General features: G+C 36.1%; 9 protein-coding genes and 1 long non-coding RNA gene across 20 annotated transcripts; 6 read left to right on the top strand and 4 right to left on the bottom strand.

Moving 5' to 3' along the window:
• Nucleotides 1–3,688: 3,688 nt before the first annotated feature.
• Nucleotides 3,689–8,865, top strand: LOC105146999 (uncharacterized). 3 transcript variants are annotated; one of them, XM_087413978.1, is made up of 4 exons: nucleotides 3,689–3,891; nucleotides 4,357–4,669; nucleotides 5,758–5,937; nucleotides 6,094–8,865. In XM_087413978.1, exons 2-4 carry the CDS (start codon nucleotides 4,409–4,411, stop codon nucleotides 6,244–6,246), a joined length of 594 nt encoding a protein of 197 aa, XP_087270104.1. In that variant the 5' UTR covers nucleotides 3,689–3,891; nucleotides 4,357–4,408; the 3' UTR covers nucleotides 6,247–8,865. The 3 variants fall into 3 exon arrangements, with proteins under 3 accessions (XP_087270104.1, XP_011055986.1, XP_011055987.1); XM_011057684.2 differs by having other exon boundaries at nucleotides 3,690–3,891; nucleotides 4,354–4,669; XM_011057685.2 differs by having other exon boundaries at nucleotides 3,707–3,891; nucleotides 4,354–4,669; nucleotides 6,132–8,865.
• Nucleotides 8,866–13,439: 4,574 nt separating this feature from the next.
• Nucleotides 13,440–38,297, bottom strand: LOC147907254 (uncharacterized). Its single transcript, XR_015547602.1, has 2 exons — nucleotides 36,614–38,297; nucleotides 13,440–13,492 (listed from the first exon to the last, which is right to left on the bottom strand). It is a non-coding gene; the product is annotated as an uncharacterized LOC147907254 (long non-coding RNA).
• Nucleotides 38,298–53,739: 15,442 nt separating this feature from the next.
• EMC8-9 (ER membrane protein complex subunit 8/9) lies at nucleotides 53,740–55,114 on the top strand. Its single transcript, XM_011057683.2, has 5 exons — nucleotides 53,740–54,011; nucleotides 54,269–54,345; nucleotides 54,443–54,512; nucleotides 54,593–54,687; nucleotides 54,790–55,114. Exons 1-5 carry the CDS (start codon nucleotides 53,808–53,810, stop codon nucleotides 54,959–54,961), a joined length of 618 nt encoding a protein of 205 aa, XP_011055985.1. The 5' UTR covers nucleotides 53,740–53,807; the 3' UTR covers nucleotides 54,962–55,114.
• Nucleotides 55,115–55,337: 223 nt separating this feature from the next.
• Nucleotides 55,338–57,261, top strand: LOC105146996 (PITH domain-containing protein CG6153). Of its 3 annotated transcripts, none has more exons than XM_087413894.1 (6): nucleotides 55,338–55,651; nucleotides 56,098–56,274; nucleotides 56,380–56,423; nucleotides 56,496–56,570; nucleotides 56,664–56,768; nucleotides 56,910–57,261. In XM_087413894.1, the coding sequence occupies exons 2-6, from the start codon at nucleotides 56,107–56,109 to the stop codon at nucleotides 57,115–57,117; spliced, it is 600 nt and encodes a 199-aa protein (XP_087270020.1). In that variant the 5' UTR covers nucleotides 55,338–55,651; nucleotides 56,098–56,106; the 3' UTR covers nucleotides 57,118–57,261. The 3 variants fall into 3 exon arrangements, with proteins under 3 accessions (XP_087270020.1, XP_011055984.1, XP_011055983.1); XM_011057682.2 differs by having other exon boundaries at nucleotides 55,351–55,655; XM_011057681.2 differs by having other exon boundaries at nucleotides 55,364–55,636.
• SelT (selenoprotein T) lies at nucleotides 57,252–58,802 on the bottom strand. The gene is made up of 4 exons (XM_011057680.2): nucleotides 58,306–58,802; nucleotides 57,939–58,068; nucleotides 57,677–57,860; nucleotides 57,252–57,598 (listed from the first exon to the last, which is right to left on the bottom strand). Exons 1-4 carry the CDS (start codon nucleotides 58,428–58,430, stop codon nucleotides 57,462–57,464), a joined length of 576 nt encoding a protein of 191 aa, XP_011055982.1. The 5' UTR covers nucleotides 58,431–58,802; the 3' UTR covers nucleotides 57,252–57,461.
• Nucleotides 58,803–66,893: 8,091 nt separating this feature from the next.
• On the top strand, nucleotides 66,894–69,980 carry Cog6 (conserved oligomeric Golgi complex subunit 6). Of its 2 annotated transcripts, XM_011057693.2 has the most exons (9): nucleotides 66,897–67,111; nucleotides 67,209–67,483; nucleotides 67,558–67,702; nucleotides 68,047–68,258; nucleotides 68,337–68,557; nucleotides 68,648–69,039; nucleotides 69,110–69,271; nucleotides 69,391–69,552; nucleotides 69,618–69,980. In XM_011057693.2, the coding sequence occupies exons 1-9, from the start codon at nucleotides 67,034–67,036 to the stop codon at nucleotides 69,849–69,851; spliced, it is 1,881 nt and encodes a 626-aa protein (XP_011055995.1). In that variant the 5' UTR covers nucleotides 66,897–67,033; the 3' UTR covers nucleotides 69,852–69,980. The 2 variants fall into 2 exon arrangements, with proteins under 2 accessions (XP_011055996.1, XP_011055995.1); XM_011057694.2 differs by lacking the exon at nucleotides 69,618–69,980 and having other exon boundaries at nucleotides 66,894–67,111; nucleotides 69,110–69,278.
• Nucleotides 69,981–70,443: 463 nt separating this feature from the next.
• Pkn (serine/threonine-protein kinase N) lies at nucleotides 70,444–107,652 on the top strand. 4 transcript variants are annotated; one of them, XM_087413825.1, is made up of 18 exons: nucleotides 70,444–70,914; nucleotides 78,968–79,096; nucleotides 81,284–81,485; nucleotides 92,479–92,582; nucleotides 93,216–93,420; nucleotides 94,140–94,294; nucleotides 99,111–99,362; nucleotides 99,446–99,596; nucleotides 99,661–99,748; nucleotides 99,831–100,186; nucleotides 100,260–100,495; nucleotides 101,548–101,715; nucleotides 102,252–102,569; nucleotides 102,652–102,803; nucleotides 102,882–103,101; nucleotides 103,180–103,287; nucleotides 103,355–103,495; nucleotides 103,656–107,652. In XM_087413825.1, the coding sequence occupies exons 1-18, from the start codon at nucleotides 70,891–70,893 to the stop codon at nucleotides 103,797–103,799; spliced, it is 3,153 nt and encodes a 1,050-aa protein (XP_087269951.1). In that variant the 5' UTR covers nucleotides 70,444–70,890; the 3' UTR covers nucleotides 103,800–107,652. The 4 variants fall into 4 exon arrangements, with proteins under 4 accessions (XP_087269951.1, XP_011055999.1, XP_011055998.1 ...); XM_011057697.2 differs by lacking the exon at nucleotides 70,444–70,914 and adding an exon at nucleotides 76,566–77,055 and having other exon boundaries at nucleotides 101,554–101,715; XM_011057696.2 differs by lacking the exon at nucleotides 70,444–70,914 and adding an exon at nucleotides 76,568–77,055.
• On the top strand, nucleotides 94,722–98,958 carry LOC105147005 (uncharacterized). 2 transcript variants are annotated; one of them, XM_087413826.1, is made up of 2 exons: nucleotides 94,722–97,213; nucleotides 97,304–98,958. In XM_087413826.1, the coding sequence occupies exons 1-2, from the start codon at nucleotides 96,308–96,310 to the stop codon at nucleotides 98,588–98,590; spliced, it is 2,193 nt and encodes a 730-aa protein (XP_087269952.1). In that variant the 5' UTR covers nucleotides 94,722–96,307; the 3' UTR covers nucleotides 98,591–98,958. The 2 variants fall into 2 exon arrangements, with proteins under 2 accessions (XP_087269952.1, XP_011055997.2); XM_011057695.2 differs by having other exon boundaries at nucleotides 94,725–97,213; nucleotides 97,301–98,958.
• Nucleotides 107,653–108,360: 708 nt separating the features above from the next.
• LOC105147007 (uncharacterized) lies at nucleotides 108,361–109,797 on the bottom strand. Of its 2 annotated transcripts, XM_011057700.2 has the most exons (4): nucleotides 109,500–109,794; nucleotides 109,284–109,365; nucleotides 109,051–109,222; nucleotides 108,361–108,852 (listed from the first exon to the last, which is right to left on the bottom strand). In XM_011057700.2, the coding sequence occupies exons 1-4, from the start codon at nucleotides 109,521–109,523 to the stop codon at nucleotides 108,582–108,584; spliced, it is 549 nt and encodes a 182-aa protein (XP_011056002.1). In that variant the 5' UTR covers nucleotides 109,524–109,794; the 3' UTR covers nucleotides 108,361–108,581. The 2 variants fall into 2 exon arrangements, with proteins under 2 accessions (XP_011056002.1, XP_011056004.1); XM_011057702.2 differs by lacking the exon at nucleotides 109,284–109,365 and having other exon boundaries at nucleotides 109,500–109,797.
• Nucleotides 109,798–112,112: 2,315 nt separating this feature from the next.
• Nucleotides 112,113–127,310, bottom strand: LOC147907253 (uncharacterized). The gene is made up of 6 exons (XM_087413840.1): nucleotides 127,296–127,310; nucleotides 117,459–117,531; nucleotides 117,282–117,374; nucleotides 114,253–114,279; nucleotides 113,736–113,893; nucleotides 112,113–113,365 (listed from the first exon to the last, which is right to left on the bottom strand). The coding sequence occupies exons 1-6, from the start codon at nucleotides 127,308–127,310 to the stop codon at nucleotides 113,069–113,071; spliced, it is 663 nt and encodes a 220-aa protein (XP_087269966.1). The 3' UTR covers nucleotides 112,113–113,068.
• Between the last annotated feature and the right edge of the window lie 16,869 nt (nucleotides 127,311–144,179).

Raw genomic sequence — 144,179 nt, 5'->3', positions numbered from 1 at the left:
ATAATGACAATTCCAATAGCACTTTTCATAGTTCTACAGTTCCCGTTAGTTCCCTGCTCGAGTTGCATCAATGTACGCAATTTAAAAACAAAATTCCAACAATTATTAATTTTAATAGACTTTAAATGTAGAAGACATCTTGACATTTAGAAAAAAAAGTCTTACTGATAATTTACGCAATTCTCATGTCATCATTTTTCATTAATTCTAGTGTGAATTCCACAACATTCTACAATTATTTTTAAAGAGTTCTGACTGTTGATTGTTTATTAGTTTTTAATATAACGAATGTGGCTTTTTTATATTTACAAGGAATTATAGAACTGAACACTATTGTGTTTAATTTTACAAACACACTCCATTATAACATTCTACAGTTGTATTTAATTTTTATTATAAAATATTTTCTAAGCAATATATATAAATATACACAACAAGAGTTAATAATATATATAGAAAATAATATATATTTTGTTTCTATATGTACAATTTTATCTTTGCTATTGCGTATATATGTGTGCTATATATGTCTGTAAAATATTTAATAATATTGCTGATAAAATATTATAAAAATTATATAAAGTATTTAATGATTATCATAAATTCAAATAAATTTAATTTAAAAACCGAAAACAAACACATACAAAATATATATTATAAATATAAAAATATAAGTATTATATAAAAATTATAAGTATTATAATAAAAATTATATACCAAGATGTATAACTAAAAACGGAAATAAATTTCGACATAACTGCAATCTTCATCAGCAGTAAATATTGAATAAAGTTACACACAATCGATTAAACGTGGTTCAGAATACATTAATTTAAAATCAAATAAATAAGAAAAAAAATACAAAAAAATCATAAAGTGCAAAAATTAATAATATAAAATTATTATATTTAATTGTTTAATATATACATAATATATTTATGTTATTAAATTTAACGAATGTAATATCCTGTTCGTATTTCTGTTCATTCACTTTAAATTGTATCTCAAACTGTTCGCATTTTATTAAATCATGTAATTTGTTATTAAACACTTGCGGCTAATAAAGACTGTAGTTAAGTCGAAACTTATCCCGCTTTCAATATAATATTTTATAATTTTTATTAAGATACTTTCCTATTTATAATATTCCTATTTCTATTTATGATATTCTTTGTATTTGTCGTACTCGGCCTTTAAATTAATTTGTTATTATAATAACTGAATCTTATGCTTTATATTTATATATTCAAATAATTGCAAGGAAATTGCTAATAAAGTTTTTAATAAAAAGATTGTTCTGAGTAAAATTGATTTTTCATTTTACTGATTCAGAGAAATTTTAGTAAACGTTCGCATCGCGAGAAAAGTAATATTTAGCATCTTTATTAGATACGCCGTGCACAGACGTAGATATACATTCATTAATATTATCACTATAATATTTAATAAAATTCATCATTATCAGTTTATTTCGCTTTAAGTCATTTTTATGCAAAAACTAATTAAGATATGGAGCAAAAAAGACTTTTATATTTCGGTGCAAAATGATGGTCGACGGTGCTACTACAGTTCGCAAGAAATCCCAACTGATTTCAAGCAGTTCATTCTTAATATTCTCGCAGCCAAGTCAGGTTCGCAAAGAATCCCATGAACACTCAGTCATTCAGATCCGTGCAAGAATCGTAGGAAAGATTTAGATATCCCGTTTCTTCGCTAAACAGCCAATGTCTTACATATTATGATTCGATGTGCACGTATCTGTCATCTAGTCGGCACGAAGTATGTTCGGATTGGGCCCATTATATTTCCGTAAACATCCTCAGCCGCTATTTACTAACTTCTTTTCATATGAAACTCAATCCACCGGCCTCATCGTAGCATACTACGGGAAAACGTTCCTCGGCTTTGACTCCGCTCTGTTCGAAGATAACTCCATCCGGGAAGGTTCGAGAGAAGTCTTGAGAGAGAGAGTATCTACATCTTATTAATCCATTATCGTGAGTATACTTCCTTCCCGTTTTATAGAATTCTTCTATGCAACGCCACTGGAGGATTATCATTAGTTGACTCTTGTTCCCTCTTCTTTTAGAAAGGACAATCCCAATTGATAAATATATAGATAAACACAACGCATGATTTTTTTCTCTCAATCATCGTGGTTCTTCTTCTTCTTGAAAGCGTTTCTTTCTTGACTCCATATACATATATATATATATACAATACACACGCCCGTAGTGCATAATTGTAGCCATGTCAGCAATATCACGAAGAAGGAAAGCCCTGTATTGGAGATTAAAGGCTCACCTTCATATATATTCTCCCCTTTTTTTGTTCATGATAAATTTGTGTGGTGTACAGATTTTTTTCGAAATCTCACCGCACAAATCAAATCTCCCTTTGCGCAGTAGGGACACACTTTCTTCTCCTCTGTCATCAACTAGACCATTGCATAGAAGTTCGACGAAAGAGAAAGGAGCAGGCAAATATCCACAATATTTATAACAGTGTTGACTAAACTTTCCCGACGATATCCTAGCGTCCACCTTCACAACTTCTAGCGAGCATCCACTGGAGTCTGTGCGTACAAGATAATAGCTGAAAGACTAAGAACGACAATCTCGCCGTCAATTTCAGACAACAGTACATCCGTACAGATACCTCCCGTCCATACACATAGACGTCTCCGTCCTTCCTCGACGATCCCTGAGTAGCATCGGACCACCTGATTTAACTGTATTCTTATATGTCTTATAAAGAATGTAATGTTCAAACGTATACTTGCGAGAAAGCTCATAATCAGTCCAATATACGAAACATATTAAATTAAACGTATCTTTATAGTCTGTCTGGTGTCAAAAAATAAAATAAAAAATACTGTCAAAAAAAAAAGTTTATATGAAAATTATGCATCAGGATCATAAAATTATAATAAAAATTAATAAATTTTAGTAATAGACGTTCAATATAATAATATCCTAGCGGAATTTCGAGTAAATAAATTCACGAAACAAGAAATTAACAAGGACTAACAGTTACCCTATGTATTATTTATCAGCGTCCCGTCGCATGGTAAGAATCTCAGTTATTATAATATTTGATACCGAAACAATTATTATTACAAGTTGTTATAATTGTAAGTATATAAAATCATTTTGTAAATATTACTTAGAAACAATTTTTTTAGTAATAATTATTATATGTAGGAAAAGTTATATGAAAAAATGATTGCAGTCGGTAAAGCAGACTTCGGTTGATCAAGCCTTGCTACAGAGAGGAAAGGAATTGCATGTACCATAAACCCATACAGCAAACTTGATACCAATAGAAAATGACTTTACCATCCTCGTCGGTAAAAGAGATTTCCTAACTTATGACGAAACAATATCAAACAAGCAAGAAACGATAGGAAACCTACAATTTCAAGAGAAAGGCAAAAGAAAATTTTAACCATCTGAGCCTTTGTTGATCCTTTTATATATTTCGCAATTTTGTATAAAAAAAAAAGCCTTGAATACGGTCTCTATTAATACTTTTTTTCAAATTTATTTTTAATTAAAATTTTTAATTTTTCAAGCAAATCTTAAATATGTAAATAATAAAATTAATTATAAAACAGAAATCGCAAAATTTATTTATGTATTTCATTGATTCATTTAAAATCTTTTATTTAAAAAAATTATCTGCTATTGATTTTTCGTCTTTTTAATATTTAACATTAAATACTAATAAAATATGATATAACTGGATTAGTCACTTGCTATTCGAAACATTAGAAGGTCGTGTTTATCATCACATTATAGTGTAGCAGGATATACAAGCAGGACGCTTTCAGTTGTCGGTTGACATCGTAACGGTTCGCAAGATTAAAGTGGTTCTATTACTTTTATTCAGGTAATACATTAACACGAAAGTAAAATCTTATTGCACAAAATAGTAAATACACATTCGATTTAATGGAGTACGCGTATTCTCAAGAAAATTTAAAAAACGTAATAATTTTTTCCGAACAGAACAATTTTCTTTCGAATAATTTACAAGTAGATATACAGCACGTATTCTAAGATTACATTCTTTTGTCAATAACGTTACTTCTGATCAAAAAATACCGCGCAAGTGTTACATCACGCGATTTAGAGAAAAGTCTTGTAAATCTACAAAGTGCATGAGATTGATTGAGAATTCCTCGATTTCAATATAACTACGAACGTCCGTTTTTTCTATTTCAAACAATTTAAACGGGATACATGCAAAGTGCTGACATGAACAAAAAATATGTAGAGGTCGTTTTAATGTGACGATTAATCTCATTCTTGTAAATATTACATGCCTATTCTAATTATTGATATCTATCAGCAGTCGATCATCTCTTCATTACAAAGAGATACACTGAGGACAACGCCAAGCAAGAATGGCACTGACGTTAGCACTACCCTTATTCGGACTAGACCCAGAGCATTTTTCTGCCCTCAGCATGAAGCTTCTTAATATTGAACGTGAACAAAATATGAGAAATTTGTCCGATTCTGGACGAACTTCTCCAAGTACCGGAAGTGAATCTAGTGGCATCAGCAGTCTTGCAACATCTGCCGAATCGGCATCAGTTGAATTAACGCCGATTTCATCAAGACCAGAGACACCCACTAGAGCTCCGTCCAAAAGCCAGGAGAAGGTAAACGTTACGAGCACGTGGATGCAAACAATTCGGAATTCAACGTAAAAATGAATTCTAAGAACATCGAGAGAAAAAGAAAAAGTATAAAGGAAAAATACGAGAGAAAACAAGAGAGAAGAAGAGAAAGATCTCAAAGAAATTATTTTCTTAAAAACTACACGGAAAAAAATGTTTCATGCATTTAAAAAAAAGATGGATCGCTGCAACAATTTAGATAATAAAATATGGCATAGCATTTTTATATGACTGCAGTTTTTGATTGTAGCAGCAAATTTTTAGTTGTGTTAGCCTAGCCGCAATCTCAGTATATGTATTTCGATAGACTAACGCAATTAAAAATTTGCTGCTACAACCAAAAACTGGTTGCTGCAGCCATATAAAAATGCTATGCCATACTTTACTATATAAATTGTTGCAGCAATCCATTTTTTTCAGTGCTTTTTTCTTCTCATAGAACTCTAAAAATTTTTTCAGAATTTTTTATTAATTTTTTAGAAACTGTATTTTCTTATATATTGGCAACTATTTTTACCAACATGAGAAAAAAATACGGCACTAAAAAATGCTGAAAAAATTCTCAGAACTTTATGAGAACAAAATAAACAATTCTTGTCTCTTGCTGCTTTTCTGTAAGTACGTTACTTTTCTTTAAAGTACGTTACGCGCTGTTAGATTAACATAAAAACTTGTCGCAAAGACTTCATGCCAGAACTCATTCGATGTGGTGATTCTTACCAAATCATGAAGTATTTGCGACAAGTTTTTATGTTAATAATGCGTAAAGTCGGTTCTATATTAGTTGCAAACCGATCGCAAGTTTGTTGCGATAGCCAATTTGAAGCGTTGATTTCAAAATGCAAGCTTCAGATTGGCTGTCGCAACAAACTTGCGATCAGCTTGCACTTGGCTCATTTAGCCTTTATACGATTACTTATTTTATTGAATTTATTAGTTTGCTGAATCTTTAAAGTTGTTTAATTTTAATAAAAAAATAATTATAATTTTATGAATACAGCATTGTGCTCATATAATCTTAACAATTAAACATAAATATGCATCTAGGTAAAATAAATATTTTCTTTCAGACTGTTCGCGTAGTATACGGAGGTCGCGATATATTGAATTTGGGAGCGAATATCAGACCGTCATTCGACTGGCAAATGAGAGATCGAACATTGTCCCGACATAACATTCAAGATTTTATAACTAATCGTCTGGTGTATCATCGATTGCGTGAGCAGCCGCTTACCAAAGATTATCTAACTGTATGTATATAACGACATTTTATAATAAAAAATCACGACAATGTAACCTATGCTGAAATAAAAATATTTAATATAATTAATTTTTAAATATGCATAACATGAAATATAATCTATAATTCATATATAAATTAATAAATTTTTAATTAAAATTTTCAGTCATATAGAACTCCGATGATTAAAATTTCATCTTACAGAAACGTTGCAATGAATGTGAATTTTGCGAACCGTCATCTATCTTCTGATATCGACTTAACCGTAACGAAACGATTAACGACAACAAGTCCTGCGTACAACGTTATGGATAACTGAACTGTGATAGACCGGATAAGCGGCAGCCGGATGGAGACGTACCGTAAATCGAGGAACGTATGGAGAAACGTATGAATCTAATATTTAAGTTACCCGAAACGCAACATAAACCATGAATATTGAAATAATTGAAATATTCGCGTAAATTATTAATTGGTTTAATTTATTATTGATGAATTAAACTAGAAAGGGATATTTAAAATCTAAATTATGTAAAAGGTATACGTTCCCTTGCCGGATACGGGCTGCAGTAGTTATTAGTTCTCCTACTTGTGACATCGTAACATGAGGTATTATTACATAAATTAATGAGTTTTGTATCAGAATAGAAATAATCGGGAGTCATCTAATGTCTCTGTTGTCTAAATTTTAGACACTCTATATATATATATATGATTTTATAATTTTTATGATACGGTGCGAAATTAACTCTCTCTCTCTCTGCTAAAGTTAATATACTTCATTTTACGACGTCACTTTTTTTTCAATTATATAGTGTATACGTATTTAATTCGGACGAATGACGATCTCGCATATAAGAATATCGGCGTCTTACAAAACTGTCCGAGCATAAAGTATCGTGTGACTTCATCGAATAATATTAATTTTTTATACACGATATGACACAAGATCTGTAACAGATTGAACATTTAATTACAGATTGAACAAAAAAGACCGCAAGTTTATAACTCGCAGTCATGTGTACGGAAAGTTGCATGTCGCTTAAAAACTTTTCTTTATGTATTCTTTACACAAATTTATTAATTTCAAGATATATCTCATTATCCTATTGTCAAGATCGTCATTATCACCGACGATCATTATTTCATTTTTGTAACAACCGTAAACAAATGCCGTTGCGCTTCGTAGAGCATCGTTAGCGAATGACGTACCGATAGATGTATCGCGTTTCATGTATTCATTTCAGTATTCATGAACGATCGGCAATTTCTTAAAACAGCCGAAAATCAGTTCTTACATTTTCGCGGTAAATGTAGTACCTGCTCGTAGGATATAAATACGTATTTCTACGACGGCATTGCATATATATATATATCTTGACCATTGTTTATAAATACATGATAAACAATATTTTATATACCTCAATGTTGCATTATTAATTATACTTTTATATTCAATAAATCATATAAAACATTCGCGAGGAATACAGAAATAACTTAGGTATGTAAATCTTCTTTCTCTGTTACGTTTTAAGATGCGATCCACTTTACGCTGCAAATGTTTTGAAGCATTCTTTGTATTTTTCAATTCTTGGTAAAATTCTTTCTTCCGATTGATCAACAAAATATTTGCAGTTATAAGCGGGTCGCATCCTTATATATTCTGTAGCTCTTATTTATCAAAAAGAGAGGGAACAGCTCTATCTCAAAGTTAAAAATTCTTCACGATAATATCGCCGCGATGCAACGTCAGCGGACTTAGAAACGATGATCCTTGAGCAAGGCCGAAGATGAACGCTCGGCGAATTAGCGCGTAAATTCGCGCGAAAGGCATTAGTGCCGTTTCATGAGCTACACAAGGGGGTTGATCGCTCGGACCCTCGTGCTTCTGCATTGTTTCAGCTCAAGCGTAACACCCAGCGTGGCGCTGTGTGGCCAGTTCGATCCACAATCCCGCCTGAAACACTCCCATACCCCTAACGAGACAGACCACACTCGCCGCAACACGCGCGCATTTCTCTGATCCTCACCGACGCACACATGTGCACGCATGCATGTGCACGCATTCAGGAAAAATGGACAAATTGCTAAAAAGAAAGAGGAATACTTTATAAAAAAAAAAAAGAAAAAAAAAGAAAAAAAAGAAACTCGTATAAAAATAGCAATCTCTCAAATAAAACAGCATTTTTTCCAATTTCTCTGCGATGCATGGGATTATTTTAAACACGAGCGTAATGTATCTATTATTTATAATAATAATTAGATGCTAACATGTATTATTTCTCTTTCAATGATCAAAATTAAGAATAATGTATATATACTGTTGGCCGATTTTTCGCCTTTGGGCCTCGATATTTGCTAAATCCACCACTGGTATGTGCGTTTATATCGCTTGCATGTATTCCACGGGGTGTGCGGGAACCTTTCAGGCTGCACGCGTGCGTGTACATCGACGTACGTGCGCGCGTGAAAGCGCCCCATCCGTGCGTGCACGCGCGGATGCGTGGGTGCGTGCAACGCGCGAGAGATGCGCAGGACGACTATTCAGATATTGTTGTTATTGTTGAGGGAACAATCGCCCGTCAATAGGCCGCCTCGGCACAATGTATCTATTCAGGTGCGGTCAGCGGTGCTCAATCGATCAGGATCCACCCTTTGCGAGTGTCAAAAACGCACTGCTGAGACCGGCAAAAGATCGTTGTTAGTTTCGCGATGCGCATCACGGAATTCTTCATACGAAGTATTCACATTTTTAACGTAAGTTTACCTATGCATGAAGAAAGTAGATGCGCTTATTTTTTTCATGCTTCAGCAAACGAGAGCGAGATACTTAAGAGATTTGCGTTTACAAAAAATATGTTTTGTGATACAAAAATATGTTTAATATCTTGACATATTTATAAAAAGCAAAAAAATAAAATTGTCAACTTCATTTAAATTTTATATTTACAGATGATTAATTTCATTGACTGAACAAAGTTGTATAAATCGAAACATATCTTGGGTGTAAAGTGTATAAATCATATTTTTATCGAAAATCACATTTTTATCGAAAATCAATATTTTACTTTGAATAATTTAATAATAACTGCATTAGAGGCTAGGTTAGCTGAATAGTTGTTGAGAATGTGTATATATAACATGCGACTGACCCGGTGCGAGACTATTAAAAGACTCACAATCAGAATACTCTTAATCACGATGAATTGGTATCGAACCGTGAAATGAATCCCAACCTATGATGAATCATGTCAGCATTTGAGATCTCATAACATCAACGTCTAAATATTATTCCAATAACATTAATCCTGTTTGACTGAATTTCTTACGCAAATTGCATTTCCTTTCATAAAAAGACATTTTTCATCGTAACTTGGATAATTTTAATTTGTATATATCCCACATTCCAATGTATATATTCCCTAAGATCCAAGTACTCTAAAAATAGATCTTAAGCTGTACATGATTGCCGATTGTACCTCTTGCTCCGATGCGATGACCGCTGATTAAACACATCATACGATTGAAAAGCGAATTGCACGGACGAAGGTGTGAATCACCTATGACTCTCAACTACTATTCAATAAGCCACAGTTTAAGCCGACAAACAGACCGCCTTGTCATGGTAATGTTCTATTGGCTCGAGCATCGAAGCCCTCAAAAGAGATTCAATTGGAGAAAAAGAGACCGCGGGTGAGAGCCACTGCCGCGAGCGAGGGTACCAGAGTTCCGCGGCTATAGCGATGATTACGTATGCGGGAATCATTGTCGAGTAACGCGCGATGCACATGCAAAGGCCAAAAATCGTCGAAATCAGTCGAGTTCAACATCAGCATTGTACCTGGGCTTTGTCTCTGCCTCATTGTTGTTGGTCGGTACTCTCTTCCCCTTCTCTCTCTCTCTCTCTCTCTCTCACACACACACACATACACTCTCCTCTCTGTCGATGTACAATCTACGACTGCTATCCCAGGATAGCAGGCTTCCATAGTATCCACGCGACTAGGATCATTCGCTAGTAATACCTATCTATTCGACGGACAGGGTCGGTTTAACCCTTTCGCTTCTAAAGACGCATACACATACCATTGTAAACAATAATAAAGTAAGGGTGAAACTTGATATTCTTGACACACTCTGAATCAATATTTCGAATTTAAAAAATAATATTAAAATAGCAAAATAAAATAAGATTTAAATGTTAAAATAATTATCTTTTATAAAGTTTCTTAAAATGTAGAAAATGGTTTATAGCTTCTGTTTTACCAAACGCTAAATATTATAATTCTATGATGAGAATATATATCTCCTTTGCAACACAATATCAAATAAAGAAGATTAAGTTATATAAATTATTCATCAGTCCTGAGCGGTTTTCGCACGGTGTCTCGCGTTTCTAATTCACTCTCCGCGATTCGATCCTACGCAGCCAACGTATGATCAAAATAAAGAAGAAGGGATCCGTGTCTGCCTTTTTCCTCTGTGCATAATACAGGTGCAGGACAGATAGGACAAGATCTCCGTGATGATATTGGAACGAGAACGAGTGAGCGAGAGGGGTAACACCACCAGCAGAGCAAGGCGAATCCAGCAGAGAAGGGGAGGAGGAGTTCAGAGCAGAGGGAACAAGAGAGAGAGAGAGAGAAAGAGAGAGGAGGGACGGTAAAGAGGGGATAGGAGGAGAAGAGGGCATAGAGCAGCTGAATAGGAAGCGACACAATGGACCTGGGTGGCTGTGGAGGCGTGTTATCAAATGGGTTCCTCATTCACATACTGCGGCCTGAGCTACCTGTGTCTGTCTGTACCGGTGTCTGTCTGTTATACTTATTCATACCGCCCATTGTGTCCTCCACTGTTGAGTCGAGTTCAGTTCAGTTGAGAACGCGATGGAACGTGCCACAATGCACGAATATGGGCTGCGCCGCACCTCCCCCCCCCCCTCTTTCTACACCCTTCCGCGCACCCCCTTGTCACCGTATCTCTTTCTCTCTCTTTGCCATTTGCCACCCACGGTCCAACCCGCGCGCGCGTTGGATTCGCCGGGACCGACTGAAAAGAAAATTGCGTCGAGAAATTGTATCCGTGAGAAAACCCGACCGATAATGCTGAGTTCTTGAAGCGTACACGTCGCGAGATTTCTCCACCCCAGCCCCGGTGGCATCGACAACGACGGCGACGATGGTCGTCGAATCCTGCTGCCGAATGTCTCGTTAGACGAGCGTGCGAGTTTCCGTGGGAGACGATCGATGGCCCAACGTGAATCCCGTCCGGAATTCCGGGATGCACATGATATTTGCCGGCAATTTCAACGGGAAATTATCGTAACGTGATAATTGTTAGAAGCGATAAAGCAAAGCTAAGATTGTACGAAACCTTGGAGAAGGATCAACATAATTTCCACTGTTCTTTCCACTGTTCACAAAAATAATCTCACTTCCTGCGATGCAGTTTATCGCCCGAAGTAAGTTCCAATTTAAGAAAAAAATAGTTGCTATTGTTGCTTCATACTTTTCTTTTAATAAAGTATGAGATAACCTGCTTATAAAAGTAAAAAGTTTAGCAAAGAAACATCTTCAAACTAATTTTATTGCCCTGATAATGGAACGCTTGAAGGAGCAAAAATAGCTAATTTCATTTTTAAAGGAAGCTTGTGAGAAATAGCTCGTATAACGTGGCAATCAATCTATGAAAGGAAAAGAGAAATAATCTGAATTACAGAACGAATAATATTCTCTGTCGCGAGAGTACATTGCCGAAAAAAAACGACGAATGGGAGATGAATCTTGAGAAAGAGAAAGGAACGTGCAGACTCGTACATTTCTTGTCACTCGATGCGCGATGGAAAGAAAAAAAAAAAAGAGAGAACGTAATACGTATATAACGCGCATAAGCGGCCATAGGGTTCTGGATGAGCCGCCCGCGGACGCAACGGCATACAAAACTCGCTCAATACGTCATTCAACCGAAGAATACGCCTCGTTCTCGCCATTTTGCTCCCAGAATGAGAGTTTCAAAGGGAATTAAGGATTCAAAGGCATCTTTTGCGCGGCGCGCATAAAACGTCCAGCCGCCGCCGCGGCTCCGCGCTGTTCTGTCTCACTCGCTCTCTTTCCCTGTCTTTCTTTCTCTCTTCTTATCTAACTTCCGTCTTTCCCCTTTTCTCCTTCTACAACTCCTCGTCGCCTTCGTTTCTACAACGTTCTCAAGAGGAGCCGTGAATTGGTGAAGAGCTGAATCGCAGCGACGAGTCGTAGCAAGATATTCGCAGAAGGATGCTAAATCGAACCTGGTCAGTATTTTCCATCACACATTTGCGATAAATGTGTCTAACAGATTTTCACTTCAATTGGACGCGGATCTCACACGAACAAAGTTCGAAATACGACCATGGACGCTTTCTATTTAGCGATACAAGTCGACACAATCTATTTTTCTTGGACTTCCACGAGTAACAAACACAAAACGATAGTTGCATCGATTCGTGTCCAAGTGGAAAATATATCCCATATACAAGAGTTTTCAAGCATATGCGCAGGATTTCGATAAAAAAAAAGAAACATGCAGAAACATTGAACATGTGAATCTATGTTTTTCAGCTATATCGATTATTTTTATAATTTATAAGAATCTAACAACTTCTTTCATAATGATTATAATTAAAGATTATTTAGCAATAAAAAAAAAATAAAACGAAGACGTACCAATAGAATCCCTTAAGTGTTTACGTCATCATTCAAATAGCCGAACAATTATCAGACAGCTCCAAATCTGTCCGCGCTTATCCAACGAACAGATAAAAAAGAAATGCCCCCTTCATATCTAACGTATAATTCGGTCAAAAAATATGCCTCCCCCCACACACATGCACCCTCATAATCCCTTCCTCAGCGGAGATGACCTTTTCCATTTACGGCGTTCGCGCGGAACAAATTCGGACGGCGATCACTGTTTGGGACTATAAGATAATAAAAGGAGGGATTGTAGTCGTCCCGCCTGTTTAGGATTGCGCGATTAACATAAAAATGCTCGTAAAAGCCCGCTGTATACATACATATATTATGAGTATTATGTATCGCGGGAGGGTTATAGCTCCTGATTGTTATTCATATATGGTAGCCACGTCCGGCATTCGTGCCAAGTCCCCGAGTCAATATAATGTCAACACAGATATAGGGGATGAAACGTATAGACGTATCGCTCGTCATAATTTTCATTTTTTGCTCATTGACAATATGATGCAATATCAAGTTATTTTACAATATTATTGTATTTTATTTCTTAACCTGGTTTTTAAATAGATGCGCCTTTGTGTCGCACGTGGCTCTAGCGTAATTAAAAACTTTTCGGTCATTTTTATTTTATTTTATTTATAATATAATTGCACTCGGTTCCTTTCTACAACAGTTTCCATCACGTAGTAATTTATTCTTCTCTAGAAAATCAATTTTTATTTTTCTAACCATAACCGCATTAGATGTTAATTCATACATTTAAATGTTAACTCACAAGATTGAAACAGTGAAAGTGTCACTCACCGAGTCCCATCGCTGCAAAAGCCAAGGAACCTGAAACGAAAATCAATTTTAATAAGAGCGAGAATGAAACGTAGGAAACAATAAAATATAATAAATACTTAATTGACAGGTTGTTCCAAAATTTGCAACTCAAAATGTTACAGCAAGAAAATTCTCAAAAAGTTAAGTAAAAAAAGTTATTTGTAAATTTTTATTTTGAGCAATAGTTTTTGAGATATAAGGATTTTTAAATATAACCAATTACAAACTACTTTAGCTGAAGTGGGCTCTTCAACTCATCAACTCATTGATATTATCGCATATATGATTCCTGAATAGGCCGTCTAAATGTCTATAATTGGATACTTAAACCTTATTGTCTCGAAAGCTATTTCTTAAAATAAAAATTTACAAATAACTTCCTTACTTAATTTTTCGAACACTTTCTTGCCAGAGTATTTTGAGGCGCAAATTTCAGGATATTCTATGTAATAAGTCAAAACAATACAACATATAAAATACTGTCTTAGCTATATAAAAAGTAAAAACAAAGTAATATCGATCAATTCGGATTGCGCTTATTTCAATTCTCAATTTTTGCTCGATGTCTCTAATGATAACCTACACATTAGTTAAAGAAAAGCGGAGGAAATCGAATCGTTCCCTGTTCACTCTTCCCCGTTGCAACATCGGTATTCTTTTCGCCGGCTACACATCTGCGTTATATTTTTCTTTTTACGTCCTCCTCTCTTGTGCGCGCGCGAAAACGCGCGACGCGATCGCGCATACACTCCCCCACAGTTTGAGCATTGCCGAGGCCTTATCGGCAGTTATCGGGCCGTGATGTCACACAATGGGGCAGACAATGCGCGGGACAATACACCCCCTGCTTCTAGAGACTATCCTGCCCTCCTCACCCAGGGCACCCACCCACCTATCCACCGTCGACTTCTCTCCTCTCTTGGAATCAGCACATCCCGCCAACTTAATAAACATAATAGCTGACTATGTCGCCCCGCGGTCACAATGAGAGCTCCGCGCAAAGAGATACCGAAGATACGAGGACTGGCATTGTATGCCCCGTTCTCTCCTTGTCCCCGCTACCCCGAACGGATTATACGTCGACAGACGTGCCATCATGGATTTACCATTCACGAAAAATTTCTATAAAAAAGAGAAAGGGAGAAAATCATCATGCGGACGATAAATGCGAATACAAAAAGCTTTACTTTTATTCGTTACTAGATCTAGTCAACTAAAGCAGCAATTAATTGCAGATGCGAAATTGATCAATATACATTTTAATAATATCCGTATTATCCTTAGGATATATAATTCTTTCATGGACACTATAATATTGATTGCAAGATTTGTTTTATTTTAAGAATTTATATTTTTATAACATAATTCTTAAATTAAATTAATTAATAAACAATTAATTTTTAGACAAGCTATTAAGGCAAAATTCAGAATGAGAGAAAAAAAGTTTTGAATTGTGCGATAAATTTTTTTCGATATGATTATTTTAGAGGGTGGATTGCCTCACGCATCATCAGATCGACTCCACGCCCTCGTGTATATACTCCCACTCTACTCGACCTACCGCGGGTTGCTCGAACCACCCTTTGCGGCTGAACAATATGTTTGCCCTCCCTACCACCGTGTAATTACTCTAAACCACGTGCCGCCACGGAGAGGGAGAGACGGAGACAGAGAACGCGTGAGAGCTGATGCATGAGCCATTGAAAAACGCAGTCGAGCGCCCATTATTCCGAGAACTTTTCACTTTAAGCGCATCCGATGCCACGCACGACAACACGCGTGATCGTGCCCGAAATGTCGTAATCGCCATCACGATCTTTTGCACGATCTTTTACAATCCGAAGCATATCAAAGTTGAAGCATATCAAAATGAAATAATGAAAATTCGAGTATATTGAGAAATTATTGTTAATCTCTTTTACTTTTTAAATGCATACACAAAAGGAATAATTTTGTTGGAAATATTTAAAAATTTAACTAATATATACAAATCTGAAAATAATTTTGTTTGAACTATCAAAATAATTATATAGGATGTTCAAACTGGTCGCTAGAATGATAAAACTTTTTGCAACATTTTCAGCAATGCTTAAGCATTCTACATTATTTTGATAGACATTCTTTTCGTACATAAATAATCTCGAGCTAAAATGCGAATAATAAGGTATTTATTATTTAATATTTAACAAATTAAATTATTTTTATTTTAATATCTAATATTATATTTAAATTTATATTTTAATTTTCGTATTTAATATTTTTATATTTTTCTATTATCACTGATATATACGTGTTTATATTATAAAAATTATTTCGTGGTATTTACATTAAAAATAGACACAAGAATGCAGAATCTATGCTTTAATTGCGCTGGTTGATATCGACAGGCAGATTTTCATGTTGCACGATACTCAGCACCACGACACCGATCGTATCTTCGAAACAGCATCGGAGTAACGTTAATTAAGCGAGCAGATGCGCCGAGGAAATAGTAAATCATACAACCCCGCGCAAATAGAGAGCGTTCGGTGCATTGAGCGTCGTATCGTCGCCGGGTTATCGGAATAATGATAAATCGTTCGTTCGAAGACCCTTTCCGCGTTATAACTTGCTGAAGGGGTCATAGAATAATATACACTCCCTTGTTGGCACAAAGTGAACTCAAACAAAGCGCTTTAAGGGGCTAAAAAATTCTTATCAACTTAGATGCGGGCGGAAAGATTGCGACCGACTGTTACAAAATCAAACGGATCTTTTTTTGGATACATACGACATCAAGAGGAATACTTAATTTAATATCATATAATAAATTTAAACTCTCTCTCTCTCTCTCTCTCTCTCTCTCTCTCTCTCTCTCTCTCTCTTTCTAATTTAAAATTGTTGAAAAAAATTATCAGAAGACTTAATTGTAATTCCTTTGAGTTATTTTATTTTACACTCACACCGTAATGGCGCTTTGTATTCAAAGTAATGTTACTTAACATAAACGGTCTTGTTTCCAATCTTATTATTGTATTTTATTTTATTTTCAATAAGTCTGGCTCGTAGTATATAAATATATATTTAAAGAATTTCCAAAATCGAGTCCTTTTATTTATCATAACACTATATCAACGTGATTATGTCGCCAGTTTAAAGCCAAAATTGCGAAATTAATGCCAGAGGCATATTAACGAGTAATTAACCACATCGGTCGATTCGATAGATAATCCGGAAGACGGCAGTAAAACAAGGTAACCTCGTGGGATTGGCGCCAGCGACGGTGGCGGCGGCGGATGACGGTGGTAGCGCGGTTGTGTAGCAGCGGTGGCGGTGCGGTAGTCGTTGGCGGAGGTGGTGGTTATAGTGACAGTGGTGGTGGCGTCGGAACCGCCCCAGCTTTGCAAGCCCGGCGAATGGAGTGACAATGCTGCCACGAGATTCACAGTTCTCTACCACCCCTTTTGTCTTTCCCCTCTTTACCCTCGATCTTTCGCACGCGCTCTCGCCCCCTTTCATACCATTTGCAACTTTCCGGCCACCCTTCGTCTTTCCCCGCTCTTCCCTTCTCATCCTAACCGTAGCGACAGCTCTCTTTCCACCTTCCTTTCCACGCCGCGGGTCTCTTTATCTCATCTATGCGCCCGCCGCTGCATTCCTGACGGGTGCATACTTCGAGGCAAATCCTCGCGAAGCGATTATCATTGTCAAACGCCGCGGATCGAAACATTGTAGTCAAAACTCGTACAACGACATCAACTTCATCATGAAGAGAGATAGTATAGAGAGAGAATATATATATTTATACTCTCAATTATCCTTTCAAAAAAGAACTTGTCGAATTTCGTAGTCTTGCACTTCATTACGCACAAATTTTTAATAGAATCCCAGTAAAATAGATTTAAAAAAATTTTTTAATTAGAAATAAGCAATTTGATACGATGTAAAAAAAAATATTCACATTTATAGATCATCAAGAAATATATATGTAATCGTTAAAAATTTTAAACATATAATCCCAACAAAATCTATTTTAATAATTAGAAATTTTCGGATTTTCTCAAAAATCCTCAAACGCGTTGTATTCATTTTTCAAATAAAAATAAACAATTTATAAAAGGTCGCGCAAGATATGAAATTTATTATTTGCATTTATAGATCAAGAAATAATCGTAAATAAATCTTATTGATCGTTTAAATTTCAACGACACTCACTTTAACGGAATTTCGATTTAAGGCTTAGTTACGCTCGAAGATATTCAATACCGTAACGAGTCCCCGTGAGACGGTAGGAAATACGTACACGTGCTGCAAAAGCGAGAGAAGGGGTGGAAGCTCGCGTGCCGGTCGAGTGCGGAGACACGCGATCGAGTGAGACGCTGCGCCGGACTGGAGAAGAGAGGGTGGTACACGCGCGTGAACCAAAGCATATCGAAAGAATTCACCGCTCTCCTATTTCACAAGAACGACGTCCGATGCGCGTCCGCCGTCGCACCCCCGCCGCCCACATCGCTCGCTTCCTCCCCTTCCATCTTTCCGCTCTCATCGGCGACGTTTCCCGCCGCGCGGCATCCTCACCCTTCGCACCCCCTATCTCGCGCTCTCTCCCCGTATCAGATCGAGTCCCTCTATTTCGCGTCCTCTATTATTTCTTTTATCAATCTGCGCGCTTTCAGGACGCTTTGAGGCCCGCTGAAAGCTGCGCGATAAATCATGAAATGTAAGAACCCACACGTACGTGCTTGGACGCACACATAGACGCGAAAACGTACATACGTACATACGTACGCGTGTAGTGAGTACATCTACGTGGATGTGCATCCCTATATGTGCGGGCGTATACACACGACGGGCGAACGAACGAATGAACTGCGTTTTCGTGTAAACTGCTCTCCTTCGTATACACCACGCATACGAGTACGCTCGCGTGCTCATATTCGTGTCTGTCTGTATAGAGATGCGCGTAATACGTATGTATGTGTACGTATATAACCGACGGTTCAATAGGCGGCATTGCCAGGGCGAACGCTATCCATACAGCTCGCCAGATGAGGTCTTCTAGCTTCCGTCGAGTCCGCGTGAAAGGATGCCCCAATAATATTCCATTCACCGAATCACCCACTCCCCCCCCCCTCCCCCACCAACCCCGTTCAGCCCCGTCCACACCCCCCCGCACCGCCGCGCCGATATATATACTCGTCATCTGTAGTCCGGCCCGACTCGTGCCCAACGTCACCAGCCATTGATTTTTCATTCCTCGGCCTTTCAATAGTTTGTTACGAGCTTTCCTACGATGACGCGCCCCATCCCCTCGTAATAACCTCCCTCGTTTTCTCCTTCGGCTTTCCTTCGATGTAAGGAAACCTTAGCTGCCGCTGGGACATGTCGCTTTATTAAAGGATGCGTCCATAAAGCGCACGATCGTTCGCGTGGTGGCACGTTCCCAAAAAGAAAAAAAGAAAAAAAAATTTCTTTTTATAAAAAGAATATTTTCAGAGACTGTTTATTTTTATAATCGTGAATTTAATTGTGATTCTAAATTTGTTGTCGATATGGAAAAAAATGATTTGGCTGAAGTATTTAAAAATTTACCTCCAAATACATATTTGAAAATAATTTCATTTCAACCATCAAAATAATTATGTAAGATGCTCAAACTGGTTGTTTGAATGATACAAGTTTTTACAGCATTATCAGCAATGTTTAAGCATTCTGCTTATTATTTTGTGATCCAACAAAATTATTTTCATATCTGTAGTTCAATTTTACTTGAGCAAAACCGTTCTTTCTGCGTATCTTTTAGCAGAGAACATTTTCGCAAGTCTATAATATCGAAAATTTGACTGACCCCGATGCCGACTCTTGCTATCAGCGAATTAACAATTGCCAAACATGACGTGGACTGGCGCCGGCTGGAAAAGTCCGTCGGCACGAAATTCGCCACCGCGAAACGGAGCGAAAATAACCTATAACTTTAATCAGGGATGAATAAAGGCAACCCTTTTCGGTACGGCGCTGCGTCAAGGCGAAGAATGGAGATGAGGATGTAGCCGAGTATCGGCATTGTTTTCAAACAAAGCACGCTTTTCATACCACCCCCCCCTCTCTCTCTCTCTCTCTGCAACCTCCCCCGCTACCTATGCTCCGACCCCCACCCATAGATTCCGCCCGCACACTCTCCACGGCGGTTCAGTCATTTGACACGCAAAGAAGTCTGGCAAGTTGGCATTGTGGCGACCGCGCCACGCCATCCTCGATCCATTGTTACCGCGCCACTACCAAAACCGCGAAACCACCCGCCCCAAACCCCCTTCAGCTCGCCGACTAAAAGTCAAACCTCTTTCACCACCCTCGTCAAATCACGAATAATGACGAGTCGATCGCCCGCACGCTTTTGAAGATCTTAGTCATTCAGAACGGACGTTATGGGAATCGAACAAGTGCGATAGATAAATAGTACCGTACATTTGACGATCCCTCGTCAAATTGCATTATATTAAATTGTTTAAACTAATTAAAGATTTTATTAAAGACTATGTTAAATTTTTTAATTAAAAAAAATTCAAATTACGACAGAAAAATATGCTATTACACTCTAAAACTGCTAAAACAACGAAAGCATTGTGAATACTACAGCAAATAATCTGATAAACATAACGATTTAATAAATCCTTCGCGAATTATCCGTGCTGTAATTAGGGCGAATATAACTAATGCATGCACGAATAAAATAGTACGCATAACTGTGGCATAATATATGCATAGTGACACGATTAAATTAACTTCGTAGCATAACTGATTAATTAACTATGGTATAAAGAAACTTCGTTCGAGCGCGCACTCATCCCTCTGATGAATATGGTTATCTCCATAAAGTTCCAGTTGTTGCCATGAGTATTCATCGTTGGCTTCGTGAAGCGAACTTTTTATGTGTTATGCAACCGTACGCGTATTTTCTTTATACTTTTTATAGCACATAGAATGGAAAGACATAACGCTTTGTCATTGTGATCAATACGTATATGATGAGCCACAGAAGAAAATTGTCTTACATTTCTTTGCAACTTGAAGATTATTAATATAATAACCTTACATTACGTGACAATTATCGTCTTAATTCTTTTACATTATATCTTACAATCTTCGCAATATGATTTAATAAATTAATATTTTATCAGTTATAATAAATCTTTTTATAAGCTATCTATATCTGTTTGCAAATTAAGATATAAATATATATATATCTGTATATATTCTGTACATCGCGCGCGCGTTAAGAGATAAAATAATACAGTTAAATAGCGAGTAAATTAATATCTTCCTGTCATTTGCACGACTTAAGGACGATTGCATTGCTGTTCTTGTACCATATCGCGATATCCAGTTCCTGCAATGTATTCCTGATTTGCAGCATAGCATCGTCATCATTCAGGTTCGTTTTCGCGTACGCAGCAGTGTCCCTTGTCGCGCGGGATACACACAAATTCAAGCACGAACTCACGTGCGAATACAACGACCTCCTCTCTCTACTCAATAGAAACGACGATTATGTCGTGTGTGCGTGCGAGTAGCATATAATGCAATAACGCGAATCAAACCTCGGGAGATGCTCGCGAAAGCATTACCCGTAATGTTATAATGCCGTGCAGAGCATGCGTGCACGTGTCACACGTGCGAACATTAATAAAGGACCGACGTCCGATATATCGACATCCGATGGATTCCTCAAGCGAACGAATTATCGGCAGTCCTATTATACGAGTTCTAATAATTTAATTCGTATTTCATTTTTGCTTCAATGACATGTTATAACGAATGTATGAGATGTGAACACTCTTCTCTAATAAACCAATCACGCGTAAAAATACAGAGAGAATTCTATCGTATAAAAACGATATAACGCACACACACGCGCACACGCACGCACGCTTTTTCTTTCAAGATTCTCAGAGAAATAAATTAAAAGTTAATAACTGCTAGCAGCAGATTCGTACTAAATCGCAAAAGTAGATATGAAAAATTTTATCCACGTTTATCGCATATCTACGTCCAAGAAGCGAGCATGATTTTTGCTGGAAGTCGCCGGGCATTGAGCTATCGCGAGACAAATAATCGTCTGTCGACAGAGGAACCTGTTAAAAGTTGCTAACTCCCGTGACAGAATAGGGCGCCGTATGTTGAAAGGATATAATAGACATGCACGCACGCGTGGAGGGTAACGGAAGCTACACCGTCCTCGTCCACGCGAAGGGGTGGCTTGGAAAATGCGTACAGGGTAGGGAGAAGGATCATCGACGACCGGGATTTCAGGAGCAACGAGGACGACGCGAGACCATACGAATATGTTATACGCTCAAGCTCGTTCGCTCGTAACCGCGCAGCAGAATAGACGAATTGTTCGGCAGCGAGGCTTTTGTCTATTTTACGGAGTTCCAAGGGCTTCCATTGAGGGACGGGAGGACGGGGAAGAGGCGTGGAGGAGAGGAAGAGCCGAAAGCTCGGAAATATATTCTCGACTGAACGTTGTACGGATTCGCGCACCGGGCGTTCCTAATTATTGTTTTCCAGACATCCGTCCTCCGCCTGGTTGCCGCGATGACTGAAATTTCCGTTGTAAAAGTTTCCCCGTCGCTCATTCGCGAACAAGTGAGCGAGCTCAGCGAGTTATCGCGTCGCGAAAAGGATTCTGAATTCTTACGCTTTTTTCACGTGTGTTTTTCCACTCGTGCATTCTTGGCGCGTTTCTGGAAGTCGCACGATAAAAAAAGAGCTCACATAATAGGACAATGTAAACCGCGATATGAGTATCACGAATGTAAATACTGATGATATTCATCAGTCACGTGTATAATTTTCTACCTTTTCGTTATATCATCAAATAAAATTGAAAAAATATATATACATTTTGAATCTTAGGAATACTTATCATTAATATTTAAAAAATAAAAATGACATGTTTCAAAACCAGTTTATACTTTTTAACACACACACATACACATATTAACATAATATATTTAATAAATGGAGAAATAATTTTAAAGAGAAACAGTGAATTTTTGTATTTAATTATCCATGAAATAATCTTGTGCTACATATTAAGATACTGATATCCTTTTTTCCGATATTGTCGATAGAAGAGGAGGGCGGAAAGTGATATTAGAAAACGGGAATGCCAAGCAGATCGAGAGAACAGCGTGGCGCAAAGGCTGAGGATAGGAAGGAAAATGAGGTGGGGATAGGGGTTGATGGTGAGGCAGTCGTATCGGTTAAGTGGGGGAAATTGCAAAACAATGAGACGTCGAGGTAGGGGTAACAATGTGAGGGACAATAGGCCTGATAATGTGCCGGAGAATGGACGCCTAGACAAAAGAGTCGAATAAGGGCGCGCTCACCTACCCGATCCAGCATCCACGTTACATCACCGTCTCGTTTCGCACCGTACGCACTATGCGCACACAAAGCAAGACCGCAAAAAAGACGTATGCATATTTTTCAGTCGATTCAGTTGATTTTCAGGGAGCACGAAAAGTTTAGATAAATCTTCCGTACGATTGCAACGTAAATGATCTTATATCAGCGGCACTCTCGCTTGCATTAAGTTTTCACTTTGTGCAACTGCAATTATGCTAGAAAATCATTTCATTGAATAATTCTTTATCCACCTGTGCTTTCGATGCTCTAAAATATATAGGATAATTACAGTTAATATCCTAAATAAATTTTTTTAATTTTTTTAACTTGCACAACCGTTTTGTGAAAAATTTTAAAAACAATCTTAGTCTTAATAAATTTTCTTTATATATTTTTCAAATATTTATTAAAAATTGTTCGAACTAGAAATTGTAAAAGTCACACAAAAATATTGTTAGGCATGAAAATTCGCTTCGACCGGATATAACCTTCTTCTTCGCTATTTAACATGTATTTTTTAAATAAAAAATATGGAAAAACTGAACTTTTTATTCATGTTTCATGCATGTATTCTTATGAAACTAATTCTTACGAAAAAGATAATATAAAAATGTGAAAAAGTATAAAGAAAATGGAGAGAGATAAAATGGGAGAAAGATAAATGTTCATTAAATAATGTTCACGATATAAATTAACGATCATGCAAGAAACTACAACAAAGGGAAGCAGGAATAACGTATGGGGCACATCCGTATACCGGAGGCTAATGCCTGATGTAACCTCACGTTCTGGCGAGATTGCGAATCAAGGGGTTGAATGTAAGAGCTTGAAGCCAACTCGGGACACAATCCGCTCGCTATATAGCTACGTATTCGGCTACTTCGCGTTATGACACGAATCTATGATATACGTGATAATCTCGGTGATAATGTACACATCTAATCAATTGAAAATTCTGTAAAAATTTTGAAGCTCTTCACACGATTCTAATATTACAAATTCAACAAATTAAACAAAAAAATACTTATAGTATAAAATTTAAAATTTAAAATTTAATTTAAATAAAATTCAAATTGATTTGATTTCTCTTATGCATCAATGGCACTAAAGAAAATTCGTGAAAACTTGAAAAATTCATTGATCTATTTCACAAATGGTTAAATATGATATGATTCATTTCAAATGTAAAATAGAAATGATTTTCCAAAAATCTTTTAAAGTGGAAAATACAAAACGCGCTATTTTCATTTTAAATATATTAAAAATGGAACTATTTCAAATGTTATGCAGTTCTAAAGTTTATTTCATTCTCCCTCGACAAACTTTCTTCCAAAAGTACTTCGATCCTCACAGTTTTCGGCAATTGAGTACCGAGCACGTTGATGCATTGCAAACGGCAGAGAGCAAAGAAAAACGCAAACGAGAAAGTTGGAAGAGTCGAAAACAAAGAGAGTCAAAGTTTTCTCACATGTTAATGACTCTTCGCTGTGGAAAATGTGTCTTGAGAACGCACGTATCTTCGTGAACGAAAGACAAGTCAAGAAACGTCGCAAAACGGAGAAAAATACATGGAGATTCGCAAGCAAGACCGCGGAAAGAGAAATAACGTGGTGTCGAGGACAGAAATGGTCATGCAGAACCATTTTTAAGGAGTGTCACAAACGGTCCATAGAAATTCGCGACTGCAAAATACGACCATCCCGCTACCGCGCACGCGTGCAGCGAACAGACGACGTCACCGTCTTCTGGTACACGCGACTGTTATTTTAAGCCTCTCGCGACTCTTTTATACCTCTTGTGTCTTACATGCGAGACTCTGTCATTCCGACGGGGTGCATTCATTTCGATGAATGCCGTGCAAGGTCCTCACAATAGCCTTCTTATTTGCAACAGATACTGCGCCATAATACCGTAGAGTCGGTCCCCGGGCTGCCTTAGTTTTTGGTCTTAACGGAATCGTCTTGGATGTATCTATAGTCTTTCTCATATAGTCACATTGCGTGCAACGAATACTAAATTCTACTTGGAGGGTGTATGAATGTCTGCTACTGGGGCATTAAGAATGTCATTCGTTTCAATAGTTAATTATCGCGTATTCAGATATTTTTTTGTTCAAAAAGGCTTTCAAAAACAAAGAAATTTTGCGAACTTAAGTTAGAGAATTTAATAATAGCGATTAAAGAATGTTTATATTAAAAATTAAATTTTGATAAATATTTGTTTGAATAATACCAAATATTTACTAAATATAAACAATATTTATTTTTTGTATAAAAACCATTAATTTAATTTGTCTATTATTTTTTTTTATCAAATACTTATTTACAGTAAATGTTATTTACAGTAAAAGTTAATACTATTAAAAAATATATATATGTACTAAGATTTAGTAAATTTTTTTTTAAATATAGGAATGATTACTAACACCTCTTCTTTCTCGTTTCATCCCTTTAAACTCTTTGCTTAGTGCGTTCGCAAATGGCCAAACATATGGAAAAGCATCTTTATCATGATAATTCTATTTAATAAATAAATATATTAGGTGTTGGAATTAATTCGTAGCGTTTTACAAGTGATGGGAAGTACTTTCATTAATGTATTTTTTAATGCTCATGTGAAATAAATAACATTCTTTCATTAAAAAACGCTACGAATTAATTCCAACACCTAATACTTTTCACCTCTGACCTATATAAAGATAAATGTATGTAAATGGGTAAACGAAATAATTATTTTCCGAATAACTTTATGAAGCTAAAGTCATTCAAGCAATTGAAAAAAATTCTTCCGATTCCGAAGATGAAGGTGGAACAATCCTTATCGTAGCTTAAGCAAAGTCGTCCTGCGAGGTCGCCACATCGCAGATTCGCCGTCCACCCCCCCCCCGTTATCCGCTACCCCTCCAGGTTCTTCACCGCCGGTGCCCTGTGCGCCTCGTCGTGGAAGTGCAGGGGATGAAAGGAGAACAAGAGAAGTACAGACAATGGATTCGGTTCGCGGCTGTGTTGGTGGCGCTGCATTGTCGCCCGGCATTGTTGCGGCCCGGTTATTGTGTCGCTGTTTTGTGACCGATCGCAAGGTGGCGTGTCTCGTGTGCGCGAAACCCCGTCCACGATCGTTAGGCACGTTCGCGATTATTCGGAAGAACGATCGTTCGACGATAAAACCGGCTTCGAAAGGCACCCTTCTCTCCCAACTCCTCGTCCTTTCTGTAGTGCACGTGAACTAGGAAGAGAAGCGGTGATCGCGAAGTTAGCGATCGAAACTTTTGTGACATTGACTTTACTCAGATTGGCGAGACCACGACAGACCAAAAGTTCATGTCAATTGCTAGTGGTATCTATTTCTACCAAATCTATTATAAGATGCAAAATAGACACATTAGCATTAATCTTTCTTTCCCTTTAATCTTTTTTCGCGCTCTGCGATGTTTCCTCTTGACAATTATTTCAGACAAATATTTCAAAATTCTAATTCGAAAAATTATTTTATTAAAATTTCGCAGTCGAGTATGACATTCTACGTTCATGATTCCTCCATGCATCAGTTGGGTCGACGCTGTACTTTTTTCTGTTTGATCATTCTACAGGATTCGGGATACAAAATTACGCGTGCCCCAGCTCACTCAGCATGACACTACAAAACTTTATTCACAAGTAGGAAAAACATATGAAGAAGGAGGAAAAGACGGGAGATGGAAACGAAAGAGCGGAGAGAGAGAGAGAGAGAGAGAGAGAGAGAGAGAGAGAGAGAGAGAGAGAAGGGGAGAGGATTCTCTACTCATCCTCCCGTAGGTCTCATTGTGTTGGACGATTGTCTTAGAATAATGGCGGAGACTCACAATAGTGACTACAATGCTTGCTCGTTTAACAATGCGGTGACGTCACGCGGCGTCGTGTACGTGAATGTACCGGTACGGGCGCCCCGGCATCGTGTGCGTTGGTCTCTTTAGACTTCGTCTTTCTTCCTCTCTCTCTCTCTCTCTCTCTCTCTCTCTCTCTCTCTCTCTCTCTCTCTCTCCCCCTCTCCCTCTTTCTTCGCGATGCCCAGCCACCACCTTTCTCCCGCTACCACGGCCAACCTCGTGCCTTCTCTTTTCTGCGATTCTTTACTTGGTTATTCATGGCGGGGACCACCCTCGTCCACCCACGGGTCAGCGGCTACGGCAGCGACGGCGACGACGGCGCCAATAATGCCGGAGGAAGTCATTGACGGTAGCGTGAAAAAAGGCCGACAAGTCACCCTGCTTTGTGGCGGCGAATTATCACGATGGTTAAAGCAAGCAGCGCGAAACATGAAATATGCAACAGATTCTATTATCAAATCGTCAAACGAGAAGAATCATTTTTCACATTCTAAAACTATTCCTGATTCATCCCTAATCTATATAATCAATGCAAAAGCTAATAATGGATTTACTTGTTTTCAGTAAATATTTACGGATTAAAATAATTATTACACAGCAAGTATATATTATTAATTATTGCATAATAAATATTAAATTAATTCCACAAGCTATTGTAGTCGCAATAATTCAATATTCTACATTACAGTAAATTTCCCTCTAATTAGGTACCCAAATATCTTAATCATATCAGTTTAACTTCTTGATAAAAATTAAAAGATGTCAAAAAAGTAAAAGATATCAAAATATTGTTTCTCATTTACATCGATCAATTTTGACTTTTATTGCTAGGGCGGTCGCACGAACCCTTCGCTCTAATCCTTCGAATCCCCTGTGCGCGTGGATTCGGTCGAATCATCCCTTGGGATGAGTCAAAAATGCAACTCGTCCCACCTTTTTACGTTACGCTGTAGAACCTTACTCAGCAGAGCTATTAAATGAGATGATAGGCACGATTGTACCGGCAAGTTTGCGTACCAATTAAAAAGGCGGAATGGCTCCACCTTTCTGTACACGAGTCACACAATCTACATCTGTTAAAATATACCAAAACAATTTACTAAATCTTAATACATATTTTTTTAAATAGTATTTATAGTAAATATTTATTCAATTAAAAAATGATAGTTGAATCGAATTAATGATTTTTGTATCAAATAAATATGTGTTTATATTTAGTAAATATTTAGTTAGAACTATTCAAATATTTATTAAAATTTAGTTTCTTCAATGTAAATATTGCGTCATCTAAAAAGTATCCGCGGTTTTTTGTCACTAGATGTGTTGACTATCAACACCATCAATATAATATAAACAGAAATAAAATTAATACAATACGAAAAAAATAAAATTTACATTAATTCAAATATAATTGAAAATCATCATACAAAAACTTGGTTCAACAAAGACCAAGTTTCTCGCCAACGTCGACTTGATTAAAATATTTTCAATATAGCGTTAATTGATAGATATAAATATGATGCAAAGAGATTACCTTGCATCGATACGAGAAGTAACGACGATAGGTTGCAAAGATTTCGCAAAAGACGCGTAGGCGGCGGATGATAAAGAAAGAAAGAGATAAAGGGAATCCAGAAAGACAGGGGTACATTGTGCCCAGCCGCTTGATACTTTATTCCGTATAAAAGGAAAGACGGAACAATGGCGGGAACGCGGAAGAATGGAATGAAATGGGACCGAGGGAGACTGATAGAAAGGAAGAAGGCAGAGGCGCGCTCGCGCCAGTGTGAAGACTCATCACTCTGTAAACAATGCGCAAAGCGAGAATGACTCAAAGAGCGAGATCGTCAGAACTCCTCCTCAAATGAGACAAGAGAGGACAGAGAGAAGTCGACTTCTGTCGTCCTTCTGATATTTCCACGCGCGTGCCTCGTTTTATACTAACATAAATGTTTACTAAATTTAGGAAATTTATTTTAACCGGTGAAAAAATATTTTTTCCTTTATATATATATATATAACATAATATTTCCTTTAATTGATTCGATTGGTGAAATTGAATCAATTGAATCTTCATTTTCCAAATTCAGGGTACTATATCATGTAACTTTCTTTACGACTGAAACGTGAAAATTTTTATTGTAAATAATGCAAAAATTTTCACTTTTCACGTTTCTATCTTGGAAAGAAAGTTGCATAATTGATATCAAAATAAAAATTTTATTGGAACCAGCTATTTAACACACATAGGCTCGTTTTCACAATATATGTTATCTAAAGATTAAAGGTTACCAACAGATTTATCAATGAAATTCATTCATAAATTTCTTGATTACCTTTAATCTTTAAGTAACCATATATTGTGAAATCGGGCAATAGTCAGAATAAATTTTGAAAATATTCAAAATCGAATATATTCAAACAGTGATTAAATTTGAGAAAAAAAGGAAAAATCTATCGCGGAAATTGAATGTTGTCCAATTGGATGTTGTTTACGAAGGGACTTTCCACGATGAAAGACGAAATAATTTTGTCTAAAAAGGAAGAAAGATAAATTGCAATAAAGAAAGCCTATATATAAGAAGAATACACATGTATTCAGTAATAAAGAGAAAAAAAACAATCAGAAAAATGTTTTTATACGAAGAATAGATTTTCTAAAATACAAAAAAGCAAAATGTAAATACAAAATGTAAAAAAACAAAAGAAGATAAAGAGATTATTTTTAATGTTTTTTTTACTGATTTTAAACTATAAAGCTTTTCTACATTTTCAAGGTTTTTTATCACATCAACAAAAAGAAAATTTCTATGACGTGAGAATATTTGTAAAAATGCATTACTATGTTGTTATCGTACAAAATTATACATCAGTTCACTGAGATGATAAAACTAATCTGTTGTTTCACTGTCATCCCATACTTATGAAACCATTCTGTAAAAAACTGAAGAAGTAAAGGGCAAGATTACTGGTAGGATAATGCTACGGAACCTGCTTTACATAACACGTTATCTACCACAACAATGGACCGCCGACAGCCGTGACTACCTTCAGAAAGAATCGTTTAATGCCGAAGAAATTGTCTAAGACAAGGAAAAGAGTGAAAATTAATTTCACCTCGAGGCAGGAGAAACGTGCCGCAACATCACTTTTTATCAAAGATCTAATATATTCAACCACAAGAACAAAACATTGTTTTTTTTTCTTTCATTTTCTAGAAAATTTGTAACAATAAAATATTCTAATTTATTTAATATATCCTCGATAATTAAATATAATTTTGTTTCCTCAATACTATTCATCAATATGTGACAAGAAAGGAAAACTAAGTGGCAAGATTGCAACCGTTTCACTGTAGATGGATTGTATATAACCGATTAGAGTGTGTAAAATTACGGGTTGTCGTGGCACGAATACATTGCCATTAGAGCGAGATAAAATGACGACCAGAGTGAGTTCTGTAGAGTTTAGAATTGCATACAGAGAAAGAGCGAGCGAGTAAGCAAGAGAGAAAAAGAGATGGGGGGGGGAAGGAGAAGGGGGAGAGTAAGAGGAAACGAGAGGGTGGGCGAGGGTTGAAAATATTTAGACATCCGCGAAGGGATGAATAAGACTAAATTGTATCCACAATGCTGTCTCAGAGGCAGAGGCGCTCTGAATAGCCTTAATAAACTCGCTGAATCCTCGGAAATATTTCCAAGCTCTGGAGGAGTACCGAATGCGGCGAAAACTCTTCCCTTGACTTCACGTTCTTCCCGCTTTAGCACAACGTTCTGCCTTCATCCCCTCACCATCGCCCTCTTTATCGTCTACATACTGAGGTAATGCGAACGCCTCGAAAAGCCTTTGGAAATTTTCTTAAGACGCCTCATGACGAGAAAAACTAAATGCAGCATGTTAATAACCGATGTCGTCATTAAGACGCGCGTGCGATTATCATATGAATACTCACACGTTAAAAAAGAAGTTTTTTCACACCGTAAATTCTGATATCTTCTAACGAAGTGAAAATAAGATGTGCGACTGGGAAAAAAAATTACGAGAGCTCCAGGTTTTTAAGATATTACTTTACGGAACATAAACAAGAAGTGCTTCCTAACGTGAAAATATCGAGGCACTCTCATTGTACAAAGACATTCTCATCTTACTTGATAGCCCCCATCAATAAATATCGAAATTCCCTAATGCAACGCCGTGTTCGTATAATACACAGATTTGCCATCGAGCGTGATACAATTTCATTCGCATTAAGAAGAAAGCGCTCGCCCATTTTCCCCGCGAGACAATTTGTTCAAAGTTTCGCCCTTCGGACGTATGCGATCCATTTCCGAGAACTATGCGACTTCCTACACTCGATGTAAACAAGTCTTCACGATTTTCGCAAAATATGACATAAAGTTGTAGCAGCTGATCGTTTTTACACACGTGTATCTAATAAAACATTGTTTTTTCTTTACCAAAAAACTGTACCGCGAAAGGATCCCGACAGAAGATCAATCTGATAAGATCGCTATCTACACCCCCAGACGAGGTAGTAGCCAGTAAAAGTATAGACTATTCAAAGTTCGCCATTCGCGACTTCCGGCCGCGAGCAAGGCGAACGAGAACGTCGTCGGCGGAGAGAGAGATAGAGGGGGGGGGGGAGGGCTAGCGGAGGAGAGCGCGGAGAGTGAAGCCAAGCAGAAATGGATTCGCGATTTCGTATGAATCGCTAGTTACTGAATAAAGTCTTTTCGCCCGGGTTGGTCGGAGCCGGCAGTGGTGGCTGGCTTTACTTTATTATATGTATATTCGCTGTAGAGCGCGCGCAGAGGATGAAACAGGGTTTTCGCGGAGAGAGCGGTCGACGGGCGAAGGGGTGGAGGAGGACGCGGAAAGGAGAAGAACGGGGGAGGGAGGGGGTGCGGGTATCGCAAAGAGGGAGTTGGAAATGCGCGGAGGAGGAAGGAGGTGGTCGTTCGACCGTGCGGTTCTATGAAATCAAAGGCCACATTGTCACCGGAATTACCTCCATTCGGAAACGACGTATTCAGGCTACCGGGCGCACGTGGAATTAACCCTATTTGTTTGCCGCCTTCGAGTCGCGTGTAACGAAGCCACGATTTATTCCGTATATGCCCGCCCGTTCGCTCACCGACACTCGTCAGAGGAAGAGAGAGAGAGAGAGAGAGAGAGAGAGAGAAAGAGGGACATCGCGTACCCCGTGCTTCGCGCGCGTCGTCGATTCAGGGCGTCGAGGAATCGATCGAGAGAAAGAGAACCAGAAGGAGAGAGAGAGAAGCGCCGTACATGGGGCCCGAACTCGAAGGCGCTCGGGAAAAGGAGCTCGCGCCGCGCGGCAAGAATCTGAATCGCGGCTAATGAGTCGCTGCTCGATCTACTTGCTGAATTACATCTGCATGTGCATGCCCGGTAACTACGGCGGCTATTGTGCGCGCGAATATCTCGGGCCGCTCCACGCTCCAGCAGATTTGCCGATAGTAATCGCCACAACGAGCTTCGATCATACGGGTGTCGCCAAGGAGATGTGCTCTCGCGGTATGTTTCCATTATAGATAAATAATACGAGAGTGGAGAATTAGTCCTTAGTACGCACGATCGGGCCATTCGTGGCTTGCATATTTATTTTTTTCGAAAAACTAGGAGCATCAAATAATTACAAATAGTTACAACATTTATCAATTAAGAGAAATAAACTTATTTTTGGTCAAAGCGAATCTTAGTACTTAAATATTTCAGAAAGAATTTATGTGTACATATCCAATTCTGCAAGCCGAAATTTTGTTCAATCTTGAAACGCAATCACTGAAGAGTAATAATATGATATATTAAATGGATAAGTAATTTAATAATTTTTTTTAAGTTATTATTAGGTGTTGGAATTAATTCGTAGCGTAACGTTTTACAAGTGATGGGAAGTACTTTCATTAATGTATTTTTTAATGCTCATGTGAAATAAATAACATTCTTTCATTAAAAAACGCTACGAATTAATTCCAACACCTAATAATACATATCTTAGAAAGATATTAATAATTTAATCTAAGCATCTTAAGAATTATAAATAACTTATTGCGAAAAATATTACCTCAGTCGTAACATTTATATACAATTTTTTTAAATACACAATCTTACATATACTTTCTAAAGTTATTAAGTATACGTATAAATTATTTAATAATTTTTATATATATTTGTTAGAATGATGAAAATTAAATAGAGGGCATGAATGGCCCATCGTGTGTAGTAAAGGATCAAAAAATCATTGTGTATCCTAAAGGCACATATACAGAAATAAGAACTTCTTGAGCAATCATTTCTCGAAATAGCCACGATTGCAAAAATTAATTCAAAGAATCTCATGCCGAAATAAAAAATATATATTATATAGAATTATATTATTATTTTCATAAAATCGTGGAAACGAAAAGAACTAGTATCATAATAAAATTGTTTGAAATCGCGAGAATAAAATGTTCAAGTACTTAGGCTCTCTTATATTAATTGGCAGCCATCCGTATCGCGTTGCCATATTGGCCTGCATGGATGAGGAAATTGGAGCGTATCGTTTCTCGTCTGTCAGCTGTTGACGTTACGACCAAGCCGCTCGAAATTTCACGCTTGCAGATGACACCGTTTAATTGACCGACCGGTGTGAGCCATTCTTGTCGATTTTATTATTAAAGTGATCGCCCTGAGTTTCGATCTGTTACACTGCCCAAAATTAATTAATAGTTCCGTAACGTATTCCTGCTGTTCGAAAGTCTCGCATTACATAACCACGATCGATTAGAATTAAGGATAATTATTCTTTCGCTAAGTTTATTGTATCTCAAAGCAGCTAAAGCATCGATGACGACCGCGAGTTTCGCCACGTGCCACGAAACCGGCTCCCATATACATACACATAAATGCACGTGCGCAGGTGGCCCTTCCGATGTAGACAGAGTAGTAAAGTAATGTGAAAAGATTTCTTCTCGGTTCATTAATCGCGATTATTATTCGCGTTATTATTCAATATTCTAATGTATGATTTAATCTCTGATTTATGCAAAAATTGCTAAAAATTAAATCCGCATTATGTCTTAAACATCTTTAACGTTATCTATTATATCTATATGTAGTGTTATTTAAAATATTGTCTACAATAGAAAATACTACAAAAATTTCTCATTCAATAAAATGTATTAATTTTAATTAATTTATATTTTTACGAATATATGGAATTTAAAATCCTATATAAATCAATATGCGAATCCTTATACGAACGATATTTTTAATATTTTTTTATAATACTAATATTATACAGATTCACAATATGATATTCACAATATTATAATATTAAGAATTCGATTATAACGTAACATCGATTCAAGATGCGTTCCAAAGGAATGCTAAATAAAACATCACTAAATAAACACGTAAAAATATTGTTCGAAGTTGAAAAGAATTCAGAGAATTATTCCATTTCAGGAAATTTCCTATTTTATCGAGCAACAAAAGTGAACTGTAATGAACATTAAAAAAAGCATTAGCTTTTTGAGATTAACTTTAATCTCAGTTTAACTTATTCATCATTTTTATCTATAAATTCTTAGAAAGATAAAAAGCAAAAGAATAATTTTTGTACTCAAATTTTTAAAAATGCCTACATAACACGCATTTCAAATCACAAAATACCAATGGATATGTTCAAAACGTTAAAAGTAATTAAGGTCTGATTGCACCAACGTTATTTTGATTTTAAGCGAAGCTTAAAACTCTTTTCAAAGCTGAGAGAGAGAGAGAGAGAGAGAGAGAGAGAGAGAGTTTTAAGCCTCGCTTAAAATCAAGTGACGTTGGTGTAATCGGGCCTAAGACGTTTTTAAAAATTGTAATTAAAAATTTTATCCTATTTTACAATAAGTAAATCGAGATTTAAGTTAATCTACATTAATAGAAATGTACATACGTAAGCAAAATCTTATTGTATTTGTTAGACACATTAAGTACGTGATTTACAAATTCCCGGAAGACAGACAATCCGACACTCGATAGTATAGCAAAAAAGCCAAGTGAACAGACGAGTGGCGTCAGCCCCAGTCCGTCGAGAATAGACGCACGTGTGCGGAAGAGAGAATTCATGGAAAAAGAATCGTAGCCGAAGGTGGGAGAACGAAGAGCGCGAAGAAAAACAAATGAACGCTGCTTGCCCGAAACAATTGAAGCCTGCGTGAACAGGGATTGCTGGCCTTTTATGTTACCAACCCCCTGACGTTAGCGATCTCCCCCCCCCCTCCCCTCCCACCCCTTCCATTTTCAGCCCTCCCGTATCCTCGATGCACCCTCTTTCTATCGTTCAAGCTTCATCCAAAACGCCCCCCTTCCTGTGACCCCCAATAATACTGGTTGCTCTTATATTTGAAATAGGCCGGCGAGAAGCCCAATAACGTGTCATATGCATAATATTAACTCTAGACTTATCAATGAAGGGACATTTTACTGTGTACACCCAATGTCGATATTAAAATCCCTTTAAATGAAATTCGTTAATTCTAAGTCAGTTTTATTTAATGCGAATCAATTTCTTTTTTATTAAGTAGATTAAGGAATAAAAATAAAAAAATATTATATATTGATTACAAAGGAATTTTTTCATTATCGTATTCTACCCATTTAACAGCTTATCGCCGCATTATGTGGAGAAATAAAAATTACTCTGTGAGGATCTTTACACCTCATATCTAATTTTGGGAATTTTCCCATCTCCTTGAAATTATCTTAGGTCTGAAATTCCAAGATCCATTTTCATAATATTATCTAAAGATTAAAAGTTAAGTTAATTCATGAGTAACCTTTAATCTTTAGATAATGATTTTGTGAAATGGGCTTTTTAAAAGGTTATTATTTTAGGTCCATTTCATGAAAATTTACATTCGCAATCCAGGAATTTCGAGAGGAATTCTATTCATAATTGTATGTGCTGTGTACTTTAACATACATATAATATTTTATACATCTTTTATGTTCTGATTCTGTGAATACTTTTTCATATTATATTATTCTATTGAATTATTATAAAATATATATTGTCTAAAGAATGAATACGCATTATTTTTGAAAAAAATATTTCAGTGGCTCCACATGCAAAATTGTCTTTTCGAGATAAACTTAAACTCTCAATTAAAAATTTATATTATACATAAATATTATGCATAAAATGCGTTTAAAAGTCACGTGCGTATGTATGTATGTATGTATATGTAACACAAAAGACAGTTAAACTGATCAAAAAATCGCCAAAAGTAACTCTTAATCTAACATCTTTTAATCGAGCTTTTTAAGAATAACAGTAATTAACACGACATTCAGCCTTCGTTTACAATCGAAGTCATGTTTGACACTAGCAAAATTTCATCTTCATTTTTGTTTACATTTTAATTTTTATTTAGTAAAAGTTTTAACAATTGAAAAGTTACTTGATAAAGATGTTGAAAAGTAATTCTAAATTTTTTAAAATCTAGAATAGTAAGAACTTAACCAAACAAAAAAATGTTCAGATTGCAGACAGAGGGAATAAAAATATGATTGCAGACCGAGAATTAATCGTTAATATACATGATGAGTAATTTGTGTGTTCCAGAGTATTTAATTTTCATCACTTTAACATATATATAAAAATTATTAAGTGATCCTTACATATACTTTAACATCTTTAGAAAATATTTACAAGATTGTGTATAAAAGTTACACAATTATTTGATGTATTCCTAGATTTTCGAAGAAAATTTCTAATCATTGTACTAAAAGGGTTAAGAATAAAGCACACATATGTATACACGGCATTGCAGGTCCGAAGAGACATGATACTCATAACACGAGTACAGGGTACTCACCTCCAGCGACGAATCCAGGTCGGCATTCGGCTATGACGGGGCAGCGGAGAATTTCGGCGATGGCATCCAGCGCAACATAAATCAGATCCCAATCCCGAATAGGTAGGTAGGTAGATGATAGAGATACCGACCACTCTAACGACCACTCAAAGTCAAAGCCAAACGTCATTGCAACCCGCGGCACTACATCCAGCAACGGCCTCGGCCGCGTGACGCGCTGTCACGATCGTCGCGCAAAATTCAAAACCGAAATTCCGCGCATTGTCCGCGCGTCACCGCGTCACTCACACGCGAGATTCTCTAAATCATCGGCTTCGTCCCGACAACTCGCGGCTCGCGGCTCGCGTGCGACCACCGGCGTGTTTGGCAAACGGACGCGGGAAGAGAATGGCCGGCCGTTCTCTGCATCGCGACTCCTTACGTTTCTCTCGTAAACGTAATCGCGAGTCCTCGCTTCTACGCTCGTTTTCGTTACACTCGATAACGCGAAACGTTGCATTTCGAACGTGAAACGTTAACAAAAAAAGCTCTAATAAAATAGAATTTCACACAATTTTGTATTAAAAAGGAGGCAATATATAAATATATATTTTAATCAATCCTCATTGTCGGAAAAGGAAAGAATAAATTAGTAAAGATCTAAAAATAAATATAAGTCATTTATATATATCTAGATCATCGATTAAATGCAAAAAAGGTACCACAATATTTTATCAATCAGTGAAATTAAAACTGTCGTGTAGCAATGTCACTATTTCTATCGAACGAAATCACGAGCGTGACAAAACTACGATCGCACGAAGCGGAGGACACTCTTGCCGGGAACAGAAACGTCATGCGCAATTAACGACTGCTTATCTCGAGCTGCGAAAACGACAATGCTATGATCGGTGCTCCCGATCTATGATATCGCACTGACGATGTCACTCTTGTCCGTGTAAACGTCGCTCACAAGAAATCGGAGTCGAACGAAACGTATGAGCGCGAGGAACCCCGTATCGACACGACACCCGCACTAGTTGGACAGCAGCATGGAACTGAACTGAAGTCTGAAGTCGCTACGAACGTATCGCCGCGCGCCCCACCACCCGTCCCACGTGATCCCCCACTCCGCCGCGTAGGGCGCCGGACGACGCGAATGCGGCGCGTTCGCGGCTATATTCACGTTCCCCGAATATGTACTAACCGAAAAAAATCTCCATTTTATCGCGCATATCTATAAGTTTACACGTATATTTATGACCCGATAGATAGGAGAGCAATAAAGCCATCACTGAAAATCTCGTTTTATTCTGACCTCGGCTCGTTACGCGACTAGATTCGTGGCCGGTTCGTAACGATGTGCCGGAGACATAAAAATTTCCGAATACGCACAACGGTCGTCCGACGCCACGACACTTCGATGTTCGCGATACGTAATTTCGACACTTCGATGTTCGCGATACGTAATTTCGACACTCCCGGCACTCAATTCCGTATTCATGATATTTAATCCGATGCTCGCGATGATTTATTCGACATTCCCGACACTTGTCGCGGATCCGACGAGTACAAATCGGAGAGAGACACTGAACTGCCGCAGGAGGAATGAAACATCTGAAGTATGCAGCGCGTCCTTATTCGCGTAACTTGATCAAATCGGACGTTTTAACAGCTTTTAGCGGTTTTTCGACACTTCGAAGTATTCGACATTCACTTCACCACTCTCGATAATCTACCCTCGTCTCCGACACTTACGTAATTAGGCATTCTCGACATTAATTTCAAAGTCGACAAACGAAAATCGAACCGCGAAGCTGCTACGGAATAACTGCCAAACCATCGCGTCTCGCGAGGGGGCGATGAGGCGACTGAAGTATGCAGCGCGTTCTTATGTTTTTAAGTCCCAGATACAATAAGGGAAGGGATAGCGATGGAATTCCACGATTTCAACCTATCAAAAACTATGTAATCCGGTGTATCCAATTTCTGAAAAGTTGAAATCGTGTTATTTCTATCGCTATCGCTGTTCCCTCGCATTATATATGAAACTTTCTATGCATAATTTGATGTTTTAAATCAGATGCCTCGACGATTATTAACTATTCGACATGTCGACATGTCTCATAGTCTCGACACTACACAGATCAAGGAATGTTCTGAAAACTTCCAGAAGATATTTCTATGTCCTAAGAGATGTTCACAAAATGTGTACATTTCTCGATATAGTTTATTGTGGGAGATTCAATTCGACACTCTCGACAACTGATCAACGTCCCCAATGGTTAATTCGACACTTATTTCACAGATTTGGCAAGCAAAATAAAAAGGAATACAGTCTGTAATATGCTCGACAATACGATACGGTTGCTATCTTTAGACTAGGAATGTTAACACAACATACCTAGTCTAACACTTTACATAATCGATATTTTGAAATATCGATGTACCATTTGTAATATTTGATATTTATCGAAACTTTGAGTATCAGCATAGCATATTAGATCTGGATTTCTAGATATCAATTGATACAAAGGCTGTATTCCCAAAATTCAACCGAATAAACGTATGCATAAAGAAAATTATCCACTTGCATTTCTCTTGTAGAAGTGATAGATTGCTTAAAATCCCCACAAATTTTTGAATTTAAAATGATAAATATATATTTGAGCGTTGAAAAGAGAGAGAGCGAAGGTGTTCAGTGCACAGAGTGCAAGCAACACAAACAGATCTATGATCACAAAGTCATAATCCACGAATGCATGTATAAAATATATTATGTAAATAAATGCATAATTTTTATTGTCATCAATCTCTCTCTCATTCTCATTCATTCATTTGTGTACATAAATTTACTAAAATATTTATAATTTTATTGATAAGTTAGTGAATTTACCTAGTAACTTTTTTTTTAATTTTTCTCAAAAGTTTGTGCTCTCCGTACATCTTTATATAATAAAACGTGCAAAAAAAGTTACGATTTTCTGTAATATTAAATCATTTTCAAACAATATATTGTCGTATAGATATTGCGTATTTCGATTCATATTGATAGATATTAAATATCGATAGGTGCTTTTCCGTACATTTCTACTTTCAACTACTGCGTTTATCTATGTTTTAGACTTTATGAGTTTTGAGACTGAATCTCATTGTTACATCTTTAAGAAAAAAAAAGAAAAGAAAATAAGAGTTTATCATTTATTCCTTCTAGATGCACTAGAATTTTCTTTAATTGAATATTAAATATATACCTACATCACTGTAAGTTTCAAAAGTGTATATTAATTTAGTTATAAAAAATAGACGTTTAGGTAATTAGATTATAGGTTAGGTAATTTAAACAATCACGTATGTAGTGCGAATTTGTAAAGCGTTTAAACAATAGATAACGATATTAATAATACATGTACTTGGTGCGAGAAGCTGCTGCTTTCTTAACAAGAGATGATTAATGACATGATTAACATAATATTTGTCATTGACAAGATACTATTAATAGTATCTCGTCAGTGAATCTTTTTGTAAATCAGAGACATGTAACAAGAAAATGCGATTCTGGAAATGAACTAAAGTTAAGCGTATTCTACGTATTCGGATAACAAGAGATTCAGAGATTTAAAAAATGGTTACATTTTAATAGAGAAAGCCATTTGCTGAAGTGCTTGATTAAATAAGATACAAGAACAATAAATGAAAATAATGTATGAAATAGTCATGAATTTTTAAAAGCCCAACTTAAACTAAATTTTGAAAGAAAAAATTCTTTAGATTTCACATCTCCTTCACGGATCTTTAACTTGAAACATCTTTTATGATACTCATTGTCTGTCCTGTTATGTCGCTTTCAAATTGAAATTTAAACATAGGTACACTCTCTTCTTCTCTCTCTCTCCTCCCGCTCCCTCCCTCTCTCTCTGTCTCTCTTTCTGAAACTGATACTCCTTTATTTAAACAACAATGCAGGAATGCTTTGCTCGAAATACTGTCGAGCAAACAATACGCATATTCAAAAGTTATAATTAAACTTTATTTATACATGAACATAAAATGTAAGTAAATTAAAATTAGTTTGTGCACATAGAGAGATGAATGCGATGAAAAAAAATTGTTAATAAATCATGGAGAGAGCTGTGTCCAATAAAGGGTTACTGCAGACGATCTACTAAGAATGGTAACTTGATACTTCGTCGAGGGCACTTAATTGATTGAAGCAAATTGAATGATAAACTCATATTACGGTCAGAGAACATAACCAATAATCAACATAATTGTTACAATCGTGAAATTTAAAAAAATATAAGACGTAGCATAATGTGTAACTTAGAAATTCTATGACGATGACTCACATTAAAAAATAAGAAGCTTACGCTTTTCCTTGTACATTCGGTGGCGAGGCAAACAAAAATCAAGCTTATAAATAACGCGCATATTGTACGCACGCTTTTCTCACCCAGCTTGCCGAGTGCATAAAGGCCAAGTCAATATAGTTGACGATATTGTGTTAGCGAGCGCGCTTTGTAAGGAACGCTCGGCGTCTTAATATCGCGGCCGGAAGGATTAACCACGAGACTCACCTAAGAATGGAAGGATCACGGTGGGATTCTAATTAAACGGAAAATAGCTTCATTAAGTTCGTAACAGCCTCGGGGCTGCACTCCACGATACTAAACCTATGCCGTGTCGGGAACGAAGGAATCAACCGAAACCCTCGGTCCCTCTTCCCCGATCGACGTACGTACGTATACACGAGGAACGTGTAACGAGAAGTCATGTATTCCGTGGCGAATACAAAAGGTGTCAATACAAATGAACTGAGGATATGCGCCTGGGTTAATTGGTAAATTGATTTTTGCAAAATAAATTAGCGCGTGTCGATTCATCGATCGTAATGAAGAAAATCGCGGGAAACAACGAGGAATGGAAATGTCAAACCAGTCCACGGCGTTCAAACGAGCGCGATATTCGAGATATTGCCGTTCGTTGATTTTCTTTATTTCCTCCTCTTAATCTTTCAATATATTACGTAATTTCAATAATAAATCATTCATCATGACACTTTAAATTTAATTCTATTATATTCTTTCTCCCTTATCGTTTGACCATCTTCTTTTTTCTTTCTCTTGGTCTCATCATGAATCGTCTTACTCACCGGCTCGTATCTTTTTACCCAGCCTAGCCAGCACTTTACAGTTTATTATATAGCCGCTTTTACGTCACACACTGCTTTATGAGCGAAACGCTCTCGGATATCCTCCATTGACGTTGCATTTTCCGAAGGAGGCATTTCGCGACCGCCGACAAAGAATCGCGCATCAAGTGGACAACGGAGTGGTACGCTTTATATCATTTTATCGCTCGCGAAGTCGTAAACTGAGTTTTGATGACAGAAAGTCCCGCATAATATGTATGTTCATATACTCAAGTGATATTTCAAATTAAATATAGATACAAATTTCTTGTTTAAGTTTTCAAAGAGAAATAATTTTTTAAATAAGTCTGATATTCCAAGTAGCAAAATATCATCATTGTAACATTTAATCATTATAACGATTTAAGATCAATTTTCATCATTTGACTGAATAATTAATAATGTTCAATTGTTTATTTATTATAACTATTCATTTCAAGGAAAAATAAGTTATATCTTATATTGTACATATTATACAAGATTACATTACATATTGTATATATATATATATTTTTTTTTTCGTCACAGTTATGCCGTAATTTGTGTTTAAGCATTAGTCACGAACCTACTTATGATTTCGTTTTATCGTTTTTTGTAACGTGGCTTTTTTGATATTGCTCACAATAGATATTACATTGACAGTACTTTGCTACTTGAGATATAAATTTTACGACTTTCTTCCAATTTGAAAGCTAATAAAACTGATTGTGAGATGTCATAGAAAGATACCTATTGTTTTAGAGCTCCACGAAGAATATTAACTCAAAGTCTAAAGATCTTTTCCTTTTTTTAAATGCATTCTAAAACAGATCTTCAGTAACCTATGAATTGTACATTACCGTTTTTTCAATTTTACTCATTGTTAGTTACTTCACCCGAGGAATTCAGTCGAGATCTTTTCTCTATTGAAATACAATACTATTATTTATTTTCTTAATTCGAAAAATATATACGGCAGAATTTTCATATTATTTTTTAATTACTTAAACTTGAAACGTTATCGATATTGGATGAGACAATGAACCATCGTTCTATGCGAATGGCTACGATGTGCATGAATTCGAATACTATTGTGTGTCTCGTGATATAACAAAAAAATTTTTGACTATAACACGTTTTCACAATATATGATTACCTAAAGATTAAAGGTAACCAAAAAATTCATGAATAAATTTCATCGATAAATTTCTTAGTAACCTTTAGGTAATCATATATTGTGAAAACAGACTTATGTGGTAACGAATGGTTATACACATTGCGTGATTGATTCGTGATTGGTTCCGGGTTTGATCACGCTCTCATTCTATACACAGAAATGGTCTTTTCTGTATTTATGGAAAATATTCCAATTGTCGATTAAAACACACTTTATCAGAACTGCTTTACTGTTATTCTTCTATGACAAATCAACGATTTTCATTGTATACCTCAAGAGACATGGTAGTCTTGCATCACATTCACATGTAATACAGCTCTATTACACATAAATGTGACGCAAAACTATCATATCTCTTGATGCAAACAATAAAAATTGTTAACTTGTTATTTACAGATAAATAAATTCTCAAAAATTGAGATACACGTTATTGCGTTCAGAAACTGATCGGTAAGGAACTGATCGCTCAATGATTCTTTAACATGATTGGTTCTTACACCTAAGACTTCCTCAAGTTTATTTTTGGAGATGCTCAGTAACCAATAAAATAATTCATAGAACATTTGAAGTAAGTAAAACATTTAAAGAAATTTTAAGACCTGACTATGAATACCTTGAATAATTTTTTTTCGAAAATTATTTTACTATTCACGGTCCCTCAAGCCATATGACTTTTTTGAAACATTTTTCCATATTTTTCATGTTTTTCAAAATATTTAATTCATTATCAAATTTATACACAAATAAAATTATGATGCTAAATTGAAGTTGCAGGCAACATAAAACTTTACCAATTACATTGTTTCTGTAGGAGGTAAAATGCAAAATCAAAGGAAACGTACGGTATTTCAACGCCACAAATTTGACGATTCTTTGATATACGTGATTTAAATCACCACGATGCTCATAATAATGCATTGACATCGTACGTGAGTTCGCATAGACAATAAAAAGAGATAAAAGAGATTGGCGGCGAAAACTGGCCGTCGAATTGGCGATTGCAAATTGCGGGGATTACGGGCCGCATTCGTGAGGATAGTCTCCAGACCGAAGAGGCGAGACAGGAGAACGTAACTGGAAGAGGACGCAAAAGAGGAGGGCTGCGGAGGAAAGGCGAAGGCAGAATGCAACGAATTCGAAAAGAGCGGAGTCCTGCGCTTGCATACGTAATGCCATCGAGCTATTGTCAACCGGTGCCGGCCCGCTTTTGTCTACCAGGGGGAAAGGGAGCGTTAAGCCCGCGCCCTCAGTTCCGCGAGCCGCAGGAAAATTCTGATCGCGCCGATATCGATCTTCGGCCGATCATTTGCATGCTCATTGTTCGACGACGCCGGCGCAACGAACAATATTCCCGTAGTCGCGAGCTGCCCAAACTGATTTTCTTGACCCTCTTCACGCCGAGATGAGATACGCAAATATGTTACAAGAAAACGTGCACAAATGTAGGGGTAAATTACGGCTGGACAAAGAATAATCCGAAACAATGGCGTCTCTGCACGAACAATGTAAAACTTTAATTATTGTATTAAATTAGATAATAGATTGATATTTTTATAATTGGTTAAGAAATTATAATTAATTTAGAGCTATTAAATCTAAAATTTTCTCTTGAAAATAAAGAGACAGCACTATTTTTGACTGAATCTTTTTGAATCTCGTACGAAAAGCGGAGTCTTCTCTGTGATGTGTCGGCAAACGGGAAATAGGGAGATGAGCAATCGGACGGGAGAAAACAGCGCAGAAGTAACGAAGGGAGACGGAGAAAGAAAGAGAAGGAGATACATCGCTGCACATATTTTTATGTCATAGCGGTAGAGGCGATGCATTGTTGTCGCGAGACAAAAGCAAATGTGGCGGAAAAATTGCGGGGAAAAGACGAGATGCGGGGTTTTGTGGTGTTCGGGACGAGTGTCGGAGGGTTGAAACGAGTGGAAGAAGACACGAGGACGAACAGGAGGTAGAAAGAGAGGGACAAAATAGAATGGGTTAATGTAGGATCTCGCGCGATTACTTGACGATTATTTTCACCGAATGTTCCATGAAATCCGCGCGCGACAGTGTGCAAGTCACTCGCGTAAACAAGATCGCATAAATAACGGTTGTTATAAATTTAAACAAATTGTGAGATGGGAGAAATAGCGTGTCAACAAATTTCGAAAACATGTGATTTACAGATAACATTTCTATAAGAATATATTACGATAAGATTTTTTTATATAATTATTATAGATATAACTTACACGATCTTATAGTTATACAGAGAAGATCAACATCCTAAAAATCTTTTATGTCCATTTCTATCAATATAGATTAACTGTAATCTCGATTTTTATATCTTCTCACTTATTTCTTATTTACATACTTTTTATTTTTTTCTAGTTTCAAGATTTAGAATTAAGAAAAAGATAAAAGGTAAATAAAAGTTATTCTACATTAATAGAAATCCTTACATTTATACCAAATATTGGCAAGTAAAAGTAATCCCTCCCGCGCGTTTTCCAGAAATGTTCAAGAGCCTAACGAAACGACTCTAACACGGTACACTGACGATTAAAAAAAGAAGCGCTTGAGAGGAGACGTAGCTACTACAATTAAGGCAGTCAGCCCGTGACTGGCTGACTCGTTCCATTGAGAGAATTGGCCTGCACAGGCAATGAACTATCGAGCAGAATTGAGAGTCGGCAAGGAGATTTCGCAGATTATCAAGCATCAGTTGCCGGGAAGAATAAGCAACCGCCAACCGTCATTTAACTTTAACGCTCCAACTGCCCAGCTCCGTCCCCGTCTATCCCCGAGGGTTTCCGCCGGTCCATGCTAATTAAATCTGCCTATGTATATTCCCCTCTACGAGCTCTCTACTTGCATCCTACACAGCGCAAATTCTCGGCCGGTCCGATGACCGGCTATTTTTTATACGCGTACGATAAACTAAAATCTAGATGCTCTCACTTTCACCTCGATCCACTTTTGTTCTCATTGTATCGAGCCCGTCACTTCAACCCCCTCCCCCTTCCCATTCGCAAAAATTAACCCTCTGGGAATTTAATTTTTGTAACACACAATTGATGTAAGTGTTAATAAAATTTTAAAATTAAAGAAATTTTCATTGAGTTACAAAAATAATTGAATAATAACAGAAATGAGTGTATAATATATATCATATATAAATATGTTATCCTAATAATATATAAAAAAAGATGCGGCGAATTTCAGACTTTGCATACCATTACGAGAATAGATGCATTATCAGTACCATTCGGATAATTTTCATCACGTTCGTAGACCACTTCTTTTGACGTCAGCAGTCGGAACTGTGTCTTAGCGATGGTATTCTCTTATTCATTTGATTCAGCTATACGGCTTACACTCGACGAAGCACAGGGTAAAGCGCAAGAGTATGTGTTATTCGTTTCCACAATAGCGTCATTGTTGGAGCATTGTGCTTCCACCCCATTCCGTAGATTCGTCGCGAACACTTTACCTCCTACCCCTGGACCGTTCACAAATACACACGCACCGGCTTGCTTTACACGCACGAAATCCCCTTTTCACCCGTTTCTTCTTCTTCTTCTTCTTCTTCTTTTTCTTTTTCCTTTTCTCTTTCCTCTATGTTTATTTCACCTGCTATTCTTTCTTTCTTTCTCTATCTATCTGTTAGTGGCTTCACTGCTTTGCCCATTACCTTGCACATGAAAGAAGTACAGTTTCTTATATCATCGATATCAACTGCTCCCTGTGATTGGAGCGATAATTTCTTCCTTTGGTAAGATGCTTCCGTGCTGGATTTCTTTTTTTTTAGCAATTACAATTGTTATTTTCTTTGTTGTGAATATATTCGTGCATATTTATAATGAATTTATTGATTTACTTTATTTAAGTTACAAGAGACAAAAATTGTCTGACTTTTACTTCTGTTTTAAGTTTAGAGAAATAGCGATACTCTGGGGTGATCGATATATTTTCTGCTTCTTCGTAAAAGTTGCGAATGCAAACACCTGCGTCCAGGCGAGCATAAACCCCGCGAATTACTATGGCTGTTCAGGAACGATGCCTGATTAACGACGGTGCGCGGCGCGACATTGTCCTAGGGTTGCTCGGAAAGGGGACAACGGACAGTAATGCGCTCATCTCTCAGGCACAATAGAACAATGCGTGCCATAAGTAAAACGCGTCCACTTTCACGAAATACATGCGGCCGTGTGTAGGTATACATTGTGCTATCGGTTGTAGCTTCGGCGTTCGCTTGCCTTGCTCGACTTGCGACGAAGTCTTGTTATCCTGTGAGGACTTTTGTAATAATGCGTGTTAGATTCTGACGAGGTTCAAGTAAACACAATTCGAAATAGGAGATTGATATTTATATCTTAACCCATACAAGAACACGTATTTTTTTTATTACGCTAAAGGAACATATAGCACTGAAGTTTTTTGTTATTAGTTTTATTTTTTTTAAAAAGTTTTTCAAGTTCAATTATATATTCTTAATCTAGGTATAAGGCTGTTTAGAAAATAAAATATTATTATACAAGTGTATTCACTTGTGTGAGTTAATACTTCTATCAGTGGGTTAATACTTCTATAAGTAATCCTAAAAATAATTTAAAAAGTAGTGGTTCATGAGACTGCTTCCAAAAATCAAGTCATATCTTTTTACTTCAAGGAATTACTATTTTAACAAGTATTATTACGTAGTAATCACTTAATTCAAATATTTTCCAACATTGAGAATGACTCGATTGGGATTGAAACGATTGTTTTAAATATTGTTTATATAATATTGATCATTTGTTTATAAAAAAGTTATTAGCACAAAACATCCAGTTTGATTCGTAGCCCCTATTGTATTATTTATTTATTATTGAAAAATAGTGTTTCTGTAAAAAAAATTTAATGCATGTTTATTTTTAACAAAATTTGGAAGTAAGAAATTTTGTCAAAAAATATCGAATTTTGTTTAAATTTTTTAAATCTTATCAAATGAAAATACAAACGTTTTGGTTTTGTTTGAATCTTTCTTACAAAATGTTTTTCCAGATAAAATTTTTCTTTTATCTTATCATCGAGTTTTGTTCAAATCTTTTGCATCTTATCAAGTAAATAAGATACAAAAATTTGTATGTATCTTTTTCTGTTAAATCTATTGGAAGAATTCATTATCTCTCAGCTTTTTTGATACTTATCATGAATTGTAAATAAAAGAATTCGACGTACAAACCTATCGTCAAGCAATGCGCGGAAACAATGTGAAGAAGAAAGAGAAGACCATCGTGACAATGTCCATCGAGGAACAAAGAGAACAAGGGTTGTGGATTCAATGCAAAGGAATCAGTAAGTCATGATGCCATGAAATTTAGGCATCTAATTATAAGATTATCTTATTTGAATCTGATCCAGATTACTTTCTAATATTAATTTTACTCAGATAAAATCATAAACATTAATGTATATACAAAGGATAAAATCTATACTTGTTAATTCCATCAAATCATAAGCGCCTGCATGATATCGTCATACATGATACCTTCTTAATTAAACGAGTCACTTATAAAAGCGAAAATCGCAGCGAACGACATTTACTAGAAGGCAAGTCGAGTCAACAGATCCGATGACCTCAAACCTCCAGGCGCTTTTAATCATCGCGCATCTGGATAACAAAACGGATGGCGGTTAAGGTGCATCCACGGGCAAAGCGGAGCTACCACGTGAACGGGTCCGTCTACGATGAGCTTTATGATTGAAAGAGAGAACGGTAGGGTGGGCTAACAATGTGTGGGAGCGAGAAGGAGAATGTCAAGTGGACATTGTTGACGGTGACAATGCCGCTGAAATTGCCGGAGGACAAAGAGGTCTTATGATGATGCTGCTGGCGAGCGAGCGAGCGAACGAACGGGCGAATAGAGCGAGTTGCTCGTGGACAGGGACACCACTGTATTCTCCGCTTCACCCTTTGCCACCAATCCACCACCCTTCCCCCTCGATCCCTCCCCCCCTCGCTCTTTCACCACTTCCCACTTCCTCTCCTCCGCGACCCTTGCATTATCCGTCATTCTCGAACTCCAGCATTCCGATATCGCGTACGGCGCGACGTCGTGCCGTTGCCTGTCCTCGCGGCATCTTCATTCGCGAATTAGTCATCATCGTCCATTAAGCCCTTTAAATGGAATCGTTTCTCCTCTAATAGAGTGTGATCTGTATGGATTCTTCCAAAATGTTTTCATTCGAAAATCAAGAGTCACGTGTCCTTTAAATAGTAATTTCGAACTTTATAAATTGTCTTAAGGGAAGAAAATTTTGAGTATTGTTGTGTATTGATAAAAATATTTAGAATAATCTTTAATCGTTACATTGGACATAATAAAACAGTCCCTTACATTCGATTGAATAATTTCTTTTAACGTCGTTATTCCCTCAGAAAGAACTTGACTCTGTTAACGAAGGGTAATTTGTGACCTTTGGACGAGCGGAAGAAATTTATCGCGTTCATCATTCGGATCTTTATAATCATCTTGTAAATAGCTTTTAATTAATAGTGTGGTCCGGAAAACAAATTTTGATACCAGACCAATACGTGAATTTGTAAATAAGTAAAAATTTACAAAGAAACTTTTACTTAATTTTTCGAAAACTTTTTTATTCTAGTATTTTGAGTCGCAAATTTTGGAACACTGTATAATTTATTTTTACATATTTATATTTAATATAATTTTATATATATATATATATAATATATGTATTCATCTATATATTACATATATATCGCCAACGTTCTTTGCTTTCATTCGTTCACAGAAAGAAGTAAAGAGCTTTGTCGCCGCGGCATCAAAAGCTTGAATAACGCGACGATGAAAGAAGGAAGTATCGGTACAAGAAACTGCACAGTGAATACTGAAAAGAATGTTGTCGCGAGGAGAACGGCGGCAGATGAGGGGGATGAAAGAGTTAAGAAAGAGAGCGAGCGAGCGACATCGCAAAAAAGAAGACGCAGATAGAAAGAAAGGCAGAAAGAGAGCGAGAAAGATGGCGGGAAAGAGGAACGGGAGAAAAAGACGCGCTCTGTGAGAAGAAAACCTTTTGAGGGAAAGTGATGAGCATTTCTGTGGGAGATCTAATACAACCGTCGAGATAGACATCGAAAGAAATTAAAATGTTTCATGAATTAGCAGCGCGTTATTATAAGTTACTGTTGAAAGAAGTGATTATTTATCACAACGTTAGTATTTAACAAGAAAATATAGGAATAGATTAATTAATTTTTATTATTTCTCCAAAATAATTATTGAACTTCAAAGAGGATTAGAAAATATTATATACCAGCAATAAAAGTTTACTTGTATTAATAATAAAACTAATTATAGACGATTATTTTTCAAACTTCAGACTTTCGAATGTCTCGTTTTTCTGATTCAAAATCAAAGATACAGGAAACTTTTAAATACAAGGTGTATCCACCAGTAAATACTAATGCTGTCAGAAAGGATTGCGCAGCGACAAATGTTTCTGCATCAAATGTGTCTTCAAATCTACGTTTCATGTCTGATTGCCGATACTATCTGCCGTCTCGCGTTCGCGAGAAGAGAAGCATTTCAACTTGCGTCCCATCGCAGGAGAGCGGTGGACGAAACAATGTGGCTTTTGTGAGGCAAAGAAACAGCGAAGCCCGCCTAAAGAGAAAAGCTAGGAGCGATTGAAATACTCTCGTATGTCCGCCTTTCTTCGTCCGTTTTATTCCCGCCTCTTTCAGGCCCCGCTACCGTGCTCGCCACCGTTGTTTCCGCGCCTTTTATATTTTGTATTACAATAAGCGAGATATATGTGAGTATGTGTGTCCGTGTGTGTACGCGCTTATACAAGTGTGAATTCATATAGAACAAAAATGCTTCAAAAGTATCTCTCGATTGGAGAACAAAAATGTGGTATGATCTTTGAAAGGGAAATTTCAGCGATATTTCTTTTGTGTTTTGAAAACACGCGTTTTCCACTAAACTCATAGATTTACGAATATGAACTTGGAGATCGTACGAACTTGGACTCACGACGTACGGCCGAGGAAGCTATATCGAAAGGAGATTTTCGCGAAGGGGTAGAAGGCTGGGTAAGAGCAAAAGAATGAGAAAGTAACGACAGAGGCCGACGGGGGTGGCAGGATGGTGCGGTGGGCAATGGAGGTGGAATGGGTATGTGTCGAAGGAGCGAGTATTGGGCGATGGGGGAGGGGGACACATAGGAAGGCGGTATGGGTGGTTGCAGGTTGGTAGTCAAGACTGCCTTCAGATTTCCAGAGTGAAGCATTGTGTTCCGAAGGCGCATTGTCCTCCCGTCGGCGGGAACTCGACAATGCCGAGTCCGTAAGTTAGTAACCCTACCGTAAAAACTTATCTCCGCCCCCGAACCACCGACCTCCAGCCTCCGTGATTCCGTTCGATTTTCAACTTGCCCCTCCGTCCTTTCACTCCTTCCATTGCATTGGCGCGTTCTCCTGGGCCCCGGGATTCCGGAGAACGTGTATCTTTCTCTCGCTTCCTCTGCCTCCCTTTTCAGATTACGGCAGAACAATTCCACGCCGCGATTCTGACGTCTTCCTTCTTGCGGAATCAAGCCAACCGCGTAGCAAATTCGTTTCTCGCGGTTAAGAATTGAGTATCTCCTGCCCGTTTCCTATAGATACTCGCTATGAGTATCTTTAAATTGAGCTCTAACAGCGACTAGTCCAGATCACATTTTGCATCGCGCCTGCCACAAGCTTGGTTTATGCTTCAGTCACCCTAAAATCCTGAAATTCAGCCTATAAGACTGCCAGTCTTAATTGGTTCTAACTGGAATCTGTATTCCATTAGCTAAATTTTAGGATTTTAGAGTTAAGATCGAAACATAAACCAAGTAATAAGTGTTAGAAATTAATTTTTTTATAATTATGATAACCCTTAATATGTACACATGATTGGGTCATTCGTATCTTGTTTTCTTTTAAATTAGGAGCATCAAATAATCACCCAGATAAAATGTCTGCAGTCTTCTAACAGACTGTCAGCAGGTTCGAGCAGAAAATGACAGCAGTCTGCCATCAATTGCGTCCGCATTAGGTTTATGTTCTGTTAATCGCCTGTCGACATAATGTGAAGGCAAATTGTTGGCAGAAACTGAGCAGATCCTGCCGATTCTGTTACGTTTTTTCTAGCAGTCAGTCAACAATATTATGTATATCTAATTCTGTAACAATTCTGTTGTTATTTTATTGGCACAGTCTATAGCGGACATTTAAAAAATCTGCTTTCTACAGACTTGGCTATCTGGGCAGTTATAATATTTAATTAATTTTTTTAAATACACAATTTTATATACTTTCTAAAAGTGTTAAAGTATATGTAAAAATCATTTGATATAATTCTTATATATTTGTTAAAGTGATGAAAATTAATTCGGAATGACCCATCGTGTGTAGTGAAAGACTGGAAAATCATCGCAGCATATTAAAGGAGCACAGACCTTTACATAACGCATAATGTACAAGAAAATCAACCAATCAGAATCTTTTATTTTATGGAAAGGAGAGAAACGACTGATTAATTAATTTTGTTATGCGTTATGCATTCTGCTATGCTCCACCCTAAGGAAATAATTGCATTTTTTTTAGCATTATTAAGAACGATAATAATGAATGTGTTAATAACTACGCAGCGATATGCGTTAATTCAGTTAATGTATCGATGACTCGTGAGTATCGAGAGAACATACACAATGGGGCACACGGCGCGGCGCGGCGGCGCGCGATTCCGAGAGTCGGAAGTGAACGTTCCGGGGAGCGGATACAAGCATCAGGGGTTGGCGGGTGGTCTTCTCCTCTCTCTTTGTCTCTCTCTCTCTCTCTCTCTCTCGCTCTCTCTTTCTCTCCCGGTCAAACTCAAGTTGCCGGCCGGCCGGACAACGCTCGGCCGCTGGACAAAGCTCCTCTAATTGTCCCTATCAGCGACGAAGAATGGACCGCGGGCCTGCCTCTGACAATTTCATTTGTAATTTGCATAAGGCTTATTAAAATCACAATGAGCGCGAAGCCGTGCCGTTGCTGCGCCGCGCGGCGATGACCGGCGATCACGGGAAACGATCGCGAGGATGATGCTGACGTGACGTGTCTCTCGTAATCTTTTTCAGAACCGCTTATATCGAAGTGGAGGATATAATCGCATTACATGAGCGTTACGTCGATTGGCGCGATGTTAACGCTTTTTTCGCAAGCTGTTCTCTTACCCGCAATTTCGGAGCACGAAATTGAATTTATCTCTCGAGAAGAAGTGAAAAGGTTGCGATACAAATTTATCATAGGATTTCCGAATTTTATGTTAACGACGCACCTTTTAAATAACTTTGCAATAATTTATTTAACATTGAATTATTAACAATATCTGAAATGTATTTCCAAGAATTAATATTATAGTATTTATATATTGTGATAAATAAAAAAAAAATTGCACAGAACGTGTCAATATTTATAACAATAAATTCATTTGATATTAAATATATTTGCGAAAATAGAATATTTTCTATTATTGAATTTATTTTTACTTATAATTGCAAACATGTTTAATATTACAAATTATAAATAATATCTGAAATATATATATTTATATCATAATAATAAATTTCTTTAATATTAAATACAATGGATTTAATTTTATTCTTCTCGTTTTAAGATACATTTTCGAGAACTGTTTACGAAAAAAGATAAATCGTATGTATCAATTCTTTTTTTCGTCAGCGCACTATATAGGGAGAAAAGACTTAATGTTCACCGCCCTGACAATTGCGATGTATTGGCAATACTGATTCATTCTGGTCTCCTCGCGTCTGCTTGCGTTTACAGTGTACCCTTGACGATGACGAATGTTTTCTTTTCGCCCCGCGCGTATTGCAAAATTATTTTACACGCAGCTAAATATCCGCATTGTGCAATAAATGGCCTGCTGCTTGGCAAACAAAAGAACAAGGATGGCAGGGCGGATCTATACATCGAGGATGCGATACCTTTATTCCATATATGCCTACACGTTTCCCCAATGGCGGAAATAGCACTTACTTTGGTAAATATTTGACAGGCATTCGCTGCCGCAGTGAAACATTTCGTAAAATCGTACGTACTGTCGCATTTCTTTAAGTATATATTTTAACACGTGCGAAAATTAGTGTGTGACGTGGATATCAATATCCTAACCTATACAATGACAAAAGTCACAGTAGGTCATTACTGGTCATCAAGTATTCCATGTTTTCTTTATGTTAGCATAATAGGGATAATAATATCAATGCGCCCTATTATATTAATTTAATGTTGTAATAGGTGGACCAGTTAGCTGCAAGCAAAGGCCTTATACTAGCGGGTTATTACCTGGCCAATGAAAATATAAATGATTTAAGGTATGATAGTTATGTGATATTTCTTTAATAATGTTCCTTTTTCTTTGTGTTAAATTACTAATGTTTATACTAATTTATCGCTGTGTTCTTTATATAGTACAGACAGACCAGCCCATAGAATAGCGGATAAAATTGCAGAGAACTTCAACAGTGCACTGTTGGTAGTGGTATGTTTGCTAATTTGTTATATCAAAGTGCGTTTTACATCTATTTTTGTAAACTTTATTAGTTTTTGTTTTGTTATTAGGTGGATAATCGAGAAGTGACTTTAGGTATGGGCTCGAGTCCATTGAGAATTTCACAATCTGTAGAGGGAAAATGGAAGCCAAAGGATAAGGCAAAGTAATTATACATTTTTAAGATTATTTTGAAAAATTATGACTTTTGAAAGATCAACTTGATAGAGTTCTTTCTGGGTATCATATATCATTCTTTTTGTTACAGTATAATTTATGAGGATGATATTGCACACACAGATGCAATGTATTCGTTACTGAAGGCAGAGGAGTATAGGAATCTGATCGATTTTGACAACCATCTCGATAACATTGCTCTTGATTGGCAAAATCAGAAATTAAATAAAATAATCGACGAGGCTGTCGATAAACACACATAGGAGACGACAATGCAACCATTCCACACACAGTTCATACAAAGATTGTTTTATTTATGTTGCACTCTATCTATATTTCATTCACTATATGCGAAGTAAACAAATGTACATACGCTATAGAGTTTATAAATGAATATCACTTGTTTTTAAATAGAACTTTACTTTTACCTCACATTATCCTACAATTTCCACTTTTTAAATAAACCTTATATTATCTTTTTTAAGAGAAAGTTCCTGCTTGGATTCAATGGCGGATGTAAGTTTAACATTTATAGATATTGCAAAGAATAATTATTTTGAATACTATGAATCTAGTTTAGTTTTATGTATATTTTCTCTCTCTCTCTCTCTCTCTCTCTCTCTCTCCCCTTATCTTATATATGTACGCTCTTTTAAAAAATAATTTTATGAAAAATCTTCAAGAGTTCTATAAATCTGATTAAAAAATTGTGCAATAAACATTAATTGAATGGGAAAATAATAGGAGAGATTTGTATTATGCGAAATGGTTTGAAATCTAAATATATATTGATTTCTACATTTACAATTCTACGACAAAAACATTATTTACCGACCGGTTAAATAGGCAGCTGTTGAAGGAGAGGGAGCTTCAATGTAAATAGTTCCTTGGAACGGTTTAGTTTCACATTTCTCCTTGTCTTCATTCGACTGACAAAGGTAGCTTTATTATCTGTATGTACGTAAAATATTGTTTTATTGTAATTATTATGACAATTATTAAGATTATGTTGTCGTGTGAACTTAACCTTAGTTTGATAACATCTGACGTTCTTAAAGAATTTTAAAGAATGTGATAAACGTTTAAAATGTAGATAATCATTCTCTTCAAAGACAGCAAAATAATATTTTAAACATAACATTGGAAAATAAGATCAAATTATTTGTAGATTATGAATATACTGAAAAATAATAAATAAAAGATATGTTCTCATTCGTGTAATTTATATTCATAATTTTTTATCAACATTGTATGCTATATTTTATGATAATATTATGATTGATTATATTATGTAAAATTATGTAAATACATAATTTATTTTGATCTCCTAGATTTTTTTCTTTTGAATGATTTCTGTTCATGTATATATTGATATCCTTAAATGTTTTATTGTTAACAGAGTAAGATAATGGAACATCGATGTAATTGTGGTAGTGTACATGATACAGAAATAGGAATCAGTTATAATTTATTTGAAAAAATAGATAAAGACAGAGTGGAATGTCTAAATGAGCACGAGGAAGGCAGTGGTGCTAAAGTTTTCAAAACATGGGAAGAAAGATTAGATAGATCAGAGGTAAGTTCTCTTGAGAAATTTTTGTTTTACAAATATCAAATATATCTTAACATTTTGTATTAAGATTCTTTTATGATTTTTAATCTTTTCCTTATCTTATTTCAGTTTGTTCAAAGTGATGTCGATGATGAGCTTCTGTTTAATATACCGTAAGTATTATATCCTGATGTAATTTTTATAGAAATGTATCTCAGTCTCTCATTGTATTTGATTTTTTGCAGTTTCACAGGAGATGTAAAATTAAAGGGTCTTATTGTAGTTGCAGATGAAGGTTATTCTCCCAAAACAGTGAAATTGTGAGTATAATTAAAATTGCTCAAAAATAAGAAAAATTATATAACAATATTAAGACATAAAATATGTTTCAATAAACTTACGTATATTAACAGATATAAAAACCGGCCGCACATGCTATTTGATCATTTAGCTAATAGCCCAGAGCAGGAATTTGAATTAATTACAGATGCATATGGAATACATGAATATCCTGTAAGGTAATAATTCAGCTATCTGTTTTATACTTGTTTTTAGATTTAAAAATTTTTAGAGCACGCAACTGATTATATACAAATTATTTGTGTGAGATGTTAAAAATTTTCTTATAAAAATTAAGTATCATATAAATATTATTACAGAACAGTCAAGTTTTCATCAGTGCAGCATTTAAGCCTTTACTTTAGTGGTATGGGAAATACAGAACAAATTAAAATTTATTACATTGGTCTCAAAGGGGAATGGACTCCAGCTCACAAACATGGTGTAACTATTTGTACATATGAAGCACGTCCTCTTATCAGTGACCATCCAACAGGCTTTAATGAAGTCAGTAGAATAGTTAAATGATATTTGGATTAAAACCTGTTTGTAAGATTCTGGTTTTTTAAGCACAGGAAACGGACATTAAGGATGTGACTGTAAAATTGTGTATTATATTTTACTATGGATATTTAGTGTGATTTTGAATAAAAATCCTGTAATAATAAAAAATTTTGGTAACAGCTTTATTTCCATTACACTTGTATGTTTGTAGTCTTAATGGAATTGTTTTATGATAAGATATACATTAAAGACCTTATTTACTTAACAAATACATATTGTACATATTTTCATCACATTACACCATTAGCATTCTTTCTGGCATGGTACAGTTTAGATTTATCAATTTGAGAATATGAAATAACATTGTCTTATGTTTGGAACTTGATCTTTCCTACGTCCATTTCCATTTCTGAAAATTGCATATCTAGGTGAAAGTCAATTATTTGAAATAATTCCAATGGTTGTGGTATCCTGCCAGTTTCAAGTTTTGACCAAACAGGAACGTCTGAAATATATCATGATACACGTAATGATCAAATATCTCACTTGATACTTGTATTGAAAGTGAGATAAATATCTTTACCATTGAAATGTATTTCAAATGCACCCGACGAGACCAATAGGCCTTCTATGGCATTGCCAAGCAGGAAAATCAATATACAGGAATAAAAACGATTATTTAAACACCACTGCCATATTGATGTTAGGGGCAAACCAAAATCAGTTCCACTTACAATTAGAACAATCATAAGTATTTTTAATGTACCCTAAATACAAATTTACATATTTATGAGACGTGTACAGAAGTACAGATCATAGAAAGATCAGACAATAAATTCAATTACCAGTGCTTTCGCAATTAACATATTGTAACCAGGTGGGTTAAAATTCTCGCCTTCGACATGAAGTTCTGGATACTTCTGCTTAAGAATGTTTACGTATTGTTCAAAGGCTTTTCTATAGCCGCACGAGTAGCTGCAACAGGGAATGATAATTTTATCTTGATTTAATGATAAGCCAGAGCCCAAAGCTCCACGACAAAATCAACACTGCAATATTCAATAATGTCTTGAGATTAATGTGAGAAGCCTAACAAGTGTCCCTCATTTAAAGCATGTGTACAATTTAACAGCTTATGACCATCTATTATCTTATAGGATGGACACCTCCGATAGCCTCCATGAAAATCAACAAAACGATCGTTAATCTTACCAATAAAAGAACCTCAGAGTCGGCCCGGTTTTTGCGCCGAGTTTGGTTAACGGCGCCTCATCGCCGTTCCCCTCTATGCTGTGCATCAGCATAACCGCAAAGATACACAGAATTAACCAGCGCATATTTATTTTTATTCTGTTCTTGTCAATTCATTGAAGAATACAACTCTACACGTCCACACGACGCCAAACGCAACTGAACGCGTCGAGTTACTGCATGATACCTACTCTCTCTCTCTCTCTCACTCTCTTTCTGTCCTTCGCTCTCTAGAGTGCACTACGTAGTACATACATACGTAATTGCGTAGAATGATTTGTCAGAATGTTGAAATTTATCACGAGCTCTCCCTAATTTCATAATTATTATCACAATACGCTGATATTGTCAAATTAACTGATACTATTAAATTTCAATTTGATGGATTGAAAAATGAATTTTCATCGACTGTCAATGATAAAAATATGAATTATCATTCTCATTTCGACATTCTTGCTCGTGCGCATGTCTCGTTCGAGGGTGGTGAAATGTCATTGGTTGTCTATTCTCCACGTCAATGATATCGGAGTAGTATATATGGCCAGTATCAAACTACGATTATTGAAGATCGAAAGATTAAATTTAACTAATCAAAATAATAGGAACTAAAATTTCTTTAGATCAAATTTCAGTCTTCAATGTGTAGTCTGATTCCGGTCTATCAGAATCTCCGATTCCTCGCTCTTTTATTTTTTGTCTCAATGGCCTAGTTTCCACCGAGGGTTTAATCCAGATCAGAATGTAAGAACCAACCAACTACAGTCTACTGTAACAGGGGAATACTCGATTGTAGTTGGTTGGTTCTTACTGATTCTGATCTGGTTTAAACCCTCGGTGGAAACTAGACCACTGCCTCGGACATGTGAGATTTCCCAAGGGAATTCGCGTATTCGAATAATCTTGTTTTTCATAAGAATGTATTTTAGCAATTTTTCTTGAAAAACGTAGACAGGATCTCAAAGTACTCTCATTTTAATCGTGACTCAATTTCCTTTTCATTTTTTTCTATTAGATGTTGGAATTAATTCGTAGCGTTTTTAATGAAAGAATGTTATTTATTTCACATGAGCATTAAAAAATACATTAATGAAAGTACTTCCCATCACTTGTAAAACGCTACGAATTAATTCCAACACCTAATAATTTTAAGGGCCATCATGGCAAAAGAAGCTCAAGCATTAAAATCAAGTAAAATATAAACAATAAGTGAATTGACCAATCAGTAGAGACAGTAAGAATATAATCAGAGAGAAACCTGAGAGAGAACATGAGAGCGTTTTTCCTGTAACTGTAAAATGCCCCCGCGCACTACTGCCCTCTGAAGAAGTGGATGTCAACTATAAAATAATATCTATTTTTTTGCGGTGCTCCTAGAATGGATAAAATAATTAAAATCTATCAAATTAATAGAGATTCAGATTTTTCTCTACCTGTATTCATAGTCAGAACTTATACTTAAGACTGCTTTAAGTACAGTCTTAAGATGTCATGAACCAATCAGAAAGCCGTACTAGCAACTTAGGACATTATTTAAGATGATTTTAAAATAAGAACCGACTTTAATGCCTATTATACATTGGACGCGATGAGAGATGAGCAACAAGCGATATCCAATAAGAACTCTGCATTGTGTCACAAAAAAGCAGAGCTTTCACGATTCAAAATTGTCTAATATAAAAAATTTATTTGTTATATACCTTGATGTTATTTAATTTTAATTATTAATATTTAATTGTTGAAATTTAAAAGTGACACAAATATAGGTATTCAAATATAGAGTAAGAATTCCTGAAATATGGCAGAGCAATTAATGTTAGTTTATCATATCATGACTAGCATTTTTGGGAAATCACAATTGTGCAAAACACAACTTAAAGAGACACACCAATTCGATTTATACACTGTAGAAAAGTATGTAAAATTACATGAAAAATAAGAATAAAAATAATATGTGGAAATATAAAATTATGCTTTTTTAATAAAAATTACTACTTTTATCTCTAATTATGTACAAATATATTTTTATGATTGACAGAAAAAATTACACAACAATAATAGTATATTTTATAATTTCTATGTAAATGTACAAATTTTTGTAATATTATAAAATGGTAATATACCATAATATCTATATTTTTATACATATCAATAAAATAACTTAAGAAAACTTTAACTTTAATTGTAAATTTAATTTCGCCAATTGTTTAATTACTATAAAAAAAATAATGTTATTTGTAAGTTGTGATGTATCTATATATGAAGGTGTATCTATATAAAGATACACCTTTAATAATGGAGCCTAAAATTATCCATTAAAATTGTTGTAATTTTACATGTAATTTTTTTTACAGTGCAGTATAAAATGCAATTATTATCCCATTCATGTTCGAATCTGTCATGTTAAATAATAACTTTATAAAATCAACTAATTTTAATCTTTTGAGACTCGGAGCTTTCTAATAAAGTTACTTAATGAAGACTTTGCTTTCTAAAAAGGACACTGAATTCGATTCTGGTCTCAAAATTCTAAAATTAAAATTTCGAGATAATAATCTGATTATTGTGCAACTTAGGTTTTAGAAGATTCTAAACATTTCTGAGTTTGAATATAGTTTAAAAATATCGAATTTTTAAAAAGATAATAATCTCTATGAAAGAGGCTATGTCATAATGTTCAAAATCAGTGTTCAGAGTTTGAAAGTCAGTTTGGAAATCAGTACCTATTCAAAGCAAAATTGGAAACTTGATATTACTTCAGAATTAAAAATTTCCTAAAACTTCCTAAAACCGAGTTTATAATAATTAAATTACTTTTTTGAAATTCCGTTTGTCATACTAAATCTACTATTTTAAATTTTTTAATTTTTACCTCAGTTCGTCATATTAAATCTACTATTTTGAATTTTTGAATTTTTACCGCAATTCGAATAAAGCTTTATCAAATTATCCTACAGGCCAAACTTCATAAAAATTCAGCAAGCAATTTATAAATTAAAAGAGTGACTCCAAACGAGATCGTCGGACAAAGAGTTAATTACTTAAAATTATTTTAAATATACTATAGATAACGAATTGAAAATTGATTAAGGTGTATAATGTATACACACGGAAAAATGTATTGATGGGCCAAAATTATTATTACTTCCGATTGTGGCAATCGTAACATTTTTTCCTGTGCGCGAAATTTATTTTCTAATTATTAAATAAATAGGATTAAATAAGTAAAATAAGAGATAAATAGGATTGATATAAATTGATAAAAATGTTATATAAATTGGTTTGTATTCGTAACAGATACAGCGGCCATTCAAGAAGAATATACGATAGATCGGGACATTATGAGGCCGAACCAATTTCCAATAGAAACGGAATCACTATCAACAGAGTGTCTGTGCGATAGCTCGTAATTCTATTGCCCCGGCTTTATCTTTCTCGATGTCGAGAAACGCATGCAGAAAATTGCATCGATCTTTCGCGCACTTTCACCATTCTCGAGACGTGTACAAAAAACACCGAAGAATTTATTATTATTTATATAACTGCCTGTTAAAGGCGCAATAATTCATGTAAATAATTTATGAAAAAGAGAAAAGGAGAGATGTGTGGAAAGAATTATACATCGATGAGATTTTTTTCTCTGAGGATCAACTGTTTTGTATGATTCTATATACGTATATACGGTGTATCAATCATTTAGGATATTTATTAAATTATAGACTCTAAGTAACATGTTGTAGCGTAAGTTTACAATTATAAAGAATAAAGAAATCAATGCTCTTGTTATATATAAGTTTATACTTTGCCACATTATCCCGTTTAATTTCTCCATCAAGTTTAATTTTCTAAAATTTCTCTATTTTCTAACTTATTTTCTGTAAGCTAATTTTTAGAAATTCGATAGATCTATAAAATTCGCCAGAGAATCAGGCATACATAACTAAATTTATTCTAATCAGTTTTAATTTGTTCATTTTAAGGAAACAGATGTATGCAATACTATACATATATTTGTCCGTATATTAAATCCATGCATACATGTGTGTATTCAGGTATGTACATAATATACTAATAAAATTATCATCTGTTACCCTAATAAAAATATTGATTTATCACTCACCGATCCGATGCGCAACAGTGGAGTTACATCTGCAACGTCGATGATTCTGTAACAAATAAATTAAAATTCAAATTAAAACAAAGTAAAGAAATAATCATTACTTAAAAAAATAATTGCTATATGAACGCATGCAGTTTGCTGAAAATAATTGTGCAATTCTGAAAATATAATTTTTATATAAGCATCGAACTTTGTACCCATTATTTTATTAGATATATAAAACAATTATATATTCTCTAAAATGATTATATACAGGTGTTTGAAAAATAATGAAAAATCTTTCGCATAGAGACTGGACTAAACTGAGAAAAACAGTCCTCTATCATTTTGAAATAGTTAACAAGATATTAATTGCTAAAAATTGCTTTTCAATTGGTTTTGAATAATTTTTTACTCAAATACTTTTATTCAAATACTTTAAAACAGCAAGAGATGAAAATTATTTTTTTCTTCTCATAGAACTCTATAAATTTTTTCAGAATTTGTTATCAACTTTTTAGTACTGCATTTTCTCGTTTTTAACAGCATGAGAAAATACGACGATATTAAAAAATTCTTAAAAAATTCTTAGAACTCTACGAGAAGAAAATAAATAATTTTTGCCTCTTGCAATTTTTCTGCAAAGTTGATAGTAATTGAGTAAAAAATTATTGAAGACCGATTTTCGACAATTTTTAGCAATTAATATCTTGTTAAATTGCAAAAATTGCAAAATAGTAGAGGACTTTTCTTCTCAGTTTAGTCCATTCTGTCCCAATGCGAAAGATTTATCATTATTTTCTAAACACTGTATATTTTCTAAAATAATTATATATATATATTCTCTAAAGAAGATCTTAGCAAAAATAAATTCATATAAAATTTTAAAGTATTATTTAAATTACTTTAAAATTTTATACAAATTTATATTTGTTAAAATCTTTAGAGAATACACATAATAATTTTAGAGAATATATATAATTATTTTATCTAAATTTTAAGTAACTCTCCTTTTATTTAATTTAGATAAAAGGAGAGTTACTTAAAAATTATTAAAAAATTGTATACAAATTTATTTTTGCTAAGATCTTTTTTAAAAAATACATATAATTATTTTAGAGAATACATATAATTACTTTAGAGAATATATGTTTTATTGAATATAAAATTATTTAAATCATTTTATTTAACAATGATTTAAAAATAATCATTTTTAAATCATTGTCAAATAAAATGATTTAAAAACAAGCGAAAAAAGGTTAATTTTACATAAGTAAAAAATAATATTTACCACAAGGTTGCTCCACCGGTGCCCGATGTCTCTCCCAGACCTCCTCCTCCTCTCAGAATATGCACAGGACACTCGCGTAAAACACTTGCGAATAATGAACTATAATCGCGCGCGGACTATAACTTGAGTCCGATTACTTGAACGGCACTCTCGAAACGCGCGACGCGACGAACCGGCTGCGGTTCGTTTATTTTCAAGTAAATCGGCGACGAGGGTACGTTAACTTCCCCCGTTGGATTTTTACACGAAGAGAACGATTTTACTCAATATCTAAAAATTTATCTAGACATTCAGACATATCCGAAAATTTTTAGATATTTGAGAAAAACCATTCTTTTCGTATAAATATCCTCTGGGTACTGATCCCCCTCACCACGTCAAGGTGTACCCATGAGAGGGAAAATAATCTGAAAAATATAATATATAGCTATTATCTACATATTACTTTGTAATTATTATGCAATTAACTGCGGTTATAATTAGTTATGCGGTTAACTTTTAGAAACGAACATCAAACACACATCTGCAATTCGTTATCATTGCGAAATAAAGTCAGAGCAGATAAAAGGGTTGAATTTTTTTTTTATAAATAAATGATGTCTATAAGATATGATTAGAGTCAATAAAAAAGGCTAGAGATTAATAAAAGGGAGAAATGTTTTCTTTTATTAATTGTTCCAAAGTTACAGTTAATTTTTTAATGGATCGAAAGATGCACAAAAACAAAAATTAATTAAATTATTAAACTGTATTAATTGTGAAAGCAGGAATTGCGACTTTTTTGCATGAGAGTATTCGTATCAACATTGCTTTTCTATGACTCGTGTGATATCGTTCGTACAAACAAGTAGCTGTGTCGCATACTGCTCTTTTTTACATTTCTTTTTGAAACATATAATAATCGCAAAAAGTGCTAAATATAATACGAAATGTTGTATTTTATGAATATTCACATAATACGATTAGTATGAATAATTACTGATAAAGTATAATACAACGTTTCGTATTATATTAGACATTCTTCGCGAAAAAGATTTCAAAAAATAATGTGAAAAGAAGCCGCGACACAGCTACGTTGTTTATACGAGCTTCGGTAAGGGAATAATAACTGCGCGATAACTAGGCGTAAACATGACGCGCCGTTCCGTGCCACCTCGTACCATCCCCAACCGAAGGTCACGCGCCAACCGTCTAACTGTCGAAATACTAACGTTAACGCCTATTATAAAATCTGTAAAATAATCTATTCATTACGTTTTAATATTCTTCGATGAATATTACGCGATGCTTTATTATACGATTTACGTTTTATTTTTTGAATTCGTTACGCGCACAACTCTATATCTTAGGCCGATATTCACAGTCAAAGTATTCATATTCAAGACCGTCTTAAATATAATTTTAAGAAGTCACGAATTAGAGGGACGTATTAATGTCTTAAGACATTACTTAAGACAGTCTCGAAATAAGAACGGACTGTGAATATCGTTCTTGGATATCTAATTTATATATCTGTAAATGTATAATACGAATTATATTTATAACATTATTATATTTAGTCCTGTTTCATAATTTAAAAAATGTTTGCGTTTATCTTTACTTAAAGAATGTATATTATTAATCTTATTATTAATCTTTATTTGAATGTAAAGAGAGTAATAAAGATTGAGATATAACTCTGAGTACACACCTTAATTTTGAGCAATATTACTGTTCGAGCATCCTTAATTAATCATCAATTATTCGCGTTTGTGAATATCCAATTTTCGCAGATTAATGCGCGACACGCGAAGCGACTCACGCAACACGTCCATCTCGCCGCGAAGTCGCCGAGCGAATGCCGAAGTGATGACGATCGACCACCGCACCTTGCCCCCCTTCGCCTTCGCTCCGCGTCCCACCGCTTTTCGTCGCCAGTGACCCCCTTCCCCTACCGAGCTTTTCGCCAGATGTTTTTAGATTACACCCAACTATCGCGTATTCAAACGACGAAAAATATTCAATGATTTATTCAATTATATTTTTCATATTTTACATGATTTTGACAAACGGATATCGCCGTGTATTTCGCGTTTTGCTTTGTGGCATCTCGGGCACAATCCTATATTACTTGCATGGTTCTCTTAAACGAATTAGTAATTGTTCGCGTGAGATATTTTTGATATTCCAACATTATGTCTTAATTTTCATAATTCTTTTTAATGATTCATACTTCAATAAAGGTTGATAAAATATTCTATATATGTTTTTTATATATAAGATACATGCAAATTTTCTTAATACCGTGAAACAATTTGTGCTGAATATAGCTTTGGCTAAAAGTACTAAACATCTTGTTAATCATTATTTAATTTTTCAGTTATTCATACTAGTAATAAATTAATTTAAGATATTACTATTACTGCAAATTATCCGTGTTTTGGGAATTCTTTCTTAAACTTACGTATAACGCCAATGGCTTGATAAAATAACATACGAATTATTTAAAATAAAAAATAGAAAATAAATTCCAGAAACTTATTTAAAATATAAAATCGTAGGAATATGTAAAAAACTAGGTACAAAAACTTGTTTAAAATAAAAGATATAAAATAGTTTTTGGAAACTTATATAAAATATTAAATATTAAAGAAATAAGTCAGAAGTGTAGTATTTAAAATAATGAATTAATACTAAATAACTCTTTTAATTTTTTTATTTAAATTACATACTTTAATTTTCATCACTTTTGCAAGTATATAAAAATTATTAAACGGTTCTTACATATATTTTGACATCTTTAGAAAGTATTTGTAAAGTTGTATATTTATAATAAATTGTATATAAATTGTTAACTAAATATAGTTAACAAAATGAGAAAACTGTATTTTTTTTATACAAAAATGTTAAACTCTGAAGCAAAAATACTTAAAGGATAAATATGTTTCAATATCTTAAAGTTGACATTCAAAACTACAAAAGGAAAAACCGTTCAAGTTTCGGCTATCCAAAAAATTTAATTATTTAGTAACTCCAAGATTATGTTTTTTAAATATAAAATGCACCTTATAGGAGAAATGCAATTGGATAATTTTCATGCGTTTATGTAAGTTGTGCGAGTATACCCTTAGGAATACAGCAAAGAAAATGGACGTTGCATAGTTGACATCCATTTCTTCAGAGGGCAGTATAGTGCGCAGGGACATTTTGCGGTCATCGAAAAAAACTGCTCTGTTCTTCATCTCTCAAGTGACGTGTACCGTTTGACTAATTTTGATATACAGGTTATATACTACAGATAAACTTAAAGATCCAAGTCTGCAATGAGCGAGAAAAACATGAACTCCGCCTTAGTGCGGAGGGTCAATAAATTATTGGAATCTAGGGTGGAACATGATAAGGTATAAATTGTGAAAAACAAACCAATTATATTAAAATCTTATTCTGCATACAGTGAGTTGAGTACATAGTACTTTAATAATTATTCCTGTATTTTAGGATACGTTAGAAGCCTTGAAAGAGTTGTCAACGTTCTTCACAGAGAACACATTGAATTCTCGCCGAAACCTGCGTAGCAAAATAGAGAGACGGAGTCTGGCGATAAACGAAGAATTCTTAGCCTCATTCAGGGAAGTAAAAGCTTCCTTAGACGATGTTTATCAAAATGTTCTAGCAATGAACACATCTGTGCAATCTATGACTAATCGCTTACAAGCTACGAAGGCTCAAACTTCACAACTGATTGAGCAGACCTCAAAGCTTCAGAGTGAAAGGTAAAGATATTTGTATGTTTGTACAATGACACATTCGTATTTCTAAAAAATTTGTTATTTATCTTTATTCCCAGTCAAATCTTAACTATGCAGCAAGAAGTTGCAAGTGCATTTATCAGAAATTTTCAATTGACTCCATCTGAATTGACTGTACTGCATGGATCAGCCAGGGAGTCGCCTATAACGGAAGAATTTTTTTCTGTAGTTAGTAAAGTACAGGTTAGTAGGAAGCTCTACATAGAAAGCTTCTTAAATAATTACAACTAAAACGCAAATTAAATTGTAAGAATAACAATTTAAAGATAATAAAATAGGAGCTTATGAGTTGAGCTAGTTCATGCTATTATCTATTATAAACATAAATATATGATAAATATATGAAAATTAAACATTGTTTTATTAAATTATGTGACCTTGTTTATTAATTTACTATTTTATATTTATCATATTTATAATATACAAACATACGAATAATCAGCTCGGCTGTTTTATTATCTTTTAAAATGATTTATTTTCAATAATGATATTTATTTCTTCTCCTTTTTATGTGATTTGACATTTAGGATGTTCATGGTAAATGTAGAGTACTGATGCAGTCCGGTTATCAAACATTGGCTCTGGATATTATGCAAAGAATGACATTGTTACAAGAATCTGCGCTTGAAAGGTTATATCGATGGACGCAAACTCAGTGTAAAAACATAGAAAACGAACGTTTGGCGCCGTTACTCATTAAAGCCATGAATAAGTTACAAGATAGACCAGTGTTATTCAAGTAAGATGATTAACATTTGAATGCAGGTATTGCTTCTTTGAATCTGCTATTTTTATCATAATTAACATATGTTGCTAGGTATATTCTAGATGAGTACTGTACAGCTAGGAGAACTGCCTTGGTGGGATCATTTATAGATGCGCTAACATTAGGAGAGAGTTTTGGAACACCTAATCCTATAGAAATGCATGCCAATGATCCTAAGCGATATGTCGGTGATATGCTTGCATGGCTACATCAAGTAATTCCTGTAGAGAAGGAGAATATTCTTATTTTAGTGAAAGGCTGTGATAAAACAGGTAAGAAGCTCTCTTTTTTCCATCTTGAGTCTTGTTTAAATATACTGAATCTATATATTTTGTTTAAATATATGAATCTGTTTATTGCAGATGTGTCGGACCAGGTGAAACAGGCATTAAGTAACATTACAGAAGGATTATGTCATCCTCTAAAATCAAGAATAGAGCATGTTATATCTACAGAGGCGCCAGCGACAGTATTATATTCGATAACAACTCTAATCAGATTCTACCGCGCTATTACTGAACAAGTTATACCCGATAGTATCTTAGATCAAACATTATTGGATTTATTAGCTTTAAGTGAAAAAAGTTTTCTAAGTAGACTGCAGAGAGAAACAAGAATCGCTCTCGGAGAGCGTGCGGAGCCTCCCGGAAGTGATTTAGTCCCTGCTCCGTCAGTCTCTAGACTATTATCGCTCTTAAATGAAATATTATCTGTCGCTAGTATAGCTGAAGACAGAGAAAAAGATATGTTACAGGTATATTCAATAAGAATATTTGTCATCTTTTTGTTGGAAAAAATCTATTTTATGTTTTAATGATTGGCAGATTGTGTCATGCATCATCGATCCATTACTTCAAGAAGTTAATGAAACAGCATCCAGATTGCCAACCGTGGATATGGCCGTTTATCTTCTCAATTGTATGCATCAGATACAATCAACGTTGGCACTGTACGAGTATATGGATCAAAGATTAGAAAGGTTACAGGTGATTGGTTAGTTTATACACACTAGAGTCAGACGTAATAGACTGAAATTGTTTCCACATTGCTTCATTTGATGTCTATTTGTAAATTGTTATGATTGCAATCGACTATAATAATCCAGGCACAATCCGATGCGCAAATCGACACACTTACGTCGGAGCAAGCTAGTTCTTTGGTAGCGCATTTAAACCTTGGCTCAATTTACACCATCCTGCAAGGACACGATCAGGGACCACTTTCGTCCATACCGGGCATGGATGCCCTCAGCGTGAAAGAGTTCACTGTAAGTAATTTATTCATAAAATAAAATAACATATAAATACCATCAAAGACGCTGATTTTTTGCAGAATAAATTGGAGGCATTTCTAGTGATGCCGGATGTCTTATTGCTACCGCAAATAAGTTTACTGCAAAGCAATAATCATCGCATGATTACTCAGAAACGATCGTTTGAAGTAATCGGAGCTATCTATAGGCAATTGTTTGACGCTTGCCATGACCCGAAGAACTTATACCAAAATCCTAGCGGTCTCTTTTCCAGAACACCTGAGGATCTTCTTCAGACACTAATTTCTCAATAATTACATTATTGATTTCTAAAAATATTGTATATTGTATATGTAATGTATATATTTATGGCAATGAAGTGTACGAAAACGAGTATGCTTGAATTTTTATAAATACAAAATAAGTATCTTGATTTCTTTAAACATTTTCGGCTCATGTAATAATTTTTTTTACAGAATTTGAACAGAATAGAGGAACTCTCGCCTTATAAATTCGCTAAATGAATCCTATTTATACACATTATTATATTTAGCGTAAATTGTTTTATAATTAAAAAAAATTTTTACATTTCTTTATTAAGTATATCAATCTTTAATTGTAAATCAAAGAAAATGAAAATTGAGATATAGAATATCAGAAACGTTTCACGCAGTAATTAAAAAAAAATTGTGTGAGTAATGTAGAGTTAAACGACGGATTTAGCAAAAGATTTCTTTGTTAAAATTTCAGAAAGACTGTTGGGATTTAGCGTCCCGCCAATACTCGTGATTGGCGCGGGATTCTAGAGTGCAGGTAACGACGAGCGCGATTGGTCGTGCGAGCTTGCGTCGGCCGCGACGACGAAGGATCGGCGCACGCGCGGCACGCGCCTCGCGCGGCGATTGGCTCGGCATTTTCAGTCAGTCGCTAGTCCGGTGCGGTGGAATGTGGTCGTGTCCGTATTTTGTTGGCGAGCGCCGCGCGTCTTTCATTCATCCTCCCGCGTAGTAGTGCATGATTCGCTGTGTGCGCGACAGTTTCGTCGCCGATCGGCCGAGCGAACTCGCGTCGATTGTTTCGTCCGCTGGCGGAATACGTGCTCGACGGGATTTCACGTTCGGATAACGAGTGTACCTCTGGCGGAGTGGCGACGTGAGATGCGGCGCCGTACGGCGGTGGGCACGGCGCCGACGCGACGCGACGCACGCAGCGCGATATAATTCCAAGCCGCGCGATCAAACGCGCCATGGACCTCTCGTTCCGTCGGCTCAACGACGCGCACAAAGGACGGATGGAAAGCGGCGGCAGTAGTGAGTGAGTGAGTGGAAGAGCGTTATTGAGTGCGGGAGCAAGATGGCGGAATCGAGCTATTATCAGGTGAGTCTCGCCGTGCGAGGCACTTCGCGCTCTCCCATCTCCACGCTCTCTTTGCGAACTGGTGCGCGTGCCCGACGTGCGTTTATCCCGTGCGACGTGCGTTATTACTCGGACGCCATAATCGTGCACGTCTCCTCCTGGGAGACGCGTGTCTCCGAGTCGGGATTCCTGTCCTCCTGGTTCGTCGTGCTCACCTCTCTTTCCATCGTTTTCTCATTCGCTCGCTCTCGTTCGTCCGCGACGCACATGCACTTGTACCCCGAGGCACAAGCTGGGCTTTCCCATCGATGACGGGGACCGTCGCGGTCGGTTTTTCGTGTGGATCGCGAGTTCTCGGTCGGTGGCAAACCAGGCGTGACGGGCCGCGCACACCTGATATGCGTCCGATTTCCTTGCCGTTTGGGCCAGCCCCCGTTTCTTCAACGTCGACCGTCTGGTCTTAAAAGACTGCTTTCCTTTTAGGAAACTTAAATCGACACATATCAGTCGAATACATTTTGCCACAGTTAAATGCAACGCCATATGCGTAGTGTGTGCACATTTTTAATATCTATCTAATCTTACAAAATTTCAATTAGCTTAAAACTTGTCGAACGGTGTGTTTTCCATTGTATGTATATTACAAATATATCCTCTAAAAAATATCTCTAGATTTAACACTGGTGTCTGGATAATTCTCACCGTGTTTACGTTCTAATATCTTTCAATCGATCAAACTCATTTGAATATACTCAGACTCTTCTCCTGACTCTTCGCTGAATCAAAAAGTGTCGATAATTTGAATTTAAACAAAATTATAAATGGAAAGCGACGTGTATCAATTTGCATCGAAAGTATCGACTACATTTCTTAAAAAGAAAGCAACCCTAATTGACTCCATTCGTTGTTCCCTTCGAAATTACGTTGCCACCTGTATAGCAGAGAAAAAAATCCAGTTAACGAGGGTTAATTAACCGACGTCGCGTCGATATGATCAGCACTAGACTTTATAACAGTCTGGCCACTTGTCAAAACAAGAGTGAGAAAGAAAAGTGTATATACCGTTTTTTTTTTATAATTGCTACCTCATTTTAACTTATTAAAGCTGAAAAAAACGACGGGCTATTTAAACTTACTACTTGTCATCTCATGGCCATACTGTTAAATTTATGATCAAATTATACCTAATTTATGTTATTTCGTATTATTTTTGTAGATCGCTACTATTTTCACTCAATATGTTAATTTAACTAAAATACAATAAAGTTAAATAATTTAGCTCAAGAAAATATATTAAATTTGATTCAAATTTAATTTATCACTTACTAAATATACGTTAATGTAGACGGTTATTTCGAAAATGTTAAATAAATTTTACAAAATATTATTCTATTCAAAGGATTGGACTGTCATTGTCCCTTTGATATCTAACAATGCAGACTCTGTTGTATGGTATCTCTAAACTGGCACACACTCGGTTGCCAAGTTGCGATTTTTGGTTTTCGATTCCGCTTAGTTAGATTACTCTCTTAAGTTATGTATTCGTGATATTGTAAAATTAATGGCGATTAATCTTAAGCCTATCCAGCCGGCATTGAATCGCAAAAGAGATAAATTTCTGGTTGAAAATGAACGAACCAATAGATTCTGATTACATCTATCAATTAGAATTTTGGTCAAGATTGAACATCGGTTATCTCGACTAGAATTAGAATAGGTTTAACTATAAAATACTGATGTCTCCATTTTTCACTAGAATTTCAATTAATGCAACCGGATTCTATTTCCAGTGATCCAATTCTCGGAGATGAATTTTGCCATACCGAAGTTCACATGCAGCAATATTCAAGTTTGTTTTTCGATAAGGAAAAATGAGATTCTTTTGTACATCCACGCCAGGATTTCAGCTTGTGACGGTACCGATCTCGCTCTTCAATCGTTACCATTTTACCTGACGAAGACGACAAGAAGGTGGCCGGTTGGCGCTAATCGGCGTCGGTGTAACCGGTCCTGACTGAGTTCGCGCCGGTTCCTTCTCATAACACCTGCTTCTCCTGCGAGGAGATACAAGAGACACGGGAATGGAACGTCCGAGGAATGCCACCGCTCAAATAGATCTTATTAGGCCCCTATTCTGTAATTCTTAACAACGATAACGCCCTAACAATTGAAAAGCACTGGCTATAGGTACAGAGAATAATAGATTTTTTATCCTGTCAGAAATCGTGTATTCTGATGTACACATTTCTGATAGGTTGAAACCTGTTCTCTGTTTCTATTACCTGTTTTCAATTGTGTTTAAAGCTCAACGATATCCTTATATTGTCGTTACACAGGTTTTATGTATGATAAAAAAAAGTTGCGTAATGACAATATAATGATACTATCATTAAGAATTATAGAATAGAGGTTTTATAAGAAATTTAGTTGGATGCATTAGTGCACATTAATGCATATTAAAGTCATTTGATTTAATCTGAGAGTAAAAGTAAATGCAAATATTTCGAATTATAAAATATATAATATTTAATCGGTTTCTATATTTATATTAAACACATATCTTTATGTACAGCTTTAATGTGTATCAATGTGCACTGATAATGCGACCTGTCACAACTGTCCGATTTGATTTTTCTTTAAATATATTGTTAAATACAGAAATCTAAGAGATACTTATTTTTTTTATATTGACATTCACAATTAAAAATTTAAGGGGTTAAGTTTAAAAACAATCTCTTTAAATTTAATAGGAATGGAGATTTTTCAAAATATTATTAAAATTTAGAAAGTTATAAGTATATAAAAAACTAAAAAAGTTTTATTCGAGGAGTAATGCCCGTTGAGGGCATTGAGGCGATTTGGAGCATTATTTAAGGGAAAAACCTGGTTTAAAGAATCAAAATTTTCGTTTTTTTTTACTTTAATCGATTTATTCTTTAAAAATATACTTATTAGTATTATTCTTTAAAAATATACTTGTAAAGTTTTAGATCGAAATTCGAAATATTTTTGTAGTTATAGCCTGAGAAACAGGTACGCGTCGCGCAGATATACAGCGATACCGAAAACTTTAAACGCGTTTTTTCAAAAGCACTTTTTCAAAATTTGCATGCAAGATAACTTAAAACCTATTTGACTAATCGACTTCGTCCAAAGTTTTTTAGTTACATAATTGTCAATCATCCTAAATGAACTAAAAACATTATTTGTTAAAAAATTAGTATAAATTATTTCTGCACTTACACTTTGATATTTTTCTCCTTTTTTTTTTAGTTTATTTAGGATAAAATGTCTAATTTAAAAAAATTTTTGGTTTTTTTTTATTCAGGCAAAAATTACAGGCTCCAACATTACACTCCAATTACCAACATTTGTGCCGAAGCACAATAATGATTAATATGTAACTTATTATTGTATTCATTATTTTCATATTAAAAAATTATTTTGTATTGTGTTGAAATACCTATACTATAAATCACCCCTAAAATTTTAAGAAGATCGGCTTCATGATTCATTTATAAAAAATTCGCAAAAAAAGCTACTTTTCAGCGTTCTAAATCAAGTTTTCCTCTTAAGAGAATTGTATTATAATAAACAATATAAGGTTGTGCATTATTAGAAGAAAAAATTAGCGGGCATTAATGGATATTAGGATATTAATAGGCATTATTAAGGCATTAGTGGACATAAAAAGTTGAGTATTACCTGTGCATTATTTGGGCATTAGTATGCATTAGTGTATGTAATTTTGGTTAGGAGTTTCTCAGTTTTATTTAAAAAATTTTTTATATATCTTATCGTTTTGTTGATAATTGATTGGTTATAATTATTTTTGAGGGATTGTTTGATTACGTAAATCCCAAATTGGATCGATATAAAAAAAAAATACATATCTTTGAAAATTTTTGTGTTTAACAAAATATTTCAAGGAGAATCGAATCGGTTCCAAACAATTGTGATAGGTAATTTCTGAGTGCATCCAATCGAATTATACATATTTTATGGCGAAGGCTTTTATAGACCTCGAATTCGCTCGATGATCATCGGAAGATCGTGAAGTCGACATGTCGATTCTTGTCTTGAAAAGTCAATTCTCGTATTAGATCGCTCACCGACACTTTCTCGAATTTTGCAGCGAATAGAATGCTAGAACATCATACGATTGTTACAGAAAACAATATTTTAATAGTTGATAATATCAATTGTTTCTTTCTTTAAAGTTCAATTTTACAGTAAAACGAAGAACATGAAAATGATGTGGGAGATTTGTCGCTTTTCCACCAGGCTTTGTATACAAACTGAGCTTGTATACTGTTACAAAATTCATATATAAAATTAATCTGTTACATTATGTTGATTTTCAAAGGTTTGTCAAATACAGCAAAAACAAAATTTCAGTTAAATTGAAGCGAAATTGTTACTATGGGAGAAATAAAGTTCTAAAAAGCTAAATAAATAAGATAAAAAAAGCTGGAGTTCTGTGAAAAGGGGATTGAAAAAGTTTTAGAGGGGAAAAAAGAATCTGTTGAAATCTATAATGGCGATTTTTCTTTGATTTTACTGAAATTTTGTTTGATTGTATTTGACAAATTTTTGAAAACCATCTCTGGTGTAATAAATTAATTTTATGCACGAATTTCATAGCCATTTACGCTCCGAATTAAAACTACGGTTTCGATGATAATACATCAATGAATGAATAATGAATGAGTAATGAATCAGTAATTCAACGCTGACGTTGAGGTCTTCTTTTGGCGTTGCATGATGGTTTGTTTGGAGGTTTGGTAAAGGTGAAAATAATTCTCGTGCCACTTTCACAGTTTTCCCCGATTTCCTCATGCGAAGTGCTCGTTTGGACGAAAAGGGTTCCCCTGACGTCGCGACGTCTGTTGACCTCCCCGAAGACTATCGTGGAATGTATGAAAATAGATCGTGCGTCAGTTAGTGTCGGCTGTGCGCACGTTTTCGCACACGCAGCGAAAATTAAATTAACATCCAGATATACTTTCATTATTCCCGAAGGCAGAGTCGCGGGAGGTTGTCGTCACTTCCTATGCCTGTCTGACAATGTCTATTACAAGGAGAATTTGCGTAACTAGCACGATTGCGAATTGTGAAACGTTCTAATTTCAATGCGATAACTTCGACCAATACTTTCAACAGTTATCATTTCAACAGAAACTTGAATCTTGTGATGCTATTTGTTGTACAATAATGTGGTTACAGTGTAGTCACATGCTTTCACACTATTCACAGATATTTTTCTCGAAGTTAATTCAATTCATCAAAATTGACATTACTCGATTACAACAAGAAAATATGTAGCAGAAGTGTGCTAAATTGATGCACGATTACATTAATTTCACATACGTATGATTATTTATTTTGAATTATGAGTTCTGTTCTTTGTATTTGTACACCAGTTTAGAACTTTCTTCGAAAAAGAATAAACCTATAATTTATTATGTAACCTCTAAATAATGGATCGATCGGATGACACCGAGTTATGAGTGATTTGTGACTTGACGATTAATTGTTTTTTTTTTAAGATACCTTCTTCATATTAGCATCGTAAGGAAACGATAAGTTCACGTTTTACAGTTGAGTAACGCTGTTATCGGCGCGGCTGAGATAAGAGATAACGGCGTCGGCGCTGTCTTCTTGGTCAGTTCTACTTCTCAAATTCGAGGAGCGTGTCGCGCGCTCCGGGTGCGAGCGAGCTTTACAGTTAGGTCGTCGTGTAACAGCGACAGTGCGCGGAGTCACGGAAATACGGCGTGCGGACGTGATATCGTAGATTTTCGCTGCAACAGGTGGCTGACGTTTACCTGGGCCCGCATGATTGCAGCCCGGGAGATTATCGTTCCGGTGACAATGATTCAGCAGTGATTAATCATGATGGAAGCTCGTTTGTTTGTTACTCGGTGCGAATCTTAATGACGAGATATTAAAACGTTTGTCTGCCGATGTCTCGCACGACAGAACGCACACGCGACTAGGAGACGAAAGTATCCTGGTCGTTTCGGTGCGAAGCCGTTTCACGGAATAAAGATGTCGTTTATCGGGTTGGACAAGAAGAGGAAATCGGTTGTGTGCAAATGCATCCCATTGACCAAAGTGACCAGCTCTAGATACCTTCGGACTTGCGTGACGCCGTGTGCGGTATGTTTTCGCCGATAGTGTCGGTTCTATATCGAGAAAAATTTCTTATTTCCAATGTAGATTAGTTTCAATCTCGGTTCATCTTCATTTTTTCTAGTTCTAAGAATTAGAAAAAGATGGAGAGTAAATTGAACCGAGATTAAAATTGATCTACATTGGTGAAAACAAACTTATTTCTTCCTTAGATCTATTTCTATATCTATGTAAATTAACTTTATTCTCAAATTAATTTACTCTTTTTCTAGGAACTAGAAGAAGATAAAAAGTAAATTAAAGAGATTGAAGTTAATAGCTGTATTTAGTAGAAAAAGCAGCTTTGTAATTGTAAAATTCTTTAATGTGATTTATCTTGTCTTTAACGCTTCACTGGATCTAAGTGTATAAACCAATCGTATTAAAGAATCTTACAACAATTGCAAAGCTGCTTGGACATAGTTAATTCATCTTGATAAGAAAGCACATTAGCGCAAAATCGAGTTAAATGTATCAAACTATGGATTAGGTTTAAATTTGGATTGGAATTTGATCAATAAAAGCAAAGTTTACTAAACTTGATATTGATTCTCTTTCTTCTGATTAGTTAAATTCCAATCCAATTTGAATTCGAAGGTCGATATCTCTAATCGATATTATGTTTAAGACTGTCTTAAGTAAAGTCTTAAAATATTAATGAACCAATTCAGAGAGTTGTATTAGCACACTCAAATATAGTTTTGACAACTACTAAATTAACAACTCTAATAATTTAACTACTTGCAACTAGTTTTACAAAGTAATAAGAACTAAAGTACTGAATAATTATATTTTTATAATACAATACTATATTTTCATACTACTTTAGTTCTTATTACTTTTTAAAACTAGTTGTTAGTAGTTACAAGTATTTCAATTTTAGAATTGTACTTTATAATTGCCACAACTATTTTTTTTCTCTCAGTGCATCTTAAGACATTACTTAAGACGATCTTAAAATACGAATCCGACTACAGTTGTATTCCAAAATTTACTGCTTGTATAAAAATCTATAGCTTACGTTACGTGGATTATAGATTTTCAGTACTGACAGTTAATTTTGGAACACAACTTATGAACTTTTAAGGCTCGCGGCCTCTAATTTACTCGCGATTCAAAGACACGACTCGCAGTCGCACGCTGTGCATTCGAAGTAGGTCACTAATACATCCGTTAGAAGTTTGATCGAATAGCCTTGGACGTTTCCATGGACGAAGCAATTGTATCGTCACGCGGATTGACAACTAACCAACGTTCATTCATCACAATGGATAATGCTATTTCGATGGCCGGCATTCGATGCGAGACCGCAGGAGACTGATACTTTCTCCTGCTCCGTGTTGTGTTTGCCTAGCGTCTATATCCGTATCTCTCGAGTAGGCCACACCAATACGAGCCAGACGATTTCCGGTTAAAGAGATGTATTCCGCGATATTTCCCTTCGGCTCGTTGACGATACCCTCTCTGATCGTTGATATTTACGGTGTAATTTCCGCCTGGTGTTATCTTAACTCTGGCGCACATTAATGCGAGAGATCATATTGCGATTATTATTATTATTATAAGGATTAACACGGGCTCGCGCGTAATGCCGAAAGATTATATACGTTCAGTGCGCGGAAACGAGTACAGTGCGGATGTTGATTATTAATTGATATGAATCTTGGCATAAGAATGGAAAAAATGATTAAATACAGATATAGCGCTTCGCTCGTATCTATATAAAAGTGGAAATTCCTGTAGAACACAAAAGAAGGAAAAACTCTCGTTTTAATTAGAAAGTTTAATTAGAAAGTGATTAATCGTCCGAACTGCCCGTCCTTATTGCGCGTTCTTTTGCCCGAAACCAATCGCTACATTAGCTATCAATAATCAGGATTGAACTTTGTATCTGTTTCAGGGCGATTACATCAGGCACCCAGTTCTTTACGAACTGTCGAGCAAGTATGGAGTGGCTGGCAGTGACCAGGTGCCCTTGCCGGCACGTCTTGACGTGCTGCGAGAACATATACGCCGAGAAATACGCAAGGTATGTCGGGTTTTCGCTTATCCTTCGTTCACTGCAGTAAAGCTGTCTCTTTCTTCGTCCGTACACACGATAGCATAGTCAGCACTCTACGTCTTTTTCGTTATCTTTGTTCTGTACCACTCTCTTTTCTTACCCAATAATTAGCCTAATGCATCTTTTTTTTCATTTCGATGCGTTGAAATTAATCTCTCCTTGCTATCTTAATGTTCTCCGCTTGCCTGTTTTTGTTTCTAGTAATAAATATTTTATGACAGACGTGGGTATTTGTTCCCATAATGAAAGGATTTTTATATAGGGCTAATTTAACTCGTAATGGAGCATGTGGGTCCTGGGAAAATGATTTGAAATAATTTTATCTTCACAGTTTTGTTTTATTCATATAGGCTAATTATCGTACTATATTTATGCTAACTTTAAATGTTATAATTTTTTATACATATAGATAGTTGAAAATCGTAAAACTTCTAAAACAGCTAACGAAAAAATATCCCCAGGACTTACTCATATAGTCCCTTAGTCACAAAAAGTATTCCTATTATGGAGATCCTAAAACATATATAGCATTTTTTTAATATTATATAATGAAAAGATTATGAAAAGTTACGGATTTTTCTATATTACATTTGAAAAAACAATACAAAAAGTTTGGTGGCAATTTAGAAGCTAGATAAAAAATTATTTAAGTAAAAAGTAGACTGGTTTTAAAAAATAATTGAGATAAAATGAGAAAATCTTCATTTGAATTTAAAATAAAATTATATTATCAAATATTGATCTTATTGAACTGTTCCGTATTTATTTGATAATGCGCTGTTTTGTTCAGTTATTTTTATATGGTATTATTGGAAGATATAAATTTCCAATTCCAGTCACTTTTTGCAGACTTACTACACACACATAGACACATACCTGATGATACTGATACATCCTTAAATCGATCCCATAATTTAGATGGAAATTTGCAATTGCAAATCCTCGATACTTAAAGAGATTGCAAGAGGATATTGCAGATAGGAGTATTTGCAGATCGTACGTGATTACGTTTTTCATGCGTACCTACATCTAGTTTAATCAATATCCGACATACATCTTGGTAATAAACGATCGATGATCTATGGTTTCCGGATGCACCGGACGTCGCGTTCTAAAAATCACGCTGCAAATGAAAACTTGAGGGTGGTCCAACCATTTCTGCAACTCGCGTAGAAACAAGTTTTGCTATATAGCAGCATCTTTCTTTCTCTCTCTTTTTTGTCTTTTGTCTTCTTGTTTTATCTCTTGATACTTACTAAGCGCCTTTACAACACGCTCGTTTAACGTTGTCTGGTTGCTGCCTACCGCTAATAGATCCACTGCGAAACAGAGTCGTGTGTAATACTGTATAATGCGATAGGTTTCTTAACACAGCACATTTTCATACGCTTGTTACCAGAACATTTTCTGTGAATCAACTGCACTGCAGAACAGATGCATGCATAATGTCTCGGAAATTAAGACCATTTGTTTCAAATGAGTCATTATTCTTTATTGAACAAATATCTTTTGAATGATTATTTTTATCTGACTAATATTGACGTAATATTAAACACGAATAATTCTTTATATACCAACATGAACTTATGTTGGAAAATAACGGAAACAGAAATTTTCCTGAAGTATCTAAAAATTCAATATGATAACAGATCTGAAAATAATTGTATTGAATCAAAATAATTATATGGAGACGCTTAAACATGTTAATGTAGCAGAAAGTTTTAATATTCTGATAAACTGTTTGAGCATTCAATAGAATTATTTAAATGGTCCAATACAATTATTTTCAAATGTCAATCTCACTAAATTTTTAGATACTTTTACTAAACCGCTCTTCCCGTGTAAAAATCATGATGACTCATTGCAAAAATTCGCGGCAACTGTATATTAATGCTTGCTAATAGAATACCAAAGGATATATCGAAAGATATAATCATTGGGCACGTGCGTGATTTTACGTCTCATTTGCTATATAAAGGAGCGGCACGCACGATGATAGATGTTTTTTAAACGAGCGATTGACCGAGATTATAATAAATGTATGCAATTAAACTTCTCGGTATAAGATGTCGTTTTCAACCGAAATGGCGATGATGATGACCGTTCCAATGCGATTATGAATTTTAACATTTTAACATTTTTTTTTATTTGCAGGAGCTGAAGATAAAGGCTGGCGCGGAGAAGCTGAGGGAGGTCGCGACCGATCGCAAGTCGCTCTCGGATGTCGCGACTATTGTGAAGAAGGCGAACAGCAAGTTGAACGAGCTCCAAGCTGAGCTCCAGCAGCTCGAGAGTCAAATTATACTGACGCAGGGCCAACCTCAATCGCCGCAGCAGAATCACTCCAACGGTCAAGGTTGGTAAAGCGAAGCATACGGCGCTGTGCGATACCATCTTCGTGTTCGCCTTATAATTCCCCGCATAGCATTGACCGAGCGAGAATAAAGCGGTCCGCTACGCGCTCCTAAACGGGTTTTATGTAACGAACGTCGCGCGTCAGACGCAATACCGGGACAAGCACTAAAGATCTTCGATATCGAGACATTGAAAAACAGGTTAATATAAGCAGAGAAAAATCTACATTTCTTACATTCGTTGCACGATAGTTTAATAGGCATTATTATATGAACCATCGTAGAAGACAGCAATTACAAACAATTAAAGCACATAGGATATTAATCTTAGATCTTTTTTTCTGTAGCTGAATTAAATACACTTTTGGAACTTTAGGTGAAATAGATATATATTTGATATTTTGTGAAAGCAAGAAAGTTCTAGAAATGCTGTCTAATGTCTCCTTAAAAGATAGAATCTAACTATCACTAACATTTCTTTTGATTGGCACCACACAATGGCGGTACCAATCAAAGTGTAGCGGGATCGCACATATATTCACACATCTAATACACACATTTCAAACGGGCACATATATTTTACATTTATATACGCCTTTTTGTGGCCATTTTCAGCGAATTCGGTTGGACGCACTGATGCATGCTAAAATTGTTGTTCATTGACTTAATCTGTAAAAGTGAAAAAGTGTAAAAGTGTAAAAGTGAAATATTTCGAATTATAAAATATTTATATATTTTACTTAATACAATGAAATGTATTGAAGATTTCACGGTTTAATCCATTTTTATATTTAAACGTATCTTTACGTCAATTTGTATAATATGACGGCTTTAACGCACACCAGTGTGCACTGAGTACGTTTAATCGAATTCGTCATCAGTCTTCTAGTACAATCTAGTGTAGGAATAAAAAACAGACTTAATCAAAGTGCCGATAAGCACAGAGTGTCGATCAATTGAACAACTTTTTCATGAAAGCGCGTTCACGATAATTTCACGTGTATTTGTACGCAGCGATTATTGCCCCGTTTATTCATTGGTTTTACATATCGAAGCATTGCGGTAATAGTTAATGTTCCGGCATACCCGCTCCCTATCGCGTTAACGACCGTTCCGTATCGTTAACGAGAGGGCACTTAACTCCACCCGCTAACGAGGCGTCGAGACGACGTCTTCGGGTTTTATAAAGCTTGTCTGAGCATACCAAGTTGCTAGCGTTACGTCGCCATTAAGGCTGACAAATCAAGCGTATCTCTTTAATGCAATGACGTTTCTGACTCATCGATTGATATACATATCATTGCTTTAGATGTGTATCCAAACGTTTAAGTTAGAAACAACGTGAGATAAATGTAGTAAGAGATATTAACATTGAAACGAAATATCTATATAAGTCAATCCTCCGGAATTAACGGCAGATCTACTGACTCCATTCAATTATAAATTTCTTTGTAAAAAATGTCAAACAATTCAATTTTTTAAATGTTACATCTGAAAAAATTTGTATTATTTTTATTAAAATGTACTTAGAATTTTTTCTTTTTTACAGCAGTCATTTTCTTGAAATCAATAGTGCTTTTTAATTTAGATTTAACATAAATAGGTCTGGTATATTCAGCGTCAGTTAACTGTGTTCAGATTTTGACGTCAGCTTCGGAGGGTTAAAAAAACGCGGCGTGATAAATGCAACTAGAGGTATATTTATCTTTTTTGATCGATTGATCAGCAGTAGAAAAGAATACGTTCCAAAATAACATACTATTAATGTCGTTAACACTGTCGTTCTTCCGTAACATTGGGTTTATATGTTAGCTACATAGCTTCATACCGTATTATATGCTTCGATATAGCTTCTATATATGCGATACTTAAAATGGTATTCAATTCCTCCACGAGTTACTGCCAGTTTTAATGAGACAATAAAGAAAGGGCAGGCGACGATTATCATCTGTCTTATTCGTGTCTGCGTGCCGAGACGGCTCTCTTTTGGCTCAAAATCTCTTCATGCCGCGGGACATAAATTAGGAACGATTAACAGAATTTTTTCTAATTAGAGATCGTGACCCTTTCTCGGTATTGATTGTATCGCGTTTCGTATTCCGTGAGTCTACCAAATTTATAATTGAAATTCAGTCGTCGCATTGTTTTCTTTATCGCTGGTACCCTTTGGATGAACGCTTATGCCTTATTAATATTATCTGAATATTCTTAGACATAATAATTGATTCGAAGCAGAAAAATTGTTTGTTTATCTGTATGTTGAATTAATATGACGACTTTATATGATCATATAATGCAATTAATAGGTTAATCTAATACATTATTCTCGGGCAAAACATCGTTTGACTCTTGAAGAATGTTTTTTTGCTGCATTATGCATTATGAATGGTCACTTCGTTATGCCCTGCGTGATGCGTTGTATACAGAGGAACTACAGTCTTGCGCTCGCTCTGAATTGACGGTAAGTGGTAGCAGCTATTTATACCTTGGACCCCGAGACGCTCTCTATCCACTCGAGTTAAGTCAGTCATCATCATACTTGGTCTCGAGTCTAGCAACCTGCCTCGGGGTTGGTTCATTCAGTTTCCCCCTGTATGAAGAAGATGCACCATTCATGTAGCCATCCATTTCCAATGTAGATTAACTTTAATCGCAGTATAACTTACTATTCAGCCTTTTTTAGTTCTTAGAACAGAAAAAAATAACTTGAACTGAGATAAAGGTTAATCTACATTGGTAGAAACGAGTCAGTGTGCGATCTTGAGACTTACACTGAGACGCACAGCATTTCTCAAGTTACTATTATTAGGTCTATTTTTTTCAGTTGAACCTCTTGCATCGTTCATCTTTCCTCTTTTTCTTTCTATGTCTGGGAGAAAAAGAGAAAAGATAAACGACGCAAGAAGTTCAACTGAAAAGAACAATTGATGTTAACTAAGAGTTCAACAATTCTGAAAACCGACGAAGGAAACAAGGAATAAAATTCTTCTTACTACCAAACGCATTATTGTCTACTAGAGATAACAAGTCTAGCCATGAGTAATTTTATCAAAATTCTACGAGAAAGATATACCTATGTACTTTCTCCTTATATACATATACATATACATATATATATATATATATATATATATATATATATATATATATATAAAATCTCATTATAATGTTATTGTTCCTCATTCTATTATATTTTAAATAAAATTATAAAGTTAAACAGTACAAGTTAAAATGAGATATATGCAAGAAGTAGATATACGGAAGGAACGGTTTTGCTGAAGTATCTAAAAATTTAGCTAGATATAGAACTGAAAATTTTATTGGACTATCAAAGTAAAAAATGTCGTTGATTGCTAGAATATAGTATTAAAATTTGTTGCTCATTATGCTTAAGTTTTCTACACAAATATTTTGACGGCCTAACAAAATTATTGTCCGATCTGTAGCAAAATTTATGGATATTTCAGCAAAATCATTCATAATCACATTGTAGACAATAGTAGAGACTCTATAACAGAGTCTCTATCACTGTCTACAAAAGATAATGATTCTCCAAAAATTTATTCAAAAAACAATCCCATCGATTCAGCGCGTGGCAGTATATAGTTTCGGGATCAAGGAGAAAGTCCACTCTTCTCTCTTTCTTGGCGTTTCGCGAGGATAGCGAGCGGTACGAGGCAAACGCCAACGGACGACAACGCTCGTTCACTTTCCAGCTCTGCCGAGACACGCGCTCTCCTGCTGTGTGCAACGGCGAAAACGCACATATACAAACATACACGTACAGATGCGTGTACGATGCGAGACGATCGAGAACATATTACGAGAGAGGCGATTGGGATCGAGCGATCGCGTCGGAGTACCGTTACTCGTGCGTACATAGGCCCCGAAGCTCTCCTGGTCCCCGATCATCCCGCACTCTTCTCTGTATATCAAGATCGCGTTACGGCCAAACCGAACCCACGCTTTCGCATTCCATCGTCGATGCTCTCAGGGGAAGCCCTCTCCAATCCTCTTTCCTTTACCTGTCTGCTCTTACCTGACTGACCGGCTGGCCGGACCCGATCTTTGTGGACTACCTGTCCTCCCTCCGGGTCCGATTTAAGATCCCGCGACAGTCGAAAAATCGTCCGCGCGCGGACGAATAAAACTAGAGGCATAAAACTCTGTGATATCTCGTGAAGAAATGATCAAAGAGAAGATTATTTCGAAAGACTGTAAGCTTATACTTATGTAAAAACTGTAACGGATTGGCGAATCGCTTAGAAATGAAAGTATATGTTATAAGAACGTAAATGTGTTTTACAAGTAGCAATTGGTATGGTTCGCTCTAATTATCAGTTATCTTCCTGGTGAGGAAATCCCTGATGAATCACGATACGCCTTGGCGCTGCAGTTCAATCGCGGAAATTCCGCTAGATTTTATGAGGCGAGTCGATTATGAAGCTTATTGACCGCAGGATACCATACACATGAATTTATGAAGTGCACTTTATCGAATGTGCACATTCGTAACACAGTAACGGTATAGGGGCCAAGCATTTACGAGTTAATAAATTTTAAGTGGTCGCGCATAGGTTCGTAACTAAATAAGTCACTCAAGTTGCCATTTGAAGCGTCGGAAATACAGCCGCAAGAACGTATCATGCAACGTTAAAATTTTTACGTTCATGACTGAAATATTTGTGGTTCTCGAAAGAGAAATAATATCCTTGAGTTATTTAGCAGTAACGTAACTATAACGTAAGAATCGCTGCAATATGTTTAATTTATAAGAATATATGTAAAGTATAATATATTCATACATGGAAAAAACGATTTTGCCGGAATATCTAAAAATTTATCTATATACAGATCTGAAAATAATTTTGTTAAACTATCAAAATAATTATTGAGAAACTCAAATATGATGAGAGTTGCAAAAATTTCGATATTTTTTGCAGCATTATTTATCAAAGCTTTTAAATTTCCTACATAACTAATTTGATGGTCTAACAAAATTATTTTCAGTTCTATCTATCTACATTTTTAATCAACAAAATCGTTCTTTCCATTACCGTTAAATCGGATGTTCCGTATATGTAGCTACTTAATATAACACAGACCTAATGTAGTTCCGTAACATAAGACCCCTCCGGACGCACGTAATACCGTATTGCACAGTAATGTAACTCATTGCGCTTCCGTATAACTGGAGCGGACGAATATATTGAGTTTGTTATCAGATCTCATCAACTCGTAGAATTTCTTAATCAAGTCGAGAAACGGGTATTTCGTTTTTGCCGAGTGACTCTCTCAGTACACCTGCAATTTTTATTACATATAATAGACATTTACAATCTTAATATTCGTTCTCATCGATACATACGAAGATCCATCTGCGATATGTTATATTTAATTATTTCGTATCAAAAGTATATTGATCTTAGAAAAATGCACATTATCACATTGAAATCTAAAAATATCTCAGAATTTTATTTTGTCTAACTTACATAATACATGATTCCGATGTTATCAGTATAAATCTTGCAGGAATTGGTGCTCGAGATTATGAGCAAGTCTACAAACCTCGTATAAGATATAAACATCTTGTAACTCGTTCCATTCGTCATATAAAATCGCTGCTGTCTAACGCGGACTTTCATCCCGTCTGCATTCGTGTGCGATGCGTTTACCGTGGATGGCAATTGACGCCTACGATCATTCAATGATTGTGGATAACCGATAGGTTCCGGTAGCCCGTGTCAAGGATATGAAGCATTCACGACGAGGAGAATTTTGTTCTCGCAAATAATTATTAATTCATCTCCGTAGTCTCTCGGCAAATTGTGCGTCGCGACTGCGTGTGCGTCGCTGTATTACTCGAACTCGATTTTAAGTGATTTTCGCTGGCATAACTGCCACTACATTATTGCTTTTTTAAGGCAGCACTTTCTATCGGACCGGTCCCGCGATTTTCTCGATCGGTGCAACCAACCGGTGGCTCTATGCTAATAACTTAACTGCTACTTACCGAACGCTCGGAGGTTACTTGCCGTAGGTTTTTTAAGGTATATGCTAATTTCTCGGTACGCTTTTGCCGTTTATGCTAATCGGCGCCTCGGGCACTGTTTATAAAGTTGGCCTGATACGCGATAAAAAATTGCGCTACCTAAGGTGCACCAAAGGTCATTGTAGGTTATTTTTATTTTTATTTTTTTTTTTAGACATTACAAGGTGTTAAATCCAGCATTCTGCCTATATTATGTACCGTTTTAAAATATGATTATTGTCGAGAATATTTTTAATTCGATTGTTATTTAAAAAAGAAAAAGAGAAAAGTATTTATCAATTTTCAATAAATATTGTGCAACTTGAATCTTAAAAACATTTAGAAAAAACAGCTTTGCAATTGTTGTAAAATTCTTTAATATAATTGGTTTGCACATTTGGATTCAATGAGAAACTAAGGGCAAAATCAATCATATTAAAGAATTTTACAACTGCAGTTGCAAAACTGCTTCTTCTGCTAAACGCAGCCAGTACTTATGATTTCCAAAAAGTTAGCATACTACTTTCATAACTTTGGTATACTTAATTGATAGAATTATAATTTTTTTTTTAACTAGAAACCGCGATGTTCGCAAGAATTTTAATGAATTAAATGTAAAAAATAAAAATCCGGAGATATAAAATCAATATCACGGTTTTATAGATATAGAAATTGATAACAATTTTTTTATTTTGTTGAAATTGACTTGGAGTCATAATACTCTTTAATAAAGCTCTCTCTCGAGAGGTATTATCTGGAACTCGAGAGAGTCAGATATCCGAGAAAAGTATTTTAGCCATGGGAACTTTACAGAGATCGCGTTGCGTCCACTTGACGCAATCATTTGTTAGATGACGAGATGCTAGAAACGCATATGTGTGTAACTCTTGATGTCGATGCTGGCTTAGATGTATAAATAAAGCGCCTCGCACTCTTGCGTCTCGCGGAGTTACGGTAATTATTTTAGTCAGTGCCGTAATAAGGATGTTGCTGACAATCATCACACACGAACAATTGCTTCTTACGTGCATTAACGAACTGTACAAGAGCTCTCCCTCCTCGACGCATTCATACTTTATGAACGTATCGCTAACTCACGTTCCTGTAGATGGAATAGCTTTGACGCGAGCAGAGTTATGAATGGAATGGAGAGACGACAAGACCAGTATGCATCGCGCGATAGCATTAATGCATATTGCAGTTGCGTATAACCAGCGAGAAATTACCGTATATAATTTCTGTATATTCTTGAGAGATTATTACACGAATTTTTAATGCGACTTTCCATATTAAGATAATAAAATAGAAAGATTTACATATTTCCGACATATTTTTCAAGATTTGAAGGATATTAATCTTCCGTCTGCAATTTGAGTCTTTTTTGTTCCCAGCCCACATATTTTTTTTACTTTTCATCTCTATTATATTACTCTCTAAACCTTTTATAGTAACTTTTATAGTGAAAATCTTACTCTTAAAAATTGAAAATTGAGCCACTTTTCAAGACTGGCTTAATTTTCATTCTTTAGAGTGAGAGTTCCTTCAAAGAATTTAGAATTTTTTTTATCTCAAAAATGTTATTTAATAAAATTGAAAATTTGAACGAAAATGATGTTGAAATTTGAGAGTGAAATTTTGCTTGCGCCAAAAAAAGTTCGAATTGCAAACAGAGAGTTTAAATAACTTTTCATTTGAGTACAAAGACTAACAGAGCACTGGTGGTAGCATATCGCCTCGATACGTTTTGCATAACCATCTCGCGCGGTCGCTGCGCTGTCCTTTTCTCCTTTCGCTGCGAGCAAAAGGCAGAGAGCAATTATCCGTTTCTCGAGAGCGCACGCACTCTCCCTACCGAAAGGGTTGCGTGCGCCGCGCCCGGCGAGTTCATTGAACCGACACACGACAGTGGCTGCGAATAGCTGCAGCCACCTTGCGCGTTTTGCACAACCACCCTTTCGTTTCTTTTTCCTTCTTTTTCCCTCGCAAACTCTCGCGTACGTCGATACTTTCTCGGTTTGTTCGGCGAAAGGATGTTAAAAAAAAAAAGGGGGAAAGAGGCAGTTCGAGAGAGAGAGAGCAACGAGGACGGGCGGAAGGGCGATCAGGAAGGGTGGGTAGATGGGTGCAGTTGACGGTATCAAAAACAAGGAAAGCCTTTGTCGCCGGACCTCCGCATGCTACGGCGGGCAAGGGCAGAAGTGCAGAATATAATGGGGCACGTGTTCGGCCGAGCTGCGCTAATGACACGGTTTCGCGAAGCTCTCGATGCCGCATTGTCCACACAAACTCTTTTATACCGCCTCCGCCTCCGCCGTCGTTTTCGCCGCATTGTAAAGCCTGGTACGTGTTTGCACATTCGCGCAGACTCGAGCTCTCCGTTTCTCTCGATATATTTTCTCGTAATATCTACTTGTGATTCCTGGGAATAATAGCCATCCCGCGATTGTTCGAGAGGTTTGTCGATGGAGTCACCGGGAATTGATAAGATCTATAAACTTTTATGTGCAGGGAATTAAATTCTTTGCGATTGGAGTCGTAAAAATAAATCCTTGCCGATTAGATTCTTTTCCGAGAAGTGTGCTTCGTAAAAAGAAATCTACCTGCACTGAAAGAATGATTTCGCGGATGCATTAAAAAATTTAGGTGGTAGATATGGATTTGAAAATAATTTTGGTAAGTCATCAAAATAATTACGTTTTAGCAACCAGTTCAAACGCTCTTTTGATTATTTTGATTATCTAATAAAATAATAAAAACCATTTTTAAATCTGTATCCATTTAAATTTTTAGCTTCAGCAGAACCATCCTATTTACCATAACAAATGTAAAGTATCGAAATGTGCATATCCGAATTATGCATATCGGAAATAATGATCTCCCATGCAATCGGCTTCAGTTCTAATTCATATGTACATTTGCAGAACTTCTCGGGATATTTACGATCTCTTGCGTTCCATGCTAAAGGAGCATAAATAACATTACAAATATAGATACTTAGTTTTCGTGCCGATCATTTAGGCATTCATGTGATTCCTGACCTCTAAGCTAACAATTAACATACATTTTTGTTGATATAGCGTATTTGAAGTATCGCGTGAAAAATCGTGCATCTGCTCGCTCCCTCATCGCCTTATTCGGACACGTCAGACATGCTCGTGCATAGACGGTGTGCAAAGCGTGTCTGTCCGCGTTCGCCCATTCGCATTGAACGGGCACTACGCGTCGTTTATCGCGACGTGCGTGCGTGCGTGCGTGCGTGCGTGCGTGCTTATGTGCGTATGTGCGTACGCGCGCGCGTAGAGAAATCGCGGAACCGTGGAACCGTGCACGTGTTTACGGTAGCTTCCCGCGCGCCCAGGCATGAGTGCATAATAGGCATATTTCGATGAAGGAAAGGGTGCCCCACATCGCAGCACTAACGAGCTAAATTCGTGCGCTAGTCATACACGATGCAACGTTGTCGTCGCCGACAACGACCGACGTGAATCACATCGGCCTTGAAATAACGATGTAACCTATCGTTTAAAGTAAAATGAATTGTTCGAAGAAACGAAGAAAAATTGACATTTTTTATACTGAAATTAATCCGTCGTTTTGAATCCGCAATTTGAATCTTTTTTTAGCACGTGAAATTTCATTCTGAATTTCACCCTCATTTTTGCTCAAATTTATTAAATTATTTTTATATTTTTTAATTATTAAATTATATTTAATTAGATTCAGTTTTATTAAATAACATTTGAATTAAAAACTATTTGATAATAGAGATGTTGAAAAATAATCCGAATTTTTTTTTTTTTAAGTCTTACGGAAGACAGAGGGTTAATTTACATTTCAAGAGAATACATTCGTATATGTTTAAATGGTTTGCATTATGTAAGCAATTATTTATATATATCCTTGAGGAGTTCGCAATTAGGGAAACATCAGAGCACGTCTGCGTCATTAAAATATACGAAATATAACAAAGAATAACGCGATATATAAATAATTACATAAAGTACACTGATTAATGTAATTGTTGAAAGTTCCGGCGGGCACGGAAATAACGCTCGTAATTATGACTTGTATTCCCACACCGTTCCGGTACGAATTACATATAACGCGGTATTTTATTCGTACGCATCCTAATATTACTACATTGTGTATGCATTATTGTATTATAAAATGTGGTCATAAGTTTATTCGCGTACGTAGAGATTCCGTCGTTCTGCAAGAGTAGCGTCTGACGCAATTGTCAGATAATCCCCCGTTATATCTCGAAGACGTTTATGATAGACAGGCAGAATGAACGCGGTGAAAAGGAAGCGATGGGAAATTCATAACGGCGTGTTCCTGAAACAAAGCGGGACATCACTTTTTTTCCACACTCCCCCATATACTTGGCTTGAATACGTGGGAGTCTGGGCGTTTTCAGCATGTCAGCACTAGGTGATGGAAAGTAGGATCCAAGCGTGCTGTACGATCTCGCTTGTCAAATCATGGAGACTGTCAGACATGAAAAAATGTGTACGGCGGCGGTTGCTTATATACTAACGTGGAAAATCCGGATGTAACGTGAAGAAGGATACCCGCGGGCTAAAGAAAGCGCACGTAGTGTTAGAAAACACACACACACACGCACACGCACACACACGCACGCACGCACACATATATATATATATGTATGTATTTATGTATATACGTGGGCAGTTTGATAAGTTAGTGACTTTTCGAAAGGAGTGTTGAAAAATAAGCGGAATTTTAATAAACAAAAAAAAATTAAAAGACAGTCACCGACTTATCAAACTTCCCTCGTGTGTATGTGTGTATGTATATGGCTATTTTTTTATGATCACTTTTTTAAGCTGGTACAGTGTTCCGTTTCATCAAGAGATATTTCGTTCGCCGTTTAACATTGGTATCACCGATACATCAGGTCATATAGGATTCTTTTATTTCGTGAACGTTTATTTTTGTTTCAGACACGCCTCTATCACCGATGGGGCCTTCGTCGCCGAGTCAGGAAGGTCTATTCACGGATCTTCGGCTTCTGTCCTTGGAAAAGCAGCTCAATATCGAACTGAAGGTAAAAATCCGTTTGCTGAAGAGACACTATTGAATTATGCTATACATTTCAAAATCTCAAGCAGGCATTTGCGATATCCGTGAACATGAATGACATTGCGCGATATCAAGCTGTCACTTATCAAGATTTTTAGCAGCAATTGCGATATCGGAGAATACCGATAACAAAATAACATCTCTTTCAATAATAAATATATTATATGTCGATATAACTTCTTAATAATATATATTTAGAATGTAATTCTCGCAAAGTCGTTATGTACAACTTTCTGAATGATTACGCAGAACTTCGATAGTTCTCTTTCACTTTTCTTGTATCAGCCTCGCGTGAGTCAGCGCAGTGAGTCGCTCATAGTTTTTCTCTTACTAAAAATAATCTCTCGTTACATCACGCAGGGATTTGAAATAATTAGACTAACGCGTCCGGACTCTTTGCAGTTATCACTTATTAATGTAGAAGCGTTAATTATACCTTCGCAATTATACCTTCCTATTTTCTCTTTTTAACAAAGTGGTTAATTTTTTTGTACATTGGACTTTTAACATGGACGTTTAACGTTCAATGCCATATATTATAATTAAATTTTAATAAAATAATACACGTAGAATGTCATGTGTTTTATATTCACGGTAGGTCAAGCAGGGTGCTGAAAACATGATACAGAGTTTAACAAGTGGCCATCGCGACAAGAAACTGCTACAGGAGGCTCAACAAATGCTAGATGATTCCCGCGCCAAAATCGAGTTCCTACGTATGCGGATTATGAAGGTGCGCCAATCACGGCAGCAACAACGAGGCGATGCACCACCACCGAACGGTGAAACAGCTAGTAATAAAGGTACATACCGATCATTATTAATAATAATTTGTGTATGCAATATTTGATTGAAATTGAGAAAGAGAAGATGATTGAAAGAATATTCTCCGTCTCTCAAATATTTTTCTACAAATAAAACAATTAGTTCTCCAATATTGATTGCAATAAACTTAAAGACATTAGTTGTACCAGCATAAATTTACGGTATCGCGTGTGAATCGGGGAGTTGAAATGTTTCGTTTATTTAAATAATGTACGCGCTATCAGAAGTTCTGCTTAATTCTGTCGAACGTATCGTCAGCTTTATCGTTCTAATTGTTTGAACGACCATAGTTAAGCTGTATACATTTCTGATTTCATTGTTAACGTGAGGTTTACGGAATGAAGACAGTAAGCTGACATTTACTGCGGTAATGAAACTGTCTCAGAACACGGTATACATTCGTATCTCACCCAGGAATTCGTGTCGTGTATTCATTATAAAAGTACAATGTTGCATATGTTCGTTATTGTAGTAAATGGCATTTCTTGGAAGGAAGCGCTTTGTTCGTCGAAGGATATATTCGTTACGCGTATAATGGTTTACTTTTTCCTCGCTATAAAACGTGGGTGGATACATTACGTAAGAAGATAATCATGCGCTGTAGATAAATGAAAGCTTTGTACGAGTAATGGTTAACGTTGCGAGTATAATCTTTTTGTCGAATGTAATATGAATAATAAATATAATGCTTTTACAGATAGGTACGAGCCCAGTTTGGAGCTCGCGTTGGAGGAAAGGGTGGAGGAGCTACGGCATCGATTACGAATAGAAGCAGCAGTTGTAGAAGGTGCCAAGAACGTGATACGTCTTCTACAAAGTGCCAAAGTTGCTGATAAGAAGGCCCTAACCGAGGTACGTGGTCATTTCTTTTTCAATTCGCTATCCGTCGACGTGGAAACGGAAGCCGGAGTTTTGCGTGTGACACGCAATTTGCGAAAGGTGTTTGTATATGTAGCGTTAAAGGAAGCCATTTACGTCACTTCACCGACAGAGCTGTTTCGAAATGATAATAACGTGGAAATTGTCCGACTACTCTCTTAGTGAAAATGCACAATGAGGACAATTTCCGCTTCTAGCGCAACAAGATGAATATTTTTCTTTTAAATCAGCAAACGCAATGAGCAAATATATGAGAATATCCCATTGCCTTATTTGCCATATTAAAAATTTTTTTTTAACGTAGATGTCTATCTACGTTATGTTTTCTATAAAATTTTTAGATTGTTTTAAGTCAATTGATTGGGAAAACATTTTCTGTAAATTGATTAATTTATAATAGTTTTGAGAATTAGTGTTGGAGACAGATCTCATGTGAGTGGTGATGTGATTTCGACGAGGGGGCGTTTGTCCGTTGCGCCAGTACGAAAACGACTTCTTGTCGACAGCCGGATCGCGCGGGCGACGTCGGCGTAATGCATGTCGACATGGAGGGTCGGTGGCGGCGTATACGCGTCTCTCAAAATAGCTTGCCGAATACCCGCGCCACCCCGCCGTTTCTCGTGACGCCTTTTCGGGTCGCGCTTAGTTACCATCTCTCGAGGAGAACTGGCATCATCCAGTATCGTAAGCACCGCGATAAACCGACGACATGTGCACCGGCCGACTGCGAAGGAGGCGCCCGTGGAATGTATACGTCCATCAAGTGGACATCCAAGAAGATATCGACCACGCGTTCGGATAAGCGTGGCTGTTAATTATGATCTGAACTCGAAGACTGACACGAAGCCGCCCAATAATCGTAGCCTGTTTGGAGTCGCCCCTCCGCTCTCTTCTCGAACGCTGCACTCCAAAGAAGACTGACGTCTGCTTTAGAATCGATTTAAGCTGTCAGGATACTTGTATACTAACTGGACGCTCAAACATTTCTAATCGAGCCATAAACAATCCGTTACTTAGCGGAAGTTTAAATCTTGTTTGATCCTTGGATGTTTGAATGTGTGTAACGTATGCGAGTTACTCAGAAATAATCGATTCGTTGCCTTTTAGATTGTACGTGGTAAATAATTTCACGCTCACGTAAAATATCTGTGTTTCGAATACTCTCGACTACCGGCAATTATTGAGACTGAATAGTCTACAATCTTAATTGAAATTTTTAAGCAACTTGTACATCGATTTTTGTATCGTAGTACATCTCACCTGACCGTGCATTATTATTGCGCACAATTATTACGTCAGTGACCGTCGAGCATATAAAAAAATGCTACATTATTTTAAAAAATTATTTTTGATGCGACTGTATGTTACTCCAAATTTATATTGTGCTAATTATATACATCGTCGCTCAGTTTGTTGCCTTACAAGAGATGGAAACCGCAATGGTTGCAACAATCGCAGAAATATTGTGTAATATGCAATAATGAATTGACACATCACAGCTGTCACAGCTATTAAACATATTTTATATGTACAGAATAATAGAATGCAAAGCGACGATTACTATATCGTATCGAAGTATCTTCTTATCGGCGCTAAAATTTTGCAACGTTAAAGCGGAAAGAAACGCACTTGGATAGTTCTCGAACACGGGACCCGAAAATAGATTGGTGGCGATGCAATACCGCAGTATTACCATCCTTCCGGGAAAAACTGCGCCACGAACGGGATTGTGAAGCACAAGCAGCTCAACTCTTAAATAGATATCATTATATAAGATTTCTTTTCAATATATTATGAAATTAGATGAAAAATTAGAGATAAATGGTCACGGGTGATTAATCGCCGGCATTTTGTGTACGTTCGAGCAGAGAGACTTCAAATCCATGAACAGAAGAAGAACCTCTTCGGTACGGAGGAGAAGAGAGCAGATCACTTGGACGTATTTTCCTGGCAGCAGAGCCGATTGGATAACAATAATGTCGTGCGATGGATGAAGGCACGGCGGAGGCTGAGGAGGAAGAGAGGCGCAAGATGTACGGACGTCAGGATAATTCGGGCGACGGTAGCTCGAGCCAGGTGCCACCGTGGCTTGTGCGCGCCGAAGTCACGATCCGCCACGGCGACACGGTGACCTCCGAGACCGTGCAAATGCCTCCGGGTACTAGTACCACCACTGACGCGGGTGGCATTCGCATGATATGCCGCTGGAACACGAGCGAACCGAACTCGACATCAACGTCGACGTCAGCCACCACGTCCAACGCTTTCCTGTCATCTGGTAGTACCGCCGGCGGCTACGGCTTTCAACGGGGCAATATACTCTTCACGTCCACACCGCCCGAGAAATCAAGCGGATCGTATACTCTGCCACGCTCGGGCTCGTCTGGTAACGACGACTCTATCTCATCTAAAGGCCGAGCGAACGTTTCTGACTCTGGCTATACCAGCGAACAGTTCTCGCCGCACACGTATTCGTCCTTGCCTGCGCGACGCTCTTCTCAACAGTACAATCATCGATGCAAAAGCACGTGCAGCATTGTACTATCCACCGTAGGCGCGGATAAGCCTAATCCTGAGAAAGTTCCATCTGTTGATCAGTGGCACCGTCGAACTCCGCATCAATACGTCTTTTCACGTCATCAATTCAGCACGGTTCCGGAAGTCTGTGAGGATTGTGCGGAAGGAAGCGCATCGAGTGCCTTCACCACGCATTTTTGCACTCGCGTCGCAGAAAAGACTGCCAATGCCAGTAGGGCCACTGCGGTAAGCAAGGACGCGGCATCGCAAACCACCGACATCGAATCGGTGCGCTCGTCGTCGACTGTAAAGAGTAGCAAAATTAGAAGGAAATTTGGTACTGGTGCTAGCCAGCGTAGCGAGCAGAAAAAGGAGGTGAGTCATGGATTCTGCAACATGCAGTAAATATATGAAACAGATTGTTCATCACGAATCTCAAATGCGACGATCATCTTCTTTTAGCAGGAAATCCGATCGCCCCCAGCATCGGTTGGGAATACCAGTACCGGTCCTTCGACCGATCCAGAAAAATCGGACTCATCCGCGAAAGAGGACAGCAGTAAGCGCAAGTCGCGAACGGTGCACATCGATGTGTATTGCACAGGATCCGATGACGATGCCAGCACAGACGCGATCAGCGAGGACAATCACAGCACTCCTATGACCGTCTTTGAAAACGACGACGTCAAAGTCATTCACACTCAAGCGGCAGATAACTTGCCGCGAGGATTTCAAGATGCAAATGCGTTTTTGAAGCGCAGTGCCGAGCGACGATGCGCAAGTTTCAGAAATGCACCGATGAGAATGCCCTCGTTAGCTAGTTCGAAGGGATACGATAGCGATGAGGTTCTGAGTTCTCTTTACCCCTCGCGATTCAGCTCGTACAGCGGGATACGGGATCTTGATTCCGTTCCGTGGTCCACAGTGTCGTCCAGCACGGCTCTTTCGCCATGCGATTACGATTCAACTATGACATCATCAAAGGACACATTCTCCGATATTGAATCCCTGATCAACAGTAAATCTGGCTTGACACCTTGTGACAGCTTTGAATACGCCAATGCCGCGGATCGCGACAGAATACGGAAATTGGATATTTTGGCAAAAACTGACAATGACAAAAACAGAATCTGGCGATCGCCGCAAATTGAACGGAAACATCTGCTACAGAATAAGAAGATGAGAGAGTACTTCGAGAAGCATGAAATAAATTGGTCGTCTGGGGACAGTGCTGAGGATTCCGACGAGAGCGGAGCAGTCGGTTGGAGTTTCATATCTGGCGATGATAAATCACGATTTGTTAAAAGAGATTCGATCGTCTGTTGTACGAGCAAAGGTCAAATCGAGGAATCTAGTGTGACTAATTTAGACTCGGAGCATAAAAGTGCTCAAGAAGAACACTCTCGGTTTGCGATACACAAAGATTATGTCCCTTATACGAATGTTTTACGCGATCATATTGGTCCGTTTGGATCAAAGAGCCCTTCTCCTCTTCCTTCGACTATACCCTCCCGCGTAACGTCTCCCTTCACTACACTGTATGGAGAAAGAACTGAACATATTCTAAAAGCCTCAAAATTTGGAGCAGTAGTCAGTGCGTTTCGAAAACCCGGTCATCATATAGGTCCCTCGAAAAATCCGACATGTTCGTGCGAGCATTGTCGAAGATATTTCGAGGACGGAGGCAGAGGACGATCTTCTTCATTAAGTGAACTCGAACGTCATCCGGCCTTCAAATCGCGAAAAGAGTGACATTCAATTTCATTAGCTCTTGAGGATTTTATTATAAATATATTGATTCTTTAGTTTTTACAAGACGACAAATACCTTTCCACTTTATTTATTTATGTTATAAGATTTGTATGCTTAAAAAATAAATTGCGTTCCATTGCATTCAAAGGCGATTAAGGACAATATAAACCCGTATATTGTGATTTGTGTGCTTAATTTATATTTCTTAAAGTATTCCATATACTCTATATATACATAGCTTTTTTTATCTAAATTAATTATTACGAGGACTGCTAAAAAACACATTCTGCTGAAAATTGAGCATTTATAAAAATTAACAAGGATGTATTATATTGATTGCATCGTTAATAAATTTATGTCGGACATCATTTGTGTGTTACTTATATATATATATATATATATATATATATATATATATATATATATATATATTGTATATAATCCCCTCTTTACATTAAACTGGTGTTAAATATCTTAGCTCACAATGGCACGTTATTATATAAATCATAAATTACTACAGGCGCAAGCAAGCCTCGCGGAATCCAGTAGAAAATTGGACTTACTTAGATTGTCCCTCGAGCTCAGAAGGCAAGAGTTACCTCCTGACAGCGGTACCGCAGCTCAGTTAAAGAGAGAGTTAGCTAGCGTTCAGTCAGCTAGTCCAGTTCCTGTTACATATACATCATTACAACCGTTTCGCGGTCCTTTGGAGGGTAAAGCTACTGTACCAGCTTCAGTATCGAGATGCGCAGCTGTCACAGGACAATTAGAGGTATATTGAAGAACATTACAGACAGTTAACTGATCAATGGTATTATTTTTTTTGTACTATAATACATGTCGCGATGTGTTTAGGTAAGATTAATGGGATGTCAAGACTTAGCAGAAGAAGTGCCTGGGCGTACAAGGAGGGAACACCCTGCTAGTCCTGATTTACGTAGTTTCGTTAAAGGTGTTACAGGACGCAGCTCAAGCAAATCATATAGTGTGAAAGACGAAACAAGCAGTAAGTTTTTGATATTTTGAGAATAACATCTTTGAATCCTTTTATTAAATATCATTATTTTCAGATGATATTATGGCAGTTATAAAATTGGATAATCAAACCGTAGGACAAACTAGTTGGCGTCCATGTTCCCAACAAGCTTGGGACCAAAGGTAATACTAATTAATTAATGCATTAACTCAATTATGTGAATAATTCAATTGCGCATTTTGTGTATCCAATAAAAATTTTTAGGTTTTCTATTGAGCTTGATAAATCAAGAGAACTTGAAATAGGCATTTATTGGAAAGATTGGAGATCTCTTTGTGCGGTTAAGTTTTTACGTTTAGAAGAATTCATTGATGACGTTCGACATGGCATGGCTCTACAATTGGAACCACAAGGCCTTCTGTTCGCAGAAATAAAATTCCTAAATCCGATGATATCGCGAAAGCCTAAATTACAGCGTCAACGCAAAATCTTTAAGCAGCAAGTGAAAAATTTCCCAAGAGCAAATCAAATGAATATAAATGTCGCGACGTGGGGTAGACTGCTTAAACGTTCGGCGCCTTCATTGCACAATTCCAGAAGCTCAGAAAGTCCACCGTCAGGTAAAGATTAAAATTCGTCTACGTAAAATGCATAGTCTTGCCAAGAGTTTAATTAATACATTTCGATTTGCAGGACCACAACCATTGCAACTTGTATTTGATACCTCAGTAGAAGATAAGCCTGAAACTCCCGGCGAAGTGCCCGATCCGGAGAAAGGTGGATTGGGTGGCGCACGGCCTTTAGGTATGTCAACATCGAGTAGTAGTCCAACTCTGCCACGTCCTCCGGAGCATCCTCCTCCACCGCCACCAACTGTGACAAAAAAACCTACACCTGCACCTACACCACCTCCCAAATTGGATCAAGAGGTAAGTCTTTGTATATACGTATTTCTATATATATCATTATTTTTTAATGAAAATGCTCTATATTGATACACGATAGTATTGTTTGTTAGAAATGTTGTTTATTGCATTATATGTATTTGTCAATCTTTGCTTTTGATGTAAAGATATATAAGATTGCTAATGTCGCAAATTGTTACGTAATTGTTATAAGTTTATATGATATGTGTATGGACATTTTTCATTATGTTACGAATACATATAATTTATTATTCTCATATATCGTAATTTCTACGATATGTCTACTTTTAATCACTTTACAAGAAGATTGTAGCAATATATTAGAATTTCAAGGCTGGGAATCTTGGTTATGGGACAAAATAGTTTATAAAATAAATGTGTGATAAATAGATACATTTTCTAAAAAATTATAATTCTAATGGATGTGTATATATTTTGATGGGGCATGTTATTAGATATATTATGTATTTCTGCAATTATAAAAAGGTAGTATTAGTTTAATTTGCACTTGCTTTAAGAGAATATCTTGTAGTCATTACACACTTTCTTTATTAAATGAATATATAATTTGTGGCAACTATATATTAGGTGTAGTAAAAAGAAATCCATTATTTTTCCAATAGATGGCTTTAGTAATCTGTATCACGCGTAGACGAGATACAGATTATTAAAGCCATCTATTGGAAAAATAATGGATTTCTTTTTACTACACCTTATATATATATATATATATATATATGTATGTATGTATGTATGTATATATGTGTTATATGAATTATTTTACAATAAATATGATATAATTTTATTTTCTCGTACAGTCGATTAAAGCAATATGTATTTATATTATCCTTTCAATTTTTCGAAAACAAAAATTTCCCAAAACAAAAAACTCCCTATTATGATAAATCACAAGCCATTGTAAAACATGTATTTCAAAATTCAAATTATATATTAAAATAATAGCTATGCATGTCTCCAATTTAAACAATTTCGATGCGCAATCTAAAATTTGCTGCAGTCAATAAAGAATTAGAGGTAAAGAGACAGCAATGTAGTTACAGAGTGCATTAAGGGAGTTTGATTTTCTGCACAACGAGGAAAAGGGCGGGCCTCAGGGTGCAAATTTGAGGCCCCTTGTGACAGAGCCCCGCCCTGTGCTGATTGCACCACCCTCTCCACGCACACCCTCGCCCCAACCTGTCGTCGAGTTTCCTGAGGATGAGGTACATATCCTCCATGTACACACAGCATTGCTTTGCTTGCTTTAGTATGTTGCATGTAAATATTAAAGAAAGAAATATAATTTCTTGTAATGCTTTATCTTATAATGTAAATTATTTCATTTTTATCTTTATAAATTATCATATATATATATATATATATATATATATATATCTTTAATCTTTACTCTTTCTCCGAATCTTTCTGTGCATTGCATGTATTTTTAATTATTTTATAGTATACGCTAGATAGAATAAAATTAATAATCACATGAAAATTTTAATAATTAAAATATTACAGCCTAACCTGCCATTGTAAGATCTAGGACACATCTTCAAAATGTCTTATTTTTATGATATACTAACATATAATTTTCTTATATACAGTAATTACTTTTAATATACCTAACTTAATAATAATAATAATAATAATAATAATAATAATAATAATAATAATAATAATAATGCATTAAAATATTCATTTATGTAATAAATACTATTTTATAACTAGTTATTTCAACTATAACTTTGTCTTTCAGATTGTATATGAAATGCCAGTTAGACCTCTTCAATATAGAGATAGTGCCTACGAGTCAAGAAGGCATTCTCAGCTCACTGGTATGACCTTGGAGAATTTCAGATTACTCTCCGTACTCGGTCGTGGACATTTCGGCAAAGTAATACTGTCGCAATATAGAAATACGGGAGAGTACTTCGCAATTAAAGCCTTGAAGAAAGGAGATATTATAGCCAGAGATGAAGTGGAATCATTGCTTTCTGAAAAGAGAATATTCGAAGTAGCAAACACGACGCGCCATCCTTTTCTCGTTAATTTATTTGCGTGCTTTCAAACTGAGGTAGGGATAATAGTTCTTTACTCTAATATTTTTAATACATTTTTTAAGATAGAAGAGAATGAGAAAAATGAATTCTTTTTAGGCACATGTATGTTTTGTAATGGAATATGCAGCTGGCGGTGATCTTATGATGCATATACATGCTGATGTTTTCGGAGAGCCACGCGCTGTGTTTTATTCCGCTTGTGTAGTTCTTGGATTGCAATATTTACACGAAAATCGTATTATTTACAGGTATATAATCGGCATATAAATAATTCAATAATATATTTTTTTATAATTTATATATTTCATAGTATATTTCATTTGCAGAGACTTGAAGTTAGATAATCTGCTATTAGATACAGAAGGTTACGTTAAAATCGCAGACTTTGGTTTATGTAAAGAAGGTATGGGATTTGGAGATAGAACAGGTACTTTCTGCGGTACTCCTGAATTCTTAGCGCCTGAAGTGCTAACAGAAACTTCTTATACACGAGCTGTAGATTGGTGGGGTCTTGGAGTCTTAATATTTGAAATGTTGGTTGGAGAGGTAATTTTATTTTTTTTATGTAGTATATATTTGTTTTAAATATACTTATATTGAATATTAAATAAAAATGTATTTCAGTCCCCTTTCCCAGGTGATGATGAAGAAGAAGTATTTGATTCTATTGTAAATGACGAAGTACGATATCCAAGATTCCTTTCTTTGGAAGCAATTGCAATCATGAGAAGAGTAAGTATTTTATTATTTTTTTTTGTTTCACTATATAAAACTTATCCATGTGTATTTTCTGTAATAGTTACTTAGAAAGAATCCAGAAAGGAGATTAGGTAGCAGTGAAAGAGACGCCGAAGATGTTAAGAAACAAGCATTTTTCAGACATATAGCTTGGGATGATTTACTCCTAAGACGTGTGAAACCACCTTTCGTACCAGTAATTGTAAGTATTAATTTATAAATTCAAATTTGAATACATAAGAGAGAAAGAAATTACATCTATTTTGTCATGGATAAATTTTAAATATCAGTTGAAATATCAGAAATAAATTAGATATTTTTTTTAATGTAATATTTGCATGGAAATATTTCTCTGTTATTAGCATTCAGTGGAAGATGTAAGTAATTTCGATGAAGAGTTTACATCAGAGAAGCCACAACTAACGCCTCCAAAAGATCCTCGGCCTCTTAGCGACCTAGAGCAGAGTCTATTTAAAGACTTTACTTATATGGCTGATTGGTGCTAGCCGTAATAATTAATAGAGATATTAATTATTACGATTAGTTTATGTTGATGTATATTTTCCCTATGAGAAAATATCAACATAATGAAGAAAAAGTTGCTTCATGTTATGAAATTGCGCAGCCGGTAGTATTTACGTTTGTTTATCTGAGCAATATATATCATATGTCATACATCATGTATAGATTTTTTATTTTGGATACTATGTTAATGATCACAGTAGGCACATTTACAAGAGAAATTTTTCAACCAAAGTGGTGTGTACATGAATGCAGCTCCATAAGTTGAGATCTATTAATTAGTGAGACTAACATCTCATCTAACTTCTTGAGTATAATCATATGAATTGTAACAATGATCACTGTTGATCATTGATCACAGTATACATCTAGACTGATCTAACTGATCAATCGTATAATCAATCTCAAACCATCATCTTGAAATCAATCGAAGACATTCTGAATGTCTTCTGTTCGAACTAAAATAATCGTTATAACAAAAGATATTTGTTTCTATATTATTTGAATATTCCAAAAAACCATCTGCCATTTTTGAACTAATTTCTTCGCTTTGTTGCAACGATTACCAAGAGGCTAAAAACTTAAAAGATCTATATATCTCTTCTATTTGATATCACGCTCTCAACTAATATGATGAATATAATTCTGGTGCGGATGAATATAATTCTGGTGCTCTCGATTGCTCATTGTTTAGCGAATGACTTCGCTAAGAATCCCTAAACAAGGTATCTCTTCATATAGATTGTGAATCTCTGTTGTAAGTGGTCCTCATAGTATCCGTCATTTCATGTTCATTAATAAGCTGGTTAGAAGAATTGGAAACAAATGTTTTCTTATCATGAGTTATTCCCAACACTTTCGGTTGCACATATAGAAAGTTTGGGAACAGTGAAAAAATTGCCCATCCATAAGAGAAAATTTCTTTTTTGGTTATTGATTTTTTGGTTATTTGATTGTCTGAGTTTCGAAGATATAAACATGGTAAAATAATAATAATCTTAAAATTGAAAACGCTTTTTATAGCGCAACAATATATTAGCTAAAAATTCACCAAAAATGAGTCAACTCATTTCAATTTTTGATCTTTGTATTGATACAAACTGTATGATCAGATGGACCTCTTGCATAGACATTCCAGTCACAAATCCTGGATAGTCGTTCTGAAGAAGAACCATCTTGTATGACGAATGCAACTTAGTTGTTCATTGTTTTGAAAATCTGCCTTTTCTGAGATTGCCCTTTTAATTTGACTCTGACAGTTCTTTAGACTACAATTACGTCAGAATCTTTCTAACTTTTTGGTTTCCCAAAGTACGTTTTTTTTTGTTTAGCCCTCATGGTAAATTAGAATGTTTTTGAAAATGTACTGAATGCTAGGAATTATATAGTGTTAATTATTTGTAAGGGACAATGCGAAAATATATAAAGTTTTCAGAGAATAACATTCATCAAGAATCATCTTGTAGTGTGAAGTTCGCTTTAGAAACTTCTTTTATCGAATCTCAGGTTTTCCGCTAATGTTATGAGTTGTATGTACATTTTTAGTAAATAGTTGATATACATGAATTTACAATCTCTGGTTGGATAAAGTAATATTGTATGAATTTATGATCGTATTTTTAAAAGTTAAGAGGTTCCAATCAATCATTCTTGTCAAGTAAAGGAGAAAGCGAATGAAGCCTATTAATCTTTCGACAAAGAAGTTTTTTTTTGCATATAACTGAGAATAATTTTAGATTACATTTGCAAAAGTGATCTCCAGACATTGTCCTGTTGCTAAAGCTTAGTATTAAATATGTATGGATGTCCTTTTGCGTGAAGATATATATTATTTTCAACGTTTCGTTATCTGTATATTGCTAATTATGTACAGTAATACATGCAATATTACTCAAAGATTTTATATATCCTTACGGAACTTAAAGGATAATCATAATAATAACAAAAATATTAACACATTCATTAAGAAAGCATAAAGTAAATCAAAATGTAGCTATACTTGCTCATGCTCATGTGATAAAGAATTGAAATTGAAATGGCGCTATGTATGTGCAACAACAATGATCATTTTGACAGTAATATTTAGCATTTCGATTAAACTAATCATATATTGTGTGTTATGATAATTGGAAATTTAATCCATGTATAGCTAATTTTGCAAGAACGGTGACGTTAGACATACATACGAGTCCAATGACATCATGTGAAGCAGCACAATATTATATATCAAAGGTCCTTTAGGTTCGTTTAACATGTATCCCAATTATATTTCATCCCTACTATATTTCATCATTTTAATTATGTACATTCATATTCTAGTTTATAAGATACTTTTACTAGTTCATGTGCTTCATATCATGTATATATAAAATATATAACCAAAAGTGTCGAAAGAATAATGAATGATATTTCTATGTTCAATAATTATTCGTATAGTATTGTACGATCAATTTTAATTAACTTTACAACAAATTATTATTGTAAGACGTGTCCACGTTTTACTATGAACATACTTGAACATCTTTTAAGATTCGATTTTAATTTTTGCAGAGATGATATGATTTGAAAGCTGTGTAATATTGAAGTAGCTATTAGATTTTACTTACGAAAAACTTTTAAATTAATTTTTCTTATAATTATTACAGAACTCTTCTTTACAGATGCTATTATCTACATATTGTAACTTTAGAATTTAATAATTAATCCTTTATAAGATTTCGATTCTTTCTGTAGAACTTCCACATATACACAATCTAATTAAAGGTAACCCATGATACACTTCACCCATCTCTTAAAAGGTGCCTACAATAATCGAACAATTTTTGATATGTAATATGCAATAGAACTAGGAAAAATTACTGGCTATTATAGTAAGAAGTAATCCGATATTGTATATAAACTTTTCGACCTGTCATTTATCTCTATATGTATGTTTTAGAATTAAAATTGAAGATTGAACTAAGGACTTTATAACGATGAGATATAAAATGAGATATTTCAAATAGAACTTGGTAAATGTATAACTTGATTATAATAGTTCATTTAATTTTATTGTAGATTTGTTCAATTTGTCATACTATGAAATTAAAATATAATTAAATCTGATTTTGTTAAATGTAAATATTGATTGCTGAAATATTATCTATGTTAGTGAGATTTACTAAGTTTTATTTTCAATATTGCTCTTTTTAATATTAATAAGACGTAAATATGTAATGACCAGAATTACTTGTGAATTTACCTTGTGAAATTACTTTTTCAATATTGAATATTGTCATGAAAAGTTAACCGTGTCATTAGTGATAGATTCGAGTATCTCGAGATCTAGTTGCCTTACTGCAATTATAAATTTATATACATATATAACCATTTTGGTATCTATTTTATATATAATTCTTATACATGCAGGATGAGTTCAGATCTGTAGAAAAATATTTTAGGTATTCCTAAAATATTTTTGAATCTTGAACATAATATACGACAGTGGAAGATAATTTGAAAGATATGAATAATTTTTTATATGCCTGTTTTCTATTAGTGTATATAAAGTTTTAAATCCGACCTTTTTGATATTATACAGCTCTGAAGTAAAGAATATAAAATTTATGAAAATTTACGTGACAACGCTTTTAGTAGTAAAACAGGCAGAAAAAAATATATTGTAATTTGTGAAGCAATTTGAAATGGATCTTGCGTGAGAGAAAACCCTAATCTTTCATTAATTTAATAATGAAATTATTTACATTTCGCAAAAAATAACATTCTAGATTCTAGATGTCCATTGACGTGTATGTTATTTTTGTATTTTACATAGCTGAAAAAAACTATGCAATATTATCCTTTTTATGCTACTTTCAACTGCCGAAGTCTACAATCTTTGAAAACTTTATCTTTTAAAACGATTTTAAATGATAATATTTTTACATCAAATCTCATATCATTTTATATTTTCCGTTTTATAATGTGTAACTTGGTATATGTTAGAAGATGGCATCGTGTGTGAACAAATTATTTTTTCCACTGATATATGCAGCTTTTTACAGAAAGAATTAAATTATTTAATGATTTTATGGAACATATGTATGGTCCAAAATGCGATAATTTAAAATTTTTATGTACATATATACAAACATCTTATGGTGTTTTGTAGATAGATTTACTCTTGATTTATAAAGATTTATTAGATTATTTCGTTATATGTATTTTTTTATATATAACATAATTACATAGAAATTACTATAGATATAAGTTTGGTTAAAATGTTCGCTATGTTTATCATTAGTTTTATAATAAGGAAATTTATGTGCCTCGTATTTTGTAGCGACTACTAATAATACATGGCTAGAGATGAAAATTTTTTTAAATTAATTTATTTCATTCATATATTTGCAGTGGCAGCTTATCACATATCACTTTAAACAATTATGCAATCTTTAGAAGTATTCTTAAAATCCGCATTATATATGTGAATTACTTTAAAAAATAAATATTAAAAATAAATATATCTCTCCCTATTTTTAAATGCACCTTCTCTAATAAACATGGTTTACTTTTTTATTGCAACGAAAATTATTTTATTATGTTCAAAAATTACAATATATTCATATTAGAAGATTTATTTCCAACGTGTCAGTACTTTTTACGTGTTTAACTGTTATGTGTTTGATACATAAGCTGTAAAGTGTGTAATAAAAAAAGATAAATACCAATATACAGACAACAGACATAGATGAGATCAAAATTATAAATTAAGTAAAAGAAAAGTATCATAATATCTCCACACTAGGATGTTCAATATTCAAAGAGTCTGTAGTATTTAAATCAATTTGTTCGCTAGTTTCGTGAGTAGAACTTAAAGTCTTTGCTAATTCATATAAATTTGATGTATTTCTTCGAATTTCACTTTCTAGGTTAAGTATCTTTTCGGCTTTTTCTTTTTGTTGTTTACTCGTTTCTGGTGTAGCTGGTTTTGAGAGGCCAGTGGTCACTGTATAGAAAACACTACTGCTATCTTCTGATTTAAATACGAATGTCAATCTGTTGAATCAAATTTTATTATTTAGAAATATAATAATATATATTCATTATTAGGTCAGTTCTTTTTTAGAATTTTTTTTAGAAAAAAAGAAAGATGAATCGTGTAAGAAGTCAACTAAAAAGAACAGGAATAGAACCATGTTACAAAAATATCCAAGATACGTGAAAATTAAGAATGAAATAAAATCGCAAAATTACCGTTTATTTTGCAATAATTGTTGCATTTTCTCAATCTTGTCCAAGCAGATATTGTATTTCGTTGGCCAAGGCACATAGATCTCTGCCTGAGAATTCTCCCTTTTCTTCACTTCGAAATAGATCACGTCAAGTTCTTCGTTATATTTGTATTTGACATCCCAGTATCGCTTCACTGAAAAATCGTCACAAGGATAGATTTCGCGTTTGCCACCCCCTTAAATTAAATACAATACCTTCGCATATTTCAATGTAGACATAAAAGGCGGTGCTCGTTTTTATCGCGTCATTACAGCCAAGTTTGCACAGATGATAATACTGCAAGCGTACATTGAGAACGATTGCAAAATAATCTTACGTACGAAATATTTATACATACATAGGCATGCACATTCTCGGACTAAAGAGATCGCACACATTTTTTTGATTATCCGAGTAAAACGATTACTCACGCTGGGATGGCATATGTCGTACATCTTTCTCGTGCACGCGAGACGCAGGAGTGGAATGTCCCGTTTTTTTTTTTGGCGAGAAACCTACTTGTCGTTAATTGTCATCGCAGCTTGGGAAAAGAATATCAATGAGAACCAACACATGTGTTCAATGCAGTCTAATGACATATAGTTCCAAGTTCCAACGTTCCAAGTCGTTCTCACCCTCAACTACCTCTGGTAGTGTTCACATCGTTCACATACTTCTTTTCACATTTGTTCCACGACTTCCATCAGTTCTACGTCCTCCATTAACCTCCATTGTGGGATGAGTTGCCTCCATCTGGCGTTTAAAGTCAGAAAAAATACACGGCAAAACGTTACCTAAGGAGAGAACGACTTGCTTACCTTTCGAGTTGAAAGTTTCTCTTGGTCGTGCAAGGATGTCGCCAGAACATACATCGAAGATGCAACAAAGATAGAACACAACGAATTTAATAGAAGGAAAAGTGAAACTATAAAGCTGGATTTATAATTTATCTAAAACGAAGTTCTCGAATTTTCTTCATTATGAGTGAAAATGAGAAGCAAACGAAGCGTCCTTATCTTCTTTCTTTTAAAGAGAGTCAAACGAACAATACGAATTTTTTAAGATCCATAGTGAGAACGTATAGTGGAAATCATTACCACAATCAAAATTGTCTGGTCCGGAATTGAATTATCCTTCAATGTCTAACCGCGGAGAGAAGCCCCTTATAAGGATATTCTAGGTGAGTTCGATTTCTGTTTATTACATTCAGCAATCTTGATATTCTTCCAGAGAAGAAAAGGATTTTTTTTCAGAATATTTAATGCAAAAACTGTTGCAGTAAATTCTGAAAAATTAAATCGTATCCATGCGAAAACACCATTTCCTGCAATACATTTGCAGAAAAGATGACACACCTCTATCTTCAAGCTCTAATTAATGCAATATGTCATGAAACTGAAGTTTTCCGATTTCTTTTTATAGCTAAATGTCTTCATGAAGACATTGATTGCAAAAAAACAAACATAGTATGGAAAAAGTTAAATATTATAATTCCTATGTGCTCTCAATTTGTTGAACTTACTCAAGTTGTTTATGATGTTGCCTTTTATTTGAGATATTGTATCCAGAGTTACTTTCTCCCTATTTAAAATGTTTTGAAAGACTTGAATCTTACATTAACACTTCTGGAGAAAGGTCATAAGCTCTAGAAGAATAACTAACATAAATAACTCTGGCCTAATGTAGATATACTTTCAGAAGTTAACATATCGTCTCACGAGATATTAAAACAAATATAAAATTTCGAGTCTCTTTCAAAGACCTATGAAATTTAATATTTGTCTAGAAGAAGTCATTTATTTATGATAAAAATATTTTAAATTAGATCTTTTATTCTCAGAGCCATTCGTTTTATTCTCATTGTCAGATAATAATCTCTATTTCAACAATCCCAATTACAGAAGAAATTGTAAAGAAGACATCATTCATGAAAAATGGAGATTATACAGAACTTTGCGGAATTAAGATAGCGAAAGGAAAAATCATTGTTCAAATCTTGATTCTGCAATTCCTGTATAATTTTCGTTTCTCATTAACGATATCTTCTTTAATGAGAAGATATCACCTTTTGAATTTAGAACAAAAAAAACATGGCCGTTCTTGAGATTGAACTTTCATCGTAATTTAAAAGAGGCGTTTATCCTAGAAAAAGACTGAAGGGAATTATACCAAGGAATCCTAGAAAACTAAACTTATTTCAGTTAATGATATGTGATGTTATCAATAAGCATAGTTTTGTGTGTGTGTGTGTGTGTGTGTACATACATACATATATATATATATATATATACACACACAAAATATAATTTTTACTTTAAAATTTTTATTTTATTCTACAAAATATAAATTTTTGTTTGGTGCACACCAGTTCAAAAAATACAGGAATAAAAAACGGATTTTATTTATGAACTGTATCTCTAATGACAAAAATATTTATTTTAATTTACTGTTTATTTTTTAAGATTTATACTTTAGTATGTGTGTTGGTTTCTTTTCTTGTCCGTTCTACGAAATATATATATCTAATAAAATAAAAATACTCTTATTCTGATGTTTTATTATGTTTATTTCTTTAAAATTTAGTGTTTGACCAACTTGAATTGGTTTCTTTTTTCTTAATCTATAAAGTATACTTTATGTTCCATTTGACAGATATAAAATAAATGAAGATGAAAACAAATACTAATTTATTCATGTAGCCGTATCAAATAAAGATCCTTATGTTTTTCATAATAAAAAGATAGAACAACGAAGATTGTTTTATTGGAAATCATGCAGCAATGTATTGTAATGTACACTAATTTTTTGGCTAATAAACTGACTTAATAATGATAGAATTAAAGAGAATCAAAAAATTAAATGACTACGAAATTAATTATAAAATTGTAGCAACTATAAAAAGTATATAAAAAATATAAAATACATGTGCCACAATAAACTCGGATATTATTTATCTTATAAAAAGAAGTAATAATTTATATATTGTTGGTATGTGTATAATCAATCTAAAATAGTCTTCTATATAAGAGATCAAAGATAAAATATTTCAATGTAATCTCAAATGTGATGTTTATTGCTTAAATGATATAAAATACGATATAAATAATAACTGTCGCTCTGTATGCTTATTAGTGATACAACGTTTAACATTTCTTATTGTTAAGTATGCATAGAAACATTTTCTGCGTTAATAAAATAAATCTTAAATATTAGTTATCATATGATTAAGCACCGAATTGTTTAAAATTTTATGCGTAAAATGCTAATATATGAACAACGTATGTACAATGCTAACAGTATCGTGAATATAGACATAGAAATTGTACATATCGTGAAACTATCTATAAAAAAATTTGTTCTGTAAATTTAAAATATATTTTGTGATTTCTAGTGTGATATATATATATATATATATATATATATATATATATATAAAGCGTAATATTAAACATCCTTAAATTACGCTTTGCCTCAGCTTACAAAATGTATTTCTACATGTAAATAAAGTACATAAAAAATATATTTATTTTATATACAAAATTTGAAATTAAACTTGATTTTGACTGAAATAAAGAATGACAAGATCATGTAATTTATTTTAAACACATCAAATAATTTTAAATATAAAAAATAAATTATTTAATAAACTTATTGAAGAAAACAAGAATCACATACAATAAAATTTTCATGAAGAAATTGTATCTGAAACATTCACAATTTATATTATCAGATTTTTTGTGTCATAAACAATAAGGTCCTGCGAAACAAGAATTCAAGAAAAATAATTTTCTAAATATTGTTTTGTGTAAAGTTAAAAAGTCTTTAACGTAAGTGCAATCGTTGGCAAGAATCGTGTATATAGATCTTCGTTTTCACCATTTTTGAAAGAATTGTTAGAGATACTGTCGATCCCTAAAGCTTTTTAAGTCCTAAGCTTTCCTATGTTTTGTGCAGTCGAATAAGCATGAGCGACGCTATCTAGAATAACGAATTAAGCTAGTTACAATTGGGCCGACCCTCTCCACGCGGAATCGAAACCGCACGTCGTGTCGGAGTCGGAATCGCCGTTTTGCTGGACGCCACCAGACGCGATGGAGTTGGAGTTGATCGATGTCGTAGACGTTGGTCGACGCTGAACAGTCCGATTCGGTCGGCTCATCTTACCTTGCAGCAACGGAGTGGTTGGTTGACTGGCGACCTGCTGCCGCTCCTGCGATGAACCGAAATCCTGCGGCCGTCTGCTCCTGCGCTTCTTGATGGGCGCGTACTTCGGCGGTGGCATCAACTTCTGCTCCAGCTTGCGACAAGAAACGTCACAGCGAAACACGAGAAATTAGAATGGACAGTAACACTGCATGTTGCGTTATTAATGATTATATTAACCAATATGTGTGCATTTGCTTTTATTCTACTTATAGAATTCTATTAATTTGTATAATTATATATTTCTATTATAAATATTCATATATTTTTTATTAGATAATGTAATATATAATTATACATATATATACAGTGCGTACTTTTTTGGGGATTTCAAGCAACGCGAACAGACCTATTTAATCAAAGAAACTAAATACGTATATTTTTCATTATGAAATTTATGCATTATCTTAATCTGTAACGTGTTCAATTCGATATATGACACATTGAATCCAAGAGAATAATACCTGAACGTTATCTGCGGATCCCCACGATTTATGAATCTTCTCGTTGTTGTTGTTAGTCGTACTGCTGGTTGCCACACCCAGGAATTGGCTGAAGGCTTCCGTAGTACGTTTCACGCGAACGTTCAACGAGCCAATTCGTAGGAAACCAAGATCTTTCTCTGTGTATTCAATCAATCGCTCTGTTACGATGCTCTTGCAGTTGTCTTACTTATTACAACGTAACTTTTACAATGGAAGAATACGGCCAATCGATAGACTCGCGTATATCTCTGATGACCATTTATATTTTTTTACGTTAAATAATTCTACAATGGAAATATAATACTCTTCGATTATTATAAAATCAAAACTGACACTATACGATTATAAGCGGGGTTATTAAAACTATAAAATTGACGGAATGAAAAGGAAACTAATGCTTTGGTGTTAATGTCTATTTAGCTTGTTTCTCATGCGCTAAGTTAGTCTCTAAAACGCTCTACTAAAACGCTCGGACACCAAAGGAATTATTTCTTACCTGCATGCTTTTTCCTTGCTTTTATTTCTGAAATAAAATAGAAAATCATTTGAAACTGTGTCTCGTACAGACAGCGAGAAAAGGGGAAGATTGATAAAAGAATATTGCAAGTGAGTTAGAATCGAGTAAAAAGAAAAAGAAGCTATTGATTAAAAAATACGATATTGCGGGATGTATTAATTATGGCTAATATACTTAATAAAGTCTAAAGAGAAGCAGCTTTATACGCACAAATTTTGTTAATAACAAATCTGTAATTAAAAAATAATCTTAACGTGTGTGTGTGTGTGTGTGTGTGTGTGTGTGTGTGTGTGTGTGTGTGTGTGTGTGTGTGTGTGTGTGTGTGGAAATTATTTCGTATAATTAATAAAAGTATAATTCACGTAATATAGAATTAGATAGAAAGAATAGGGGAGTCAACGGGAAGTTAATAATACGGTTAAATAAATTAGTATAAAAATTGAGTCTACTTTCCCTTTCGAGAATTACACGTCCTGTCATTGTTATCAGATATAATAATTATCCAGTGTGAATAAAACGTGATGCTGAGAATCGGCTGATGTGATATGTATGTATGTGCTTCTCATGCTTACGTGTACATGCTCTATTTAAGTTATAACACATTACACACGCACTCTCTCTCTCTCTCTCTCTCTCTCTCTCTCTCTCTCTCTCTCTCTCTCTATCACGTACACAAAAACAATAACAAATAATAGTAGCAATGATGTGAAACGAAATATCTTATATAACGATAAAATAAATGACGATGCAGGAGTAGAGAGTCTTATTATGTTTTAATTTGTGTCAACGCTTCATTATTTATGACATAAAAAATTACAAGTTCAATTCCAAGATTAATTTCACTTCACATTGCCAGTTACATAATATTAATTTTCTACGACGATGTACTACTGCCACTTGAATAATTTATGTTTCATAGCCATTGCGAAACGTATGATCAACATTTATCGATGAAAAGGAAACGGAATGTACACGTATGTTACGCACGAAAAGAGATTGTTTCGTTACTAATAATTGATTATATATTAAATAAATTAATTTCTGAAGTGAATATATTGGGTCATCTAAAAAGTATCCGCGGTTTTTAGATGATCCAATATGTTAGAAGTGAATATTTATGCACATCAACATAGAGTTGTTACTCCTCCTGGAATAAGTACGTCAAAACTACTGTAAACTCTTTCAACATCAACACATTTTCGACATTTCAGACGTTTAGCAGGGGAACGAACATTGCTCGTAAAGCGCCAGAAGCAAAACGGGTTCGTGTTCAACGCTCGCTTCTTTCGGCAAATGATATCCTCGGGCGAGTCTCTGGAGCGTACACACACTCGCGCAGCGAGGCCCGTGAAACTTCGAGATACTCACGTCAGAAGTGCAGAAAAGTGACAGTCATACGTTACTCTAAGGTGCGCCTACGTACTTTAATCTGGCGACACACAAGCGCTTTACTACTTTAGCGGAGGTGTGCTTCTGAACTTGCCTGAGTGTAGCGGCAGCAGTAATCCCTACAACAGAAGAATACTTCCAGAGCCCCGAAATACTCACCGAAGAGCGAGCCCGTAACCATTCTCCATTTCGACTATTCCGAATACCGCGTCACGTCATGCCTGACCTACGTCTATACACCTAATAAATCTAAAGAGGCATCTAAAGCGATAGAAAAATATCCTAGATATCCTAGCTTGAAGATGCATTGTTACCTACACAGTATTGCTGGTAACGATATATATTGAGAGTTAATCATAGCAGAGTTACTACAGCAAGGATGTTAATAGACGTGCGAAATTTAGCGATATGCAGAAATAGCGATGTTAAGATAAAGTCCAGATGTAAGCACGCGGAGTATCTAGTCTGAGAATACTATCTTGCAAGGTACTAACAATATCGTTGCTGCATCATATGCGATCTTCAAAGATTAGGTGGAATCGACTGTTAACGGACCGTGCTGGAGCGTGACAAGCAAACGTCACGAAAACGAGCGGGAGAATGATGAACAATGATCGACAAGGGATACACGGTGGAAAGCAACGGAACTTTGACGGGACTCACACTGACAAACGGTGTAAATTACAGTATATTACGAGGCGTAATTGGTTTTACGGCGGCGACGTAAGCGGTGGTCGGGGCGCGTTTGGCACAGGATCGGGAATTCTTTTAGACAACTTTTCCAGACGGCGATTATGTATCTTTTGTATTCACGTTATGCAAACTGCTTTCTTTCTACGGCCCCCGTTTTCATAGCGTGAAACGAACAATGTCTTATTTGATAGATAACATGTGAAAAAAAAGAAGATTCGTACAATATGTGAAAAAAAAGATTTTAATATCCCACGGTCAAACTTTCGCTGCAATTTCGCATATGTGAGACGACGGGGAGAAAGGGAGGATTGGTATGAATAATTTATAAAACGTCGTCGTGATCTTGTTCGTCAACACGAAACGGGTTGTTTTTCTTAAATCGACAAATGAATGAAAATAACGTGTACTATATTCTCGAAAGTGGGCGAGAAGATTGCTTTGTACAGCTTATAGTTAAAGTTCTCAAAAATAGTCTCATAAGTCATATTTATAAAAGACGCCATTAATTCGTAATATACGAATTAGAGACGTTAATATCATACACGAAAAGAACAGTTTTACTGAAGTATTTAAAAATTTAACTAGATACACAAATCTGAAATTAATTTCGTTGGATTATCAAAATAATTATGTAGAACGCTCAAATTAATTTTTAGAATGTTAAAATTTTTTACAACATCCTCATGCTTAAAAATTTTACATAATTTGTTTCACAGCCAAACAAAATTATTTTCAAATCTATATCTAGTTACATTTTTACGTATTTCAGTAAAACTGTTCTTTTTGTATACTATTGAAGGAACTAATGCTAATTATGAAGAATATCTCAGAATATCCACGCAAACGCAACCCTTCGCAGATTATGTACAAAAGTTGCATTTCGCTTCTCTAAGTAACGTCTTCCTTCATAAAGAGAATGTACTTACTGTGGAACGTGTCCTGGCTGACTGCCGCCTCTTGCGAGGCTAGATACTGTCTGGCCTTCCTACCGCTGTAGTCACGAATGTCCTGATTCGCGCCTGAAAATATATTTTCAAAATCCGTCATTAAATCATGCGATCATTACGGGGTTTTGTCATTTCACAGAGAAAATGCATACTCACCGTATACTTGAACTAAGAGATTGAATATGTTCTCGTGGCCAAATTGCATAGCGATATGCAAAGGTGTGTATCCCTAAAATGCAATGACAATAATTTGACGTAGAGATCTTCAAGTAACATTAGATATTATTCTAAATATAGATAGATTAAACACTTAAAATAGAATGAGATATTCATTTCATTTTATCTTAAGCACATCCTAAATATGGTGGACAATCAAAAATTGCCTAATATCCATTTCTGCTAATGTAAATTAATTTTAATCTCGACTTTAACTGACTTTTTATCTTCTTTTAATTTTATATAATAGAAAAAGAAAAAGATAAAGAGTAAATTAAATCAAGATTAAAATTAATCTACATTGATAGAAATGGGTTGAAAAGATATCCAATATCTTATTTGAGGATCTCTTTGATATATATATTTTAGTACAAGGCATAACGTTTTCAATCGTTTAAAGAATAAATGGACGTATCTCCGATCTTTCCGTAGCGACGTTTAAATACACTTATATAGATATTAATTATGTTCAGGAGTAAGGAGAGCGTATCGATAATTAGGCAAATTAAAAGACGAACAATATTCTCGTTCGACGAGCGTGTAAAATATCACGAACACAATGTTCACAAATCACGTGCTTTCACGTTGACGCAAAGTGCGCGCGCGTTATTAATATACTTATAAACATGTTCGGTCTACAATTTAATGAATAATGTATCTGTAATTGTACACGTGTATTCCTCCGTGTTGTCCGCCATTTCCGGCGCCGTCTTACGAAAAGGATACGCCAATCTCCTTCATTCTCTCTCTCTTTCTCCCGATAGAAGGAAATCGTAATAAGGTGGAAAAAAAATAATAGGGAGGGACCGTATCACACCTTCTGTCCGACATGTTGCATATCTTATTATGATTTGCTCGAATGCGTGACGTACATTTACGAGTAAGACAGCAACGATAGGAAGGAGACACGGAAAGAAAAGAGGGATGGTTGCGGTACCGTCGCAAAGACAATGAGTAATTAATGGCACCGTATTATGAATATCATCTCGAGCGTGCGAATTCGCATTTCCGCGACAACGGCGCGATCCGAAACAATCACATATGTGCGTGCGTGTGTAAGGGAAACGGCGAGACGAAAAACTAGCCTCGCGTGCATCGCCTCTATCGTTTGCACGCATGCATTTTTATTCAGCTCTTATGCGAATCTTCATATTCCTATCTGAACACAATGCCTCTTCTAAATGCCGCAAGCAAATTGAGATAATATAGATTGTCCGCTGATTAATCTTGACTTCAAGACACATTTTAATTAGAGTCGTAATTAGCACAATATTTAACATTACGAAGCGAGGCTAATCTGCACCTAAAATCGAAATTATTTCTTGACAATTTTTTGATCGATCTGTGAGTAGCACAAAAAGTTAAACATTTGGATATATACATTATGTACATATAAATCGATTGTGCACGTAATTGAACAGACGATCTTAACGTGAATTTAAATAAAGTCAGGTCATTAAACGACATGAGACCTTTGATATATAATGTGTAAAGGAAAATAACAAATGCTTGAACAAATATCAATCCGTGGGCACGTTTCCTTTCATGTGATGCTATTTCATACAAGATATTTTTATTAAGCGACATCGTTTCATTAAGAGATAATATCAAACTAATCTACAAACGTAAAATGTTAAGTGGAGCTCTTACATTTTCATCGTCGCGAACGACACGTCAAGGTCTTCGGGATATCGCGCTGTACGAACCATTTATTGCGAGGGCAGAAATATTAAGAAGGCGTTATCTCACAATTAGTCTCGTTCGACTCGGGCAGGCAGGTGAAAAGAGCTGCTTTTCCAGCTCGCGTGTCAGGCAACAGCTGCCGGCCCCGATGGCTCTCTTTCGCTTTTATAAAGGTAATACAATACGTGCATTTGATCGCGACCGACGATCCACTTTAATGCGTAGTAGCATTATGATAGTTACAAGTGAATCCGATAAGGTCTATGAATTTATCGCCGCACGGATGATTTTGATCGTCGAAATAATGTATGTTGGATATCGGACGGAAAATTATGCTGCAGGTACCACAGTATGAGATAATCGTTTTCTTCTGTATTTTATATCGTAAAATGGATAACTCGAGTCAAATTTATCAATTTATAAAATTAAAAAAAATAAATTTATTTATATAACTTTGGCCCAAATTAAAAAAATACCTACTTTCTAAAATCTTTGGAATAGAATCTAACTCTAAAGAAATCTCACTCTTAAAAATTGATAATTGAGCCATCTTTTTTCAACATTGGCTCAATTGTCATTCTTTAAAATTAGATTCCACTTTAAAGATTTTAGAAAGTAGACAATATGTCCAAAATCAGAAAGTAATATTTTAATATTCTGTTTAAGCATTTTTAAAACTTCCCTGGTTCATAATCGAAATCAAATCAATATCGATTGATTTTTCGGATCGTTTGATATAGATTACATTTTCTATTGATCTTCGAAGAAAATCGATATTTTATCAACATGCATCGATAAAATGTGCATCTTCTTTTGAAGATCAATAGAATATCTAGTAAATATCAAATCAAAACGGTCCTAAAAATCAATTAATTTCAAATCGAACTCGAGATTGAGCCAAAATTATTTGATTTTGCAATATCTATATATTTATAATTAGATAAAGTATCTCTATCGTAAGTCCAAATTAAATCTCATGATATGTGATAGAATATGAGCTAATACTCGCATCGTAGCTGTAACCTCTTTTGCTGAAGGAAAATTGGTTTAATTTATATAAAAGTCATTGAAAACCGATCAGCCAAGAAGAGTCGATTACGTAGTGCGGCCTTGAATTAAGGTATGCAAAACGCGAAGCCACCGATATATGAAGTCTCTATAAACAGCTTTGTCCCTTTCAATTGACAAATCGAAATTCATGAACAATTGATCTTTGAACGAACACGAGCGGTGTAGTAGTCCTACGAATAACAAAAGGAACCAAATTAAAACTCAACAGGCTGCAACGTAGGTTTCAACACTTTTGAGCGCAACTCAAATGATGCGTCATGAATTGTTTTCCATTGAAAGGCTATTCATCGCTCGACGATCTCGCGAACATGCTTCGCCTCGGCACAATTCGCAGACGGTATCTACGGTGAAAAGTAACCGCAATCGGTCAGGGACATCGTGTATTCCTGCCGTGGGCTAGCATTCATGAAAGAGCACGTTGTATCATGTACACGCCGCGGTCACGATGCTCGCGTCGATAAGTACGACAAATTGCACGTAATTGTGTGCGTGTGCGAGTCATTATCCGGCGGAGACGAAAACGCAGACGAAATTGTCTTAAAAGTGCATTTTACATGTAAAATGTACGAAATATTTGAAGGGAGGAAACGAAGGAGGGAAAAAACCAGGTGCGTCTGAAACATATCAAAATACTGTTGTACTCTATGTATTTTTCATATTCACCATATGACACGAATGTAAAATGGAGTTTTTTTAAATAAGCTTCTATCTATTGATCTTAATTTTAGAGTCTTGTTGCATTAATTAGAGTTTTTTTTGATAGATTTAAATAGAAAAGTAACACATCGGACACTTATAGTTAAATCTATTAAACATTTTAATGGAGATACTGTCCATACAGCACAAATCATTCCAGCAATATTACAGTAACGTTGCAATAATATTATTGCAAAGTGCATTGCATTGCAATAATGTTGCTGCAAACTCCTATACTATATGGACATAAATTCAATTACAATAACTAGAATTCTGATTATCATAATTAGACTTCTGATTCATATAATCAGAATTATTTCGTTTTATTATATTTCTTATTGATAACCAAAATATTTTCTTTCAGTATATTTCTATATCGAGAAATTTTTCAAAAATATCACTTTGAGGGTCTCTTGATTAAATTATAAGAGAAAAGAATAAATGCACAGAAAAAGATTTTTGTAAATTGAATTTGCAGATGCAATATGTTTCATTTCAATTATATTTGCGGCATGCATAATCGTAGTACATTACATTGGCTATATGTGTCACCGGCTGTAAAGCCCATGGTGGAAAAATGCGTAACGAAAGAGCCGATTTGAATCTGTATAATGCTTTTACCCTCAATTAAAATCACCCTCGAGATACGCGACCGAGCGCGACATTTGGCCGCGTTACGGAAGTGCGATTAAAAAATCGTCCCCGTGACTGAGTTCATGAACAACGCTCGACTGTATATCGTAGCGTTTAATATCGAACTGTGCAATAAATGATAGTGACAAATGTGTCAAAACCGCGATCGTAGTTATCGAAACGGGACGCACCCTCCGCGTTCAGGCACCCTCGATAATACGAGCTGAGGGAGAGAAGGGGTTGGCTGATTCGCGCGTGGCTCACCCCCTTAAAATTTCTAATTTATTTCACTTTAAAATCCCCGCGCCTAAAGGTACGCGCGCAAAAGTCACGACATATAAACACGGTCACATATAGAACGGAAAACGGCACATATATGGGGTGGACTTTGCGCGTCACCCTTTTGCCAACTCCAATAGCATGCGACACGTGTGTCCTCGCGACAAGTGGCACGACACACCCTTTACCGAGCTCACGCACGCACCCTTGCTCATCCCTTCGTGATGTGGATGTGCACTTACGAGGTGTCGTAAAAGCAACGGCTTCTTGCGATTCGTAGATATTTTGGAAATCTAATTAAGAACAGCTTATTGCTTAAATGTTCAAATTTACGACAGTTTTTGAACTAGAAACGCGACAGAGGTTTTATAGAATTTTTTATTTTACATCAGAGAGATAACTTTATATCCTCAAAGCATTTAAGTGGATTTTAATGAGATTATAATTTGGATCAGGATATTAAAAAAAATAGAACACCTCGATGATTATAAAGCTTGAATTTTAATTATCAAATAGGCATATTGGATCCTAGATTCACGTTATTAGAAAGTGAGTGACTTTTGAAACACTCTGTATGTAGGTGGATACGTGCACGCGGAGAACCCTCTTTTTATGCTCACGATGATATTTTAAAGTAGCAATGTCCTGGCACACGCGGAGTCTCGAGACAATATCGCGTCCCTACCGCCACTTCGTCTCCGTCTTTCTCGTCTCTGTTCGTTTCTTCTCTAGAGTGCGCCTACTCGCGCGTAACATGTCCTTTTTTTCTGCCTCACTTTTTCGTTTTTCTCTCTTTCATCCTTGCAGCAGCCTTCAGGAACAGGACAGCTGCCGGCCACCAATATCACGCACGCGTATATCACCGTTGAAGATTTTCAATTTTAATATTTTCCTACATCGGGCCGCCTTTACGAGCCGCTATATCATAACGGCACTTCTCCATTCCCCCGCCTATTCTAGAAGTGTGAAGGAATCGGGGGGGAGGAAGCTCGCACGTTCCGAGAATATCTCGTTCTTCGACGTGGGCCTGGTCGAAAATCGGTTGGAAGGCAATATCATTTTCTGCGATCTATTGTGTAGACATTTTTTTACATGTCTCGTATATTTTCGCATAATCAAAATTCAACTCCAAAAAGTTCGATTATTGTACTTCATTCTACTTGTACTCTGTACGTTCTACTTATTTCTGATAATATAAGTAAAATGTTACAATAATCAAATTTTTCAACTAAATTATTTTTAAAAGATTTGTTTGCCCATATCCAAACAAAAGATTAGGTAATTCAATCAAATAGGTTTTTTAGTGTGTATATTCACTGCAGTGATATTAAGATTACATCAAAATTTTTAAAATCAGATCAGGAAAAAATGGCAGACATTTAGTTTGCAATCCTGAACGCATACAAAAATACGTATAAATTAGTAAAATATGTCTTAGAAAAAATGCGGCTTATTGTAAGCCACAAAAAATTGATTGATCGCTTATTTTTTTCACATTTGACTGATCGGCTTAAAAGTTACTACTTATATTTACATATTGCAAATCGAGACTAATACAGGATAACGTGAGAGTCAAAGCAAAATACTTAAAAGGCATTTTAAAATCTCGGACGGCTTCGAGAAATCCTCTTGGACATTCCCGGACATGCTAAAAGAAGAAAACGGGGGAAAAAAGGATGGCAATCCTAACTGCGATGAAGATACAAAACTGAAACATGAACGAGTCTAATCGGATAAACTAAACTTCGGACTAACTAAAATTTTATTCCTAGAGATTAGGCTTCTTGTTACAGTTTGCTTAAATATATCTATTTCATATTTTTTTCTTTTCCAATCTTTGATGATCCAAGTTGCAGTAATTTGTAAAAACTAAAAAATTCAGGGTTGGAAAGTTATTTTGTAAAAATAACAGTTACAGTTCCAAGTTAGATTAAAAATTAACTCGTTACAATCATAGTTACTAAAAAAGTAACCTTTTAATTACTTTCAGTTACTTTTCTGTTATAATAACAGAACAATATGAATGACAATATCATTAGTTATTCAAGAAAAAAATAATTTACGTTTACAATTTACTGACCTATCAAAAAATACTTCGAAGCATTTGTAGCATCAAGTGAACTGTAGTCTAAATCAGTATTCAGATTTTAACCAGTCACATTAAATTAACAAATAAGTTTAAAATGTAAAGTAACTGTTAAATTAGTTATTGGAAGAAATGCTATTGGAAGAAATAACTAAGTTAAGATACAGTTACAGATGAAAAAAAGGAAGTAAGTTATAGTTATTGAAAAAAAGTAACTGTAATTGTAACTGTAACTTAATTACAAGTAACTAGTTACTTCCCAACCCTACTAAAAATATTATAACGCGCGACAATTTCTCTTATTGTTAACAATTTTTCATATTATCCATTCCTAATGATGAATTCTAATAAGGAATTACATGGTTATCACTCATGAGATACATTCTAGTCGCATTTACAAAACCCTAATCAAGGATAGAATTGTCGTTACGTCGGGTAAGGATGCAGGCGCCAGGCGATGCAGACGGTCGGCTTACGGGAGTCTCCTGTGAATACGGGACCACCGTTTTTTGCGGGGATTAAATGCGAGCTGATGCCGCGATAAGCCGTAGAAAAGTACGGTAGAAGCGGTACCGGTGACAGATTATGCCAGTGACTGCGATCTGCTTCGTCGAGGCTGCGGCGCACCCGTTTTATTTAACACCGACCGGGGATTTAAAAAAAGAATTGATAAGTGGCGGCAAAACCGCTGTAAATTCTTACGATAAGCAAGCCGGAGTTTCTTCACCGACGAAACCAAACATTCGAAAAAAACAGACCGCTCGCGCTATGATTTTTTACACTAAAAGCACAATCAGTCAGATCCGTTCGGTGTTTGTTGCACCGAGAAACATTCCGCTGCATCGAAAATTCTAAAGCTTGCGTGATGAGATGAAGCTGCGCAGCTTGATGTTAACATCCTGGGTAAAATAACTTGTCCGAGTCAGTGACATTTTAAATAATGCAAGAATTCAAAGAAAACTAATGAATATCGAGTAACACGCGAATCGAAGCACGCATGAGGAAGAGAATAATTTTTTTTTTATTTCCCATTATCGTGCTTTTTGCAATTTACTGATTTTTTCAGGTTTCCGGTGGCCATGTCAAGCGAACCGGTATCGATGCCCTCGAGTGGCGGATATTAGTCGAGGATGAGATCGGCGCTGTGCCACAGGCGATTCCGCGTACATTACGAAGCTACCGGGTAATCGCGGAGTTCTTTTTTTTTTTTACTCTTTTCCCACCGTTCTTTCATTTGCCACGGGATTGGGGGAAAGCCAGTGCCCGGGATAAGCCGTAGGAAAGCGCGGCGCAGGAGCGATGCCGGTGACAGATTACGCCGCGCCGCGCGATCCACAGTCTGGTCCTAAAGCCGCGCCGTGGAAAAAAGCAGAGCGAGGATTCGCCGAGGACAGATCTCCCCCGTCCGGGTGTGGATTACCTACTCTACATCGGTACGTACACGAGCACGACCGTATTCATTATATCCGGCGCTAATCCCCAGCAACATCGAGTCAGCCGGGATTGTCATTGGGAAGGTACGAAAATAGCGACGTCTGCGCGCATAATGTTTCTGTATTAAGGAAATCTCTCATACACTCTTATGCGTGTACTCTTGATTCTCTTCTGCTATACTCTTATATACTCTTGACTTCTGGACCTTACTCTTGAAAAATGTACAAAAATACTAGGGAAATCTATAATATATATGTAACGTATACTTTAATATTTTCCTATATTTTAATTTCTCTATTTTATATCAAATTATTTAAAGAAACTATTTTCCAATTTTTTTTATATGGTTTGGAAATTATCGAAGCGGTGTTATAAACGATGGTATAAAGAAAATTGTCGTTTTTTTTTTCGATAAGATTTCTATAGTTGAGAGAACGCTCAACGGATGACAACGAATTGTAGAAGAACGTGGATTTAGAGGCAAGAAAGAAAAGGTGTGCTGCGGTGTCGACAGGTCAGTTCGGATTACACCGGCGGAAACAAATGAGTCTACCGTGCGCGAAGAAGCTATGGTGAAGACCTTACAAGAAGATAAATGAACCGGCTTTCGGAATACACGCGCTTCGAATTCAATTTCCATCTAATGACGGAACGACAAAGGAAAAAATTTAAACGAGTTAAGTAAGCTCCTTCCAACTGGTCGAAACGACAATTCAAAAATATCAAATATTTCAATTTGTCGTAAAATCGTTATATTCTCGCTAATTGTAAGTGTAATATAAAAAATTAAATTTTCATAAAATTATAATGATGTATTGCTCAAATACATCATCATGGCTTATGTGATAGAAAGAAGAAAGATTAACATTTAGAGAGCGGGAGGTCTATTTTTAAAATCTTACAGCATTTTCTCGAGTAAGATTTTGCGGACAACATTAGGAATAGAAATAGATATAAAACATTAAAGAAATAAAAAATTAGAAATAGATTGAACATAACGCATAACGAATACAAATAAAACACAAGACATCATATATGTTATAACTTATTTCTATTTGTATTCATTGTACGCGTTACATTTAATCTCTATTCCTACTTTTTTATTTCTCTAATATTTAATATTTATTTCTGTTTTTAATATTTCTTTCATATGTGCAGAGCCTAAGATTTATTATAATTTATTGTATTTCTATGACAGGCCCTATAGTGGCTTTCCGTCTTGTAAAGATTATAAACCTAATTGGCTTTAGAGTAACAAATACTGGCAATCACAGCCCAATGCAATGTCCGCAACAAAAAAATTGAAATAACTTTGTTGTCCAGTATAACGCGAGGATAGGAGCCCGAGATGGAGTTTGTCGCGAACCACTAACGAGCAAGGACCTCGTTTTCCCTCTTTCCTCCTCTAAGTACTCGCCTCCCTCGTCGCACGCCGTCTCTTGTCGTGAAGCACTCCCGGCTTATATAAGTCTTATAAAGAGCAAAGAGCGGCGGGACCACACACATCCGATCCTATCTGCGGGCTTTTCTGTGCGCTTCGACCATCTCTCTCCTTTCCTTTTCCTTCCTGCCTTCCTTCCTTTCTGCTACGCTGACTCTCCGTTTGTTCTACCTCTTACAACACGACTCGCCCCCTAAACCGATCCCGCTCTCCGTACGTCTGGCAAATTATACGCGATCGTGACAAGGACCGCCGCAGATACTCGCTCTTTCTCGATGTTATCCAAATGTATCTGGGATACATTTTGTCTTAATCTCGATGTAAAAATCATTGATGTAAGAAATAGAATTCATTAAAGACGTTATTTTTTTAATATAATTATAAATTGCTAATCTACTTACTGCGTATTACTTAAAACATATTAAGCTATAGTTAAAAAATAAGACACACTTACCCCATTCTGCATCATCCGATGGAGGCAACCAATGGTCAGACATCGGAAATATAAAAAAAAAAATAGGAATTTACATTATCGTTCAAATAATAGTATAAGATCGAATAATCGCTTCAATATTCCATATGTAAATTAAACCATCGTTCTTACATTTTATAATGTCCATACACACTAATTTTATGAACAAATATTTTATCCATCGATCTTAGGGAAACGATACTCACCGTAGTTTCATTGACACTCTTGATGTAGTCTTTGTAAGTACCCGCTATTAATTTAACGATGTTCTCGTTACCATGTTTAGCTCCCCAATGTAAAGCTGTCTGCAACATACATGAAGAAAGGCGAGGTGATAATTCGTTTGTCAGTCGTTTAAATCGCATGGCGAGATTACCGCGCGAGTAACGCGAGACCACGAGGAAACCGCGCGATGGAAACGTGATAAGTAAAAATGTATCAGCGCTGAGATTTATGCTCTTCGTTGGGGTATGCCGAAGGTGGCCCCGATTGTAGACACGACGCGAGCAGCTGTAGCGTATTTTCGGGGTGACGCGTCGGTGAAATATTCGCGAATTAAGTGACGGCAACGGCCGGATGTCAACCGGGACGAGCTGGATGAATGGGAACCATCGCCCGCGCCAGAATGTATTCGAGAGAGGAAGATCTCGACTGGCAGTCGATTACAGCCGGAGTGCAGAGGAGTTAGTGCGGCTCGAGGAAACCCGGAAAGAGCAAATAGATCGAGCTTGAGTTACTTCCACTTAGACGCTTCGGTGAATCGGAGAATGAGGAAAAGAAAGATTGATTGATTGATTGATTGATTGATCTTTATTAGCTTCAATAGCTACAATGTATGATACAATCTAATATAATGCCTATTTATTAATTATCCAAAGACTTAAACATCTCATATATCTACATTGCACTATACCTCTGCACTCCTAAGTCCTACCCTTGTTATCCCATAACTTTTCATTTTCTTTAACAAAATATCTATTAATTTAAACGCCCTTTTTAAATCTAAAAATATCACTCCTATCATTTTTCTTTCACCTATACTACTTTTCCAACTCGATATAATCGGTTGAAGGGCAGTCTCATGTGAATATCTCGCTCTAAACCCTGATTGACTCTTCTAATAATTTATTATTCTCCAAATAGTCAACTAACTGATTGTGAACTGTTATTTCTAGTACCTTCTCGTAAATCGATAACTTATTTTATAGATCGAATTCTTCTATTGTTTTTGTTCTTTGTATTTTTATATAGGAATTACAATAGCTTCTTTCCTCTCATTTAGGAATATTCCCTTCTCTAATCTATTCAGTACTTCGCATAATTTATACTTGCTACCGTTACCACTCTTTTCATTATCTCAAGTTATTCCTTCCTCTGTACCACTTTTGTTTCCTAATCTATGAACTATTCGATTTAATTCGCCTATATTAATTGTACTAAGAACTTCAAATTTACTTTCAGTATATTTATCTATTATTGATTCCATTGTATCATTACTTTCTAAAGTCCCTGATATGCTATCTGCAAAATATCTATTAAAAATATTTGTCATATATATTACTATACAAAGTGTCTCCACACTGATTTTCCCTGTAATTATCTCTACTCGTACTATCCTTCAGCAGCTCCCGAAGCGATCTCCACATTTGTCTAGGATTTTTTATATTTTTATCTAATCTAGATTCTAAATTATTTCTCTTGGCCTTTTTACATTCATCAACCACTTTGTTTCTCAGTTGTCGAAACAATTTCCAATCATCATTATTTTTGCTTATTCGAACTAATTTATAGGCCTCGTCTCTTAGATTTACCATTTGACGGATCTCGGAAAACCATTACTTATCTCGCCATTTATTTCGCAGTATAATTTTCTTTCTAGATGCAACCTCGTCAAGACATTTTACAATCGCATTTATAGTTAAATTCGCCAGATCATTAACATTATTACCTTCGAGAATATTTACATTACACTCAATCATTCTCTCTAAATTTATCTATATCCATCTTCTTATAATTCCTACATACAATCATTCTATTCTCTTTTTCGCACTTACACCCCAATATAAGACAATTACTGAATGGTCCGTTATTTTTAGCTCATGCTCAACTGTTACCTCTATTTCTTCGTTAGTAAAAACTAAATCAATTATTGTCTCTGAAGTATTTATTTTTCTCGTTGATTCATTTACCAATTGTTTTAAACTTACTGAATTCACTATTCTTAACTTATTCTGACAGTAATTTTTAACTTTCATGTCTGTAAAATCATCCATTAATATAACGCTATCATTCAGCAAATAATATGAAACATATTACATCGTAAATGTGTAAACAAGATCGGAGATATTTTGGTAGATAAATTTAAATTTGTAAAAATAAGTAAAATATATACAATCCAACTATGTTAATATTCATTGTTAAAGCTTTCACAAATATGAAAGAATTTTTTTAGACTTTCATATAGTCAAGAATATGAAAATTTGTACTGAAGTTCAACTATATATTGCAGACAAAGAGTGAAAATTTCATATTGTGACGGAGGGTTAATAATGCAGCCAAGAATTTCGCAACAGAGTCTTGTATCAATTATTTCAGCGATGTTCTATTATTCACATCATACTTTGGATCGTCGTTGAATGTATACCCGAACGTGACCGTATGAACTCTAGTCCGCCTGCTAAAATTAACGTCCAAAATTAATCATCGGACCGCCGCTCGATGACAACTATTAACGTGACATTCTAACGAACCCCGATTCCAGGAGACGTACTCTAAAAGGGATACACGTTTTTCGCGTAGGGGCGACAGGGCAACAAGCTTTCGTAGCGAGACATGCGTTTTAATTCCATCGAGTCGGCGTCCCGCGGGTAGATTAAAAATAGTGTCTCCGTCTCCCCGGATTTGCGTAGGGGTGTCATATAAGCTGCCCTCAGACCTGAAGCTGGCTACCAACGTATGCTGGGGCTACCCTCCACATGGACTGCAAGTCGCGGACCACCTCATTAGTGGACGACGAAAAAAAAAAGTTCATTCTAACGAGACTACGTACCTAATGACGGGAACCACGCGCGAGCCTGCCCGCACGAGCAGGTATATGTATGAGATGGTACACGTGGCGGGTCTCTAAACGAGAACGTAGGTACACCTTGTGTACGATTTTCATTTTATATGTGCAGTCTGCGCGACAAAAATTAACGAACACACGACGAACGTATCGAAATGTAATGACATTAGGCGTCGTCATGTGTCGAGAATAACGATGTAAGGAACTTTACAGTACAAGTATTGATCAATCGAATTTGACAATTATGTCTATGTGCGTTGAAACAATTCTAATGAAAATAAAAGATGAAAGCTGGAATTTGGATTTATAAAAATCAAAATTTTTTTCGTACAACCGTAAGTAATGCTTTTTATATGTTCGAAGAGCAGAGCGCAGGAAAGAGGACGGAATTTACGCATACGGATAATACGAATAATTAAGGGTGCGCTCTGTTGCTGTACAATTATTAAACGTACCGCACATAGCGCGACGGCAGGCCGAGCGAAGTCATTAACTACGAAGTGCGCGGACATGGCCCATCTAATACGTTCCACTGGTCCGGCTGGTGAAGATGCAAGAATCCGGCTGAATTACACGGCCGAGGTGCAAAATGAATTTTTACGGTGGTCTCGCGGGACCATCAGCGCTTATGTGAGTATATACCCGTGGCCAGGCTCGGACGTCTACTTCCCCCGGCTTCGTGCTAACGAAGTTTTATGAAGCGCGATAGCGCCATACCTACGCCGCGCCGCCGTGGACTTTGGCGCTCCTTAATTTGTGAATGCTGCTGCCGCGCAGTGTCGGCCGCGCGCCATGCCGCAAAAGAATGGTATGTCGGCCGACAACGTGATATATCTTCGGCCCTCTGCCCCGGACCTTCGGTCGGAGTATAGGTGCATACCGCGGATATACGGTAGCCTGCTTCTTTTCCCGCCGGCGCGGCGTAACTTTCTTCAGAACGATCCGCGCGTGAGAAAGTACGCGGTCCAAGTATCGTCAAGATCAACCGTGTTTTCCATAGTATAACTTCATGGTAGTTTTCTTTGAAATCGTGACGCATCGAATGGATCGGTGGAAAAGTAGTCCGCGATTTAAAGCGCATTTCGAATTTTCATTTATTCCCCCTCTCTCTCTCTTTCTCTCTCTTTTATTTTGATATCAATTGTTGGTTGACATACATATGTATTTAATTTCTGAACTAATTAGTCTTAATTAATGCGCGGCTGTAACCGCGTCGTAGCGCTAACGCGATTACAGACGAGGTATGAGATGACCATCAGCCATGACGGTTACAGCAGTCGGAGCTGCGCGATATAATGCTTGACAATGTCACTATATTGTTCACAGCTCGGTATAATACAAACAGAGCTTTATAAAAGTTACTAAGTTAATTCTACGTGATATATAATTTTTTATTCAATTTAATGAAGTTTCGTCATGCACTTTGCGCGTAGAAATAAACTCCATCAACAGGAAAGCTCCCAGAATCACTCTGATCCAAGAGATCTGACTACGTTCGTAGCCAACAACGGAAGTTTCTTTCCAACTTTCATCGGTTCTCCTTCGTGGAGACTCAATGTCTCCGTAACGACGTGTGCACGCCACATGTGCGTGAAACTACGTATAAGCTACGGCTATATAGTTGTCTTCTCGTGGATGCTGATTAAGCCAGCGTGGAGGACTGTAGGCGATTCCGGGGGCCGAGGAGGAACAGGAGAAACAACAGCAGCAGCGGCAGCAACAAAATCAACGGCAGCGAGAGCAAGAGCGGGAACAGCAACGGCAGCAGCAGCAGCAACAGCAGCAGCAGCAGCAACGGCAGGAGCTACCGCGGTCTTCGCTGATGTATGCGAGCGATACAGATATCTCCGGAAAGGAATTTGCGTTGAATTAGCGTATAATCGGCGGGCCGATCTGCTCATACGGAATCCCGCGGTCCCCCGCTTACACGTGTCCCAAGAGCTGTATTCTCTGCGCGAACACAATATTTAGTGGCCGTCGTGGCGCGGCGGCGTCGCGGTCTTCCTCTCTCTCGTCTCCTCTTCTCTGGCCTTTCTTTTCCCATGGGACCTCTCTTACCGCAGAGAGGTAAGGTATGCGAGTCCTCTTTAAGCGCTTCCTTGGCCCAAATTTTTCCCTTCTCACTAAACCAAGCCTGACCAAGTCGCCCGCTGGGAGTGACGGTGCGATTTGGTTATTAAGATAGGCTCTCGAGATGTGCAACATTCTTCCGGAATCTGACATTCGTTCCTCACTGTATATCGTAGCGAGTGTTAATAAGGTTACGGTCTTTGAATGTAAGCTTAATTGGGTGGATCGTTATTACGTTGATAATGAATATAAAATTGTGTTGAAATTTGTCAAATTTATATAATTATTGTAGTGTAGTAGTAGACTAGTTCACTCAATTCTTAATACTTCAAACGAAATGCGAATATCGAAGAGATAGCAATTAGGTCCGCTTAGAAAGCTAGACACCTCGACTTATCGACCATCGATCGTTCTACCGCAGATGATCGCGTGGACATGAGGGTTACGAGCACTAACAGACTTCACCATCTTGGGGCCGCGCTCCTTAACTCCACCATCCATCTTGGCATAGTAAACAACCTTCGCAGGAGGAAAAAGGGAGAGATCGAGAGAGAGGAAGCTGGTCCGCATCAACCGATTCACGAAACTCTCATGAACGTTCGCGGTGGGTCGTCCGGATTCAACGGCGTGGCGCGATTCGATCTTTCAAAGGTCGATTCTGGGAAATCGGGGGAGACGTCGGGCGCGTGTCTTCCGACGGGAAGAGACCACAGGGTGATGGAGGAAGTAGGATAAAACCGGAGGTGAAAGGAGCGAAGAGGATGGCCGAGTAATGAGCCTCCGGTCACGTGTATGGCGTCGGGCGTCGAGATGTCAGATCTATCGGCGCGTGCTCGATGGCGCGTGTCTTCGCCTGTTGATCAGTCCTGTTGCTTTTACTCGTGCCCGACGTGCACATCAGCCGGGCCGCCCGATTACCAGCATTAGTCATGAATTCGTGATCGCGCGACGCTTCGCGGTGTGACGAGCGGAAACCTTCGTACACGATGAATACTTTCATGATGACAATCATGCATAAAGACTTTGACGAATCACGTTGGGCAGATAGCAAGGAGATAACGCGATGAGTCGATGACACTAAGCAAATGATTAAACTGAAAGAAATGTTCTTTTCTCATTTCGAATCATATCTTAACGTGTTATTAATTCATTATGTACAAGAGAATATTTTTCGTCCGAATCAATATCGAAGATGCCAAATAATCTTTTGTTATCCAGTTATTTTCGATTCAGCCGACGCTGCGATAAAGATTTGCGCCGCGTTGAATGTAGAGAAATGTCAAGGGAGAATGTTTTATTTCCTGCAATTGCGTCAAGGAGGTGTGTTACTCAGAATCCCGTAAAAAGAAGAACGAAGCCGCGTGGCGTGCCGGTCTGAACTTTCGCGTCTTGCGCGAAGGATACACAGGATGCAGGAGGTGTCATTAGCATAACGTGGAAGAGCCGTGGTTCGTGATTTATTCGCTATTCCCCGTTCTTTTCGCTCGTAATTCCACCTCCACGCCGGGTAAACACGATCCCAGGAGCCAAAGGCGTCCGAGTGGAAGATCTATTAGAAAGTAAATTTACGCGTATATTTCTAAAGCTCGCGTGTTATTTTCGCGAAAAAGTCACTGTGCGAATAAAGAAGAAGAACATGCTAAATTAGCAATATTTCTAAATTAGCCTTTAACCTTTATAAGATGGTAAAGCTATAATGACGCTGAAAGTATCATATTTTTATGCAAGGAATAAAAAATTGGATTATAACAAATTTTACTCAAGGAAAAGCTGTAAGATTAAAAAAATATGCTCCTATTCTTAAATGCTTTACTACAAGGATAGCATAATGCATGGCATACTCAACTCAATTAAATTACAGCTTTTATAAAAATGAACATATTGTAAACATTTTTTTCCGAAACATCATATTAAGAAACATAACGATAGAAAATGTGTATCTTTGTTAATGAAAAAATATTGGAAAAAAGCTGAGTATATTATATCGAAAAAACATTTAAGAATTAGTATTAGTCATTTTCATTTTGATATGATTCAATTAATGATTCGAATTGCATTATATCGCAGTTGTATTACATTGAATCATGTTTGATCGAGGGGATGTTGTATCCTAAATATTGCATGTTCAATTGTGAAACATTCATAATTATGTAGACTGTTCGTGCAACTAGCTAACTTATTATCCTGTATACTTGTACAGTACCATGGATTGACGATCATACAATGTTATCCGTCGCCATCAGGCCCGCAATTGCGATCCATCAACTACGATCGTACAATTGAAAAAAAGTGCTTCCTCGTTCGAAAGGAAATAATAAGAGCCGCCGGTGGATCGCGCAAACGAGGTGTAACTGAAATCACTTGAGGTACTCGCTCAAACGAGCTGTGACTGCACGAAGATCTCTATCCCGGCTACCGAGCCTTTAATTCTCTTGCAGATTACCACCTTGCGATATCCCCTTTGAATATTAATTTTTCTGCAAATGCGTTACATTACATATCTACAGTGATATGCAAGCGCAATTAAAGCGCAATAAACATGAAAATGACTGTATTATTCGCCTAATTGTGAATTCATTTTTAACAAGGCCGCAGTGTAGTGTATCTACTTAATGAAATTTTTAATAGCGACGATCAATCGTTCATGTTAGAGTTTAGAAAAGAAAAAAAGAAGAGAATGAGTAACTTCAGCCGAAGGAAAGCGAACAGTATACCTTGTTTACGTATTTCACTTTAGAAAATTAAACGACGGGTATTTAAAGACGTCGATGAGCAGAATTACTACGTAAATCTGCGCAAAGTATGCCCCTGTAGAATTTTCCCGCTGTCGCAGGTGGCGTCGACGAGCCGCGACGCGACAAGACATTGCCATCAGCCACGTCCATTACCTCGTGAACGTTGATTCGGTCCGATGAGCATCGGTAGTCAACAATTTCGCTAGCGATTCGCCTAACGAATGGACGTTCGTGTCACAACCGCGTCTTACACGTGTGACCGTGAGAGACCGGACGCTGTGAATTTATTCTGTTGGAAGCTGAGGAAACACAATGTTCTGAACAAAAGATGACCCGTTTCCACAACTGATGTCCCAACTTCCAAGAAATCAATACTAATATAGAAGCATTATCGCATTACGAAGTATATCCGCAACTAGAAAGAGTATCTGCATATTTATAAACTAAATTCGCAATCAATCGATTACACATCTATTCAACACTCAAATTCTTTCCGAAGTATCATAGTAGAATATTTTTTCGTGCTAAACAGGATGCTGTAGTTATAATTTATACAGTGCATCAAGATTTTTAATAAATTGAGATGAAACAGATCAAAAACCATCACAATTTATTACAAATCTTGGTGTGCTACGCAAATTCTGACGATGGCATCGTGTTTAGCGCAAAAAACTCTTCGGGATACGTATTATGGTATTTCGGATAGAAAAAAACCTTTTTCAAATAGTATTATTTATATTAAAACGTCGCTTTAGTAAATAATATCAACGCTTGCAATATTATCCGGAATTTCCGCTCGCAATGGGAATGATTTCCTCAACGCGCCTCAACGCGCAATCGGTCTAGTCGTCGATAAAAAGCATGTACCGTTCATCGACGCTTTGGCATCGACAATGTCGAACTCTTACGGCGCTGAATATCGATATTCAGCGAACCTCCGGGATCCCCTCGTGGTTTCGTGAATCACGAGATTCAGGGGTGTCCGCCGCGGGCACGGGCGCTGCATGCATACATCCACCTGCAGCGGAGTTTAAACGATTAACGGGAGCGGTTTCCCGCGAATAATCGATGTCCCTCCGATGTCCTCGGGCATACGGCAAAGTTCTCGGTCGTCTCGATCCAACACGGTATTTCACGAGGGATTACGCGGCTTACGCTTTCGTTCGATCGTATCCCATCCCGCATCCCTTCCCATCCGCTGTCAGGAATTATCGGTCGTGTGTCGATTATATTTTGCATAGGCGCTTACCCCTACGCTTACCTTCAATTTCTTCAGTAAGAGATACACGGGCTTTTAAAAAAATTATTATAAAGGGTTACAAGGTTCATCCTTTTAAAAGGCTAAATTGGAATATGTCCAAAAATGCATCGAAGTGTGCTTAAATATCTTATAGCTATCTTTTCGGATTTAACAATTACAAACTATCAGATATGATACATAAGTAATCACTGTCGTTACTTTTATAATAACGATGTGATAATGACGTTACAATTTTTTGTAACAGTAACAATAACTAATTAAAAGCTAAAGTTGGAAAAAAGTCATTTAAGAAAAATAACTTTCTTAATTTTAGCTTTTAGTTAATTACCGTTATAAAAAATTTCTGCAAACTGTATATGTATTCAGCTGTAAAATTTAGCTATAAAATGTTTTTGGAAACTAGATTTCTTCCAATTCTCTGATTACTCCGTCACTTGGGAGCTCTTGTATAGCGATCGGCGAATCGAGAAAATCAATTCTGGATCAATCGCGAGCGATCTGCAAGGCCCGCCAATGGATACAGAAGCTCTCGGTTGCTCTGGCAAGAGAGCGATGGAAGGGGTGAAAGGGTAAGCCGCTTTGCGAACGAGCGGAATTGCCGAACCGCGTTTGGGACGAAGGGAGTAGGCGATTAGGTAAACCCAGGATTAGTTAGACGTCGCTGCTCCCTTCGTTCGGGATTCGAAGAGCCTGCCGGAGAGCCCTTCCACCTTCGACTCAGACTCAGTAGCCTCCATCTACGCTCTCTATCGCTACTACTATTGGCCTAGCCGAGTTCGATTGCCGCTGCTAATAATGCCATCCTTGATTTACATGATTGGATTGGCGTCTCGAAATTGAAACTGCCGCCTGCCGTTGGGTGAATCTGATGGAGAAGGGGCTTACGTTCTGTATCAGACTGCGGACATTGAAATTTGCAATAAGATACTTCTCAATTGCACAATAATGAAGCGTTCAAAGAAATCATGATTAAATGATTTTACGAAGTGTTATTTATAGCGATCTTTCCTATATTGTTGATCAACGTGATTAATCAGGAATGATAAATTTTGTTTTTCTCATATTTCTGCATATAGTTTTTAAATCTTTTTGTTTCATAGCATTGTTTGTGATCTCTAGACGATCCTCCAATACTATAGAAATCCTCGTAAATTCTCGTAATCATATTGAATCATTCCTCCGCGTCCCGGATGTGTGGGTAAACACCAATATATTTCATAGATGGATACAACAAAAGAACATCGTTTCCTCTTCGAAGAGACCTCTCAGAGAGATTAGTATGCTCGTATCTGCATGCCGCAAGATCGTATCTGCCACGAGCGCGGTCCTTTGTGGGTTTTTGTTTGCGTTGCGTACGTATTTATGTGAGCGCTCTTCCTCTTCTTTTCGGCTTCTCCTCCTCCTCCTCCTCCTCCTCTTCCAGCTATTTCTTTTTTTTCTTCTTCTTCTTTCTTTTCCTCTTCCTTCTGTCTCTTCTTCTTTCCCTACCATAATCGCGGGGGACGCTTCTACTTAGGAACGCTCCAAATGATCCGTTTCGACTCAATCAATCTTTAGAAAGTTACTGTCACGACGCGAGTCTCTGGAGAATTTCTTCTGTACGCCATTCAATGTCTAAGTTTATTTCTGTTTCTGGGAAATAAAACTTCGCTAGTCATGTTTTAAAGAGGATTCATGCACGTATGTACTTTTATTATTTAAATTTTATATATATTAATTACAATCTCCCACTTTGGTAGAAAAATATTTAAAAAGATCGCAATTATTCATAGTTAAAATATTTTTTAAAATATAAATAAAAAGTATAATTTAAGACTGTCTTTAATCTATCATTTTAAAGTTCATACATCCTTACGACTTTCGGCAGCATATAATTGGATATTTGATTGGGACTAATTTGATTGGGATTTTTGCGTGCACTATATCAATATCAATGTCGAGATGTATATCCATTGTCTTGGCGTGGATCTGTAATCTCTCACTATGTACCAATTACCTTGTCCATTCTACCTGCGTTGCATGCAAATTGGATTTCGGTCACGGAAGACGTAGAGGAAGACATCAGCCGTTTCCTCATGACGAGCTGAGATTTCGTCGTTACCGAAAATAAATTAGTAAACCAATGCCTTCGAAAAGAAAGAACTTTTCGGCTGGTTAATCAGCTAAATAACGCGGCAAAAATGCGTAAAATTAATGGAAAGTGGCTTGTAGAACACACCCAGGATCTGTTCGTAGAAAGACAACAGTGGCGCCATACCACTACTACAATAGGCTATTACTAGAAAGCTGACAATAGAGTAGTCCTTAACAATCATTTTAAACGCCACTCGATTCTTCAACCGTAAATAGATACCGATTTTACCTGACAAAAAATAAAACTGTTACAGATGAGGCAGTTCGAGAAGTACAACGAGACGAGAAGAGACAGGACGATAGTTGGTCGTGTGGCGATACTAATCCGATTGTGCGACTCGCTCGTGCCAGTCCTTTGAAACGTAACGACCGGCAAACTTTCCCTCTGTTACGCTTTTGTGGAAGTTACAGGATCAGTTACTTCGACGACCGTTCAGACTGTTCGTGGCGCCGAGTTTCCTTGCTGAACAATTCACGAAATTTAACCGCAGAGATTTAGTAGGTCTCAACGTTGAATCCTTTCTCAAAACGTTTTCCGTTATTTTATTTTTAATAATTGCCCGAGGAATAAAAAGATTGATACGAAATGTGTATAAAGTGCCGTAATTCTTCTTGCAGATGATGCGTTATTAATTACGAGCGAATCAGTATGCGTTCGCATAAAGTGTGGGAAGCGCGGAGACGTTCGCTAGCTGGTTATCTGGCTGGGAAAGGAAAGGGAGCATTAAAGGAAGAGATGAACTTTTTTTGCAGCAATTTCAGCGAGCGTCAATTAAATTACTGCGATGCGTCCGGGCCCTCGGGTTCGATCAAGCTATATAGGAAGCGCATTACGCTTGAATGAGAAGCTTTCCCACGCAAAATGTCTTTAAACATGAATATCTTAAGATCGTATATTAACACATAATCTGTGTCTTCTTGAAAATAAAATATCATTTTCGAGGTTGTGCGGAAACATTCCGACGGGAGGTTCACGAATTCATTCTAAGATATCAAGATCAATCCTAATACGAACGTCAGTATTAAAATGAGAAGATAGATCGAATAAATCTTGTGCTTATAAAAAACAACACTCATAGAATTCGAGATATATATTGATCAGTTTCGATGAGATCGTTGTTTGTAAGTTTTTTATGATTTACGAAATATATACGAAAGAGTATTCTGAGTAAACCAAAAGAATCCAACAAGAATGGTATTTTGATGAGACCAAACATTATGATAATCAGGCATTCTATTTGGGTTCATCAAAATATCATTTTTTTACTTCTTTATTAGTTTAATCAAAACATTTTTTTTAGTGCGCAATTATTAAATAATTACAAGTTAAAAGATTGCTCACACTGAAAAAAAATTGTTCAGAAAGTTGACAGAATTAATTTAATTCGTCTTTATTTCTTTTGACAAAGAATGTATTAAGTCAAACTTATTATATTTGACTTAAATACATACATCTTCCAACAAAAGTAATAAAGACAACTAAATTAATTTATACAATATATAGTTAAATGAATAATTTTCTTTTAGTGTATTATAGTGATAGTCGAGAGAAATTCCAGCAAAATTACGCATTTTCGTAACACTCCGATATTGTTCCTCATTAGTTAACGGAAGACGAAAGTTAGGACCCATTAGCATTCACGTATTGCACGCTTGTCGCTTTTTGGAAATACAACTTGGGAGGGCAAAGTCGCTAACGCGATCGACGCGTGAATGCAAAGGAACTGATTTGTAATAAGGGACGCGGGGAAGCACGAAGGGAATCGAAAACCGAATCCCCTGGAAAGCAAAGTTCCCGCCGGAACTCCAGAATTCGTCGCATTAATATGGCGCGCGTGAGTCACGCGAGTGCGTTGTTAGTCGATGGGCGTTCGGTTTTCTGTCGACGATCGAGATGACGATGATGATAACGACGACGCATCGATGGCGACGTATGGTTGACAATGATGACGCATAATAGAAGGGATCGACCACGCAGTTTTCCTTTGTCGTTGTTACCAGGCGAGAGGCGCGATGAGAATCCCATTATTTATTACGCAGCGCGGACGTACGGGTTGACACAGAAATAGGCATCAGAAGTCGCATACGCGTTCGCGTCGTTTAACGCAATTACCTCTGCTGCCGTGCAGGCGTGCGTGAAATTCCAATATCGTCCGTTGTTGCAGCCATCCCCATTATCATGCTTTCATGTAGGTACGCAAAAGGGCATGAGAGGTTTAATAAAATTTTATATGTAATTTAATTATTCCTTTTTCTTTCATAATGATCAAAATTTTAAGAATTCGTAGGTTTATATATATGTATATAATAATAGCTAATTTTTTTGATAGTATTATAAAATTAGTTCAATTAAAAATAAAATAATTTCATAAAACAGACATTAAAAATGAGCTGTCATATTTAGAAGTCGTAGAAGCATTTCCTCTTAAATATATATATATAATCGAGATTTATTAATTTATAAAATATATTATTATAAATATTTTATCCAAGTATTTTCAGTATGAAAAGCATTAAAAGGTTATTGAATATCTCTTGCTCTCTCTAGTATCTTTTTAACGTTGGCCGACTCAATTAAAATAGTATTCTCAGACGAGTGCGCACGTTTACCAGAACTTTCCATTTAGTTTGGAGCATAATGTCCTTGGATATTTTGTCCGGCAGCAATTTGGAAACACCCTATACGGCATTAAGTGATGAACCAAGCGAGTCGATATAGCCGCGTACAAGAGTAATATCCCGAATGTGAGAGGACGCAACACGATACGAGGGTGCCGCTCCGGGGAAGAGGAGACAGCGTTCAACAACTCTCCGTGCGCAGGCACAAGGGTCAGCTACAGATTTTTGCGGGCAGGTCGGACCGGCATTGGGCAGCTGGCGTGCGGTCAGCCGCTCTGCCCGCAGCGTTGCGTCGGTCGTGCATCACCGGCCACCGTATTAACCCCAAGCCCCAACGTACTCGGCCAGTACCGCAGGCCGCAGAGTCCACGGTCCATGGGTGCCCGTGGACCCCGTGCGAGTCCTCCGCGTTCTATCATATACCTCATTACCTTCCCCTCCTATCGTTCTTCCATTGTGGTTCAAACTACGATCATATCGCCCGTAGACCGCGATATCTCGCGTTCTAGACAAGAGGTATAATTGCGTGTCTCTAAACGTGTCTCGTTTCGATTGGAAAAATGGTTGCGCTCAGCAGAAAAGACAGTTTTGAAGTTGTAAGATTTTTTAATGTAAGTATTGTAGTTTACACATTTAGATTATAGAGAGGTACTAAGACCAAGAATCAATCATATTAAAGAGTCTTATGACAATCGTAAAGCTACTTTTTCTGCTGAATGCACAGCTAATGGCAGCAGGAAAAGCAACTTCACAATTGTAAAATTCTTTAATATAATTGGTTTCGCTCTTAGAGTTCTGCACTGGTCTAAATGCGTAACCCTAATCATAACCCTAATTAAAAATCTTGTAACAGCAAAGTTTTTTTCTATTAAATGCAGCTAATGAAAAAAAAAAAACGATAGCGCAACGCGCTTTTTTCTAAAAATAAGTATACATAAAATTTATTTTTTTGAGAGATTATTCTTTTCAAGTTTAGTTGAAGTAATCAATATAGCTAGAGAACGATATTGAAACGTTTCTACGAAACAACTCTATATAATTGTTTCGAGTGGAAGTTTGCGCAAAAAGATTCCACATACAGTTGATCATGCACCGATGGCTGGTAGAAAGGTGAAAAGATAAGCGGCATTGAAGGGCCTCGGAGAAGAGAGCTCTAGCGCGGGCTCATATTCCATATAATGAGAGCAGCATCAACATCAGACAAGCCGACATTGCCGAGTAATCGAAAGCCGCCGTGTCGACCAGGCTGGCGAGGCTAATAAAGCAACGCTTTAGATCGATAAAGTAATTTCGATTGACGATAACCGATAATTGAGAGAACGAGTGCTCGTCCAGATTTCTCAGCATGGTCAAGATGATTTGTGCGAAAGCTGGTAAAAGGGTGAACGCTTTCTCGGATGCCGGCAGCCAATCTCGCTATTTTTTACGTAAATCCGCAGAGTTCGAATCTGCTATTGCATCGTACAATAGCGGGAAATTTTAAATTAGGGTCTCTGATTTCCAATGATAAATTACTATCTGTACTCAAATGTTGAAACTGCCGTTAATCTTTTCTAATTCGGTTGTCTTCTGAATTGACTACCATACACGTGATTTCCTCGTACATGATAAATGATCGCAACAATATTAATAAAACATTCTACTTACATACTGCGGTGATCCACGATGAGTATGCATATATCCGTCCATCCAAGATGTGTGGCAGGCAGGCACGAGGCGTGAAACAGAAAAGACGATAGTTACATGTATCTACGCGTCAGCCTCGTTAGTATTAATTAAGACCTTATTTATATAACACAAGCGCGCAAGCACGATTTGCATATACGTCGCGTGGCCTCCGAGCAAACAAAGTTCAACGTCGCGCCGCAGATCCATCATCGTTGTCATTACCGCGTTGCACCGGACTGGCGATTGTGGAGACGAATTATCGCCGGTATATACGTCGACGATTGTTGACAGGCAGCAATCACGCCGTTGGTTCGCAGCCGACGATCATGTACTGGCGATGGCCAGCGATACGGTATAATGTCGCGGCGCAATAAAGGCTTATTCGAACAATACGATTTCTAGCGCGCAGTGTCAACAACGTTCCAAAAATTATCCCCTGTAAAGTTGATACCACTTGCCACACGACATTTCGAGACTGTCGCCGTTAATCCCGACTGTTACATTTTATGCACCTGCCGCTTGAATACCGTATCGTTTGAATAGGGCTTAAGAGCTCAGCTGCGCGTGCAGACCGTCGAAACAAGAATCGCGATATCTGCGAGGAAAATTCGAGATTTCCAAGGCAAAGTAGCGGTCGGAAGCATGCAACGACGCGCGCTAGGCTACGTCGGCGATCCGTCATGATCAAGCGGGAGCTGTGATTTAATTGTCACCGGTAGCTCCGTGACGAGATGGTGGAAAGTGTGCAGGGTCGGTTAAGTCGCGCGGCAAGAAACACCGTATCCTTCCAGCAAGAAAGAACGCTCTATGCAAAAAACCTGCGTATAAGAAGCGTCGATGACTTATTTATGGAAGATTTCTGATTTTCATAAAATAGTATTTTATTTTTTAATTTACACAAATTTTCGCAGAATATATATAGCATTAGAATTTTTTGCATCTCTCAAAACTACATCCTCAAACTTAGGATAAATGCTACAAAGAACTCCAGAAGCTTTCTGTTATGAATATATTTTAATTTCATATTTTGATTATTCGTTTAAATCAGTTTCTTCCTCTTTTATATATTGAGAGAAATATTTGATGTTAATAAAATGTTAAATGTTTGAACAACTATAATGTTGATATGTAAAATACCAAAATTTTGTTATGTTTTAATTAAAAAATTGTATTGTAATAAAAATTTGGTTCGAATAATAATATTTTAATTAAAACAACACAATTTATAAATTAAAACAACAAAATTTTGACAGTTCACATATCAACAAAATTATAATTATTTTAAAAATATTTCTTTCGGTGTGTAATTGTAATAA

The sequence above is a fragment of the Acromyrmex echinatior genome, chromosome 15 (assembly GCF_024713525.1).
Source record: "Acromyrmex echinatior isolate Ae372 chromosome 15, ASM2471352v2, whole genome shotgun sequence".
Lineage (NCBI taxonomy): Eukaryota > Metazoa > Arthropoda > Insecta > Hymenoptera > Formicidae > Acromyrmex > Acromyrmex echinatior.
This window is presented reverse-complemented; position numbering and strand designations above follow the sequence as displayed.

Coding starts and splice junctions, on each gene's coding strand:
- LOC105147005 (XM_011057695.2), top strand. CDS start 96,308: ATGGATGAAGGCACGGCGGAGGCTGAGGAGGAAGAGAGGCGCAAGATG. Junction 97,214..97,300: donor GTAGCGAGCAGAAAAAGGAG/GTGAGTCATGGA, acceptor ATCTTCTTTTAG/CAGGAAATCCGATCGCCCCC.
- LOC105146999 (XM_087413978.1), top strand. CDS start 4,409: ATGGCACTGACGTTAGCACTACCCTTATTCGGACTAGACCCAGAGCAT. Junction 4,670..5,757: donor CGTCCAAAAGCCAGGAGAAG/GTAAACGTTACG, acceptor ATTTTCTTTCAG/ACTGTTCGCGTAGTATACGG. Junction 5,938..6,093: donor TTACCAAAGATTATCTAACT/GTATGTATATAA, acceptor TAAAATTTTCAG/TCATATAGAACTCCGATGAT.
- Pkn (XM_011057696.2), top strand. CDS start 76,945: ATGTCGTTTATCGGGTTGGACAAGAAGAGGAAATCGGTTGTGTGCAAA. Junction 99,597..99,660: donor TGTGAAAGACGAAACAAGCA/GTAAGTTTTTGA, acceptor CATTATTTTCAG/ATGATATTATGGCAGTTATA. Junction 103,102..103,179: donor TTGAAATGTTGGTTGGAGAG/GTAATTTTATTT, acceptor AATGTATTTCAG/TCCCCTTTCCCAGGTGATGA.
- EMC8-9 (XM_011057683.2), top strand. CDS start 53,808: ATGACGAATGTTTTCTTTTCGCCCCGCGCGTATTGCAAAATTATTTTA. Junction 54,012..54,268: donor CGGAAATAGCACTTACTTTG/GTAAATATTTGA, acceptor ATGTTGTAATAG/GTGGACCAGTTAGCTGCAAG. Junction 54,688..54,789: donor AAGCCAAAGGATAAGGCAAA/GTAATTATACAT, acceptor TTTTTGTTACAG/TATAATTTATGAGGATGATA.
- SelT (XM_011057680.2), bottom strand. CDS start 58,430: ATGCGCTGGTTAATTCTGTGTATCTTTGCGGTTATGCTGATGCACAGC. Junction 58,069..58,305: donor ACTCTGAGGTTCTTTTATTG/GTAAGATTAACG, acceptor TCCCTGTTGCAG/CTACTCGTGCGGCTATAGAA. Junction 57,599..57,676: donor ATTTGAAATACATTTCAATG/GTAAAGATATTT, acceptor GATATATTTCAG/ACGTTCCTGTTTGGTCAAAA.
- LOC105146996 (XM_087413894.1), top strand. CDS start 56,107: ATGGAACATCGATGTAATTGTGGTAGTGTACATGATACAGAAATAGGA. Junction 56,571..56,663: donor TCTCCCAAAACAGTGAAATT/GTGAGTATAATT, acceptor GTATATTAACAG/ATATAAAAACCGGCCGCACA. Junction 56,769..56,909: donor ATACATGAATATCCTGTAAG/GTAATAATTCAG, acceptor ATATTATTACAG/AACAGTCAAGTTTTCATCAG.
- Cog6 (XM_011057693.2), top strand. CDS start 67,034: ATGAGCGAGAAAAACATGAACTCCGCCTTAGTGCGGAGGGTCAATAAA. Junction 67,703..68,046: donor CTGTAGTTAGTAAAGTACAG/GTTAGTAGGAAG, acceptor TTTGACATTTAG/GATGTTCATGGTAAATGTAG. Junction 68,259..68,336: donor GATAGACCAGTGTTATTCAA/GTAAGATGATTA, acceptor ATATGTTGCTAG/GTATATTCTAGATGAGTACT.
- LOC147907253 (XM_087413840.1), bottom strand. Junction 117,375..117,458: donor TCTCTTAGTTCAAGTATACG/GTGAGTATGCAT, acceptor ATATATTTTCAG/GCGCGAATCAGGACATTCGT. Junction 114,280..117,281: donor CAGCCAGGACACGTTCCACA/GTAAGTACATTC, acceptor ATTTTATTTCAG/AAATAAAAGCAAGGAAAAAG.
- LOC105147007 (XM_011057700.2), bottom strand. CDS start 109,523: ATGTACGACATATGCCATCCCAGC. Junction 109,223..109,283: donor CTACATTGAAATATGCGAAG/GTATTGTATTTA, acceptor ACGATTTTTCAG/TGAAGCGATACTGGGATGTC. Junction 108,853..109,050: donor CAATTATTGCAAAATAAACG/GTAATTTTGCGA, acceptor TTGATTCAACAG/ATTGACATTCGTATTTAAAT.